Source organism: Neolamprologus multifasciatus, chromosome 22 (genome assembly GCF_963576455.1).
Source record: "Neolamprologus multifasciatus chromosome 22, fNeoMul1.2, whole genome shotgun sequence".
NCBI lineage: Eukaryota > Metazoa > Chordata > Actinopteri > Cichliformes > Cichlidae > Neolamprologus > Neolamprologus multifasciatus.
In genome coordinates, this window is record NC_140459.1 from 26,423,292 (window position 1) to 26,564,808 (window position 141,517).

General features: G+C 40.8%; 4 protein-coding genes and 1 long non-coding RNA gene across 16 annotated transcripts; 4 read left to right on the forward strand and 1 right to left on the reverse strand.

Moving 5' to 3' along the window:
• Window positions 1–1,006: 1,006 nt before the first annotated feature.
• pkib (protein kinase (cAMP-dependent, catalytic) inhibitor beta) lies at window positions 1,007–29,268 on the reverse strand. The gene is made up of 3 exons (XM_085149853.1): window positions 29,035–29,268; window positions 3,644–3,795; window positions 1,007–2,227 (listed from the first exon to the last, which is right to left on the reverse strand). The coding sequence occupies exons 2-3, from the start codon at window positions 3,783–3,785 to the stop codon at window positions 2,145–2,147; spliced, it is 225 nt and encodes a 74-aa protein (XP_085005979.1). The 5' UTR covers window positions 3,786–3,795; window positions 29,035–29,268; the 3' UTR covers window positions 1,007–2,144.
• LOC146493626 (uncharacterized) lies at window positions 18,742–20,139 on the forward strand. Its single transcript, XR_014872147.1, has 2 exons — window positions 18,742–18,861; window positions 19,188–20,139. It is a non-coding gene; the product is annotated as an uncharacterized LOC146493626 (long non-coding RNA).
• A 35-nt stretch (window positions 29,269–29,303) lies between the features above and the next one.
• On the forward strand, window positions 29,304–39,305 carry serinc2 (serine incorporator 2). Of its 2 annotated transcripts, none has more exons than XM_085149852.1 (10): window positions 29,304–29,392; window positions 34,162–34,323; window positions 34,519–34,706; window positions 34,877–34,956; window positions 35,542–35,679; window positions 35,990–36,159; window positions 37,107–37,197; window positions 37,358–37,511; window positions 38,365–38,580; window positions 38,664–39,305. In XM_085149852.1, exons 2-10 carry the CDS (start codon window positions 34,288–34,290, stop codon window positions 38,800–38,802), a joined length of 1,212 nt encoding a protein of 403 aa, XP_085005978.1. In that variant the 5' UTR covers window positions 29,304–29,392; window positions 34,162–34,287; the 3' UTR covers window positions 38,803–39,305. The 2 variants fall into 2 exon arrangements, with proteins under 2 accessions (XP_085005978.1, XP_085005977.1); XM_085149851.1 differs by lacking the exon at window positions 29,304–29,392 and adding an exon at window positions 31,086–31,681.
• Window positions 39,306–41,868: 2,563 nt separating this feature from the next.
• On the forward strand, window positions 41,869–97,163 carry hivep3a (HIVEP zinc finger 3a). 11 transcript variants are annotated; one of them, XM_085149837.1, is made up of 8 exons: window positions 41,869–65,041; window positions 69,158–69,194; window positions 74,297–78,497; window positions 78,871–79,046; window positions 88,431–88,561; window positions 88,654–88,728; window positions 89,595–90,205; window positions 94,351–97,163. In XM_085149837.1, the coding sequence occupies exons 3-8, from the start codon at window positions 74,664–74,666 to the stop codon at window positions 94,870–94,872; spliced, it is 5,349 nt and encodes a 1,782-aa protein (XP_085005963.1). In that variant the 5' UTR covers window positions 41,869–65,041; window positions 69,158–69,194; window positions 74,297–74,663; the 3' UTR covers window positions 94,873–97,163. The 11 variants fall into 11 exon arrangements, with proteins under 11 accessions (XP_085005963.1, XP_085005966.1, XP_085005959.1 ...); XM_085149840.1 differs by having other exon boundaries at window positions 41,869–56,149; XM_085149833.1 differs by having other exon boundaries at window positions 41,869–42,536; window positions 64,939–69,194.
• An 11,839-nt stretch (window positions 97,164–109,002) lies between these two features.
• Window positions 109,003–112,230, forward strand: edn2 (endothelin 2). Its single transcript, XM_085149343.1, has 5 exons — window positions 109,003–109,435; window positions 110,013–110,157; window positions 110,298–110,411; window positions 111,010–111,093; window positions 111,197–112,230. The coding sequence occupies exons 1-5, from the start codon at window positions 109,366–109,368 to the stop codon at window positions 111,261–111,263; spliced, it is 480 nt and encodes a 159-aa protein (XP_085005469.1). The 5' UTR covers window positions 109,003–109,365; the 3' UTR covers window positions 111,264–112,230.
• The last annotated feature ends 29,287 nt before the right edge of the window (window positions 112,231–141,517 follow it).

Here is a 141,517-nt window from a genome sequence, read left to right on the forward strand (position 1 = left end):
ATGCTCAGCTGGCAAGTAAAAAGGCTACTGCTCACCTTCTAGCAAGATTAACAAATCCCTTTTGGGGTTGCGTCAGGAAGGGCATCACAGCGTGTGTTGCTACCTGTTGTAGTGCTACTTTGTGACAAGGGAGAAGCTGAAAGTAGCTACAGTATTTACATGCTAACTATGAAAGGTAAACTACTCATTTAACAGCTATTAGTGATTAAATATTTTGAAAATACGTCAATACGGGCCACATGTCAGACTATAGCCAGTCTTGCATCAAAAATTCTAGCAAATATTAGAATAAGCAAATTAGTAAAAAATATTCAACACACTGCAGTATAGGTAAAGCTTGGAGATTTAATATGGCAATTTTCACCACCAGATAGAATCAACATAAAGGATTCAATCCAGTTAAGTAAAATATATGCACCAGGACACTACAACATACACCTCTGATTCATCGGTCTCTTAAAATGTGTTGATCAGCGTCAGACAGACCACAGAGACTTTATCAGTACAGCATAGAAAACAAAACAAAAAAAGGAATAAAGACAGACTGGGCAGCAGCACGTCAGGTTTTCCTTGTTGCATTTGTGAAACACATCCACATAAAGACAGGCCACCAGTCAACACATCTTCAAATAGAGACAATTACAAAACACCTTTTGTTTGTGGGTACAGTCCAGTAATCATACAGGCAGCATGTATGACACACACGGAGTTTACTACAATATAGTATATGTACAGTAGCAGAGAGGGGATAGCTGGCAAAGTGTGAACTCTTGCTGTTGTTTCTCACTCTCCAGCTCGCGTCCTATTCACAGTTCTGCTCATGTGTTGATGAGCGCGAACAGACTTTTCTCCGTGCGAGCGAGACAGAAGGGGAACTGCTGCCATTTTCAGCACTAGAAACACATTGTGGAGGTTGCAGCATTTGTTAACGCTTGCACCCGCGCCCAAGCGTATGCTGCTGTCACTGCAGACAAATCCCCCCCCCCACCCCCCCCCCCCCCCCCCCCCCCCCCCCCCCCCCCAAAAAAAACCTCCACACTTGATTTTGCTGCAAATCGAAATTTGATTGTCCACATGGATTTTACGGCCAGTGTTTTCTTCTTTCATCCACAGTCCAAGTAGTTCAGATGCGTTTTTTTTTTTAAACGATACCTCCTATTAAAACTGAGGAAATATCAAGAGCCCCGGAATTTGCAATAACAGTACCTCACAGAGAAAGAACACAACACCCACTTTTAGTTGCAAACTGCCACTAGGCACATTTTCAGATATTTGGAAAATGAAGAGACTTTGAAAAGCAAAACAATGAAACAAAAACAAAATGAAATCTTAAATTTTCTCTCAGTATTACACTGAAGTAGTGTTGGCAGTGGGAAACTATTCTCTAAAGGAATGTTTCAAGATATGGACTACTCTTTATTTGGTTGCCATATCATCACGTTGCACCAAATCATCCCTAAAAAGTGCAAAGAGTCCCTGGTTGCTGTTATGGTTAAAACAGTCTGGTGATGAAGGATACAAACTGTACAACTGCAGTGTAGTTATAGACTCATTTGAAAATGCACACTAGATCATACATATTTAGTGTAAAAAGCATAAATGAGCCGGGTAACACAGTTCCCAGTTTTCTTAAGTCGTGTAATGAGTTAAAAAGGATCGAGCCACTACAGGCTGCAGTTAAACTACTGTCAAAGAACACACAGAGCTACAAAACAGAGATCTGCAGGAAATGCAAGGAAAATGATGCGTTACATTTTGACTCACAAGTTCCTTTTTTCTTTTGTTTTAAATAAATCATAGAAAAATAGTAATAAAGAGTGTACAGGACACAATCGGTCATTGTCCTTTTTATTCCCAATGTAGCGTATCCGCATTTATGCATATATGCACACGTGCACACACTATGTGGTTCAGAACTAGGTGACGTCTGACTCTTTTTAGAAAGTACCAAAACAGTCCTAAGCTCTTGGCTCCAGTCCTTTGGGAGTGGGTCCATCACCCTCCCTCCGTGGCTCAGCTGCCTCGCAAACGGTGTGACTCTCCACAGATCATCACTCATTCTCCCATAGGTCGCCCTCTGCCTCGTTCCTCATCCTCTCTCAGGTTATCTCTGTAGGCCTCCGGGGAGGTAAATAAACGAGTCCCTATGATCCCTCTTTCCCATCTGAGCTTTCTGGCGGTGCTGGTGGCTCCTCCGCCGTGGGTGACTGAGCCCCTCCCGGACCATCTGCACACAAAACTCAAAAATGACTTCTAAAGGCACAAATGTGGAATTTCTTTCCAAAGCTATTGTTCATAAATGACTGTGACGGCGATGTGCTTGGCATTTTTTGCTTTTGCTTTCATTTTAAGGCTGCTATTTTTTTCAGAAACCCCAATGGAGGCAAACAAAGTGTCTCTCTGCCACTGCTGGAGGAATTCCAAAAGATCCGAGTTCATGCGAGCAAACCTTTATTTTCATTTTTGGGGTCTGTAAGGCTACGTTCACACTGCAGGTCTTAATGCTCAATTCCGATTTTTTGATCAAATCCGATTTTTTTGTCTGCTCGTTCACACTACAAATAAAATGTGACAGCAAACGCGCTCTAGTGTGAACGCTCAAAGCGGCCCGCATGCGCAAAAGAAGATGTCACACACAATGCGCTCTGTTTAGACCCAGAGCAAACAATATTGTTTGACTGATGGCCCTTAATATAAAGACTTCAGACTTCACGTTTCCCAATTTTTGCTTTAAGTTATTTTGTTATTTACATAATAATGTAGATAACCTAATAATTGTCCTTATTGCTGTTTTAGAGAGGAGCGGTGCTTCAAAGGATAGTTGCAGATTTCTGTCAGAATCTGCAGATTATGCAGTACAAATAAAATGTTAACGTTTCTCCAATGTTGTCTTCCCAGCAGTTTCACCGGATGGCCAGGAAGCGTTCGCGATGTCTTCTCCGGCGCTGATAATTGGCATCTGTCTTGTGTCAGTGACGTAAAAGACTGATATAATGCGACATGACCATTCAAACAGCAGTCGCTTTCTAAAACATCAGATACGTATCGGATTCAGGATCACATACGAAAGTACCCAGATCCGATTTGAAAATATCGGATTTGTGCTGTTCACACTGTCATACCATGATCGGATATGGGTCGCATAGGGTAAAAAAAAAAAAAAATCGGATTTGATGCGCTTTCGCCTGCAGCGTGAACGTAGCCTTAGATGAATTGCACGACCATGTTGTGTTATGTTAGATGCTAATTTGTTTTCTACACATGCAGCCAAAGATGCTCAGTGGCCCAAATTTGGCACTCCTGGTAGCTACACACTTTTAGCAATTGTGATGCATGACAGGGAAATGGGCAGCATTTCCCTAGTGACATTCATAGCCTAAAGCTCACCCATCTGCTACTAAATGGAGATGTATTTAGACAAGGACAACCTTTCCTAAATCTCAAAAACTTTGCCATAGCTTCAAGCCAAAGATGAGCCACAAAAAGGCTTCCGGGGATCAAATATCTCAGTCAAGTTCACAAAAACATCTCTCAAAGTGTCCTTAATTTACATTATACTGTTTCTAAATAATCAAATATATTGCTTCACATACTAAAGTACTAAGTTAAAAAACAACAACACACATTTAAAAGGAAATATCACCTTTTAGGGATAGCTCAGCCAGTTTTAGAGGTAAATCACCAGGGTTTACACCTGCTGGAGAGCCCAGGATATCAGGCAGGGCATTTCTCCTCCCTGAGCGCCCCGAGGAGGCAAAGTCCAGCACTGGCTCCACTTCGGTCATTTCAGGAACTCTTCAGGAAAAAAAGGAAGGTACAATGTTACGATTTTACCCACCCTTTAAAAAGAATGTATCATGTATCATACCTTGTATGATAAGGTATGATACATGAATTTAACTCACCTGAGCAGTATTTCTGCTTTGTTCGTGAGTTACCTAAATCACAACAACAGTTGCCTCAAAGCGCTTTACATTATGAGGTAAATACCCTACAAGAGACCCTATGAGAAAACTCTAACAATCAGATCAACCTATTATGAGCAAGCATTTGGTGAGAGTGGGAAGGAAAAACTCCTTTTTAACAGGAAGAAAGCTCAGGCAGAACCAGACTCAGGGAAGGGTAGTCATCTGCTTCAACCGGTGGAGGCAGAGGGGCATAGCTCTCTGTAAAATACATCTATAAGGTATAAAAGGACAAAAACCTGTGAATGTCAAATTGGCCTCTGAAACCTATAAATATAATCATTAAAAAATATTGAGAATGTCAATGTGACATGTTTAACATCTAAAAACACAGCTTATATTTGGTTTGTGGTTCTAATTTTTTTACTTGTAACTTCTAGTTCCTTTTCTCATCTTGTTTTTCAGAGTTTGATATTACGGTAAATGGTCAACCATTTGCTTAGTTTGTTAGTTAGCTAGCAACGACCAAGAAGTTTGTTGAACAAATGAAGGGCTTTACATGCTGAGCAGGCTGCAACTGTTTTCAATGCAGTGTCATAGGAAGGCCTGAATATCACAGTCATTCAAGTTGTGTTTCCATCACTGCCTTGCCCCTTGCACACAGAGACTTCTGCAGATTCTCTGTTTGTTTGAATATTGTGACATTTTTAGCAGTTTCACGCTGAAAAACATTATTAAAATATTGGGCTGCTCGCCTCTCAATCTTTACTTCTGGAACACTCGACCTTTCTTTGATGCAAGCAATTAGTTGTAACATGTTCCAACTCTGTTCCCTGTTACACTTTTTTGCGGTGTTGCTGGCACCAAATTTAAATTAGAATATATTTTTCAAAGAAAAAGTCTTAGTACAACATATCAAATGTTTAAAAGCATGGATGCAGATATAAAATGGCATGCCATTTTTGAAGAGAGGACGTTCCAGGTCTTATTTTGTAACAATTCACTCAATCAAATCACAGTGTGCTGTTTTTGTTTAGTGTATACTGCATGGGGAAAAGCTGTGTGGGGTACATCTTTAATGATATAGTTAGCCTGTTAATCATCCCTATATCTACCCTAGTAGTTTTAATCCCAACACTTTTAAAAAGTTGACACTACGTTTTATGTTATACATAGTCTAACAGTGGATATTAATTTTGACATTTCTCAGAAAACAAAATGTACTTAATGTGATTTGAGCATCCAGAGAAAAGATTCATCACTGAAAAGGAGGATGTGTCTGTCTGGTCTCATGGCAACCAGCAGCTGGGGAGTCAGCTCCAGGCTACACTGGTGACAGGCAGAATTACATCCCTTGTCTCACAGACTCGCAGCACACACACACATACAGCGAGCCGTTGTTGCCATGGCAACAGTACAGAAAAAGCACCACTGGCAGGTAAACATATGACTGGAATCCATTCGCTCACTATCTCCCTCTCTCTTCCCAGTCTCCCCCTTTTGTTGTGTTGCCTCCCTTTAAATAGCCATACCATTCTGTGGAGCGAAATCTCAGTTCCCATTGCTCTCTCTCAACAAAGGGCTGACGTGTGAGTTAATGCATACGTGCAGCTATAAACTCGCACACACACCATCCTCAAAAAGAGGGCCATAAGTTGACCATCTGTTAGCCTCGAGCACAGTTGAAGCCTTGCTACTGAGCTCATCTAAGCTTTAAATGTCTCCATAGAGAAAGGCACTTTGCTTCCAACATGTTTACATTATTGCATGCTGGCAGCTAAAACTGTGGCTGCAGGTAGGAATCATGGCTATGACTGAGATACTTTAAAACATGTACGTACCTTTGGTCTTAAAATATGTAGCATTTATCAAGCTCAATATATAATTCTGAAAAATCTACCTACGATTAACATAAATGTGTAAATGAGTAAAAATGTGTAATCACATTTTCCACAAAGCCTGTGTCCACCCTCCTCCATACCTCACAGGATGTACACACAGCAAGTTGCTAATAATTCATGCAGCTTTGATTAATTGATGTCAAAATGCTGTTACCAATACTCTGTCCGGGGCCCATTCAAACAATTCATTTTCATACTTTATTTATTTAGTTGATTGCATTTATTTACAATTCAACTGTATGTTTGATTTTTTTCCCTTTTATTTAATATCTCCCAAAAAATCCATTATTTTTCTCATTCTTAATAGTCAAATCTAAATATACAAAGTCATTAAAAATATAGCTGATCAGTGGGTAGACAATTACATCAAGGCTGGGTAGGATTCTAACAAATGCAAGCACAGGAAAACAAAATGTTGTATTTTGAGATTAACCTGAAAATACTACCAGACTTTAAGGACTTAGAGATATAAAAGAAAATAAGCTCTGACATGACAAAAATACTATATATATTTAAAATTCTTCACTGCTCTTCTTCTAGGTCAGCAGTTGAAATAAAACAGCTTACTGGCCATGTCAACTTCCATCAGTTGTATCCGCCAATTGATGCAGCACTCAGATGGCACTGGATCTAGTTTTCTGCCACTGGTCACCTGTGTATATGATTGTATATCGTGATATAAACCAAATCACTATTTCTGTCAAGCTTAAAGGTTCCTTTTTATTCCCAGGTGAAGATCAGGTTCCTTTTCATTGAAACATTATTTATATTCTGTCAGAAGGTGACCACGACAGACAGAACATTATGGAACTAGAAATGCACAATGAAAAAAATCATACTCAATTGTTGTTCACTTTTGCTTCTAGACAATAAATAAATAAAATAAGATTTAAAAAAGAGAGAGCAGTGGACAGTGAGGCCTGACTACTATGTCTCTGCACTCTGTGTAGAGCTGCCTGAGAGAACTTTTTATGCCCAGGGAGTTGGTAGCGAGGGTCAATTACTTTAATCAGCATCAGCTTCCTGGCAACACGTCTTTTAAAAACTAGGCTGCTGCGTTTACAATATTACTGTGTCTCTTTGTTTCTAAGAAAAATTCTTGCATTGTTCAATGCATCGCACTGCACTGATAAACAGGCAACTGTACACTATGAGGATGCCACCACTGCAGAGGGTGAAAACAATTTGTGGTGTAGCTGGCCTTTGTGGGAACAAGTATGTAGTGTATGCTACACTGAATTCCTCTGATTCTTCCTTTTAACAATGTCCTCGTCTTTTGCACTTTAACCTGTCATATTCAGAAACTCGACCACCCGAGTTAACATTTTCTGTTTTCATTTTGTCTTTGATGATGCTCACTCCCTTTCATGTGGTCTGTCAAAACAAGGAAGTAATGGGATTTACTGACTTTATATTGACCCTATCCCATGTATCTCTAGTGAGGAAAGGTTATTGTGCACTACATATCTTTATTGCTTTAGTGTCTTGCCCTAGCTGTGTGTACGAAAACACTTTTCTCCACACCTAAGATATCAAAAGTAGTTATCTGAGTTACTGTTGGCTTCCTATCAGCTTGAAGAAGACTGACTATTCTCCTCTGACCTGTAATGTCAAACAAGATATTTTCACCTGCAGAAGCTCAGCTGACTGGGTAGCTTCTCTTTTTTGGAGCACTCTTTGTAAACCCTAAAGATTTCAACAGTTTCTGAAATACTCAGACCAGCCCATGTGGCACAAACAACAATGCCACATTCAAAGTTACTTAAGTCACCTTGTTTCCCCAATTCTGATTCTTAATTTAAACGGCAGTCTACATGCCTCCATGTCATTAGCTGATTAGACTCAGTGTATATATAAAACAAACGTAAATATATAGAATGAAATATAATGACAGCTCTTTCGGAGTACTCAATATTGGGAGTCTGTGATCCACGTGCACATCTTCGTCATTACAGTGATAGCCTTGACTTTTCATAATAATAGTATTTGATTAAACCGGAAAAGTGTATTTTTCTTAGAAAATGTTAAAAAAAAAAAAAAAAAAAGGGAAACTGGCTTCAGACAGAAGATGAAGCAGGTGGTATGTTCAGAAATTTTGCATCTGAAGGAAAAGAAGCAGAAGCCTGTTGACGATTACACAATAATCGGACGCACACTACTTCTAGTTGAGGTGTCAGATGTCAGACTATTCGTCCAAAGAGAGTAAAGGTTTTTGTGTTTTCCCCCTTGAGGTCCCGTGCTGAGCTTTTACGGTAGCTGCCTTCACTTGCTGCTTCCTTATGGGTCTGTCTGTCTTCAGTTTTCTATTTAATAACTTAAAAATGTCCTCTATTGGCTTTAGTTTAAAGTGACTGACTTGACAATTGAAGCGTATCCAATTTCTTTGCTCTTGAGAAACTCTTGCGTTTGTAGTGTGCTTTGGGAAATTATCCATTTGCATCATTTGGCGAGTCTCAGCAGAGTACAGGTCTGTTCACTTCAGGATTCATCCTGCTACTTCTATCAGTCACATCATCAATAAACACTAGTGACCTGGTTCCACTGGCAGTCATTCATGCCCATGTGATAACACTGCCTCCACCTCTTTGATGATATCACATGCTTCATATCACGAGCTGTTCCTTTCCTTCTGGAACCTTTTCCTTTCCCATCGTTCTGGTACAAATTTAGTCTAATCCAGCCCTCTTGCGTGTAACCAGTGGTTTGCGCCTTGTTGTAAACACTCTTTATTTCCATTTATGAAGGGACCTCGACACTGATACGCCTCCCTCCCTAATAATGTTCTTGACTTCTTTAGATGTTGTGAGTAGGGATGGGTATCGTTTAGGTTTTATCCGATACCGGTGCCAAACCGGTACTTTTGAAATGGTGCCGGTGCTTAAATGGTGCTCAAACCAGTGCTTAAAGAATGGAGAAAACAAAATTGGTCCAAAAACCTCTCATGTTCAGCTGTTTTTTTGTAAAAAGATAACAATGTTAGCCTTTTCTGCAGCTATGGGGCATATATGGTATCACTCTTGGCTGGAAGCAGTGCTTAAACAATGGAAAAAACACAAACTTTGTCCAAAAACCTCTCATGTTTAGCTGTTTTCCACTTTTTCTTTGGTCATTTTAGCCAGGGTGAAGGGAGTATCTGCCATCAAACAAGAAGACAGCCGCATGTAGCTACGACGGTGTTTGCTAGTTCACCTTACATGCATTAATGTAATAATGTGGTTAGCCTACTCAACGAAAATTACACACGAACAACATTAAGCTACTCACGCAGAGAAGAACGGCTGCTGCTGCCATCATCATCCGTCATCATTTCTGCTACACTGGCAGGGCTAGGGGCCAGGACTCTACTCTTCGGGTTTTTGGGGGATGTTGCTAACTCCGGGTCCGATAACAGGCAACCCACCCGCAGTAGATGTGCACGGTGTGAGGTCTCGCAGCAAGCTATCAAATACGGTGCATTTCTCGGCTTTTAAAAAAAATGCTATGCGTCGCCAGGTGTTTCATCGGATTAGAGGTGTTACTTCCTTTGACAGTATCAGCTTAAAGCACTTGTTGCAGGCTGCTGAGTTTGCATATTTTGCTGTGAAGCACAGCCAGACTTTTGACCGCTTCGCCTTGGGCATTTTTAATCTGTAGCTCTGCTCTAAAAGAACGTACGTACCTGGGCCCGCCTACTATCCTCGGAAATGTAAAATGATTGGCTAGAATCTAAAGTGTATCACAGCTCAGGAAAATAAAGCACCGAAATGTGCTCTGCTTTTCAGTCTGGTTACTACCGTTTATGTCAGAACTGGTGCCATCATGGCACCGGATACCGGTACCCGTCCCTAGTTGTGAGGCTGTTTTTCTTAACCATGGAAATGTCATCATGCACTTTGTCTTTTGATGTTTTTCCAGGCCCTATTGATGGTGAGCTGGCCTGTACATTGCTTTTTGTAAAGAATATACCAGATTGTGGATTTGGTCACTTCAAGGCTTTGCTCTCTCTGAAAGCTTTATCTTTGGTTTTGTTTTTTTCAACATAACTGTGGCCTTCTTCACTTAAACTGACAACACTTTGGGATTCAACACTAAAACTATAAAAACAACAAAACACATATTCAACATTTTTTGAATCAACTTCGGATGTTTGCTTCATTTCATAAAATAACACAGAAACCATCAGCTAGCCATGAAACTGCTTGTTAGTCAACTGTCCAATTATTTTCGAGGCTACAAATGGAGGAGTGTGCATTTAAAACAGAAAACTTTCCAAATAAATTCCCAAACAGTTGATACAGAATTTCATCTGCTAGAGCAGAAAGTCTGAATTTGAATCACATATTGATTGATTTCAAGTCTGTTGTGGTGGATTATAGAAGCAAAACTACAAAAATTCTGTCTTTGTCCAACAAATTACAGACCTAAGTGTAAAGCCGTCATATTTACCAGTTGGTTTTAAATATTCGATGATTATTTGGCACTCTTAATTACAGTGTTTTGTTGCAATATTAACCGAGACTCAATGTGCAAGTCAAAGGGGTAAACTGAACAGCATCGGCTGTCCTCATGTTTCTCAAATCACTACCATTAAATTCAATTATAAATACATAGAATGAGCCATCTGTGTTCACGTGACCACGTCACACCTGCAACTTTAAGTGATTTCAAGTGAATTACTTTGTGGCTGCAGTACTAAATTTAGCCATTCAGTAAGTTTATACTGTAGGCGAATCCAGAATATCGTTCCAAATTTCACCTTCAGGGCCCACGTGTCAAAGCTTCTCTTTCTTCAGCTTGGAGTCTAACAATAGGCGTTTGGGTCAAGCAGTAGGATGGATAGCTTGTCTCTCTGAAGTTTCAGTCTGGCTCAGAGGCTTCTCAAGCTGAGAAACTGATTATCACTGAAAAGCTCAGCTTTGACTGTTAATGCTGCTAATTAAAACCAAACTTTGGCTCTTACACTGACTTGCTATAACAACTTTTCATTTAATACCAGGTGGTGGCCACAATCAGTCACTGCTGATCTGACAGCTTTCCAGGATGATTCAGCTCTGGGGGTTTTTAAACTGTCAGACTGAAGTGGAAGCTGAGAGGTTAAGAAGTTGTTTAGCCAGCTAAAATCACTGGCTTTCAGTGGCTTCACTGCTGAAATATCAGAATCAGTAATAGCTATTGTTATTCCGGTCCTAATTAGAACACATGGTAACTTTCATTGAGCTACTGGATTAAGCACTGAACAGGCAGTGACCCATCATGCGAACAGTTTAATTTTAGCTGATAATCCATCAACAGTTTAGATGGGATTATCTTGTCAAGTAAACTGACCTACATAAGGTATATGTGCCAGCTCAGGCAGACACAGGAACAAGCTGCAGGTGAATTATGCAAAAGGTTTATGTTATACAAGTCTTTTCATAAAATAAACAGAGGTTGAAGCTGGCTTACAATAAAAAAAACAGAGGAAAGGTAAAGTCTATTTTCTCCTCTTCTTCTTTCAAACTCGTCACAGCTCTGCAATTACATAAAAACTCATTAATGTTGCAAATTGCTATCCAGGCTATTCCTAAACACAGCCACCGCTATTATTTTGTACCATATTATACACCACGTACTAAAGACATCCTGTCATGGGGCTACTGTGTAAATAATCATGCAGCTAAAACTATCCACTTACATTTGCCATGTGGGTATGTGCAAATGGAGTAAAAGCACTTTCACATGTCTGCTTCTCAAGCTTTAAAAGGGAAGGCTTTAAACAGCACTAAACACATTTGATGTTGGAGGTTAGTTTCGACAACAACAGCACAGGGCATTGTCTCCAACCAACCTCACAGGCTCTCGGTGTCAAGGAAAAAGGGTCTTTTCAGAAGAAGCCTTGTTGGCTTTTACAATGGCGCCTGCTACTCTCAATGGAAATGCAAGTGGAAGGAGGCTAAGCAAGAAAGCTCAGTCCTAACAGAAAGAAACCACGAGTAGCAAAAAGAAAGCAACGCTGAGAGCTCGATATCTTAGACTGTGCATCCACACAACTGATGTCAACATAATTTCCCTTCTGTCGTGTGGAGAAAATGCCAAACTTGAAAGTCGATCCAACAAACCTTTACCAACAAATCACAATATGATGCATGTCATTTACTGAAGCTTTTGGTAGCGTCTCTGCTAACATTTACAATATAAAATGCAACGAACAGACATGGTCCTGACTCTGATGACTCAGTATTTTTTCATTAATGAATATTATATTACGTTTTGGTTTATTCTGGTTATGTCTTTGACTAAGATTTCTAGTTTTTAGGTTTTGGTTCCCATGTTCTCTCTGTTTCCAAGTCAGTCATGTCTCCGTGTAAAGCCCGTGTCTCTGAATCTGTGTCTTTGCACGTGTTTATGTCCTCCATGTCTCATCATGTTGATTCGGTTCAGCTGTGTCTCCCTCCTGTGTGCCATTTCCTTGGTTCCCTCTGTATATATTTAGTGTGTGTTATCCTTTGTTCTTCATTGGTCCTTCTGCCTGTCATCCCCTGTGTTACCTCTGCTCTCAGTCAGCGGTTCAGGTTTTCTAGTTTGGTTTCTTGTTTCTTTTTTCCCCAGTTTAGGTTTTGGATTAGTTTTCTCGGTTCCACATGCTCAGCCATCAATAAAGGCTCGCCTTTTGTTATCCTTCACCACTGTCTCCGGTTGCCTACATTTGGGTCCACGAAGTGTTCCAGAAGTTTATCTGGAATATCCAAAAACTATGTTGTAAAATTTAGGGAGCAGAACTAAAGTCTGGCTCTAAACATATAGGTATATAATTAATTTTTTAAATTACTGTATGTTGAATTTTGTAATGTTTCATAACTTCAGAGTGTTTAGTGTTCAATTCATATCCGGTAAAAGACTAATAATGCATATTAATTTTAAAAGAAAACAGTTGGCACAAATCTCTCTTTTTTTTCATTAAATAGAACAGACACCATTTCTCTAAATGGAACCATATAAACCACCGAGGACAACATAACCTCATAACCACAAAATCATTCCTCTGTGCAATGACTGAAGACACTCGAGGGGAACTAGAAATTGATTCTAAATAAGGACACTGTGTCCCCAAAGTACATACATACATACAGCAACTGTAAAAACACTCCATTAAACGTTACTTAACTCAAAGCAATTCAAAGCAACACAAATTTGAATTGACCATATTTAACCAGATGATACCTTCATTCTTTCTTATTTTGTCCATGAATGGAAATTATAGCCAGAGCTGTAAAATGGTTAACGATTGTGATGTGAAAATTACTCTCCAAGCTCATATCTAGCGCACATATAGGTCTGGTTTCAATCTAAATGCTGGATGGTTAAGTAAGTTTATGTGACTAATAAGCTGTGACAGCAATGCTCTCAATGACAGTTTCTCTCACTCCCTCTTATTACGTGGAGGATAACAACTGCTGAAGAGATTTTATTGCAGTTACGGTAACATAACAAATGAAAGTCCTGAATACAGCTGATTAATTTAACACTGGTAACAGATGGTACTGAATATCTGCAGATACCTGGAGCAAGGGTGGCATTGACTCAGGAGGTAGAATGGGTTGCCAATTATTCACAAAGTTGATTATTTAATCCATGGCTTCTTCAGACCATAAGACCAAGTGTCCTTGGCAGTTAGAAAAGCGCTTATAAAAGCAACGTATGAAGGCTTGAAAGTGGGTTGTATTAAAAAGCTCTTAAGTGTTTAATTATAGTAAAGAAGCACTATGCCCCTTCCTGAATTCTTTCTCTTTATTTTGTTTGCCACTATAAATGTTTGCATGCTGACACAAACAAATGTCAGGCTACAAATTGGATAAAAGTAATTTTTTGAGACAAAATTATCATTATAGTCAAAATTTTCATAGTTGTATTGCATATTAAAGTCTTTTGGTTCTGCAACGTTGTTCAGAGAAGTTAAAAAACCCCGAAATGACACACTTTGGACTTTTGATTATACCAGTTGGAACATCAGCGATAACCAATGACATAAAGGGCTAAGATCATGAAATTGGATTTACACATTGATAATCTGAGTGCAAAGGTTGTTAAAATGTTTTTCACATTCCTGATCTGTGTGATCTGTGTGATCAATATAGTGCTGTGTAAAAGTATTTGCCCCTATCCTGATTTCTTACTTTTTTTGCCTAAGGGAAATACTTTTTCACAACATTGCGGGTGCCAATCTAATTACTCGTTATCAAGAAAAGACGTCGGAGCTGGAAAACAATGTCCTTACTAATAACTTACGCAGTCAGATAAAGACAGATATTCACATGAAGTGCTTCAAATTTGAGTTCAAGTAGATGGACTCCCTAAACTCACTTGATGATATTCTTCACTGCAAAATCCATTTAATCAACCGGCAAATTCAGTGTAGTAACTTTACAAAGTCACATCCATCAAAGCGTTCATCTCGCTAAACAAGAGACAATAATAGATTCTCTTCCCCGTGCACAGCAATCTGGCCGAGCCTGCTGCCTGAGGCTGACCTCTGCTCAGCTACAACACACTCTCATTCTCGCAGTGTGACAGGCAGACCTACTGCACACTCTACAGCTTCTTACCAAGTATAGCATATGAGCTGGCAATGATTAAATGTAACATTATAAGGCCGTTTTATCGCAATTTGCAGCAACATCAAGAGAAATATTTAATTACACATCAGCCAGCTGTCAGTACGGATGTTTTTCATAGTTACGTGCACTGCTACGCTGACTCTCATGCTCGCTCAGGAAGGAGGAACAGTAAAATATTAATCCTGAGCAGTTTTTAAGCAGTTTCCCTCAACAGACTGTGTCACCACACTAAATCCAACCCCTATATGTCCATCCCTCTTCGCCTATAGTCAGCGTATTAGTCAGTAAGACTGTGGGGGTTTAGGCTGGAAAACAGCCTGCCTGAAGAGGAGCTACAAAAGAAGTGATGTTTACACAGCCGGCACAGACACGAGAAGTTTTAGATGAATAAATAATGCCTGGGATTAAGTCCCTCGCTATTTTTAGTTCCTCATACCCTGTGATTAGACCCCGTTCTTCTCCTGACTTTTTTTTGAACTGTTATCCTAAAGCTTAACATGCTGTAGCTGCCATGGAAACTGCACCATTGTTATGAAGGCAGCTACAGTATATAGTGGAGGAGGGGAACCGAGTAGGAAACATTCAACTGCAGTTGTATGTTTGTTTGTTTTTCTAATAAAAATAAAAATGTGATTACATGACATGTAGTCGCAGTATTACGCAGTGCAAAACTATCAAGGTATACGTTTAATCCCAACTAAGCAAAGCAATGATGGAAATAGCCCTCATCATCACATTAAACCAGGTGCACAGAAGGTCATGCATTTATGAGTGTAGACGAGGTGAAGCACGACACTGATATCAGCAGTTGGTTTTCAAAAAGCTACAATATTTCTTTTTCTTCCTAAGCAGCAGCAGTGAAGAGAGAGACAGAGAGAGAAATGGAGGGAAAAGGGAGAGGGGAGACTGATCTAATGAGACAGTGTGATCACAGCGTCCTTTCAGATCTCACAAACATCCCAGGCAAATCTTCCGTCTTTCCCGCTGATCCGAGCGCCCCGTCTTCTCACCAAGGCTTCCTGCTTTTATGTTTCACAAACCAGACAGAAAACTCACCAGCGTAGACTTTTACTTTGTAGATAATTTGCAACAGAAACTGTCAAGGTCTTGTGCTACAAGTGTGAGCATGTACATAAAAACCAGGATGACTTGGATGGTGCACAAAATGTTACAGTCTGGGGGGTTTCTGGAAGCCAGAAACCCATCTTATCCCTTTATTCAAAAAAGAACATCTACGAATGATTTACTAAACATAAATCACATTTAAGGCCCTATATTAATGGTACATGTTATTTCAGAGGGTAATCTTTCTGAAGGTGAAGTGAAACAGTTCACTTCACAGACAAGTGAACTGTCCAATTGTAGCTAAGCGACTAACCAGGCTTGGCAAGTATTTCAGCTTTGAATTTTTACACATGCCACAGATCTGTGCATTGTACTCTAGCCATGGTACAGATTTTGCAGTGTGCTTCTCTATTTTTAACCTTTCCAAAAGTGAAATAAGTAGATTACTTCGTTAAGTAGTAACCTAGTGTTACATTCAAGGCCAAGGAGCATTGTCTAACAGATCTGGCAGATGATTATAAATGCCGTCTTAAAGCCCTAGAGTCGAATTTTCAGTTGGAAGAGCTCTTTGTTTCTACATAGTACTGTTAGAAATAAAACAAAATAAATCTGCTGCTGGCTCATCACTGTATATTTTATAAGGCTACAGAAGTAGGGGGTCCACTGGGTCATCAAGGCTTACTTAGACTCTTTGCCCTAACATCATAATTTAGGAATTCCATATTTTCTGGTACTTGGAAAAGAATTCCAGTACTACGTGTTTCAGAAAAAGGCCCCTTTCCCACTCGGAGCCAGTGGGGATATGTTTAAGCTAACATGAGAGGCCCACCACTCTAACGACAGTTGGTTTACTGGTGCATCCTCAGTGTTAAATGAAACTCATCATTTAGAATTATACAAAGCACACGTGTGTTTGTTCATTCTTTGTAATCACCTAAGCAGGATTATGATGAGTCTCAAGCCGATAAACTCAGCATGGACCAGTATATCATCCAAATGTTGGATCGGTCATAAGAAACTTCATGTGTGACATCAAAGACTGGAAAGTTGAGATAGCAGGATGAGAAAGGTGTATATCCTTCACGAGGAAAAACAAGGACTTCAGTATCACAATCATTCAGTCCTAACAGAGTTTCAGAAAGTATCCACAACATAACAAGGATTTTTATATCATTCAGCTATACTGTTACTGGCAAAGTCCAAGTAGTACTTCACATCAAAGCCCTTTTAAGCAAACCACCTTCTCTGTTATTAACCATGTTTAATGTGCAGTGGCAACAAAAACAAGCCTTTCTATAAAACGAGGCCCATAAAATGGGCTCCACTTTGCCAAATATGAGACAGATTGAGCAGCTTTTCAGAAGGGTCAATCACAACAACAGAACACCCAGCTATTTACAGCAATTAGCGCACTTGACAGAAAGCTGTAGAGAATGGCTGGCAGGCAGTGCTGGCAAAAGCTTTGGGGATGATCTGAAGAACAGACTGTTTTGGGGGAAGTACGACTTTTGGACGTCACGTTCTAATTAAGAACTGATCTCGACCGTGCGTAAATAAGCTCCGCAATTTGATCCATTGGAAAGGTCAAACATTAGAAAATCACATTGTCAAACCCTACGCAATGACCTATTTTTTGTATTTCACCATTCATTACACAACTGTTGCTATTGATCTCTGTGGTGTTTCTAATTAGACTAAGTGAAGGTGAGAATGGATTGGTGGCTTCGGTGCATGATCTTTACTTGCCCTTTACAGGTCAACACACACATTATCTATCTTCTAAGTAGGAATTCTACTCAGGTTGTGAAAAGTGTTTCATCTTCTTGATTTCTTGTAACAGAAGAGGGAGTTCGCCTTGTAATCGGAAGGTTGCCGGTTCGAGCCCCGGCTTGGACAGTCTCGGTCATTGTGTCCTTGGGCAAGACACTTCACCCGTTGCGTACTGGTGGTGGTCAGAGGGCCCGGTGGCGCCAGTGTACACTACACTAATATAGATGTCTTTGAACTTAATGTTACAACTTATAATACTTATCTTATTTGAGTTACGTCATAAAAAAAAACATTAATTTTAAGAGTTTGATCCAACTTCGAGAGGAGTCCTCCAGGAATAACATGGTAAAAAAATAAACATGTAAAAACCCATGCAAACAGATTAACAAAGGAAACATACAGTACTGTGAAAAATATTCACCCTTTCCTAATTTCTCACTTATTTCACAATCTAAAGAAACTTAACAGATGAGAGACAACGTTACTGTCATCCATCTATCTGGATTTAAAAAAAAAAAAATACTTCTAAGGCTTCAGGACTTCAGCAAACAAGAGTGAGAACCATTATCCAAAACTGGAGAAAACTTAGCAGTGTTAAATCCTCCTAAGGATGGCCAGCCTAGCAAAAACTACTCTAAGAGTGCATCAACCACTCACCTAGGAGGTCACAAAAGAACCCAGAACACCATCTAAAAAACTACAAGCCTAGCTTTTTCTTGGTTAAGGTGAGTGTTCATGACTTGACAATAAGGAAGAGACTGGGCAAAAAATGGCATCTACAATTTAGTTCCAAGACTAAAAGTATTGCTTAAGAAAAAGAATACAAACACATTTGCCAAAAAACCTTTTTGATGATCCCCAGGAATTCGGACAAAATATTCTCTGCATTGACACGACAAAAGTTGAATTTTTTTGGAACGTGCGGCCCTCTATATCTGGCATTAACACAACATTTTACAAACGAACATCATACCAACAAAGTCAAAGTCAAAGTAAACTTTATTGTCATCTCTGCTATATACAGTACAGTATATAGAGAGACGAGACAAATATGGTGGTGGTAGTGTGATGGTCAGGAGCTGCTTTGTTGCTTCAGGACGCGGACAACTTGCTATAACTGATGGAACCATGAGTTTTGCTCTCTTTCTAAAGGAGAATGTCTGGCTATGAGTTTCTGTTCTAAAGTTCAAGTACACTTCAGATGACAATGATCTGAAACACACTTACAAGTCTACCTCTGATTTGGCCGTTCAACCACTTTTATTTTAGAGCCATTAAAAGTCCAGGCTCAAAAACTCCAGAAATATCCAGTGTGGCTAAATTATATAAAATTCTGCAACTAAGTAAGTTGCAAGTTATCACAAATGTTTGACTACAGTTTTTTCTGCCCATAGTGGCACGATTAGTTATTAGTTTTAGAGGGCAATTACTTTTTACACAGGGCCAGGTAGGTTTGGAATCTAATGAAATCATATAAAAACTGCATTTTGTATTTATTCAAGTTATCCTTGTTAAAAAAATATTAATATTTTTTTTAAATCAGAAACAGAGCACATGCTTTTTTTCCCACAGCAAACTAAGGTGCACATGGATCAGAAAGAATTAGAAAACCTTTTAAACCTTTGGACTCAGATTAGGAATCTGTGAGTTCTATTTGGGTGGCTGTAGCTCAGGTGGCAGAGCAGGTCAGCCACTAATCGATCGAACCAGTCGGTGGTTCGATCCCAGGCTGTCTCCTGGCTGCATGCCAAATATCCTTGGGCAAGATACTAACCCCATGTTTGCCTACTGGTGGTGGTCAGAGGGCCCGGTGGCGCCAGTGTCCGGCAGCCTCGCCTCTGTCAGTGCGCCCCAGGGTGGCTGTGGCTACAATGTAGCTTGCCATCACCAGTGTGTGAATGTGTGAATGACTGAATGTAGTGTGAAGTGCTTTGGGGTCCTTAGGGACTGAATAAAGCGCTATACAAATGCAGGCCATTTACCATGACCTTTGCCCTATATATTAACGATTCATCCGAATAACTAGCATACTCATGACACATGATAGGTTTTTGTTTATCATTTATAATCCCACTGTTGATATTAAGAGTCCAAAAAGCTATTTGCTAACTATTTTCTAAACAAGAGTCCAAAACCAATGTTGATACACAATAAATCTGAGAAATCTTGACAATAAAGAACATTTTGCATTAATAAATTGTCTTTTATCCGAATTTTGGCATGATAATTATTATAGTATGTATACAGTCTTAAATTAGTAATATCCATTGCTACACAGCACATGCATGATGCAAGAAGGACAGTGCATACTGCTGTCATATCAATATATTGGCATAAAACCTGTTGTTTTGCAAAGTGCAACCAAGGCCATCATCCACCCTGAGGCATCCTCTGAAGAGAGTGTTGTGTCAGCAGCGATGTGGCACAGGCGGATGCAGCTACATGTGCTGCCCGGGCAATTGGGGCATTGGTCCACACAAACACACATGCGCACACAGAGCTGTCACCCTATGTCAGCAGAGGCGTCTCACTTTTGTGTTGGGTTTGTTTGTGACTAAAGCTGCACTGACCTCCTAATTCTAACCTAACAGTGATAGAAGAGGATGTTAGAGCCACTTCTATACTGAAGTTTAAACTTATCAGCAAAGAGCATTTTCCCAGCATTTCCTTTAGCTTCTCCTGAAAAAAACAACAACAACTATATCTCAGTGACCAGACATGAAATAGGGCTAAAATATAACCTGTTTACCTACATCAGGAATCCACAACATTGAAAAGTGCAAGGACGGCTGTCATTGGCTGTATATGTGTTCTATAGTTTAAATAGAGGAACAATGGTCAGCATTTTCAAACCGTCTCTCCAGAAAAAAGCCTTCACAGCTAGAGCAGGGCGATATGACCAAAAATATTTATCACGATATACATTTGAAAATTTGCGATAACGATACAACTGACAATATAATTGACACTAGACAAAACACTGCAAAAAAAAAAAAACCCATCAATGTATTTTCACTTAAACAAGCAGCGTTTTTTTTGTGCATTAAAGTTATATAAAAAGTTAACAGTGCAAATACAAATTCCTTGCTGACAGTTTAACCAAAAGGCATTTCCAGTGGAAATTGGCCGACATATCCTCAGCATAACCATGTATAATATCCACAAAACTTAAAAAGAGGTTATACACACACAATACGGTAATATTATGTTGAAGCACAGTACGAATCACTCCGCGAGGCTCCTGCCTACGATAGCCGTAATGCTCCGACAATCCATCAAGCGGTGCGGGTTCGTAGCTTAGTCGTACTAAAACAGTTGACAGATTTTCGAGCGCCGTGTACGACATAAAATCATTTCGAGGTCAGTAAACACAACCAGAATTCATACATAAGGCACACAGGATTATAAGCTGCACTGTCGATTTTCAGAAAAATCAAAGGATTGATTTTAAGTGTGCCGTATTTTCCAAACAACACGGTAATAACGACGGCCATCTAGCATGCTCTACCAAAAATAGTGCTTTGTTGTGTATCTGACGGACGAAAGCTAAACCAGTCCCACACCACTGAAGCTGCAGCATTTTTACAAACCAATTCTGGTTCATCTGTTTCCTTCAACGATCCGCTTTCGTCCTCCTCATTCTCCGTCGCCGCCATGTGCGTATAAAAACAAAGGCACTGCACATGCGCGTTTTACCCATATTCTATCGCGATATTTTATTTTCTTATCGTTGCCCAACATTATACCGGTGTTACTGTGAATGGTATGATATGGCCCAGCCCTACTCACAGCAAAAGAGAAAAATAACATCCATGGCACAGCTGCACATCTCCAGTTTTCAAAGTGCCAGAAATGGACACATTAGAGCCTAATCTGACACCAGAAAAATGCGAGTGTGTGGATTTTTCTCTTTGTGAAAACAGCTATTAGCTACAAATAACAATATGAGGGAGGTGAGGGTGAACCACAATACCAAACAGTGTACTATAAAGCCCCACAAAGGCAAGGAGAGCAGCAGATTAAGAGAATTAAGTATTTTCATCATTAGTAAGGATACACTGATCAACAGTTCTGACTACAACAAAAAAGGGCAATCTAAGCAGCTGAATTTATTCAGTTCAATTCTGTGTCTGCAGCAGAGCAACATTTGTTGCTAACCCCTTGGCACCCCCCATTTGCTAGGGATAAATGTGTATTCCTAGAATGGTTGGCATGTGGTTGCTGGAACTTGGTCACATGATCGCAAAGAGTACTGCACCAAAAACCACCTTATAATCATCTTGGTTGCTAGGAGATGGCAAATAACCACCAAGTGGTCATGAAAGCTGAAGATCTGCAATGAAACCCAGGAACAATTTTTTTGTTTTTGTGCTGCACCACAAACCTCTTTGTGATCTATTTTGCCTAGCACCAGAGCAAATTTCCTAGTTACCAAAGCAATCCCAAGCAGAACTTCCATACAGTACTATATAGCTTTGTAACCACTTTCACATAGTGACAACAAACAACCTCCAGCAGTTGGCAGTTGCCAACTACCAAAAACAATGGAAGTATTCAATAAAGAGTCTCACATTGAAATAGTAGTAGTCTAAAAACCTTTTGAGTTCTTGAAGGTTCAATGAATATTTTTTCAAGAACATTAGTTGTATAATGGATGTCAAAGCTCTTCTCTTTCCCTTTGAGAATTGGGACAGATCACAAATCTACAGTGGATTTAACTGTTAAAAATTAGAATGTTTTAATTGAACGTTTAGGATTTTCTAATACTTCCACCTTGCTGCCATACGTAGATGCAACTGTGCCAAGTTGCCAAGTACAGCCACAGCGAGGCCTCCTCAACCAAACCCTTCTCAATGGTGGCCACTGAAACACCAGTCAAACTGCATCTGAACCTTTCACTCTTTGACAGCTTCTTCATTTACCAATCAGCAGAATGAATTCGTCACATGGTTGATGTCTGACAAACTGTTTTGAGATGCTGTGCCCGTTTCTGGGACAGTAAGCATCTCACGCTATAATTACAGAGAAAAACGAAGCAGCGGATTCTATTGTATGGTCTGATACACTGATAGGGTCATTGACCTGTGGATTTGATGGATGCCTTGGGAATTACAAAAAAGCCTTTGTCTCCATAGCAAACCATCCATCTCATCGACTGTTCCCTTCCCATCTAATCAGTATGGTTAAGCTGGCAGCAGGAGAGATGACACTGATGAACCCCCGTCCTTTCTCATAGAGTCAGGCAGTGGCATGCTATGAAGTTTTGTTGCCACCCCACTGCCTTGCATCAGGCAGGGCTGCTGTGAAAACAGGCGTGAAGAGGTTGAGGTCAGAACAGTCTAACACAACCCTCTGTTCCTATTATCATCTGCTGTCCTCTGCATCTCAGCAAAACATCCCTGCCATTTCATATGCCCTCCACAGCCAGGTGGGAAAAGAACTGACTGACATGTTTTAATGGCAGAAAGATAAAAGTAGCAGCAGCTAAATGGCAGCAAGCCATAGGTCACAGTAAAGGGCAACAGGCTTTACAGAAGTAGCGGCTTGGACTACACTCTTATAGGTCACTGGTCAATACATAGGAATAATGAATGACTTGCATTTTGCACAGAGAATTACTGCTTCCAACCTCAAATAGGCAAAACCCATAATCAATGGGAATTGCATTCAGCACCTGGTGGTAAAACTGTTAGCGACAGGTGACAGTTAGCTGTTGTCGTCTCTCTCTTGCAGCAGAGAGTCAAAATTCCAACTTTAAAAGTGGGCCCATCTTCATCAAAACTTCATCCATCTTCGAGCACAAATTTAAGGCAGACAGCAGATGTGTTCACACATTGCAACTTCAAAACAACATGTGGTCCTTTACTTTCAGTCTTAAACTATGAAATTGTAGAAGGGCCGGAGCATAAGTCTCACTGAAACATTCTGGGCATTCCCCTTTACGAATTTCTGGTAGAGAGCAGAACTCGTGGTTCCATCAATTATGGCAAGTTGTCCAGGTCATGAAGCAGCAAAGTATCCCTAGATCAGACTACCACCACCATGTTTAACTGTTGGTGTGATGTTATTTTTATAAAATTCTTTGTTAGTTTCATGTCAGATGTAACATAAAGCTTCCAAAAAATGAAACAGATCTCAGACACTCTTCCATGGATGGCAATTTTGTCCACCCTCTTTCTTATTGTTGAATCATGAACATTCACCTTTAACAGAGGCATGAGAGGTCAGAAATTTTTTTGACGTTGTTCTGGGTTCTTTTGTGAATTCCTGGATGACTTGTTGATGCATACTTGGGATAATTTTGGTAGGCTGGCCACTCCTGAGAAGGTTTACCTCAGTTCAAAGCTTTCCGTTTATGGATCATTGCTCTCATCTTGGTTTGCGGGATACTCAAACCCTAATAGATTTGTAATCCTTTCCAAACTGAGAGGGGGGGTGCTGCTATTGAATTTTTTTTTCCAAATTTTGTTTTTTCCATCTCCAAAACATAGGGTTAGGGTTATTAAATCTAAAAGAAGCTAACAAAGTGTCTCCAGCAGGATAACTATCACTTGTCATGGCTGCCCTTCTCTGAGTCAAGTTCTGCTAGAGGTTTCTTCCTGTTAAAAGGGAGTTCTTTCTTCCCGCCGTTGCCAAAAGGTTTGTTATAAAGGAATGTCTGATTGTTGGTGTTTTCTCTTTAAGGTTGTAGGTTCTTTATCTTCCGATATAAAATGCTTTGAAGCAACTATATAAATAAAAATAAACTGAAATTAAACAAGCTGATCATTTTCAAAATTAGATTCATCAGTTTTGTGGATACAGTCATTTCTAAATGCATTGATTTTTTTGTCAAGATTTTGTCAGTTACTTATAACACTCTGAGTTGATTTCTTTGCAAAGTGCTGCATAAATAAAGTCTGATTGATCATTAGCGTACTTAATATTCTGATGAACATGTCATTTGTGAGTGTATATATATGTTTTTTATCATAAACATTTTTATAACAATTATTATTTAAATGTATTTGTGACTGGTGTGGTTTGTGGCTCAGCTGCAGGGAAGGAGTGGAGCAGCGGGTTCAGAGTGTGGTGTCAGGGAAGGTTGGTTTTCACAGCCAGCAAGCATCATCTAAACATGCCTTCCCTATTTCAGTAGCGTCCAGGCCGCAGAGGAGGAGAGAGCTGCTGGAGCAAAGAACCGGTGCAAAGTCGGAGCAGTGAGCACTGCAAAGTGTTGAAGCCACAGAAACACTGTGAATATAATAAAAAGCAAAACGTGAGCTTCTGAGTCGCGTCGGGTCCTTTCGGTTACAGTATTGTTACTTACATATTAAAATATCTGTATAACCCAATAAGAAAACAATATCTCCAAAAAATCAAAGAGCCATGATGTCATTACTCCATTATGGTATTGGTGTGTGTGTCTATCGTTATCATTCAGTTTTAATAATGCATCGGATTAGTTTAGTGGCTCCGTTGTTAGCTTTCTCCTGCTGTTTGCCATTTACAACCTCTGAGTTTCATCTTCTTTACTGCAAGATGATAAATGCCACCACTATAAGTTATTAAATAGTGACTCTAGTTCAGGGGTGGGTAACTCCAGGCCTCGAGGGCCGGTGTCCCTGCAGGTTTTAGATGTGTCCTTGAACCAACACAGCTGATTTAAATGGCTAAATTAGGTCCTCAACATGTCCTGAAGTTCCCCACAGGCCTGGTAACGAACTAATCATGTGATTCAGGTGTGTTGACCCAAGGTGAGATCTAAAACCTGCAGGACACCGGCCCTCGGGGCCTGGAATTGCCCACCCCTGCACTAGTGGGTTAAATTGGTGGATGAACCTTTTAGAATAACAGCAATTTTTAATCTAACTTTTAATCTCATAAAAGTATTGCAATAGTTTAGCAGTATGGCTAAGTATGACATTTTCTCCCAACTCTAAAACAATCTGTGGTATTAGCAGCAGGACTACCTCGTTAGACTAACTAATTACATTTAAAAAAAAACCTAAACACTAGAACTACCGACAATGGTGCATTTTAGCTTGATAAATGGCTTATAGCTAACCTCCATACTGTAAATTTGTTATGCGTAATCTATAATAAATTAGTCATTAAAGTTGCTGTTGAGAATCAATCTAAAGTGTGTTTTTAGTGCTCAAGTGGAAAATTGCTATATAAAAACCAGTCCACTTATCATATATTGTAAACTAATCCCTCCAATCTTTTTGCCAACAAAATGTTCAAGTTTTGAGAATTATTACAGAATTTTGCTCAACACAACACATCAGCTTTTAATATCTTTGGTCTAAAGATCATCAGTGTTGCTTAAACTTCGATATACGCTAGTTCTTACTCAGTCTTGGCTTTTAATGAGAGGAACTGTTAGATAAGAGCTGAAGATAAGCTGCTCAGCAAAGTGGAGGCCACTGAAGATTAAACAGTTTTATAGGTAGAGCAGTCACCTGATTACTGATAACATTGGCATGCTTGGTCCTTGTAAAAGATAAAATTATGCTGACTGGAACTGTTCAGGAAGTTACTGATAAAGGACTGAGCAACAAACCACATCTGGCACTTCTGGGACTGCGAAATCACAACGGGTGGGAGGAGAGCATGGTGTGATGCTATCATCTGTCGGCCATCATCAATGTTAAAACAAAGTTACGTGAAGACTGATTCTCAAGAAAGACCAGGATGCAGTACAATCCTTCCAGTCCTGCATTGTATAATGCTTACACAAGTACATTTAAAAAGCTTCGAAACTTTTATGTTTTTGTATTTTACCAACATCAGAGCTGGTATGATCACTATTTAAGAAAGATTTGTTTTAATGTAACAAAATGGTCAATTCATTTAAAGCTAAATGTAAGCCAACAACATATGTTAAAAGCAACACCTCTTATGTAACCAGCTTTACAAAGCTGTTGTTTTGGTTTTGCTGTTCATTTGTTTTGGTTTATTCGCACTGCTCTCATTGATACTGTGTTTAGCAAAAAGTAGACCCTGACTGATTTATTGGCAGTCCGATATTATTGGGTGATCTTAGCTATTTGGTGATCTATTGGCACCAGCATTCAACAAATTACCAGAGGGTATTCTGCAACTTCCTAGGTGGCAACACATGTTTGGAATATCACAAGCACAATAACTATCTGCTCTGACCAGAGTTGGCAGAGCATGAACAAGAATAAAAGTATCTTGTTTAGGCCAAGTTACTAGTAGCTCATAACCTAAGATAGATGCTGTTCATTACCCAGGTTTCTGTCATAAAATGGAATTCATTTGCCATTTAGGTTAAAGCCCAATGTATATAGGATTTTTAAGATCAATGTCAGTAACAATATTTGGTGATTTTAAAAATCCAAAATATTCTAATATATCAGCCAGGTTTTGGTTTTTTTGCTCTTTTAGACACACAAAACATAAACAGATTTCCTTAACATTTGTTATGTGTACTATACTCTTTGACGCTCTCCATTCAGCTGGTTGTTGCGTTTATGTATGAGTTGCAAACGTATGTTTTCCTAATACTGCTGAGTGCCCTCTGGTGGAAAACTGTACAACATAAAATGTTCCCTTATTAGCAAATAGATCAGCAAATAGTTAACATCAGTCAATAGTACTGGCCTACCAATAAAAATCAGATCGGCTCTATTTTTTGTTTTAAACCGAGAATTACGCAACTGTTACCCACTTCCAAATTTCTGGTATCATACTGGGAGTTGAATGAAACCTAAATAGCCCCACTAAGTAATGACAACATTCTTCAAATAGCTAGAAACACAACTTTAGATAAATGCTAATCTTGCTGAGGCAGTTGTTTGCCAGCACTGCTGTGACTATACAGTATAAAAGGTTACAATAGGTCTTTTTTTTAACATCAAAAGGATTCCTTTTGTAGAAGAACGAATAAGTTACAATAAACACGACCAAAACTCAAAAATAAATGAATAAAAAATAATAACAACACGGGCAGGGTTTGGTAATCTTTACAAAAGCGCTATTTTACAACAATTTCTGACATAAAAAACAAAAAAGTACGGAGCCTTGAGACATAATGGAGCGTTATAATACCTGCTTATTAAGCCATGTCTATTGTCTCAAAAAAAGTTTAACTGCTGTAACAAATTTTCCGATGTTGGAATAAATAAAGTACATGCTGTCTAATTCAGTTCAGTTTCATTTATACAGTGTCAAATGACAACAACAGTTGCCTCAAAGACCTTTATACTCTAAGGTCTAATCTTATCTTAATGAAGTCGCCACCGCCTATTAAGTATAAATTAACCTATTCGTATATATTAATATTCTACCACATGTGACTATTCTGCAGTTGGCTGGTCTGGTTAGGAGGATTATTTAACACTTTATACAATTATTAACTATAATCTCTGCAATATTTGATTATTTTAAGAAAAAATGTGTTGGCCCACATTGAAATAGAGTAACTAGAAAGCTCTGCGGGCCACTTTGAGCCTTACCTGTCCAAGAACAAATAAAATTAAAAGCATTCCATTTCATATCAAATAGCAGCCCAACAGCTTTGAATATAGTCAATTTTAATTTAATGAAGACAAACTATATATGTGTCTACATCCACTGCTATTGAGGTTCAGCAAAATCAAGAGTTTAATTTTCACATTCCTTTAGTGGTTTTGTCAAAAACAAAGGGAGCCACTGGTTTGAGACCGCATTGCCCACACAGCGTGATTGACAGGTATCACTGCATCACAGAGACCAAAAAAAAAGAACTGAGGCTGATTCTCGAACATGACCTCATGGTGATGTAATTAACACAGGGTGAAATCATAAATTGAAACCAAGTGCCTCGGAGCTAAAATGACTATGAAAAATAGCAAGGCTCTGCTAACACCCAGGCCGACCCCGGACTGCAATTTCTTTACCTGACATTGTACAACTAAGATTCACTACAGAGCTCGTGCAAGACGATGCAACACAGAGAGGCAGGCAGACAGGGTTTTAAATCCTGAGCTGTTTTTGGGAACATGTTTAGCTTCACCAAAGCATAAAGACTGAGGCTTGTTCAAGGCCCTTTGCTCACTAGGGGGTCTGAAACTCATATGAATGTGAAATGACGGTGTGCTGAGGATAAGGACAAACATAGCAAGGCTATTAAGAGTTTAGTAGATTAAAGGGTTTAACAGTGTCACCTGTTAATATATAACAGGCAGGTATGAAGCATTATAAAAGATTAATTTTAGTGAAGGTTTAGAGTCTCCAGATTCTTGTAGTGATGTTTGTGGTAGATTATGTATCTGTATCCTTATGAAAAAAAGGTGTCCTTTAAAATGAAACCAAAAGCCTGTTCTCCTGCGAACATTCATCCATGTTTTCAATCATTTTAAACGCAGCCTGAGAATTATCCCAACACTTCATGCCTGAAGGTCACAGTTTACCCACCTTTTAATAAACCAAAGCAGATAATCCAGCTACCATCAACCTCGCTGCTGGGAGCCTGTGGCATTTTTATGTGAACAGCTGATGCGCTCAGTGCTACCAGCTCATACGGAGTTGACAGGTAGGCTGCTGGAGTTGACACCTGTCAACGTTTACAATAAGGTGCTGTTCGGTTTGAACGAGCCTTCAGCTGGTGCCAGATGTGAGTGCTGCTGGTAGATAAGTCGATGCTCCTGTTGCTTTCTCTCTCTCTTTTTTAATCACTTTCGGCGCACATAATGGCTCCAGCATGCCTTTAATCTATGGAACCAGCAGCTCTCCTGCAGTCAGCCTCGGAGGCACATGAGCAGGCAACAGTCGGCTGTCCTACCTGTGGAGCAGAACAAGTGTAGGTATATGTGCGCAACGACGAACACTCACCAACTGATTTCAGTGCGCTTCAGGCGAGGGGGGGCATAAGGGACCTCCAAGGAGTAAGAAGTTGGAATTAGCCGCCAGCCACCATCTTCCGCAGGGACGAAGAAGAGAATGTGCGCAGTGTCAAGGAGTCCGTCCGATACGACACACCACACCGCCTCATTCCAGATGACAGCGCCGGACCCGCGGCACGGTGGACTAAATGATGAGCGGTGACAGCACACGGACAGAGGAGCGCTTCACTGTGCGCTCAGCAGCGGAAACAAGAGGCGGGTCAAGACGCACGCGCTTAGGCCGGGAGATACAGGAAGAGAGGGGAACTCGGCCTTCAAAATAAGAGCAACAGCAAGCGTTAGAAAAAGTAGGCAAGATGACATAAACAGAGAGATTCATTGAATATATGGACTAAAAAAAAATAAAGCAGTACTTAGTTGTAATGTCAAGTAATTTTACAATGACAGCAAATCCGCTTTGTATTTAGTGGACGACAGTGACAGCCATAAAAAGTTAAAAACAAGCAGGAGGGATTTGGAAAGCTTGAAGAGTTTGACTAAATAAAATAGAAAATGTGAAAACAATCAATTAAAAATATGCAAATAGCATATAGATGATTTATTATTATTTTTATTATTGATAACAACAACAACAATAATAATAACATAAGTTAAAGGGCAGACATGTGCAGCTGAGTGTAAGGAGGTGCAAAGTGCAAACCAAAACACAAGTGTACAAGAATGGCAACCTTACATAATAACCTTTGTAAGCCTTTGGCTACTGTATCATTTTCTACTTACCAAATACATATTGACCGTTTTTTCTTCCTTAATTTTTGAAAACCCTTCATGACAAAATTATCGCAGATTTTTAATAATCATAAAATCAACACAAACCAATTATCGTGATCAAAACAAATTCTACCTCTTAATATTATTGATTTTGCCTTCTGTAATCTGTTTTCTACAGTCATTGATCGGAATAGCTTTATTTTATTTTGAAGGTAATTTGCTACAGTTTCCGTTGTTACTTTTCTTTTCTGGGCTTAGTCTTGTGGCTCAAAGGTTTGTACCATTGTTTTATGAGTGAGGGGTGCGCCTTTTTTATACGTTCAGATGATCAGAAGCAGTATCGCTTGTTTACATGCCCTTTGACTAAATCAGATAAGTCCACCATATGTCTTTAGTCCTAAATACCACAAATATTTCAATCCTTCCTACTGCAGAGATTGCAGTGAGACTGCAATATGCATGCCAAGGCTGTTTAAGGCTTCCACCTTAAAACATTAAGAGAAGAGCGATGCTGTAACAGCAAAGCGCTTTCTGAGGTTGTTTTAGTCAATAGGCAATTTTACACTCTAAATACTTTGTTCAGTGGACCTCTTATTATAGCATCAAATGACATCTAGAACAAGTCTAATGACAGGACACGGAATGTTTGGAAAAACATCGGATTGATTATAGTCATGATTTTATGTATCAAAGGGTTTGATTTGAACATCATTTTATCTGGTAGAGAAAGCAAGTGTGAAGAGGCGGAAAATAGATCCTTGCACCGTAACAAATTACTCACAGCTGAACACCTTCACCGCGTCCCTGAAGGTCAGGCACACAAACAGATGGAGGTTTGCACCCTACTGCTTTAAACTCACCTTCAGTTTTTTTTTTTTAAATTTACTTTTACTTTTTCTTTTCTTTTTTTATTTGTGCTGTAAGGTGTAATAAATCAAATAAACATGTATTTAACATTTCTTTACCACAAAGACATTAAATGTTAAGGTATTTAAAGGAACACTATAAAATGATCACTAGAATTAAAATATCAATAAAATGGATGACGACACAACACCCTATGGTTTTAGAGAACACACTAAAACTATAGAGTGTTCTCTAAACTATAGCGTATCTCATTAAAACAGATACGCTATACAACATAACAGGAAACATGTTTTTCATATAATAAAATCATTGTTAATAATAATGATAATACTATTTAATATTGTCTTTCTGTTTTTTTAATGACTTGACCATAGTTCACTGAGAAATTTAGTAGGGAATTCTAAGAAAACGTGATGTACGTTTTGGCTTAGGTGTTTGAAGGCCTGTAAAAGAAGGGCGTTTTCGCTATTGCGCATTAGCACATAATTGGCCACCTTTCTGGAGGGACAACTCACGGATCCAATCACAATAGGTTTTGGATGGCCAAAAGCCAAATATCTGGTTACTAACAGTAACGCCCCAGAGAAAACTGTCATGCGCGCAGTTTTACCCAATTTAGCCAAGCAGTGCCGGAAGTACAGTCGATTAGGTGTCAAAGTAAAACAGAGCAGCCACAGTTTTAACAGCAACAGAACGTTCCGCGGATTATTTGTATTTCATATGAGGGTGTAAACTAATGCAAACATGTATGATTAACTGAAATATTTGTGTTTTAAGCTATGGATTATACCTGAATTATGTACGTGCAGACAAAGAAGTTTTTAATTTGAAGACCTCGTGCGGACGTCTGTCACTGTGTTCCGTGTAATTAACCTGACTCCATTGTTTTGCGTCAGTTTCTTCCTGAACTTTTCGAGCTTTGAGGACTTTTACCGAGACTTTTACGGAATTAAAACATCATGGGTGCTTGTTTGGCTCTGGGTTCACTCGGAAGTTGTGTAAGTATACATTTGCCGGTTGTCGTGTTGGCAAATGAAATACGTAGTAGTTTTTAAACGTCTTTATTTCTTTGTTTTTATCTAATTCTTTTGCCTTGCTTTACTAGACAGGCCGACATTAGGCAAGGGAAATGACACACCTTCAAGTGAAACTACTAAAATTAGATTAGTTTCCTTTAGCCTACTGACAAACTCAACACTACACATGTCCTGTGACATTTACTTTGATCTTATACTTTCTTTAATGTTCTAAAGAAATCGGTGCTGGATAGTTGAATTCGAGGGATGTCGGAATTATCAACTTTCTGAAGCGTTTTAGCAGATAAAGTGAGTAACTTGCTTTAGTGTTTTAGAGTGACGATGAATGGTGAGTTTAGACAGGTGGAGAAAGGTTTGCGGCTACGACCCACATCATTTCAGTCAGTACATCGGTAGACGACGTTGCTAGCTGTCCAAGATGGAGTTTCCGGAGTTTCCCCAGATATAAAGTCACGTGCCACATTAAAAAACACAGCATCACTGTTTGTGCTGTTCATGTGCAAGTGATGATCTAGTTTTTGAGACTTCTGACACAACATATTGTGATGTAAACAAACGTTTTTAATGACTTGTTCAAACTGAAATCAAACGTAAGTGAAGACGTCATTCAGTGGGAACTGATTAGATTACTCCTCGGCAATTTGAAGATTGTGATCTGTGTTTCAAAGTATATACAAAACCTCCAAGACAACGTAATTTTGAGTTTTTCAAGCACTACTTTAACATTTTATTTGTTTATTTTAACTGCCATATTCAAATATCGGATCCAGGGTCGGTAGCTAACACTAAATCCTGTCACAGGTTGGAACATTTAAAGTATGAGAAATGGTTCTGCAAGGAAAATGTAGCGAACGAATGTCCTAAAACAAAATCCAAGCTCGCAGCTTTTGAACTTTTGACTTTTTAACACACTCGGATGACGTCACTTCCTCATCGCCGTGTCATCTAAAGTAACAGTGGTGTGTTTTGGGCGCAGGAATACGTTGTGATGTGGTGGACCATAGATCACGTCAACCAAAACCGAAACTTTTTTTTCTCATTCTGATGACCACATTTGCCAAGAAGAGGAAATCGTTCATGCTGTTAAGGACAGAGTCTGAGATTTATTGCAGTTTGAAAGTGAGAAATATACAGTGTGAAATATAGTACAGTATTCTGATTCCAAGAAGCCAGACATTGCTTTTTCACTCTCTTTGTTAGTCCAATTGTTGTACCTGTTTATTTAATGGGGAGTGTTTGTTTTTTTTTTTTGCTTGTTTGTTTTGCTTATTTTTTGTTTGTTGACACAGTAACGCTGACCTAAAAATTATTCAAGCATAAAAAGGCACCTTAGTCAGAGAGTTGAACCATTTTGTGTCTACACATAACAGATACATTAGCAAAGTAAACAACTGCCGATTCCTGGTGTTCCTGGATAAAAACAGAACACACTACCAGTCATGGATTGGCCTCCGCAGAGCTCAGACCTCAACATTAGTGAAGCAGCAGCAGTGGGATCATCCTGACAGGAAACAAAGTAAAAGGCTGGTAACATCCAAAGAAGAGCTTTCAATGACCTTCAGTAAGCCTGGAGAACTATTCCTGCAGATGAAGGAAATGACAAGAAAGCCTGCCTAAGAGTGAGGAGGTTGTGTTAAAGAATGAAGGTGGTCATACCAAATACTGCCGTTCAAGCGGTTTCTCTCTAAACGTGGCACTAAATCCACCTTCTGGAAGAGATTCTAGGTGTGCTGAAGTTTGCCATTCACCTTTTCTCATGTTGTACAGTAAAACCAAAATATTTAATTAGCTGACATGCATGGTAATCACAACAGGTTTCTTCTGGCAGTCTTGGAGAAACTTCACGATTGGGTTTGATACATGTGTCACTGACTTGGTCAGCTGTTCAGTTCATGCTGTTTGTTGCCAGCACTCTGTGGCACAGGCCCGGCTCAGCCGTAGAAACCGAATGCTTTTCAGCGTAGCTGCAGTGTTTACACCCTGGGCTCGTGTCCTCTGGAGCATGCTTATATTTAGTGAAGGATGGCTGCTCTCAGCTACAGTCTCCGCCTCGGTGCTTCATACACCTCTCAGCAGCAAGTGCGTGAATCATGCAAAAGTCCTGTGTGATCCAGTTTGCAGCGCCGGATCAGAAACAGACAGGAGGAGAGATTTGTTATGGTGGCATCTCTAATCACAGACTTGATTAGTACCACAGGAAGGAAAGAATGGCTTGTCATTGCTCTCCTGAAAACATGCAGAAGAAAGAGAAAGATGGTTGCCCCTGACAGCAGCAGCAGTATCTTTTTGTTGTTGTTGTTTTTGTTTCCCCCCCCTCCTAACCACAGTGTTTGCAAGCCATGCATGCATTATCCTGATTATCCTACACCCCCCGAGTCCTATCCCTGAGTTGCATAAAATATGAAGCTGTCCTGATATTTCTCTCTTTCGTCCTTCTCCAGGCATCCTGTTTGTGCGGCTCGGCCTCCTGCCTGCTGTCATCATGTTGCCCTTCCACATACAACTCCACCATCAGCCGGCTGGCCTTCTCCTTCCTGCTGCTGCTGGGCACGCTGGTGTCCATCATCATGATTCTGCCAGGCATGGAGGAAAATCTTAAAAAGGTTGAATGAGATTTAATGGCTATGAACACAGTTTATTAACCGCTGTAATCCATCAACACAGATATTTCAAAGTGACCTAACTGGATGTTTGAATTGGGTTATTTTATCCCAGAGCTTCCTGATAAATCTAGACGAATCAGTTGTACCCCACCGTTGCCCTTTCACCCTTTAATTTCCTATTTGCGTTCACGTCAGATTCCAGGGTTCTGCGTCGGCGGTTCGAGCATATTTGGGACAGAGAACAAGGTGAACTGTGACATCATCGTAGGCTACAAGTCTGTGTACCGCATGTGCTTTGCCATGGCCTGCTTCTTCTTCCTCTTCTCCATCATCATGATCCGAGTGCGCAGCAGCAAGGATCCCCGAGCAGCCATCCAGAACGGGTTAGTGCTGCAGCTTTGTTTTCTCTGCTCCACGTTGCCACAGCATGCTGCACTCTGGTGGCCAAACGTGGACACTGCACCTTTTAAGAATGCGTTTACACAAACACTGATAAACCGGTTTGCTGTGTGTACATAGATGGAATAACATTGATTTTTTTTTTTCCCCTCAGTTTCTGGTTCTTCAAGTTTCTGGTGCTGGTTGGTATAACTGTGGGAGCGTTCTTCATTCCAGATGGAGACTTTAATACAGGTATGGTTTTAGCCACAGTGAGGACAGTTCTGATAAAATTAGAGCTTGAATCTTAATGTCCGTAGTTAAACTTTTTGAAATTCTGTGAAAATGGAAACTTAAAGTGGGGACTTATATTAGTATTCAGTTACATACCATTGTATTGTTTAGTGTATTAGTCCATAACTGATGTAGACTATGATATTCAGTAGTATCTACATTTTTTTTTTGGGTATGTCTAAAACTTGGTATGAACCCAATAGTCTTGGCATAAATTTCCCACAATGCTATGCAGCATTGACAGATTCCTGGACAGCGACAAGAGAAGAGAGCTGAGCTCTAATGTCAGTAACTCATAAAATTAAGTCTTTCAGTATAAAAGTTTTAGCTTTGTTGTGATGGATCTTTCAGAGTTGTTTATCAGTACAGGGCTTATCTCACATGAATTTGCATTACCATGGAAACGTGTCTTATCTGTTAGACCTGATCAGATTTTAATGACGATGCTCCTGATCCAGATTCATGTTGTTGTAAACAAATGTCTGTAACACCACACAGAGAGCAAACTTGTGAAAACTTAACCGATCTCATTCTGTCTGCTACAAGTGTGGTATTACTTCGGCATGGTGGGCTCCTTCATCTTCATCATCATCCAGCTCATCCTACTGATTGACTTTGCCCATTCCTGGAACCAGTCCTGGCTCGAGAAGGCAGAGGAAGGAAACACCAAGTGCTGGTTTGCAGGTATAATACTACCAGATCTTCAATTGATAGTTCTGTGGAGAAGCTGGAGTATCCCAGATAAGGGATAGTACGGGATATTATGTAAGATTAGGCTATGTATATACTACATGTACTACTTTTTTTTCCTTAATCATTATACAGATAATTTATCTGCATAAAAGCCACTGAACTAACTTTGAGGTTGTGCTGTAAAAGTCTAGGATTTTGATCAAGAAGCTGATACTTCAGTGAGTCAGTGTTACTATACGACCCAGCGACGTGTCACTTTAAAATGATTGTCTCTGATTCTGTTCTTGTGTTGTCCCCACAGCTCTCCTCTCCGTCACCTTCATCAACTACGCTTTGGCGTTTACAGCCGTTGTGCTCTTCTATATCTTTTACACCCAACTTGACGACTGCACAGAGCACAAAGTCTTCATCAGCCTCAACCTCATATTCTGCATCATTGTGTCCATTGTGTCCATTCTGCCCAAAGTCCAGGTGATGTAGAATCTTGAGGAGATAGACGTTAAGAGACTTCTATAATTTACAGAAAAAGCTGCTGCCACATTAATGTGGTGGCCCTGAGAGGTCAGACGGATTGGAACTTAAGAAAAAACTTGCAAAACACGACGGCAGTGATTCTGGGGTCGCAATAACACCACGGACCAGCTGCAGGAATCACAGAAAGGATTGCACTGAGATACACTTAGAAGAAACTGAGGGTTCATCAGTGTTGTAGGGAGAAAAAGATGCAAGTTTTAAACACATGATTCATATAACACCGTAGATACATTTGCTATTAGCTTGTCACTTCCACAGCTGTTCTGTCATGTTACTGTCTCCCCGGAAACGTTGAACACAGAAACGCTGTTGTGTTTTGTAATTTTTTTTTTGTAGCTTTTGCATCATTTTTTCTCTCTTTCCAGTGTGTTTTATTCAATTCCATTGTGTTTTGTGTGCTTTTGGAGCGCTTTTCTGTTCGCGGTGCATTTGTCTGCCGCTCACTGTGCCGTAGCAAAGAAAGTGAGAAAGAAATCACTGAAAAGACTTTTCTCATGAGAAAAGATCAGTAATCAGGTGACTAATTCAGGCTATTACAGCTGTCCAGTGTAATGTTAAATTAAACTTGTTTGAGTTCACTTCTAACTTCAGTTACTTGCACTTGATGTGATTTTATTTGATAATCAGGTTTGTGTTAATGATAAAATGATGGCTGGTACTATGATGGTGCTTCACTCAAACTGCATTTTTACAAAAACAATATTCACTAACTATTGCTAACTGCTTTGTACACACTCACTCAGATGGATGTAGCAGGGGCAAGCTCAGTATCTTGTCCAAAGACACAGACATGCAGACTGCAGGAGCAGGGCCACACCGCTGACCTTTTGATTAACAGACGCTGCCTTCTTTTCTAACGTTTGGCTTTCTCCACGTCTCCACAGGAGGCACAGCCCACCTCAGGTCTGCTTCAGGCCTCCCTCATCTCCCTTTACACCATGTATGTCACATGGTCAGCCATGTCCAACAACCCCAGTAAGTCCAATAATTGAGCCACTGTATGGCTGCAGTGTATTCAAAGCTAAAGAAAACAAGTACACATGTTTTTCGAGCTACATGCTGTTGTGGTCTTAATGGAGACAATTCTCATCACTAACTGTTAGTGCTCACCCGAATTCCTGCTTTCCCACCTCAGACCGGAAGTGTAACCCCAGCCTGTTGAGCTTGGTCCAATCCAGCAGCCCAACTCCAGCACCAGGACCCACCTCAGCCCCCGGCACCACCCAGTGGTGGGATGCGCAAGGCATCGTGGGATTGATCATTTTCCTGTTCTGCACTCTTTACGCCAGGTATTTTACTGCTGCTGCTGAAAGAAAAGAAGTGTTTGATGTATTATCAAGCTCTGTCTGTCAGTGGGGTCATAAAATATCAAAAATACTTCAGATTGAAGCAAATCAACATGGTTACACACACGATTGTGTTGATTAAGCAGTGGAAGTGTAAAAAAAGGAACCCTGTTGTTCATCCAAATGACTATACTGGATTCTTGTAGTACATAAATGCTACTAGTTTTTAGAAAAGGACAATAATGGAAGCATAGAGGATGTTTAAGTTGTGCTGCTGTTGATAGAGATGTTCAAGCAAGGTCATTGAGTCAGTGCAGGAAGAGAGATGAGCAGTAGCATTAAAGAGGATTCAGACTCTCAGAATGTAAAACTTTACGTAAGCCAGCAGATTTTACCAGCAATTTGGACTAAAACTGATTAGTCAAGTACTCGCAGTGTGTTCATATTTACTTATCAGACAGGTTCAGTGTTGTAAGCCCCAACCACCAAATTTCAGAAAGTATCACCTCCATGAAGAGAAAACTTTTACGGGGTTAAAAGTTCATGTGACAACTGAGAGAGAGACAACTGCAGGATACATTTCTTCTTCGGTAGATACAAAAAGACCCATCAAACATGCTGGTGAATAATGGAGTGGCCAAAAATAGAATTATTTGTTTGCATTTGGCATTGAATTGTTGCTGTAAAAAACTCCACACAGAGAAACGTAGAAAAACAATACATAAAAATCTAAATATTCACTTAGTTCATAATGGAAACCAGTTCAAAACCAGTTCGTCTGCATCCACAATAAGAAGCTGCTGAAATTTGCTGCTGTCTGTGAAAAGTGAGTTTTTCATGCTGTTCCCCATCACAGCATCCGCTCGTCCAACAATGCTCAAGTGAACAGACTGATGCAGACTGAGGAAGGTCAGGGTCTGACCGCCAGCGAAGAGACCCCCGCGGGGGAGGACGGAGTCCGACGGGCTGTGGACAATGAGGAAGATGGAGTGACCTACAGCTACTCCTTCTTCCACTTCAGTCTCTTTCTGGCCTCGCTCTACATTATGATGACGCTCACAAACTGGTACAAGTAAGTATGTCCTGTTTGCTGCCACTACACCTTAAAGAGGTTCGCTTCTCTCCCAGTGCTGACTGTCTCTTGTGATTCTCTAGGCCTGACACTGACACCCACGCCATGCAGACCAGCATGCCAGCCGTCTGGGTGAAGATCAGCTCCAGCTGGATCGGCTTGGGCCTCTATCTCTGGACTCTGGTGGCTCCGCTGGTGCTCCCTGACAGGGATTTCAGCTAAAAGCCGCCATCTGCACTTATGCCATTTGTACCTTAAGTAAAGAAAGCTTTTGCTTAAACTTGTTCTGCTTGGATGTTGTACAGAAACAGAGCTTAAGAGCTTTAATCACATTCCAGTTTGTCACCTCAGGTAATTTTTCCTCATTCTCCACTGTTGCAAATATAATTGAAAGCACTATATGCCTTTTATAGGTCATTACCAAATGAATGCTGATTTCTATGGGGAATGGTGTTTCACTACATTTACATCATACTTTTTTTAATCATTGACTCTGTTTCAGTTTGATGGGAACATGTTTAGGTTTCTAAGATGTATTTGAGTTACCCTTTGTTTTTTTTCACACTTTTGTCCACTTCACATATTGTGCCTTTTAAATGTTTTGCACACATTTGATATCTGTAAAAGTCTTTTGACATGTAGCTTTCACTAAAGTTGCTTCCTCAACTGGCTGATTTGTTTGTTTTTTTTCTCAATATAAGTAATAAAGCTGACATTCTTTTAAACCTGTATGCAGTAATATTACTGTCCTGCAGATGGTACTGTTCTCCCTTTAACTCCAGCATGATTAGCAACATTGTTTGATTTTAATTATTGCAAAGTCTATAAAGATGTGTTGTACTTTTATATATAGACTTTTTCAAATTTATTTATTAGGCTTCAAACACTTTATGCTGCCTGCTGAACTCTGGCAGACATTTCCAAATGCTTCACTGTTCGCTCTCCATTGATCACATGGTGCTGTGACGATGTTATTCACTGTGTTCCTTCTATGCGGAATTCTCTTGTCCAGCACAAACACAACCATTTGGCAAGTAGTGGTGGGGGAATGTGCTTTTTCCCATCACAAGATCAGCCTGAACAAGCTGCTTACACACAACTGTTTATTCAAGCTATCTTTTGGGGATGAGCAGCAAGTGACTGGCCTATAAAGTTTAGCCTGGAGACTGAACAGCAAATTTTCTCTTCAATGTTCTCATGACATTTTTGAATATTTTTCCAACCACACAAAAATAAGATTTTCTTGCACTCTGGGTTACTGACAACCTACCTCCTTTCCCCCCCCGCTACATACACTCACTGTCCTACCTCTCTCCTGACCTCTTCCCCACATACTGACAAGGTTTGGAACCAAAATTTTCAAATATGGATTCATCACGCCATAAGATCTGTTGCCACTGATTATCAATCCAGTTCTTATGAAAACAAATTTGAGCAAACTGCACCATTCTTTAGCAGGTTAAGTTTTTAATAGTTACATAATACCAAAACACATATGTAAACAACATTTATTTAGGGCAAAACAAATTGATATTTTAAACTCTTAGCATAATTTGTTAAAAAAAAAAAAAAATCACAACATGACACAATAACATTAAGCCAGTGTTCCCATAAGGCTGACAGGTACAGCTTTGTGGACATAGGTCACTAAACGGGTTAATTTGCTGCAATGACTGGTTATGGGAGTAATCTGGCGCTAGTACAGTTTGCACACATTAAAAACCACAAAATGCAGAATTTCTGGTCAAAGTTGTGATTTTGTGAATTGACCCATATTGATGTGGGTGACTGCCACTGCATCCCAAGCTCAGCTATGAGCAGCAGGCCAACCTAATGCTGTTATATAATGCAGAATGAGGCGCTGATCAGTTGCATAAGCCAGTTATAGGATCATGCTGTCATTGGGGACTCGCTGCTCTCCTCTCCCAATAGTCCTTTGGTATTCTCAGCATTTCCCTAGGAGACCCTTCTCATCATCGTCATCACCATTGTCAACAGTGACTGCACCTCTAGTCATTGGAGGGTTTGAAGAACCTGGCAACCCATGTGGAAATAAACAAAAAGTACCGCCCTGGAGCCCTGTGACATATTTTAATAGGCAGCCCCAGCAGTCTTCATTACACTCATGTAGGACTTTCATCACAGATCCAAGCATGTGAGGACTAAACATCAAGATAAAGGAAGCCAAAATCCTGGAGTAAAAACATATTTAAAAGTTTCACATATTAAATTTCAGTATTCAAATCATCGATCAATCCTTATCAGGGTCGCGGGGGGCGCTGGAACCTATCCCAGCCTTCATAGGGCGAGAGGCAGGGTACACCCTGGACAGGTCGCCAGTCTGTCGCAGGGCCAACACACAGGGACAAGCAACCATTCGCACTCACATTCACACCTAGTGGCAATTTGGATTATCCAATTAATCTATCCCCACAAACTGCATGTCTTTGGACCGTGGGAGGAAGCCGGAGTACCCGGAGGGAACCCACGCAAACACGGGGAGAACATGCAAACTCCACACAGAAAGACCCCGGCCTGATGGTGGAATTGAACTCAGGACCTTCTTGCTGTGCGGCAACAGTGCTAACCACCGTGCCGCGTATTCAAATCAATAAAGTCAAATATGTTTTTGCATAATTAATGACTGCATCTCTCCTGCTAATGAGACTGCATTAAGAATGAGATCATTCTGCTGTCAACCCGTTTCAGCGATTCATTCTCTAAATCTTATTTTGTCATTTCACTATTTTGTTTTATTTTGCGCTGTAAATGCAGTGCGAGCCACTCAAAACGGAAAAAGTCCACATTCTTTGATTTAAGAAAACACAATGACGAATATAATATTCATGCCACAAATACAAATATATATATATATATAAAACTCTCACGCGTCAGGAAAGAAATTAAGTAGTTTAACATGAACGTAGTTTGTTTGTCTAATGTTGTTGGGCTGTAACATTACTGTAAGGTGACGGGTCTCCTGGTGACGGGTCTCCTGGTAGCGCGCCTAGGTTTGTGTCTCGCGCTCCAGCGGTGGCATGACGTAGCCTTCAGTTAAGCTCGTCTTAATAATAAGCACGCAAAACGGAAATTAAGCGACTAGACCACCAGAATAACTGCACAGAAACGTCACCACGTTCGGATTTTATTGCTATTTATTAGCAAAACCTGTTTTACGGGTCCACGTATACTTCTTAATAAGTTACAAATGATTATGTGTTGAGGTGACTGGTGTTGCCTTAATTTTTGCTTCACTTCAGAAATATTATTACTGAAGGCTATTGAAGCTGTTCTTGCTTTCTTGTGCTTGTTTGTTTGAAAAGCAATGACCGGAAATACTTCATTTTTAATTTACCGGACATTGACAGCAATGATGCTAGCGCGATGGCAAATTACAGCGCACACTTTTGGGGGAATTCGCTTCGTCCCGCTACAACCCGCATCTGGACTGGACTAATTACGTTAGCTGGTAACAACTACGCTTCTTCTCCGCCTGGTGTGACACAGAAAGCTTCTGTCCGAGTCCACAGGTTAGGGATCAGGAATTCGGCAGCTGGAGGTGTTACGATAAATTAGCATAAATACTATTATCTGATGTGCTGTATGAGGTGTTACTGAATTATGCTAGTAACAAGCTAGCTAGAATGGCATGTGGCGATTCCGGTTTTAAATGTGACATTTGGCTGTCCTGAGTGAAGCTTTAACCTAAGCCCACTGACTTTGGTTTATTTATTTGTTTTCAAACAAACGTTAAAGCTATAGTTTGTAAATAAAATAAGCAACGATTTATTTTCGTCCCGTCAACGCCACAAGACTAATGGCATGGGCTTTTTTCGCTTTTAGTTTGAACGCAAATCTGGTCATTTCCTGTCTCCTCTCGGACAACCTCGGTTGACTTAACGCAGCTGGTGAAGCAGTGGACGCACCGCAGGGAAGTGAAGTTGAGCATCCTGCAGGTAATGTAAGATCATATATGGTGTGAAAGGGGGCGTTGTTTGAAATATTACCATTTGTTGTGCTATTTTAGTGTATTTGTAGTATTGTACACGCCGTTGCTGAATAGTTGTAATCCAGCGTGTTTTTTCTAGTCGCTATTTGTTATGAATGGTAAAATAAAAATATAGTCAACATATGGTGACTAGCACGGGCAGAGCAGTCGGAGGACGCTTTCATGCGTTTGTAATGTTTCCTGCTCGCACGATAGAAATGTACGCGGCTACCTGAGCTGCTGGTGGGCTTGCCCATTCCCAAAACTGGCTTCATTCATTGTCTGCGAGAGGGAGGAGGTGATGGTGGTGAGCTGCGGCAAGTCGGTCAGAAGTGAACATAAAGGGACAGGAAGTGCATTGATTTCAGCCTAAATAAACACCTTGTGCCGTAGAATACATGGGTAACTGGGGATAAAAGCAGTTGGGTGGTGTTAAAATTGTGTGTGAAGTGAACAGCGCGGAGCTGTGGTTGAAAAAAAAAAACCACAGGAGGAGAAATGTTTGGGATTTTTTACGACGCCGTTTTATTTTGAAATCACGTGGATGGTGGGGTTTTTTCAGTAAACTTGACGCTGAACGTAGTAGCTCACCTTGGCTCTGTGTGTGGCATTATGTGGAAAAATTGGAGTGGTCTGCCTCTGCGTGTCCTGGGTGTTTTGCTAAATCTGTATTTCCTTCTTGTGGCAGAGCTGCGGCTTGAAAACGCTGCTGTGCGAGTATTCAGTGCCTTAAATCGCAACAGCTATCTCTTTTCACCCAGTCACTCCGTTTAAAAGCCCCCAAACTTGCTGTTTTACACAGGTGTGAATCACTGCTCATGGTTTGTTATTGATTAGTAAGTGTTTGAGTCGGCGGCGCGTGATGTTGCTCGGGGCTTCAGCAGCTCTTTGCGCCTCGTTTGTAGCAAACTAGCCTCCATTCAAAAAAATCTGGCACTTCAATATTTATTAATTCTTCTGAAAGTGCGCATGCTCAAGAACACAATGTTTCTTTCTCACTTTTTTGTGGTCAGTGTAGCATCCACCTACGAGCACTTTTATTTCCATTTTTGTGTAGAAAGACAACCCTGTATGTTCAGGATCACCCCCCCCCCTCTCCCCCATAAAAAAAAAAGAAAAAGATTTTCGTCATACCGTTGTGAGCAACATGGAGTAAAATGCGAGATTTTTCTGAACGGACTCACGCTACACGCAACGGAAAAAGGCAGCTGCGCTGTCTGCATTACGCCTTCCCCTTGCTCGGACATTTCTGCATAACCTGCTTGGCAAAGAATCCAATATGACATCATGCGTGAGAAGAATCTCCCCCCCCCCCCCCCCCCTCAAAAAAAAGAAAAAAACAAACAAAATCAAAGCACCGATAATGTTACATAATCACAACTGAGCTTAAATTGGTGGGCTTGATTTGTATGTCAGTGTGGTTGCCAAATGGATAAACTTTACTGTCCCTGTGTTGTATGTTTGGATTTCTGTAGCACCAGTTGCTAATTACTAGTTGAGATGAAAATGGTGTGCACCTACAAAAGGGCAAGATTTATTGTACTGCTCAGAGCTAAAAATGATGCTGGATACCAGGGCATCTGGGGACAGCTGTGGCTGCTGACTTTGCTACAAAAACAACAGTGTTGCTAGTTAATCCTTCCAAGACAGCATTTCTGGAAGTAAACTGGAGCTTGGGACAGTGCACTAGTTCAGTATTTTTTTTCTTTTTTTTTTTTTTTTGGGGGGGGGGGGGGGGGGGGGGAGAGAATAGTCACTGATTATCTAAATCCACTTGTTCCTTCAAACGTTTCATGTTATTTCCTTTTACTAAATGACGGAATTGGGGTTCAGTTTTTGGTTGTTTTCTTTTGTAATCTCATTGTAAACATGTATTTCTGCTCCTGCTGAAGTGAAACATGTTTCTAGGAAATACTAATGGATCACAGTCATAAATTAATGCTCATCATGAGTCAAGCTGGGTAAAGCAGTTTGCTTCATAGTTTCGTTTTTACACGTCTCATATGGTCATGTCTCGCTTTGTAGTGAAAGGGTCAGATTTTTGGCATTCCCTGGAAAGGCTTCATGTTAAAGCCTTGGGGCTGTGACTGTGGTTGTTTATTACAATCATCTCTCCCCCCTGTGCTTCACCTTGTGAAGGGTGCGCAGGGGACACAACAGTGCAGCACTGGGTCTTCCAGCAGTCAGTGGTGATGCTGCGTGCCTGCATCAATCACTCACTCCCAAGAGGAGCAGAGGCAGCTCCTGTCAGTTATAGGATAAATAAATGAAAGCACAGCTTATTATTTTTGAAGCATAAAGCTGTTTGTGTTGCTGTAAATATTAACTAAAGCCTCCTTTTGAAAGGATTCCCATTAATCTCATGTAGTTTAACGTGTGTCATGATCAGGGCTTAAAGTAGACTTTGGAACCTAAGATCCATGTTGTGCTGGAGCAGAGGAAAATGTTCTGGTGTTCTTGTTTCATTTGTCGATTGTCCATTTAATAGCTGCACCTCTGACGTTTACTTCTCAAGCGACCAGCAGATAATTCATAAAGGTATAGCACAAATGATGGAAAAATAATTATTGTTTTATATCTGTTGCTTTGTTGTTCACAAAATTATTTAGTTTTAGTTAATTTAGTCAATTCTGTTCAAGTGCAATCTTGCATGCATATCTCCTTCCAATGAGCAAATTTTTTTTGTAATTTTTTTTTTTTAAAGGTGGCTTTAAGCAATTGTTCTCCTGGCTTTACAGAATTAGTATACTCCCAGTATCTCAATCTAACTATTTTCTGTGGAGCGTGTTGTTGTTTTGTTTTGGGGGGTTTTTTGGTTTGTTTTTTTTGCCTTCTTGTTTGTTAAGCTATAAAGGGTTGAACCTGTTTAGTGTATACACATAATGAACAATTTACGCACTTTGTTACTAGCAGCATTTTGGAAAAACACATGAAAATGACAAAGATAACAGTTTGGCATATTTTCGCATGGTGTCCAATGTCGTCTTAAAAAAATTGAGGAATCTGGACAAGTGCAGGATGAAAAGAAGTCGCAGAAAGTACTGCAGTATCTAAAAATTGCGCTTAAGAAATCAGAGAAAGTCCAGCAAAAACCTGAGACAGGCCCTGAGAAATGCATTTGTGCCTTCAGTTGACCCCTCTGTTCACCAAAGCCTTATCAGAAATGGTCCACAAGGCACATTGTGGAACATTCAGTCATGGACTGGCCTCCTCAGAGCCCAGACCTCAACGTTACTGAAGCAGTGTCCTAGCAAGCATTACCCGTTGAATAACTGTTAGTATTTCTACGTTTATTCATGGTTGGAAAACAGTTCCAAAATGAAACTTGAGTTCAGTGTTGCCTAGATGTTATTTGACTTTCTAGTAAGAGAACATTTCTGTTTGCTAATTATTTTCTGCTATCTTTGTATTAATTAGAATAAAATGAAATGTGAAAAAAGTTTCTCAGTAGATTGATTTAAAAAAAAAGTAGTCTATAATGCTTTCATAAATGTGGAGGAGATCATTTTAAGAGTCTGTGTCAGCATACCACAAATTAAATACAATTTAAATGTAGCTAATACTAGTCTGTATGCTTTCTTCCTTTTTTTTTTAACCTAATAACACAAAATCATATGTGATCAACTCCTGTAAATACAGTGTATAATAGATATGAATATGCTTAGAAATTGTAATGTCACGAAGAAAACGGCATATTGTTTAATTTGTCTTTTGTAAAAATTAATGCAGAAAATTTAATAAAAATATTTGAGGAAAATTTTTAAACATTTTTTAACAATTTTTAAAAATTCAAATTTTTATGTCAGTAAACTCTGTTTTCAATTCTAATGGTTTAGGAGGCCATGCTCTTGGTAACACCCACATGCTCAGTAAGGATACGGTAATCAATACTGCAAATCCTAATTTTGAATTTCAAAAAAAAAAAATAACAGCTTTGACAAAAATCAACAGGAACACTTCAGATTAACTACAATTTCCAGAGAGCCCTGACGGTGCTCAGGACACCCGATAACTAGCTGAGAGCGGCACCTGTCGAGCCCATGATTCAGTGGTGAAACTCAGCCTCAGTGTGTGTGTGTGTGTGTGTCAGTTCACCTCTCCCAGGTGTACAAAGTAGATTTTACTCTTGGTCTTGAATAAACCTTTGATTATGAATAATTCATTACATTAATGTGTAATTCTCCTGCAGTGGCAACAAACAAACAAAAGAAAAGGGTGGAGTGCCCACTACGGGTCAGGGACAAGTTCCTGCCCCAAGTGGAGTTTAAGTATCTCAGAGTGTTTTTCACGAGTGACGGGAGAAGGGAGTGGGAGATCGACAGTCGGATTGGTGCTGCAGCTGTAGTGATGCGGACGCTGTACCGGTTTGTCGTGGTGAAGAGAGAGCTGAGTGTAAAAGCACTGTACTGGTCGATCTACGTCCCTACCCTCACCTATGGTTACAAGCTGTGGGTAGTGACCGAAAGAATGAGATCGCAGAAATGGACTTCCTCCGAAGGGTGGCTGGCCTCTCCCTTACTGATGGGGTGATAAGTTCAGCCATCCGCGGGGCCCTCAGAGTAGCGTTGCTGCTCCTCCACATCGAAAGGAGCCAGTTTAGGTGGTTCGGGCATCTGATAAGGATGCCTCCTGGGTGAAGTGTTCCAGGCATGTCTCACCGGGAGGAGGCCTCGGGGCAGACCGAGGACACCCTGGAGAGATTATATCTCGCAGCTGGCCTGGGAACGCCTTGGTGTTCCTCCGGACAAGCTGGAGGGGGTGGCTGGTAAGAGGGAGGTCTGGGCTTCTCTGCTAAAACTGCTGGGGGGGGGAGTGTAATTTCATTGGATTAATGATACAGCGACACAAACCCACAATCGTTGTACACAACGACACAAACCCAGAAACCTATCTGAGAATCAGAGAAGCGCGTCAGCCTCAGATGGTGAGTTTGTCCCTGAAAAGGAAGCTGCTTTAATACCCTTCAATGCACAATACTTTAATGATTTTCTTGCATAGTTTGTAAAGTCAAAAGACTAAACTTTTTTGGTTTTACCACTTAAAGCGAAAAAACCCAAAAACAGAGTGTAACCTTCCTTTTGCTCTATGAGAGCTGGAACAGTTCTACACACTCAGTTTTTTGTTTGTTTCTTTAGAGTGATTAAACTGAAATGAACCAGGATTATACAGTGGGTTTCTTTCAAAGTCAAAAGACCTCATCTCACATTGGAAGATTTGCCATCATATATGATTTAAAAAAAAAAAAAAAGTACACTCACATCACCATGAACTCAAAAATTATGTTGAACCTTTTTTTTCCTGAGAGTACAGGGGAAAAAAAAATGTTGGAAAAAAGTATAAAAAATATTGATTTAAAATACAGCCCTACATGGTTCATTGAAATATTACTGGATGTTTCAGCCCTGTTGATTCAGTTTTCATTTCCTAGAGATGATCTGCTGATAAATTCATTTTCTTGGATGCTCTGTCTATATTGCCTAAAGGTAGTGTGTGTGTATACATTCTGAACTTCACAGAAGACAGAAGGACCAGCGTGTCTAAAACAGCCATTAGAGAAGCATCGTGGGAAGTAGCTGTAGGTTCACTTATTATTGTCATATTATTAAGTGATGACAAGCAATGAAGTCGAAACACATGTTCAGGAACATTATTGTTGACTACAGCTGTAATGCAGTTTTATCCAGAACAACTTACCAAGCTCCTGATGTCTGCCAGTGTATCAAACATAAACAAAACCATCATTATCACCATTATGCTGTAATTCCTGTTAGTTTGTAATGGATCCCTGTAGATTAGCGTCACTCCTATCGAGCCTGATGTTCAAGCAGGAGCATAATGGCCTCACTGTGGCATTGATAGCCCAAAAAGCTTTCACTGGCTTTGCCACGGGAGAGGGAGAGAGCATGTTGAGTGGAGCTCAAAAGGCAAGGCACCTGGTTCTTAACACGTACAGTGGTGGTATGGTAAACATTTATGCAGCATGCAGAGTCTCAGTGGGTGTTATGAAGTCCCACGTTGTGCTGCTATGTTATAAAATGGCATAGCTTTTGCTACGTCCTTTTCACAGGTTCCTCTGTTCAGCAAGGGCAGTGAGGCCAGCGAGGACAACATTGATATTCATGCTTCCTGTTCTTAAGGGAGTCACCAGTGGGCACCTTGTCACTCAGGTGCCAGTCACTAGTGTCCTTGGTAGCAGGTGAAGTGTTCCAGGTTAAGAAGTCAAAATGTATTTGAACAAGTGTAGACTTCTTCATCAGGCTGGACCTTTTTGAGTTTAAATGGAAATGTCAGGGCTCTGTGTGCGGGCAGGTGGAAATGTGGATCCAAATACAGGACTCCGAGACGAAAAGTAACTGAAAACCACAGCTTTTATTGCTGGCATGAAACAAAAACAGAAACCAAACCATGAAACCAAGCAGGAACACACAGGCAGGATCTGAGGGTACGACGCGACACTGAGCACAGGAAAACACAGGGCTAATATACACAGGGTGGTAATCAGGGAATGGGCAACAGGAGGGAGACGCAGCTGGGAGAAATTGGACTAACGAGACAGGGGGAGCAAAGCTGCACGCACTAACATAAGACATAGACTTTCACAATAAAACAGGAAATAAGACACAAGGACGCAGACTAAGAAACACAGACTTAACACGGGCAGAACTAAAAATAAACCAGAATAAGCTGGAACATAGAACATCATCATCATCATCACAAGCACTAAGAGAATAAGAAAACAATCAAACACACCAAAGTAATAGGGGTGCAACGATACTCGTATCGATATTGAACCGTTCGATACAGTGCTTTCGGTTCAGTACGCATATGTATCGAACAATACAACATTTTTAATTTATTTTATCAACTTTCCTTCTGACGGTGCTGTCTGTTTTGAGCGCTCAGTGGATCTGCGCTCGACAGTGCAGCCTAGGCGGAGTAGTCGAACGCAGATTCACTGAGCGCAGGGCAAGCTAGCGAGACAGAAGTTAAGCTCTCCTTGCAACATGGCAAATTGAACCTCCCCCACCCTCATTCAGATCTGGCGTTTGGAACTATTTTGGTTTTCATGTGACGTATGACCCTGAAGGTAAGCACGCCATGGACTAAAGTAAAACAGTTTGTTGGATGTGCCAGCAATGCTCAATTACATGGGTGGGAACTAGTGTGTTAGCGCAGTTAGCTCGTTAACGTGTTGGCCGTCCAGCCCCACGCACGGGGCGATCCGCGGTAGCTAGTTAACGGAGATTTGCCGTGTTGTGGCGTTAACCTCATTTCAGATTAACGCTGCCAGCACTAGTGGGAACACAACAAATATGACTGCACATATACACCGACATCATCCTAGTGCAAAGACAAGTGAAAGCAGACAAAAACAACAAGCACGCATACAAACTTTACCCGAGTCATTTAGACAGCCGTTAGCACATGATTCTCCTTATGGGGACCTGATATGTTTAATATGCTGCTGAGAATATAGCCCAGAAGAAGCGTATAGTATAGCTTTTATTTTGGAAAGAGCCATTTCTCTGTAATAAACTCTCTTTTCCAAAGATGAGTGATTCCTCAATCAGATACAGGGCTCGCAAAATCGCTAGCCCGGGGCTAGCGATTTTTCCAGTCAGGCTACCAAAATCTATCTCTGCCCTGCCCATCGGCCTATTGTATGAAGGAAAAATATATGTCAATGCTTTTGCATTCTTTCGGAAATGTAGCTGGGTAATTATGTCATTGGCATCGGTGAGCCACTGTCAATATCTGACATATTGAAATCGCGTTTGAATTTGCGCTTGTTTTTTGCTTTCGCTTTGCAATCGCGCGAACTGTGTATAGAGAGCGACAGTACTGATTGGTGAGTGATGATAATTTGTGCACCAATTCCTCTGACATCGTCTTATCAATCGTTAGCTTACTATGCAAACATGACAAGTAAAATCTCCCGCAGCTTGTGAGAGGTTGATCGCGCAGAGAATCGCTGAGCGTTATGTGAGTGCCTGTGTAAAAGCAGCAGGATATATATTTTAGTTCTGCTGAGCCAAATAAGACAGGTCAGGGTGAAGAAGTGACAGCCAAAGAAAAGCTTACCACAAAACGGAAACGTTATGACAAATCAGACTATAAGGCAAAAAGAAAGTGCAGCTTTATGGTTTCATGGACAAAAGAATTTCTGTGGCTGCAATATGACAAGCTAAATAACCAGGGGTGCACATAAGTGGTGCGCATTCGCTGTCAAAATAAAAAACGCGCACAAGATAAGAAGTTGCAACGCGTGTTTGCATACATAAGATTTTCTGGAGGAGGACAGACATTTGTTTAGAACTCTTACAGATGTCGAAGAAGCTCCTTTAAGCAATTACTTTGGTGTTCCTCCACCTCCAAAGAAATGTCAGGAGTCCGAACCACAAAAGAAGCGCGTATTCTCGGAAAAGTGGTTGCAAGAGGTGAACTGGCTTCAAACAAATGATGAACGCACAGAGATGTGGTGCAGAATGTGCCGTGCAAATTTAATAAATGACAAATTAAAAAGGCATGAACATTTTTTTTTTGTATCGAAAAAATATCGAACCGTGACACCAAAGTATCGAACCGAACCGTGAATTTTGTGTATTGTTGCACCCCTACAAAGTAACTTGAAACGCAGATTCATCATAAAACCCAACAAAGCACCAGAAAAACATAAAGAACAATCCATCATTCAAAAATAAACCAAAACATAACTCAAAATACTGGGTCAAACTGACCCAGAACCGTGACAGGAATTTTTTTTTAAATAGTATGTTAATCATGTAAGCATTACATCTATTTGTCAGTAAGTTACACGACTGAAACTCTGACTCTCTTCCACAGTGTTTCCTCGACTGGTTGAGGATGAGAGACACTCACCCCCAACCAGTCAAGGCAAATGGTGGCCCCTGCTGAGGCTTTTTCTGCTGGAGGTTTCTTCCTGTTAAAAGCGAGTTTTACCTTCCCACTGTTGCCAAAAGCTTGCTCGTTGGGGTTTTCTCTGTATTATTGTACGATCCTTCCCTTACAATATTTAAGCGCTGTTTTGCTTGGTGCAAAATAACTAAATCATTAAGCCATTTGGTTGCTCTGAATTCACATTGTCAGCTGTGTCCATAATAGGGTGGTTTTTCGGTCGTGTTGATTTCATGTAAGTTATCTCAGTGCTACATGAGATGAGCTCTCTTTTCACAGTACTCCAAGACCATTTTAATTTATTTAATAAAATATCGACGTTTGGTGTCTCACCATCGATACAATATTGCCATTCAAACACTGCAGTACTATGCTGTATCGATTTTTTTTCTCCCACCCTTACGCTGTGATTGTAGAAGTCTCAACCAACACCAAACACACCACTTATAAAGAAATGTATATACATTTTATATTTATACATTGCATCATACTATTACGTTTCAAGCTTTTTGTTGGTGGTTTTACACTGTTTTGTCTACTTAAATGATCACCAATGACTTGGTTTTAGTGTATATTTTTAAGTAACAAGACTATAACTACTTGCTTCTGGCGAGCCACTGCAGTTCAAGTTTGAAATAGGAAACAGTCATTTCCTATCCTCTACACTGGCTACAGTATATAATGCTGAAATTGCACTGGAACAGATCGCTTCCCAATGTAATATATCATCAAACTCCTCGCGCCTGACAAATCCCCTTTTTTTTTTTCTTAACTCTAAGCAACTACAGCAGTAATAAATAAGATTCTTCACTTATAAAGCTCACGTATGTATTATGTACATCCTACTTTAGGTCCAAGCACTGACGTGTGCAAGGATGTGTATACACACACACACACGTGTATGTGTTGATGAGGGTGACAGTATTCTAGGTAGTCATGCAGTAGAAGACCCTCTGTTGGCCCTGATCATCAATCAGGACAAACAGGGCTTCCCCCAGCCACAGAGACGCTAGCTTGAATGTCAAAACTGCCATCAGCAAACAGATTTCCTCCCCACCAGCGGCCAGCCTAAAACGACAGGAGTGGAAATTGACTCTCATCCTTGTTAATGAAAGGATACACTCACCCTGTGTGGGTGTGCGTGTCTCTGCGTGTATACGCAGAGGAAAACATGTTGGCAGAAAAGCGTGCAAGTGTGCTTTGTGAATGCCGTATGCTCGGGTGTTATGCATGCAGTGCGTGTGTGTGTATCTGTGTATGGGAATTGGAGCATGTGTGCTCTCTCTGCGAGCTGTTAGGCCATCGGCCGAGCTGCAGCCCTCTTCTGGAGGGGGTTGGATGCCATCAGTGACCCGGAGGCAAGCGTATGGGCCCAGCTTGGGTTTCTGTGAGGTGGAGAGAAACCTCTGGTTTCTGTGACCCCTGAGGAGAGAGCAGCCTGTGAGGCAGAAGGCCTGTCAGCTGCAGTTCTCATTCACAAATCACCTACACAGACAGAGAGAGCACAAAATGTACCCACATTCACCTTTCTGGCAGTTTTTAATTCATCCATCAAGGTTATGTGTTCCTGTGTGCTGCAAGGAACCATACACACTATTGTGTGTAAGTTTTTTTTATTCTTCAAGCAGCCTGCTTTACAAGAAATAAACAGATTAGTGTAATTGGGGCTTGCGAGTCTTTCTAAAGTTAGCCCCAACGCTACCATCTTGGAGTACAGGTGTAGACGGCCGCAGTTCTGCTCCACAGCCTCGGTGAGCTCAGTGCAGAGAGGTGGAACAGATTCCACCTGTTGCAGGTTGGTTAGAGTTGCCCTCCCACTCACAGCAGAATAGCAGAACAGAAGGAGCACCTTTCCCTGCTGCAATAGACACTGTATTTTTATTTTTTTTTAAATGGACATATTTACCGTGGCCTCCTAAACTGGCTTTTGGGCTCCATGTTTTGAAACCTAAACCTTAATATTTTGTCTGCCCTCATGGTGGGGTGGTGTTCTGTTGCTAAGGTGACCACATTTGGACCAGAGTGTGAAGTGCAATGAGTGTTAATTGTATCAATGACCTATGCAATGCATAGACATGTATTCATGGTAATTATTGCAAAAAATAAGTAAAAAGAGTTTCACTTGCCAGAACTGAATGACAAACTTTTTGGATGGCCTGCATTTCACAGCAAGTATTTGTTAAATAATTCGATTAAATGATCTAAAAGGCAACAACAGCACAAACATTGGGGGAAGGTCCAGTTCAATTACTCAAATTAGTGATAGTGAGGCCAAGCAGACAGGGATTGGATACAGCTGACTGTGTACGTATATTTATTATTATTATTTAAAATGGTAGTGCCTCTAAACTTATGCCTTAATTAGTAGCAGAATGCCAGTCAAGCATCAGTTGATAGTAGATATTCTGATGATAACTATAGAAGATTTTTTTTGGAACGAGTGCAGAAAGGTAAAGACGTCCAGGAACACCACAGCAAGATACAAGAGTTGTCAGCAGTAGGGCTGTTCGATATAACGATATATATCGGATGACGATATAAAAACGTCTATCGTTTCATTTTACGCTATCGTTTGTTTCGTGGTGTCGCAAAATAAACTGTTTACGGCAACATTTTTTCATCGTTTTGATGGTCACTGTAGTGGCTATATTAATTTCTTAAAGTTCTCTCTTTCTCTTATATTTAATATAACCACACTACAGACGGACAAGCGCCTGTTTTTATGCGTCGTCGTTAGTAACAACGACGGTAACAGCATCGCATGTCCGCTTGTTTACGTTCCACATAAACCTTTCACAATAAAGCTCAAGATCCTGTTGAGACTTTTCAAACTAAACTGAATTACGTGAAAGAGCAGATTATTTACGGATGAGAAGTAAAAAAGAGCCGCGAGGTGCTAAAAAATAAACCTTAGACTCAAACGTTAGAACAGGCTTTTCCCCGCAGCACGCCGTGTAATAAATACTCACAAAGAAAACGGAGGCCGTTATAACTTATGTCTAAAAATGTATAGTTTCATGCATCTGTTAAAACACTCGACTCCAGGTACGCGACGCGCAGCTGGAAACACTTCCCGCAAGACGAGCTGCCCGAGATTCACAGAATTAACAGAAAATGATACATTTTTGTGATTTATATCGTTATCGGGACGATAGATGTCTTATATCGGGATATGAGATTTTGGTCATATCGCACAGCCCTAGTCAGCAGTATTTTTTTAAATTTAATTCAATTTGTCTTATTGGTGTTTTTAAAGACTGCAGGATGGTCTGTTTTTACTTCTTTTTTTTTTTTTTTTAGGTTAAGTGCGAGAGTGGTCATGGACTCGGCTTGCTGTTATGTAAAAGTCACCACATGCCACTGGCCTTCAACATCAAGCCCACTGTGTTATATTTAAAAAAACAAAACCCCCCACTTTTATCTAGTTGTTATGAGGGGGGACCAAAGAGACCAAAACCATTTTTGTGCCAGCCTGTAATACCCATTATCCAAATCAATACCCATTTTGCGTATTGATTTGCTTTTAGATGCAGCCTCAAGTGGCCATTTTAGGAACTGAAGTTTTTAGCACTTCCACTTTGGCTTAATTGTTCAGCTCTGGAGCTTGCGCATCATTCATCTTTTGTTTTTTTCTTTCCTTGTTTCATCTGGCTACAAAATCAAATGTTTTCAAAATGACGTCACTGGTGTGAGATGTAATAACTTTTAAGTCCAATAGTCATTCTCTTGTGTATCGGTCTTTTACAAATCTAGGTCCTCAGTTAGTAACTTTGTCTGTTGTTCAGGGGCCTGCAGGTAAGTCACAGCTATCAGAGCCTTTTCATTTAGAGAGGACCAAAACTGTAAAGTGTCAAAATCACCACAACACCAAAACAGTGATGTGAAAGATGCTGAACTGCTTTATGAAGCTGAGGTGGAGAGTAACTTTCTGTGGGTTTGTGACGTGTAATGCATTACGCTGCCACCCGATTCATTAGTCGTTTAAAATTATTGATTCTAGCAGCCTTAAAGTGGATACATGCTGCATTGTGTGTGTATGGTATTTAGGATCGCATCACACTGTCTCCCTCTGCTCTGCGTGCTCCTGTTGACATGTCATTGTTGTTAAAGGCTGTGATTTTCTGTGATCCCCATGGTAGTAGCTTCTGTGTTATGTCGCTTTAGTTGTGTCGGTGGCTTTGTTCCTCAGTACTACTCTTATATCTGATCGTGCAGCACTGGTAGATAGCATGGTTTCACACAGCTACTGCTGACTCAGCTGGTACCCACAGGTAGACCTCGAGATCGTTCGTGGCCACGTCCCAGTTATTGCTTTAATTCAGAAGTGTTTGTCAGTTGTTACTGCTGCCTACAGTAACAGCAGTTTCTCGCGCCACTCTGTGTGTTGACAGTATAGATTCCTGAACAAGCAGGCTCTTTGGCAGGTTGCCTCAGCCCTGTCTGTTGATTCACTGTTGGTGAAATAAGAGCACATATGGCCGCTCTCTCTCTCTGCATTACGTCATCTTGAGATCCAGGCAGATTGGTTTGCATTTACTGCCCAGCTTGAGGAGGGAAAAAAAACTCATTGTATTGGGATTGGTTTGATCTGAGCTGTGCTTTCTCCAAAAATTGGCATGCTGTTTTTGAAATGAACTGCGCCTTAATGAGCTGGATGCACAAAAGGTCAGCAAATTATTTATTCACTTATTTATTTATTTAGACTTGAAATAAAAACAGGCTAGGATGTACTTTTGTGTTCCATATCCTGCTTAACCCAGCAGACAACCTAGCCAGATGCACCAGGCTCTACTGTGTTAGTATTGATCCATCTGAGTTATATCACATCGCACAGAGTTGCTGCCTGCTGCACGCATTCACTCCCCTGTGAAGACTTTGCACGCGGTTGTTATCAGCTATTCACTGGTTTCCATTAGTTTCCTGATTTAGCTCTTTTCATGCACTGATGCACCGTGCGCTGTCACTGCTTTGGTACTCAGAATGATTTGGTTTGAAACATCTTTATGGCACGTATGCCTCGGCCACATTCACTTCTTTAAAAGCCAAGCTGCCCTTAATAGAATTTAATGTAGAAATCTATAACAAGATCTACTTTAACATTCAACAATCTTTTTTTTTGTAAATCAGTTTTGATAATCTTACAGTACTGAAAATGTGTAAAGTTCTTCTCTGACAAAATGTGTAACACTGAAGAAATACATGAAGAAATGTCATCCCTGTATGATCATTAGGGGTTTTTTTTCTCTTCAAGAATTCAACAATATGACCTTGCTTCATACATATGTGTCAGTATCTTTTAATTGGTTTTGCTTAATTGGTAAGGTGAAGAGATGGATCTGTATCCATCATCTTTCTCATTCTAAAATGATTTTCCATGTGACTGAAGGCAGTCGGAAAACTGTATAATGTTTATTTTAATGTGCCATGTGTGGAGTTTCAGCACCATCAGAACTGTAACAAAGTGTAATCCCTCCTGGTTTTCTCTCTTATCTATTATACATTAATATGTTAGCTGCTATGACTGTGAAACAGAATAAAAACTCTTAAATCTATTATTGTGAACCTTAAAATAGTCAACAGCCCCAACACCAAATTCTAAAAGTACTGTAGACTAATCACTACTATGAATGTATGGCAGCCTTTCTGTCTTTAAGGCAGCAGAACAAATTCTGTCCACTGATGAACATGTTGGACTCGGCTAAGCACAAAATTAATCATTTATCACTGTAGAAAGTCTTTTTTGTGAGATTTCCACATTTACAGGTGTAACTAATCTTACATTTATTTTTATTAAAATACTTTTTCTTCTATAAATTGTTTGGGGGAAAAAAAGTTGGATATAATTTTGCATTGCCCAATAGATATATTCAAATCATACATATTTAAAAAAAACGGAAGCCAATATGAATGTACCTTAAACCGACAGTGGGTGACTTCTCCGGTCAAATTCTACAAACGTGTATGGAAGATTTTCCCTTTCTTATAACCTCATTAAATTGTTAGACTGTGATGAGTTTATGATGTTAATCATTAGTTTCAAGACTTATTGAATGATATTACACTGGCTCCATCAATCCTTTATATGCAGTCTATAGCAGAAGTAGTTTCTTTTATTTGCTTCATGATTTCCCCTATAATATTAACGTTCAGTATTAATTGTAGTTGCAACAACAGGGCTGCAACAATTCAAGTATTTTGAATAATTTTATTATTTAAAAAAAAAAATATATCAACACAAAGTCTTTGCTTTGATGGTTCGTTTAATGCACGGCTCTGTAGTGCGCCATGGAACCATGATCACTTGTGAGTTTTTCACCCACATTTGTGACTAAAAACAGACCTGCAATACAAATGTTTTTAGGAGCAGCATGTGGATAAAACGTTTGGCCACATTAAGCCCAATTTTATAGAAAAAACTGATAAAACAACAGGAGTAGTGATGATGATGATGCTGGCACAGTTTAACGTGGCATCCAAAACAGCAGCACTGTTCCTGTAACCTCCATCAAAACTTTACTGGGGGGGGGAAGCTAGTGCATCTTTCATCAAAGCACCTGATCAACAAACTCCAATGTGAAGAAAAGAAAACTTTGTAGCTGCTCCATCCACCGCCGTTCGTTTTACACAGCGAAAAATCTACAGTAAGGCTACATTAAAACATGCAGATTGACTGTTACCATAGTCTGACATCATGTTTAAATGATACAGCTTGCTGAAGGCTGACGGCAGCCGTCCTATTTTACATGGAAGTGAACAGCGGTGAGTCTAAATTTGGGGGTGAGGGGATTAAAAGTGAAATGATGTAAAACAGTCTCAATTAAATATACATACATAGAGATATCTCTCTCTCAGACAGACAAAAGCATTTTTCACAAGGCAGTAAAAATGTACATGGGTCAGTAAAACTTTGAGCCACTGACCTCAGGTTTGGACATTGAGTTATTGTTAATTAATGTCTACGTGATCATAACATCTTGTTTTCAGCAGCACAAAAACTTCACATCAAAGCACAGGGCAAACCTCAGAGTGCTGATATGTTCGCTTCTCTTTATTGCAGCCACCACATTCTCCTTGAAACGCTACAGACTCAAACTCATTCACTTCCACACTTTAACACAGAGGAACACAAGTACAAAAACTCAAAGCTTTCCAAGAAGACAGAGTAATGTTAAGTTTTTTTCATCTCTTAATTTAGATTGGGACATTCTGTCAGCTTTATTATCTTTCTCTAAAAGCAGTTGAGTTTTCTTGGCTGTGTGTTTGGGATCATCGCCTTGCTGAAACATCCACCCTCATTTCACCTTCACCATCCTGGTAGATGGCATGACTTTTAATCACAAATGTCTTTGCATATTTTTACATTCATCCTTTCTTTACGTATATGAAATGTGCCAATGCCGTATGCTGAAAAAAAAGATCCCCACACGATGATGTTCCCACCTCCAAACTTCATTGTTGGTATGGTGTTTTTGGGGTGATATACAGTGCCTTTTATTGAACTCCAAAAAGTTCAATTTTAGTCTTTTCTCATCAGACTATATTCTCCCAGTATTTCACAGGCTTTTCTTGTCTAAATGTTTTCCAGCAATCTTTTTCATGCTTTTTTTTTCAGCAGTGGAGTCCTACGTGGTGAGTGTGCTTATACGACATGGCGGTTAAATTCATTATCGTTTTCTTTGAAAAATTTTACCTGCTGATTCCAGGTCTTTCTGTAGCTCCACACAAGTGATCCTTGGCTCTTGGACAACTCTTGTGATAATTCTTTTCACTTCTCATTCTGAAATCTTGCATGGAGAACCTGGTTGTGGCTCGTTTATACTGAAATTATGTTCTTTACTTCTGGATTATGGTCCCAGCAGTAGTCACTGGAACCTTCGGTAGTTTAGAAGTTCTTCTGTAACCAATGCCATTAATATGTTTTGCAACAATAAGGATGAAAAGGTCTTGAGAGAGCTCATTGGTTTTAACCATCATGAAATCTGTCTTGTGTGACACCTTGGTAATGAGACACCTTTTTATAGTGACTAGTTGGAACTGAACCAGCCGATATTAATTTGCACTAAGTGGCAGGATTACTTTCTAATTACTGATCGTTTTCAGCTGATGTCATGACTTTCCATGCCTTTTGCACCTCCCTTTCTTCATGTGGTCATGCTGTATAGTCACCTACAGTGTTTGCCATTATAATGGTAGGGAGTTTTTAAAAGGGCAGAGCTGGAAACCACATCCTGATGTCATCATTTATATATAAAGTGTGACCTGCTGGGGGTCGGTGTGGATTTCCTGCTAGAGGACTGACATTTTCTCTGTTTAATTTCTCACACGTAGGAGCAAAAACGAAACAATTCCTTTCATTCGGAAAATGCTCATAAGTGGCTCAGCAGATAGAATGAATCCCATTTATTTGTGCCCACATAAAACTGATTCACACAGTCTCATGAGATGTAAGCTACCTTATTTGACTGCAGGTGTAGCCATTAGGAGTATGCCTGTGTTATCAGAATCGCAATGAGGGTATGCAAATAGTGTCACAGTTTCAGTCAGCGACCAAACCAAAAGCCACATTCACACCCTGAAGCCAAAAACTCTCGCAGAAACAACCTAACTTAGATGTGGGGACAAATATAGCAGGCAGCTGGTCATTCTGCCTATAATTAGCATTTCCTCTCTCCATTTTCAGCTTGTTTTCTCATCACTTGCACAATGCCTCCCATTTTTTTGTGTCAAACTCCTTGTTCCTGATTTGGCTTGCTGCTGCTCTAAATATGATTTACTAACTTTTCTGTAAATGAGCCTTTTGTTACTGGGCTTCTGCAAATATTAACACATTTTTTAATAGAGAGTGTACCTTTTAGCTATATGATATACAGGGTGGGCCATTTATATGGATACACGGTAATAAAATGGGAACGGTTGGTGATATTAAAGTCCTGTTTGTGGCACATTAGTATATGTGAGGGGGAAAACTCCTCAAGATGGGTGGTGACCATGGTGGCCATTTAGAAGTCGGCCATCTTGGATACAACTTTTGTTTTTTCAATAGGAAGAGGGCCATGTGACACATCAAACTTATTGGTAATGTCACAAGAAAAACAATGGTGTGCTTGGTTTCAACGTAACTTTATTCTTTCATGAGTTATTTACAAGTTTCTCTTTGTTCACAGCCATTGACATGTCGAAGAGGTTAACACGTGAGGAGCGGATCGAAATTGTGTGGATGTCTGGTGAATGCAGTAACCGGGTCATTGCAGCAGATTTCAATGCAAGACACCCTACGAGACCTCCCATCTCCCATGCTACAGTTAGCAAACTGCTTGCTAAGTTGTTGTTATTTAAGTGTTGCTATCAGTGTGTGAAGAGTGGGAGAAGAGGGTTGCATTGACAATCCAACACAATGGGCAGCACATTGAACACATTTTATAAGTGGTCAGAAACTTGTAAATAACTCATGAAAGAATAAAGTTACGTTGAAACCAAGCACACCATTGTTTTTCTTGTGACATTACCAATAAGTTTGATGTGTCACATGGCCCTCTTCCTATTGAAAAAACAAAAGTTGTATCCAAGATGGCCGACTTCTAAATGGCCACCACGGTCACCACCCATCTTGAGGAGTTTGCCCCCTCACATATACTAATGTGCCACAAACAGGACTTTAATATCACCAAACATTCCCATTTTATTACGGTGTATCCATATAAATGGCCCACCCTGTACACTGAGGTTAATGAAGTTAACAGAGCATAAAAAAAAGTTATTTGAGTCCTTTCCTCTGCTGTTTTTAAAATCTAAGGCCACAAAGTACTCAACCAGCACTGATGGCCAGGAAGGTGCTGCAGCATCAGAGTCTGGCACAACTGTAAGCAGCCTGTAAGCAGTTTTTTTTTTTCTTCCCTAGCTCTAAATAGGGCTTTGGTGGTGGCCCACCCATATAGATCAACAAACATAGCAGGATTGAACAGAACTGTTAAGGGAATTGTTCACACTGTGGTTGTCTGTGCTGCACATCTGTCAATGCAAATCAGCTTTCTATAGACCTTGACATGGATAATCAAGTAAAAGTAAAACAAATATAACTTAACAATATTGTCCATATAAGCTTCAGTAAAAAATGATTTAAAAATGTTTTGATAACTACTCAAGATACTACAACAATTACTTCATGAAAATATCCCAAGAATTGTGACACACTGCAGGTCTCTGTCAGACAATTACATTAGAATATATCGTTTTTGATTCACAGGCTGGCAAGTTCAGAAGGTCACTAAAGTGTGTTTCCAATTATAATTGTCTTACTGTATGTGCGTGCTTTCTGTTGTCTGTGTTGGTACTTTGGAGCAGCAGAAACGAATCCAGGCTATCCACTAGTTTGACATTTGGGGGAAAGTTGGCTTTGCTTTCTAGCTGAGAGTTGCATAACTGTAAAGCCCCCATTTCGATTCCAGCTCATGACCTCTGTTGCTTGCCATGCTTCTGTCTAACTCCCCTTGTTTCCTCTGAATTTTCCATGGGAAATTGGACAAATGACAATAAATGATTGGATAAAAATACTGTGAATGCTTAATCAGCATTCACACTAATAACAAAGTCGGTATGATACGGGGCGCATCTGAATTCCAACTTCCAATTTTGTGTAATATATTGGGATATTTGTATATTAGAGCTCTTTGTATTATTAGAGCTATTTTGTAATATTTTGTAGTATATTGTAATATTTTATATTGGTACTTTAACTTGTTCGTAACTGTCTTGAGCAACTGTGACCACATAATTGTCTCTGGGATTAATAAAGTATATTGTGGATCTGAAAACAGGAAATTGGAATGTAATGGTTACCATAGTACAGTGTTTCCCGACCACTGTGCTGCGGCACATAGGTGTGCTGTGAGAAATGATCAGGTGTGCCGTGGAATATTATCTGGTTCCTGATTAGTAGTCTAAGGCTACGTTCACACTGCAGGTCTTAATGCTCAATTCAGATTTTTTTGATCAAATCTGATTTTTTTTGTCTGCTCGTTCACACTACAGATAAAATGCGACAGCAAACGCGCTCTAGTGTGAACCCTCAAAGCGGCCCGCATGCGCAAAAGAAGACGTCACACACAACGCGCTCTGTTTAGACCCAGACCAAACAGTATTGTTTGACTGATGGCCCTTAATATAAAGACTTGTTTCGGACTTTACGTTTCCAAATTTTGCTTTAAGTTATAAAGTTATTTTGTTATTTACATATGGCCTAATAATTATCCTTATTGCTGTTTTGAGAGGAGCGGTGCTTCAAAGGATTTCTGTCAGAGACTGCAGATTATACAGTACAAATAAAATGTTCACATTTCTCCAATGTTGTCTTCCCAACAGTTTCACTGGATGGCCAGGAAGCGTTCATGATGTCTTCTCCGGCGCTGATAATTGGCATCTGTCTTGTGTCAGTGACGCAAAAGACAGATATAATGCGACATGACTATTCAAACAGCAGTTGCTTTCTAAAACATCAGATATGTATCAATTCAGTACCACATACGAAAGTGACCCAGATCAGATTTGAAAATATCGGATTTGTGCTGTTCACACTGTCATACCATGATCGGATATGGGTCGCATAGGGTCAAAAAAGTCGTATTTGATGCGCTTTCGCCTGCAGTGTGAACGTAGCCTGAGCGACCGCATGAGTAACGGGCAGAACGATTTCATTCTCTTCCACTAGAGGGCAGTGCAACTACTTGCTCTAATGAAATGGGTTGCCAACTGCCAGTAAAACAGAAGAAGACGAAGAAGAAATTACATAATAGTCCTGCTGTGAGTGAAACAATGCACGGCGTAATAGCAATGGATAAATATCTAAAAAGAAAAAGTAGTCAATCTGACCTGGGTCCTGGAGAAAATCTGAGCAAAAACTGTGCCAATTCCGCTATGCCTGGTGCGCAGGGGAAAATTATCAATAGGTTTTTTGGGACAGTTTTGTTTGGCGGTGTGCCGTGTGATTTTTCTAATGTGAAATATGTGCCGTGGCTCCAAAAGGTTGGGAAACACTGCCATAGGACATGTCACAAAAACCCGCTATCTTAGTTGTTGTGGTCTTCTTCTTCTTTTGGCTGTTCCTGTAAAGGGTTAGTACAGTAGATCTTCTGCCTCCATCTGGGCCTTCACCAATCTGACATGGAGTTATTCTGATCCACACATTGATTTGGCAAAAACTTTACGGTGTGTGCCCTTCTCGACACAGCCTTCCCTGTTTATTTAGACTTGGGGCTTGCACAAGACATACACTGTTTTATAGCCTTTCATATGGCTGGGTTTTCTTTTAATGTTAGAGTTATACTAGAACATGAGCAAGAAGAACAAATCTATGAAAGGCAACAAATTTAATAAAACGCGTCATGCTGAATACTCAAATAAAAATAAAATGCTTGGCATATCAAAATGTATCATACGTGTGAAATTTGGATTGTGTATTACAGTCACGTTGCTTTGGTGAAAAGTGAAAATCTAAATTATTGCTTCTTAACCTCCTAAGACCCGAACGCTTTCATGGCATGCATTTTCAATTTCTCTTTGCTATTTGCCCTGATTGGGACCTGATGATTTTTTTTGTGTGTGTGTTGTTTTTTTTTAACTTGATTTTTGTTTCTGAGAAAAATGAGATTCCCATAAGAGGAAATTTGTTTTAAATTTCGATTAAACAGTGGCAGAATAATGTCTGCGTAAGTGGATATCAGGCCCTTGTAGAGCAAAATTTAGTATTTTGGTCTAGACAACCCAAAATGTGATGTCCACATATGTGGACGCCAGGTCCTAGGAGGTTAAATACAGAAATGTTCCTCCTTGCTACATAAAGCCACATTTGTACACACGTGGAATTAGTATGTTATTGGAACATTTGGAACTAGAGTCTAAATCAGCACCAGCCACCACAGCTGAGCTCTGCACAACATCTGTCAACATGGACTGCTGTTGACGAGTCAGGTCATACAGTAACTGGAGCTCTTTTTGGAGCTCAGGTGACCATTTATCTCCATGGACTCTTTACACTGTGGCAGTCCAACTTAACCCATGTTGGTCACATGGCTATTTTCATTGGCCATTAGGGCAGGTTGAGGTTGAGAGGGGCATCTGTTTCCTCCTGCTTGGTGGGTGTACGGTGGGGGTTGGGTGGGGCATCTCTGGTCTGTCTGTGGCTCACTGTCTTGTAATGGCTGGTAGACTGTACTGCCTGTACTCTAAGATCATACAGCTGTGCTTTACATCAATTATGAAGCACAATTTTAAATTGGCTGTGATGATGCATTTAAGAGATCATTATGTACCACAAACTGACTCTGTAAAGACTACTCCATAGTGTGGCAGGCGTAGCAGTGACAGATTCTGCTTCCTGTGGTGTTTTAAGGCCATATGTGAAACCTTCGACTGCTGGGATTCTAAGGAGCACCCTGCCTGTGTTTTCTCTCTGGTGACAGGTGGCACAGTGCCTCGAAACTCCCTCTATGGCTCTGCAGGATGGAGCCAGAACTGACCCAAGCTTGGATGCTGCTACTGACAGTCTACCGCAACGCAACGAAAGTTAGACCAATATATGTTTTTGTCAATACTGGCCTTTTAGGTAAAATCGAATATTGATCAATGGTCATCACACTCATCCAATTTGAAGATTTACTTGACAAGTCCAAAACCAGCCATAATTGATATACTCCCTTATGTCTTATTTTGGGAAAAAGCTAAAAATCCAGCACGATATGCAAATAAGCCCTCCCCAAAAAACAAAACAAAACTGAAATCTTTTAAAGGCTTGTCACATAAGAGGGCTCTAAGGAAAAAAAATGCATCTTTTCTAAATATTTTGTACTCATAGCTTGACAATATAATGACAATAACAACAAAGTAGTGAACTATGTATTTACTCCTTTAATGGAAAAAGAAGTGTGTTGTGTTGATTCTGATCATGTAGTAAATATGACGAACTTGACCCAAGATTCTTGAATAATTTCCCTAGACACCCACCTGGGGCTGCCACATTTAAAGAGCACAGCACTGGCTCCATCCTTTGAAGAGAAAATGAATACATAAGCCTTTTCTGTAAAGCTTTGATAGGGGAAATGCTTGACCTGTTTTAAATGTAATCTTCCATAACCTGGGACTTTTACAATAAACCCGTTTAGCTGTAAATGGGGAAAATGGCTCGAGTTTGGGGTTATAACACAGAAAATCAAAGAAATAACAGTACAAACAAAACTTTTTATTCTTCCTAAAATTACATATGACCATTTTGCAGACAAAATGGTGTCTAAACTGGAATTATCCAGACGTATTCAAAACATTTGCATCTTCAAAAATAGCCCTTTTTTTTCCCCTATTCAACCACTGCTAAATGTTAATGTAGTGTTTAGCTCGAGGAACTAAAATGAGTCCACAGTGTTCAGTTTAGGGAAAGGAGGGCAGCATTGTGAAACCTTATCTTTTTGTTTCCATCCTTTTCTCATCCTACATTCCTAACAGACAAAAAAAATCCTGTTGAGAAAACATGTTTGGAAGCATGATGTTCAAACTGTGACAAGGCCATGCAGATGAGCCCCAGCTGCACGGACGGAGACAACCCTGTGAAAGAGCTTGACACTGGCAGCTCTGTCACCTCCAGACAGTAGAGCAAGGGTCAATATTCGTCCTCTGATAATATGATAACAAACGCTGAAAGCAATAATCACCTGGTTTTTCACCAGATTTGGGCCTCTGCAAACATTTTTCGTAAACAGCAAAGCTGAAGTAGCCAAAATGTCCTCAGTCGTACTGTGTGAAAGATTAATGTTCAGCATTTTGCATACGCTGCCATTTGCTCTGAACAACTGGGAACATCCAAAGTGTTCACTCTGCAGCTTGCAGTAAGTTATTCTCAATACAGAATCTTTGCTCTGGGTTACTTTGACAATATGCATAAACATGTATTAAATCCAATATTAGGTAAGCAATATAAAAAAATGTGCTTTATGTAACCCAACTTCAAATCTAGAACCAGCACGTAATCCTCAACTTTACCTCTGATGTAATGGGGCTTTCTTCCTGATCACTGCTATTAACCACTGAAGATATTAGGAATTGTTAAACTCATAGAAAATGCATTGCGATAATACATTTTTTCTTGGGCTGGTACCAAGTTTCCATCCAAATCTAGAGTAAATTTTAATGATCTAATAGCTTGTGACCTTTTTCTTATGGCTTTATGAGTCTCTCACATCATTGTGTAGGAATTTGATCCCACTTTTCATCACGTTTCTCAATTTTTTATTTATTTTTTTAGGTTTGCAGACATTGGTTGCACAGCCCTCTTAAGGTCCAGTCACAGCTATTCTGTTGTAGATTTGCTGGAGTGCTTGGGGTCATTGTTATATTGCGTGACCCAATTTGGGCCAAGCTTTAGCTGTCAGACAGACGGCCTCATATTTGACTCTTCGTGGTCATGGACTCTTCATGGAGTTCATGGTCAGTTCAATCAATGAAAGTCACTCATGTTCTGTTGCTGGAAAATAAAGCCAAATTCATTACCCCTCCATCAACTTGCTTGGCAGTTAGTGTGATGAATTTGTGCTGATTTGCTGTGTTTTGTTTTCACTCTGCAAGCCTCTCCTTGGTCTCTTCTGCCCAAAGGACAGGGTGTCTTGTGGTTTGTTCAGTTGTAGCTTTCCAAACCTAAGTTGTGCTGTTCTTTTTTTTTCTTCAGAAAGAGAAAGCCTTTTTCCTGGCAACCCTTCCAAACCCTTCCTACAGTCTGTTTCTAATAGTACTCTCATGGACTTTAACATTTAGCTTACTAACTGAGGCCTTTAGAGTTGCAGTTGCAGCTCTTGGATTTTGTTTGTGCAGTTTCTCTGAGCATTGCACAATGTGTCCTCTGTGAATTTGCTGGGACGTTTAGTCGAGGAAAGATTGTACCATATATAAGGTTACGGTGTCTTCATTTTCTTCTGTCGGAGACCATGTTGGATTGGGAAACCGTTGCATCATATCAGACAATTACAGAAATTAATTACAGAAAAATTACAATTTAATTTTTTGTTTTTAAAAGACATGAAATAAATGAAACACACACGCTGCACACAGGCCTACTTGCTGCTCTCAGGCATAGATGATTTATTTCATAAGTTTCATTGACAAAGAAACAAATAACAGTTATGCTCACAGAAGGGGACCCTGTACCTATTTCCAGAATTTATAAGCACTTACTCAGATGACAGTTTAGCTGACCTTGGAAAAGGTCAGCTAAAGTCCTTTTATCCTTTTAATCCTTACGGTGAACAGTAGACTCTTGAAAAATAGTCCACTGAATAAAGCATGAAGTTCATTTCATAAATTTCACTTTTGATCATTCAGAAAAGATGATTATTCAGGTTATGTTCACTGGCTGCTGAGTTTCCAATGAGCATGCGGTTTGTCAGATCCACTGATCGTTCATTGCATGGGGGATTGTTTTGGGGTTATTTTAGCAGTGTGTGAGCTTTATTTTATTTTTTAACTTTGCAGTGATTTAGTCACTGACAAAACAACGTGTGTAATTAAGATTATTATTATTTATTTATTTTTGTTTATTTATTTTCAGAAAAAACCTTACATTGGTTACTTTTAATTAATTTTTTCTTACATTTTTTTTGGTCCATCCAAATTGAAAACAGTAAAAAGATCTGTGCTCTTGTATGTTAGGGTGAGATAATTGGGTTTCAGATAGTTGATTGGTAAGAATAAGATTGTCTGCTGGTAGCGTTTGCCAGAAATGTCTGTATGCGACACATCATCACATCATTTTCGAATCTGGAGCCCAGTTGTCACAAGGTTTCTCTGTGGCCTGGAGCAGGATGGACACCCTGGGCTCTCTTCCAATCCTCTCGGCTTCTCCTTTTTACGCCTGACCAGATGAGCAGCTCACTGCCTGTCTGCATCCTACCGGCTGGTACTCCCTCAATGCTCCTCCTATCTGTGAGCTTTCAGCCTGCTGGAAAAAAAGAGGGAGGGAGGGAAAAAAATCAGTTCATTGGCAGAGGGGAAATGGCGGGGGGGACCCATGGCATAAAAGAGTGATGTCACAGTTGCCCGGACCTATTTCAGCCTGACCCCTGGCAGGAGCACTGTGGACATTCTCCAGAGCCGCTCTTAAAACCTGGATCTGTGTGCGCTTTTCCCCTTGTATCTTTCCCATGTTTTCTCAAAATGCAGCATCAGTATATCTCTGTACCTGCGTTGGAAAAATGAGATCTGAATGGTGAACTTGTATTTTAAAAATTCTGAAGTAAGCCCCCCTTCACCTCCCCTCCTAGTTCAATTAGGCAGGAGAGAGTACTCCCCCTTTCTTTTTTACCTCTCACCGCTTTGCCAGCTGTGCAGCAGAAACCGCTGCCAAAAGAAACACAAGCTTACGTCAACATCAATATAAGGAGCCACTGCTTCACACGAACCCAAAACAGAGAAACCAGGACGTGGGAGGGGGGTGTATCAAAGAGGTGGAGAGGGACAGAGAGAGAGCGTGTCCCCTCCTTCTCATTCATAGACATAATATACTCAGCTACCTGTTTGTCAGCCCAGTGCACGTAGAGCGGAGACTCGATTACCTTTCTCTCTGCCTTCAGCGTAACTCTCATTCATCCTTTCTCTCTCTCTCTCCTCGTCTTCGTGTCTCTCTGCTCTCCCTGTTTCCAGTCATTCAGAATCGGAGGACAACACCACCTGCGACCAGGTAAAAGAAAAAAAAGAAAGAAAGGGGGGGGGGGGGTCCATTGATATCCTTTTTGTCATCTGCAGTGATCTTGATGTATGAGGCGTGTGACGTGATGTGGGAACTGTGGAGGGAGGGAGGGGGGGATTCTTCATTCATGTCTTTGTTATTGCAAAAGGCTGCTACATGAGTGAGGCAGCGAGAGGTGGAAAAGCACGAGAATCATTTGCGTCAGTGTGCTTGAATACATTTGAAGTCAGCTTAATGTTTTTTGGATTATTTTTTGCCCATTTGAACACATGCAGGCAGCTTGTGTAGAGAGAGTGAGTGTGTCTGTGTGTGAATGAAGGAGAGAGTGCATGTAGCGAGTGGTCCGTGGGCTGTGTAGGTATTAAAGCTAGGAGTGAATGAGCTGCCTGTGTTGTGCATCCAGCCGCCTATGCTTGGCATGTCCTCCATGTGGACCTGTGGGAACATTCCCGAAGTGCACGCACACACACACACACACACACACACACACACACACGCACAGGGAGAAAGGGAACACTGTGTATCCACTAAGGGCTCTCCCCAGTCCCTCCAGAGAGCACCGTTATCAGGCTGCTGATGAAGCTGCACTGTTGGGCACGACAGCGTTGCTAGTGCTCAGCTGACAACATAGTGGATAACACAACAACAGATGAATGCTTTTAGGGTCACACAAGTCCGAAGGGGTTCACATTTTTATTGACTTTCATTAAGGAAGTGTTTAAAAATTGTTCTCCTCTCTACAGTACGATGCTTTGAATGTCCCTGTTTGCATTTTTGAAGACAATAATATTTAAAGACGAATTGTCTGCAGTAATGCAGCACTGGTAGTCAGAATGTAGGTTTTTTTAGTTTAGAGAAAACGCACCAATATTTATTTATTTATTTAGTGGTGAAATTGTCAACTGGTCTGTGGTTCTTTCGCATCCCAGTGTCTGGATTTGGCTTTGATTCTTCCTGAAAGAATGGAATATCGGTGTAGTACCAATTGAAAACTCCCAAACTATTGATTTTTTTCTTTCTTTTCTTGGTGTGCTCCTCTCAAAAAACAGTAGCTTCTGGGAGGGAGGCACCTCGCCTGCCGCCTTCTCGCGCTCTCTCACACACACTCTCTCTCTGTAGTCAGTGAGGATACTGGAAGATAAATTTAGCCCTCCAGCTCTCCTTCCATCTGCTACCACATGGTTTAGGGCCGTTACCATAGGAACCACCGCTGGGTGCCCATTAGTGCGAGAACGGGAAATTGACAATATTTTTTTTTAAAGCCATTTATACAATATTCTCTTTCTTTGTGTGGGTGAATGGACATGTCATTTAAATAGTTTCGTTTTTTTCCCCTTTATTTTCTCTAATTTGGCTTGTTACGTTTCAGTATCTCGTGATTTTCGAGCAGTTTCTGCAGACTGTAACTGTTACTGTATGCACACTCAGCACTGCAACCATTTGATAAACTTGAGGAAAATTTCATATTGTGCCAGTGTAGGTTTGTTAGGTGTGCAATGAAATAGCTTGTATTATATATCGCTGATATCACTGCCTTCTGAGAAAAGCTTTTTTCTTGTTTTTCTTTTTTTTGTCACTAAGCGTGGACTCAACAGCTTGAACGCATAACAGTGGAACAAAGCCATGGATTGTGTAAGATTTGAAAAGACCTACCATCTTCTTAGAAAGCATATCAGGCGTAACTTTAAATGGTACACCACCCATTCTTATAACACCGTTGGACCTCACAGGGAGAGTATAACAGAAAGTATTAAAATAAATATAGCATAAATGTTCTTGCTTGGCAAAAACCTGGTAGCTACATTACCTCCTGCACATTACCCATGTTTCCTGTTAGCAGAAGCTACTGGAACTTTGAGTATCAGAGGTTTGGTAAGTTTATTTCCCCAAGAAGAGTTTACTCAAGAATGCACTTTGGTTAACTGACACCCAATTTTTGATACAAATGTTGACATTCTTGTGTGTTGGTTCTGTGTTTCTGTTTTATGATTATCTAAACTAGATGCTAATTAGCCATGTGCTCATGGACTTGCATGCTAGTTAGCCTGATTTGAGAGAACAGTGGTTAAATCGTATTTGATTATTAGTTTTAAAAATGTCATTCTGTTACCACATAACTCCTACCACCCCCCCTTTAAAGGCCTAAGCATTGAGGAGTTTTCTGTTTTTAATATTATTTAGACACAAGCTACAGTCCTTAATGCCAATTATGATATATGCAGTGGTTGGAGACAGCAGAATGACTAAAATTATTACTACCGTGTGCAATTAATTTCCAGTCTTGTTGCACGTGAAAGACCAGGACCAGATACACGCCCACCTACAGTCAGTTGTTGTTTTCCAAAGGAAGTTTGGTGCCATAAAATGGCAGTAAGATGGAGCCTGTCGTCAAAGGAGCTTGCAAAGAAAAGCGTCTGGACTTCTTTAAGTTACTTGAAGACGTTTCACCTCTCATCCGAGAAGCTTCTTCAGTTCTAAGGTCAAATGGTGGGGAGTCCCAGATTTAAACCTAGTGGGAGTTTCCCCCCCACAGAGGGACAAAAGGACCCCCTGATGATCCTCTAATCGCCTGAGCCAAGGTGTGAAACTGGGTGTGGGTCCCAATCAGCCGGAGTTTCGGGTGAGCTCAATGTGAAACCTGGCCCCACCTTATCATGCGAATTCCTGAGGTCACATGGGAGTGGGCCATCATTTGACCTTAGAACTGAAGAAGCTTCTCAGATGAGAGGTGAAACGTCTTCAAGTAACTTAAAGAAGTCCAGACGCTTTTCTTTGCAAGCTCCTTTGACTACGATGACCTGGATGACTGAGAACCTTCACAGACAGATGGAGCCTGTCTGCTCTCAGTCTGAGTGGGGGCAAGTTGGCATTCAGAGTGCAGCCAGAAATTCGGAAATTCTTTCACAAATAGGACTGCGATTTACCTGCAAAATCATATGGGCGCTCAGCAGTCCTACTTCTATATAGGAATGTAATCAGAATATGACCAGTTGTCAACCAGTTGAGTGAAGATTCCTGTTACAAAGAGACACGTCACAGATGACTGATTGCAACTTGTTGACAATCTATCTGCATTTAGAAATTAGATGACAATTATTTGCAAACCTTTCCAATTGGAAAGGGGCCATGGTTCTTTAAAGAGAGATTGCCTCCCATCAGGCACTGCAAGCAATTGCCTTGTTTCAAAGTGGTCTCCCAGAAGCTGAGGGTGTTGCACGCCCAAATTCAGGAACCAGTTAGTAACTGTAACTACTTGCAATTAGTTGCCAAATAAAAATAAAAAAAATCTCACTGCATTCATCAGACAAGCACCATTTGTTGTGAAATGGAAGGAGGTTGCCTTCTATTTTTAGTTTAGTGTGACTGGGCTGTTACCTAGCCCATGTAATTAATTTTTCAGATATTAAAAAGACCTGAAAAAGTTACTAAAATACAAGAACTTTTGAAAATAATAAAAACAAACAACAACCAGATAAATGTTTGGGCTTAACATTGTTCTGTATTTTCACTAATGGAGGATAATAAAGGATAATGCTCCTTTAACCCCAAGCAATTCTAGGTCTAACAGCCCTTCAAGTAAAAATCCAGCTTTGCTTGCACTGAGCCTTGTGAAAGTTCATGCAGAGAGTAGATATGTGAGGTGAGGGGTGCAAGGAGAAATGTTTGGCTCGTTTGTGCATTGGCTGCACCCATGTTATGTGAGGTGTAAATGAACAGTTCATAGTTAACTTTGGAGCAAGTGAAAATGAGCCAATTTTTTTTATTTTATTTTTTTATTATTTGACTAGTTGTTAGTAGCAGTCATTGTCACCTTCATGCAGAGAATGCACATGCCCCGAACAACTCTCAGACAGACGTGTTAATTCGAGTTTTACAAACAAGAGTCTGCCTTCCCACTACAAGCTATAAGCCCCGGTAGAGGCTACCTGATTGGCCTACATTTAACACTTACTAGGCTTATGGCAAGAGAGCTATGATCTCAATGGTCCTCTGCAAACTGCACAGATTCTATAACTCTCCTATACTATGCTTGTTTTGCTGGTAGTATAAAGTGATTGTTTTTATTCATCCAGTATTGGCACGTATACTCTTCTCACAAGTTAAATCAAAGATGGTTGTCAACCTGTTATCAGTAATTTGGATAGTATCCAGCAGCTTTGCCGTCTTCCACCAGAATGTGGGTGTAGAAACCAGCTGGTCAGTGCGTGGGATGCCTTGTTTACTGTTTCAGCATGCTGGCATAAAGTAACACTGGGAATTTTCTTCAGTATCTCCACTGAGTCACCTTTTGTATGCACTCACAGCTCGCAGCCATCCGTCGCCTCCGTTTGGCTTGGCCCTTTTTAAAATATCTAAAATCATCAGTTAATCCGATGAAACAGGTAGAGTCCTTCACATGTCCTGCAATGTGGCAGCACTGTATGTTAGCACAGTCTGATGATCATCGTTTTGCATTTGATAGTAGACGAGACAACGTAACCTTCAAAAGCTGCAATTTCATTAACACCAAAGACGAAAAAGGTGCTTGTAAGACAGCAGTACGCGTGTGAAAGAGTACAAGTGATCACTAAGTCAATTTCATAATCAAACCATTAGGACATTATAGTTCTACAATCAAATGGATCAAGTGGCAGATTCTCTGGTTTTTTGTTGTTGGTCATTTTCTGTCTTGCAGCAGAAAGATCAGACCAGCTTTATGGGAGTGGGCAGTATGTGTAATGTGTTGTCTGACATAATGATATTCTGCAATCGTTAAGAAATAGGCAATCACTAAAGACCAAATCAAATGATGTTATTTGAATGTTCAAGTCACAGTTGGGTGCGCATACTGCTTCTCTCAGGGAATATTAGCAGAATCATCACTTTTACTGCATGCTGATATATTTTACAACAAAACATTACATAAACCATTCTAATTTAAAACAGGCAGCAGCCGCGGGAAAGCGAAAGATGAATGTTATGACACATAGAGTGATTATGCAACACAAAACATAAATATTCCTATCTGGCAAACAGAGAGGCCAGAGGGTTATCTGTTTCTCAGTGTTGAACTGTATGCACTATCCTATATAACGACTTGTTTGTTTTTGCAGATCTACATGTTGAGAAGACAAAGGAATTGTGCATTGAACTGAACCAGCTGAGCAACAGAGTCTGTGTGATTCATGATGGAATGCTTAATGCTTGGATGGCAGAGGACTTCCTCTACAGCACATGGCATATCACAACTGCATTCGTTGATGCTACTGTTTTACATTTGATGGCATCGTTCCTTTGTCAAGCAATAACAATTTGAGTAAAACAAGCAAAAAATTATGAAGTGAAGTCAAGTAAGGTGGATATTTTGATCAGATTTGCTCACATTAAATCTCTTACCCAGTTAATGCTTTGGCTTTAACTCTGTAGCCTGGCTCAGGCAGACGCATCCTACGTGTCTACCTGAGGCTGTCCTTCCATTTTATGGAGGCCTTGCATAGTCGCCTGACCACTGGGGAGCAGTCCGGAGGTCAAGAACATTCTCAGAAGGAGTCTCCACAGCGAGGCCCTCAGCCCAAGTCTCCCCCCCAGCCCTGTCAACAACAGCAAACCGGCTCCCCAAAGCCCCATGGCACATTACAGCAGCCCAAACAATCCAGAAGGCAGAATCCAGAACGCAAACGTCTCAGACACCAGCGGCAGAGCATTGACTCAGATACAGCACCGGCGAATAAACAGGAGGCATCGACAGCAACGAAACCAACCACAGGTTTGAGTTTGACTCCAGAAATCCCACCTTCCTCAGCAGGCGACCCTACCCAGTCTAAACCAGAAACCCAGGAAGGGACCCCAAAGCAGAAACGTGAGCGTAAGCCTCAGAGACCAGGGAAATATGTTTGCACTTACTGTGGCCGTGCATGTGCCAAGCCTAGTGTTTTACAGAAACACATTCGCTCCCACACGGGTGAAAGGCCCTATCCCTGTGCCCCATGCGGGTTCTCTTTTAAGACCAAGAGTAACCTATACAAACACCGTAAATCTCATACCCACCGGGTGAAGGCAGGCCTGGCACTTGGGGAGTCGAAACCGGCAGCGGAGCAAGCCACAGAGTCGGACGAGGAAACGAGACAGCTATCATCAGCTTCTTCTGTTTCAGAAAGACAAGACAGTGGAGCCTCAATCAAGAGTGTTGAAACGGACATGGCCAAAGATTGCCCTGGAGGAAACAATTACTCCTATGCGGTGAAAAAAAGATTGGCCCTGCGCCTAAGCAGAGGAAAACACACTCCTCAAGACTCATCTGATGAAAAGGCGTCATCTTTAACTTTAGGTAGTAGAGGTAGTACAGAATCTGGCTATTTTTCTCGCTCTGAAAGTACAGAGCAGTCACAGGACAGCCCCCCCAACACAAGTGCCAAAAGCTATGCTGAGATCATCCTTGGTAAATATGGACGCTTTGGACACCTACAGAGGATGTCTCGTCATCAAAACCAGCATCCCCCTGGTGAGGAGGACAAAAGCATCTCATTCACAGTGCCCAAGAAACAGGTCATCGACCATATAACCAAACTTATCACCATCAACGAGGCAGTGGTGGATACCAGTAAAATTGACAGTGTAAAACCAAGGAGATTCTCACTCTCCAGAAAGAACAGTTCTGAGTCTCAGAAGAGTTTAACTGTGAAAGAACCGCTCATGCATAGCCCCAAGGTTGGCGATGTGGGCTATAAAAGCAGCGGCTCTATCACCATGGGAGTTCCATGTGAAAAATTTCATCACCCACCCTCAAATATGGAGCAGCCAGCTAGCCAAACGTCCACCACCCCGCTGGTGCGAAGTCATTCAATGCCACCTGAAGCCAGTTTATTTGAGACCACCAGTGGCGGCCAAAGCAAATGTCGCCTAAGTCAGTCCTTTGATGAACGACAGTCTTCACGTCGTTATGGGATGCTAAGACGACAGCCAGCAATTGAAATTCCACTTGGTACAGAACTTACAAAAGAGGAACACGAGGATTCTCTTTCATTTTACTCTGACAGCTTAACCATTGTGCCTGACTGTAAGCAAAGTCAACCACAGCCATATGAGTGTGAGGCCTGTGGCACAGGATGCAAAGATTGGGTAGGTTATAAAAAACACAAGCAGAGCCTGTGCCTATCACATCAACCCATCAATGAAGTGGTAATTAGTCAAATGGAGTGTTCACAACTAAAGAACAGTGCAGTCAGGGCAGGCGCTTCAGTAATGCGCAAGAGAAGGAAAGAGGAGAGTTTTGAATTTGATGACCCCTCTTCTCCTTCATTACCTTGTTCTTCCCTGTCTTCAGGCCAGTGCAAAGATGAAAGCAGTGCAGCTTATGAGGGCCAGAGGAAGCCTGCATTGCAAACTTGTTCAGTAATTCAGCATACTAGTTCCTTTGAAAAACAAGAATCCTTGAGTAATGAGAATCCAGGCGCAGAGGCAACAAAGCTCTCTCCACCTCATGAAGATCATCAGCTGTTGCCTCAAAAACAACCTCAACAACATTTACCAAAACTAGCAGCCCGAAAGCTGGTCCGCCAACACAATGTGCAGGTTCCAGAGATCCTGGTGACAAAGGATCCCAACATGAGTACAGACACTTCAGCCGAACCTACCACCACAGCAAAACAGCAAGAGAAACTAGATGAATTTCAGTGGCCGCAAAGAAGCCCCTCTCTGGCACAGCTCCCTATTGAAAAGCTTCCTCCAAAGAAGAAGCGGTTACGATTAGCTGAAGCTGCCCAGTCATCAGGAGAATCTAGTTTTGACTCTCTGTCCCTGCCCCGCAGCCCTAGTCAGGATAGTAGTGCATCATATGCATCCAGTCGCTCAACGTCCTTTGAAGAGTCAAACAGGCAGGACATGGACGTTGCAACATCAACGCCACTAAGGAGATCAAGAGCTCTTCATATGCTGACGGTGCCAGGGGTGCATCAGCACAGAGAGATGAGGCGCTCAGCATCTGAACAGGCCCCTCACGACCCACAACCGAGTGTCCTCATGGCTGAGACCCGCAGTAAGTCTTTTGACTACAGCTCTCTGTCCCCTGAGCGCTCTGCAGTTGGGTGGAGAGAAAGAAGAAAATGTCTATTAATGAGACACACTGCTATCAGTGATCCAGATGAGGAGGAGGAGGAGTGTACGATCCTGAGCCGTGGTCCTGAATATCTCAACCCAAGCAGATCTTCTCAAGCAAAAAGCCCAACTTCTGTACACTGCAGCAGGCCCTCTTCTTCTTCTCTATCAGGGGACACTGTTTTACATAATCCAGTGGAATTGCAGTGCAAAGATATCTTTTCTCAGTGGAAACTTACTCAAAATATTCAGTTGATTGGGAGCACAGAACTGTCCCTTCCTCATGACCCATCTACAACTGTAAAAGAGGAGACCTATACAGAGAAGGCCCTTGCTCCTGCACCACAGCAATATCATACGCACGGACCATCAGGGGCTGCCAGAGCCCGCTATCTCCCCATGTCTACAGGGCTGAAACTAGAGATTCCTCCACAAGACGATGACTACTCAGTAAGTCGCTCCCATGTTCGGCAGTCTGCCCCTAACATCAGTTCCAATCTAGAAATATTGAGGCCAGTCACAGATCCAGCAGTTGCAGTGCGCCTCCAAACAGACACACACACCCCTGCATGCGCCATATACACCACATTGTCTCAGTCCACCTCCCCTAGGCCCCAGGAGGCAGTTAGTGCTGTCCCACAAAGTGCAGGTGTTTCAACAGCTGAACAAAGACCCCACAGGGACATGAGTCCAGATCTTCAACCGTGGTCTGATGATAGCCTCAGGTTATCAGGCTCAGGGGGCAATAAACGGATGCTTTCCCCCTCAAACAGCATGGAGCTGCCTCCAGAGTCACAGCAGCAGCAGAAAAGAGTAAAAGAAGAAGAGGAGAGGGAGATGGGTTGTTCTGACAAAGCAACAGTTGAGACTTGCAAGCACAAGCTCAAACAGGAGTCATGTTTACCTGCTATTTGCTCTCCCGTCTCGCATGTTGGGCCTTCATTCCCCAGTCTGCTGTCCAGCACCTGTAACAGCTGGTGCTATTTAAACTACATTAAACCAAACCCTTCTGCTCTGGATGAACAGAAGCCCTCAGTGTATTCGTCGTGGTCTACTAGTGGCTATGACCCCAATCCGCCTGGCCTCTCCAGCAAGACAGTTCTCTCTCTGCTTCACTGCAAGCAGAGGCTCAGTCCATCCATATATACACTATCCCCCATGTCCGTGCAGGCAGCAGAGTTTGTGGAGCAAGAGGACGACAAAAGACCCTCCTCCACAGAGGTAATTACAACACTGACCACTGATTACACCTGTCGGTAGACCTAATCATTACTATTGCAACAGAACTTGGGAAAGAATCAAATAAAACTGATCAAAATGTAAGGACTGGTAGGTGATAAGAAGTAGAGCAGACACTGAGACACTCCATATAGGAGGCATAGAAAAGAGTGGGTTAGCTTTCCTTACCATTTTTGTTATAGAATACAAAACGGGAAATGTCATTTAACGGGGTCAAAATTTAAACTGTTGAAATGAAGCGTGTGTCTTAACACATGTAATAAAATACATCGTTCAATGAGAATTCCCAATTTTTGTCTCCCTGGGCATGCTGGAGCAGAGTTGGTGAATTTGCCCGTGTCTCTTTCGAGTGTAGGTCTGCAAAAAGCAGTCATGCTACAGAGACTACGAGGGAACAAAGAAAGGACATACATCAGTGGATGACAACAAGTCAAACAGAAAGGAGGAGATGGAGGAAGAGAAGGAGGATGAGGCAGAGGAGGAAAAGGTCCAGTCATGCTCCAGAAATGAAGTTTGGGTCTCTGAGAGAGGGTGAGTATAATCTCCTGATAATCGCAGCAGTATGTTAGCTAACCGTGTTGGGTTCTGGAATGTGATGTTATACATTACTCAGTACTTTTCTTAAAAGTAATGCACTACATTACATATTTACTTATCAAAGAAAGTAACTTGTAACTCGTAATGTGCACGTTGCATTACTCTGTATCATGACCTCCAATGTATTGTCTCATATTTACCAGTTAATACTATAAACCTCAGGCTACAGTCCTACATACTGACACAAAGGCTTGTCCTAGTGACAACACACGCCTGCGATTTTACGTATTTTATTTTATTTTTTTTAACAATACACAAAAGCTAAAAACGCAAAGCTGAATTATCACATTGATTCTACTTTACAAACATGCACAGATAGAAATGGAGGCTGCTACGCTGCAAGCCTGACTGCTCATTACTGCCTTTGTTACCTGTTAAAGTTCAGGGTCTGGCTGCTGGTCTAAGGTTGGCATGTACTCAGCTTTGAATAATTCTAGGTTCTTTGCAAGCTCTGTGTTAGCAGCATAATACAGTTTATTCACTTTACCAACGTACTCTTGTCCTTTTATGCAACAGAACTAACAGTAATGTCCATATCTCCACCACTGAAGTTATAGACAGCGTCACCATTTTCCTCTTCTCTGCACAAAAACAAAAATCAGCTGATTGTAGCGCTAGTGTGTGGGGGGGGAAAAGGCATGGTTCTTTGTTTGAGCCACATGTTGTGCAGATAACTCTTAAGGTTCTCTTTCATAGCATTCGTTTCGTGTCTCACTATGGGGGAACGCCTCCTGCGTGACCTCTTCAGAAGCTCAAATACCATTACGCCAGCCCTTACAGGCTGGCTAGATGACGCCCATGTCAGGAGGGGCTAGTGCCTCCCTATATAATAGGCTGACATAGCGTCAGATGTCATTTAAAAACCTCTTCGTGCTTCTCACAGAAGCCTGTAGACAACTGTGCTATTGGGTGCTAAAGCTAAACTGTCCACAGATTCGAGTGAACAACTCGGTCGCCAGGCGCTTTGTTCCCAGCTTTTCAGTTGTCCACTAGAATACAAGCAGTAGCAATACTGTTCTGTAGCTAGTGCTGGTGCAATACTTTCACCCAGGGAAGTAGCAATATTTTCCGAAAGTAGCAACACTTTGCTAACAAAGGTACCTCTAGCTTCACCATCAGGTAGCAATACCCTTCGACGCTAGCGGTTTTACACATTAGGTAGCAATACCTGTAGAAAAGTAGCAACACTTTTCACCCCACATTAGCAAAGAATAGCAATATTCTCCGCACTCAGTGTCAGTCTCGCTAACGTGCGCAACCCTCTAGCTAACCATGGCTACGACTGTCAACAAAGTTGCAAAACTCTGTCCTTGCGGCAAGAAGATTTCTGCCTGGGATACACACCCCGTGTGTGCGGCATGCCTGGGTTTATCTCACGCTCAGGCTGCCTTGACACCCGCACAAGACTGTATCCACTGCGCGGCTTTCCCACGCAAACTACTCCGCCGCAGGCTAGCTCGCCAGGCTAACCTGTCGGGTGGTGACCCTTTGCTGTGTGAGGCTGCTGCGGCGCAAGGAGAAACTGAGGTGCCCGATGATTTGGCCGCAACGCCAGGGGCGAGCTGGGCAGAGGCAGACCCTCAGCCCATCGCGACCGCTTTCCCGTCGCTGGAGGCACACGGAGATCGTGAGTTTTCCCCCGATGCTGGAGTACCCTGGGGAAGAGATGCCAATGAGGACGGAGATGAGTCGGCTGACTCGGAGCTCCTGCTGTCTGACGAGGAGGAGGAAGATTCCACCTCCTTGGCTAGCATCAGCTGGGCTACAAAGCCCTCGGCTACCTGCGGGGTTGAAACACCGACACCGCCGTCTCCCCTGGATCTCGACATGCAGGACATGTGCAAGCGCGCAGCTGCTAGGCTCAACATCCCGTGGCCCGCCATACAAACAGAGGTTGTAAAGTCTCGTTTTGACGGTAAGAAATTGCCGAAGGCGAAAAAGACGGGGAAGCATGTGTTGCTTGTTTTCTTGGAGCTACTCGATGAGATAGCGGTGACGTGGAAAGCAAAACCTTACAGCGAGAAACACCCCATCGTGGGGAGCTCCCTGCTGGATTGTGAGGGGATGGAGTCTATCGGCCTCTGCCAGATGCCACAAGTGGAGCCGTTGGTGGCGAGCCATCTTCACCCGAAGACGTCTCTGTCCTCATCGGCCCCATCTCTCCCCTCCAAAGCAGACCGCTTCCAGTCTAGCCTTACAGATAAGTGCTACAAGGCAGCGGCTCGGTCAGTAAGAGCCCACAACGCCTCCTCTATGCTAATGGCTTACCAAGCTGAGCTAGAAGAGGACATGACAACTAAACCAGATACCACAGTGTGGGAAGAAATCTGCATTATAACGGACCACGTCCTCCGCCTCCACAAGGTAGCCATACAGGCTAATGGGAGAGCCATGGGCCTCATGGTTCTTCAGGAGCGAGCACGCTGGCTCGGGCTCACCAACCTGACGACCAAGGAGAAAGAGGAACTCCTCGACACCCCTGTCGTGCCTCAAGGTCTCTTCGGTGCGGCTGTTACATCCATGCAGAAGAGATGTGAGGAGAAAAAGAGAGATGATGAGGCTCTGAAACTGCCTGCCGAGGAGGGCCCAGCACGCCACCCCAGCAGCACCGCGCCAGTCATTCACGCAGGCAGCGTCTCGCCCGGTCCCCGCTTTCAGGATTCCCAAAGTGCCTAAGACGCAGGCAGCCCCCCAGGCTGCCGGGGCCCATAAGAATCCATGGACTCGGAAACAGTCTCCCCAGGCCAGACCTCAAGCGGCCCCTCCTCCTCCCCCCGCTGCCGCGATCGTGAGAAGGAAGAAGCGGCCAGCCTGACAGCCTCTCCTCTAGGCGGGAGCGAACCCAGTTTCCCCCCTTCATGGGCCGCCTCTCAGCTCCGTTCCAGAGCAAGTTCAACAGGACATGTTCCACACAGAGTGCTTAACTCGGGCCAGCGTTCCTGTCACCGGACCCACCAGAGGGAAAGAGAGCCAAAGTTCGCAGTGTTGTTTCACAAGCACCTCTTTCGTGCATTCTGTATTAAAAAAGCCCCGACACGCGCATCCAGGCATTTTTCCGAGGGCGCTGTCGAGTGTTGCAAAACACATGAAAAAAATCAAACATGCTGAAAAACAGAGCAACGTCTGCCATAACGCAGCCCGTGGACACTTGCGTTTCCACGGCTGTGATGATGCAGATGAGCCCGTCACCTCGCTTGCCTGTGACAGATGTGACGGGACATCGAAATGGCGTATGTTTCGCACTGCGACCACAAGGGGGAGCCAAAACGCCATCTTTGGTGGAGTGGCCAGTGAGCCCTCTGTCTCTCCACATGAAGAGCTGGGCCACCTGCACCTAGTCAGCGTGGGTGCTGAGGACATTAGAAAAGGGCTACAGGCTGCAATTCAGTGTCGCTTCACCACATTTCAAAGAAATCGTTTACTCTCGTGCTCTGGGCGAGTCTGCCAGTTTTCTCCTGGAGGAAATTTCCACCTTGAGAGACAAATGAGCTATAAGAGTTGTCTCTCCCAAGGAAATGCACAGCGGATTTTATTCAAGGTATTTCCTTGTGCAAAGAAAGGGGGGAGGGGGATGAGAGCCATTCTGGATCCCCGTGCCCTGAACCGGCATTTAAGGACATACAAGTTCAGGATGTTGACGCACGCCTCACTGCTACGGTTTGTACGAGCGGGCGACTGATTCACATCAATCGACCTGAGGGATGCTTATTTCCACATCCCCATATATCCCCCACACCAAAAGTATCTGAGATTTGCTTTCCAGGGGATAGCATACAAGTTTGTAGTCCTGCCTTTTGGTCTCTCACTGAGCCCAAGGGTGTTTGTGAAATGCACCGAGGCAGCAGTGGCCCCTCTCAGGGGAAAGGGCATTCGGGTGGCCACATACATTGACGACTGGCTGGTGGCAGCCCCAACCCGCCAGGGAGCGACTTGTCACACAAATGCTCTCATACACCATCTGCAGAGTTTGGGTTTCCAGATAAACGTGGAAAAGAGCACATTGACGCCAACTCAATGCATTACTTTCATAGGGCTCAGCCTAGACTCCCTCCGGGTGAGGGCTTTTCTGTCCCCGGAGAGAACAGCGGCCATACGGTCATCTCTAGCACTGTTTCGCAGAGGCAACACAGTGACCCTCAAACAGTGCCAGAAGCTGCTCGGTCTGATGGCTTCTTCTCTAGTGGCGATAACACTGGGACGCCTTCAGCCAGGAAGGTAATTTCCACAGATGCCTCTCTTTCTGGCTGGAGGGCCACCCACGAAGGCAGAACAGTGAATGCGCTCCACCCACATAAACTGTCTGGAACTGCTGGCAGTTCACCTGTCGCTAAAACACTTTCTCCCTTGGCTGAGAGGTCATCATGTTTTAGTGAGGTCGGATAATTCCACTGTTGTGGCCTACATCAACAGACAGGGGGGTCTGGGGTCCCCCAAGTTACACACACTGGCACACAGACTGATAGTCTGGAGCAGTGTCTACCTGCTGTCACTGAGAGCAACTCACGTGCCAGGAATCTTGAACTTTGGAGCAGATCTTCTCTCCAGGGGCAACCCGCTGTATGGGGACTGGAAGCTTCACCCAAAGGTGGTGAAGCAGATCTGGCTGCGATTCGGTCAGGCGACCGTGAACGTTTATGCATCCAGGGAGAATGCTCAGTGTCCCCTGTTTTACTCGCTGCACGATCAGAGAGCTCCACTCGGGGTGGATGCTCTAGCTCACGAGTGGCCGAGAACCCTCCTCTATGCTTTTCCCCCAGTGAGGGAGAGAAGTCACTATATGATCCTGATAGCCCCGCACTGGCCAGGGAAGCACTGGCTGGCGGAGATTTTTCAGCAGCTGTGCGGCCCACCTTGGCCGTTGCCACTACGCAGAGACCTCCTGTCTCAGGCACAGGGGGAAATATTCCACCCCCACCCAGAGAGGCTAGCTCTATGGGCTTGGCCTGTGAATGGTTTAACCTAAACACAGTGGGGCTCCCTCATAGTGTTATCGACACTATTCAGTGTTCTAGAGCATCATCTACTATATGAGCACAAGTGGCGTGTGTTTGAAAGCTGGTGCTTAGAATCACAGGCCATCCCTTTTCAGTGCTCTGTGGCTGTGATTCTGTCATTTCTTCAGGCCCTGATTGATAAGGGTAAAGCCTTCTCCACCATCAAGGTGTATTTGGCAGCAATTTCGGCCTGCCATATTGGTTTTGAGGGGAAGACTGTTTTCCAGCATCCCTTAATATGCCGTTTCATGAAGGGTGCACGGCGTAAATTGCCTACATCTAGGCCATTGGCTCCATCGTGGGACCTTCCTACAGTATTAGCTGCGCTCTCCTGTTGCCCATTTGAACCCCTGGAACAGATTGAGTTAAAATTTCTGTCCTTGAAGATGGCTCTATTATTACGTTCTGCTAAACGTGTAGGAGAGATCCACGCTTTCTCAGTGCATCAGTCATGCATTCAGTTCTCCTCGGATAATACGAGGGTCAGTATGCGGCTCAACCCTGCCTTTGTCCCGAAGGTTGTCGGCACATGTTCCCCTATAGACCTGCCGGCCTTTTGCCCACCGCCTTTCTCCTCAGAGGAGCAACAGCGGCTGCATACCTTGTGTCCAGTCCGTGCTCTGCGCATTTACATGGACCGAACCCAGAGTGTCAGACAAAGTGACCAGCTGTTCGTGTCCTGGGCTAAACCACATATGGGAAAGCCTGTGTCTAAACAGCGCCTCTCACATTGGATAGTAGGAGCAATTGCCCTGGCCTATACTAGCAGGGGCCTTCAGCCTCCTGCTGGCTTACGTGCGCATTCCACTAGAGGTCTGGCAACCTCATGGGCTCTCTTTAGGGGAGTTTCTATTCAAGAGGTGTGTGCAGCTGCATGCTGGACCTCACCTCATACATTTGCTAGGTTTTACAGGTTAGATGTGACGGCACCTAACTTAGCGCATTCAGTCCTCAGTGCAGGTTCTTCCCGGGTGGGGGCTTCTCCCCTGTGAAGTGCTGTTGGGGAAAGTTGTCTTCTTAACAGGCATGTCTGGCAATCTAGGAATCAGTATTTCTCCCATAGTGAGACACAAAACGAATGCTATGAAAGAGAACTTAAGGTTATGTATATAACCCCAGTTCTCTGAGTAGCATGAGTGAGTGTCTCACTAGACCGCCCTCCTTGCTATGGAAGCAAGGAAGAGGTGGGCTTGTTTTGAATGACATCTGACGCTATGTCAGCCTATTATATAGCACTGGCCCCTCCTGACATGGGCGTCACCTAGCCAGCCTGTAAGGGCTGGCGTAATGGTATTTGAGCTTCTGATGAGGTCACGCAGGAGGCGTTCCCCCATAGTGAGACACTCACTCATGCTACTTAGAGAACTGGGTTTTATACATAACCTTAAGTAAGATTATCCAGCACTGTTAGGTAATAATGATACATTGTTTTTATTTATATTGTAATGCGCATTACTTACAGCGCATAAAGCATGTGTCACATTCTGTTGTGTTCTGGAAACTGTTGTCGTCCGTTACATTGGACAGGCTAAGGGTTGGCTGTCTGCACCAGCAGAGTCCATCTGTTGAAGGCCTGAAGCCAGGAAACTACCTAGCTTCCTCTGCTCCTGCAGAGATTCATTTACACCAGCCATCAGAGCCATTCACATAGAGCAGCAGTACATTCTTGGCTGTGTGTATTGGTGTAACACGGACATTGTGTACAGACATTGCATTAGTCATTAAAGAAAATCTGCTGTACAGACAGAATGGAAAATGGACAAATGCTATACAAAAAAAAGAGCTTGGGCCTAGGAATATGCTGAGGAAACGTGAAACAAAGGCTCTGAAAATGTTTTCATTTGCTGTTAGTTTGGAAACGGTTTCCTGTAGGTTTATGGGTATAATGCTTTTTTGTAAAAGCATTCCCAAAAACATAATAATATTAAGATAAGTCAAATATTGACTATATTTTGTTTTATTAACCCGCTGAGGTTCAAGTCCTCAATGGTGATAATCCTAACCCTATTTTGGAGGAGAGCAAAACGGGTATTTTGATTAAAATGAGCTGAATATGTGTCTTTACATGTTTTGTTTTTTGAGGCATGTTGCTTCCATTATTTATTGATGTATTTTTTTAATTGGGATAGTAGATAGTAGCAACCCTGTAGCCATTCTGAAAAAGAATTTCTCAAAACAGCTTGCAGATTAACCCTGTGAGGTCTAACTCATTGGTGATGACCTTGCCCTTAAAGTTAACCTTTACCCTAACTCTAGAAAATCAGAATATGATTTTTTTTCCCTGTATTTATATTGTTCTTTCAAGTCTTTGCAATAATGGAACAAAAAATAATTCTTAAGATTACTCTAAAAGAGACGTATCAAAATGATCGGGTAGGCTTATCGACAATTATTACTTAGACCAACAGCCCCCAACCTCTTTTTGTGCCACGGACCAGTTTATGTCCGACAATATTTTCATGGACCGGCCTTTAAGGTGTCGCGGATAAATACAACAAAATAAAACCAGTACCGGTACCAAAAGAAGATGTATTCATAACACACGGGGAAAGACCCAGGGAAACAGAGTTAATGATTTAAAAAATAACAATAAAAACCCTGAAAACCATAAATTTCACACCTGAGCCTCAACTCTCGCGGACCGGTGGTCCATGGCCCAGGGATTGGGGACCGCTGACCCCAGAAGAACCTTGAAGCCCAGACTTGGCCTGCCAGACCTAGCAGAGGTTGGCCAGGCTATTTGGTTGAATGAGCTTATTATTTCTTAACCTGTAACCTAATGTTTGCCACTTGACTGATGCGCATCTTACTCATGGCAGGAAGACACATTCGATTAGCTGTCAGGGCATTTAATCAATCTTCCAACTTTCATTTTAAATACTGTTCTAAATCATCGTGAAACACAGTATATCATTTAAATGCAAGTAACCATAGTAAAAATAGCTGTGCTTAATGATGTGTAACAGATATGAACTATACACAGTAATTACTTAAAACTGAATAATAAGCTGTGATGTGAACACAGTGTTATCCTTTGGCAGGATTGGCAGAAAGACAGTAAAACAAGTCAGTGGAGGAACTACCTCCAATTTACCCAAATTTGGCAAGAGTCACTGTTCATGTTAAAAAGAAAAGAAAACAAGATGAGCAATGGCTAACACTCATCCTGAAACTAACATAACATTTGAAAAGCTGTAAGTAGGCACAGTCCGTTCTACTATTCTTATGTAGCACACACTCATCTCCTCAGATTCATTTGCAGGGAGGTTAAGCCAGACATGCTCAGTAATTTTGATACCTATCAGAAATAAACACTGCTGTGATGTGATAAGGGGAGTGCAGAGAGGTGCCATCTGTGTGTCTCTTTTTTGGTTCAGGAGTGTCTGCGAACAAATCCCTGTTGTGACTCATGTTGACGCTCATCGCAGCCTTCCTAAAAAGAGTGAGTCATCCTCACGCCCGCCCGCTTTCTGCTTTCTCCGTCTGCTCTGTCTGTCTGAGGAACATAAAGACACAACGGAGGCAGCAAGCTAGTGGGATGTTGCCATTTTTTGCTTTCTTTTTTTTGAAGTGGGGAAAGCCAAGGGCTCTAGGCTCAAATCTTGAGTGGGAATGGGTGTTACATGAAATTTATACCTGCCGAGTACAGTATAGAGTCAAAGTGGCAAAGTGTTTCTCTTTCATTAACTTGGAAGTTTTCCGACACTGTAAAAGCAACCATTTATGATACCTGCTGAGTTTATCCAGCCACACAGCCTGTGGTGAAAATAGAAGAGAAAAACAGCCAATTATAACCAGAACCATTGTTTGTCGTAGGAATGTGTTTTTATTTTCAGTGTTTTTTCACGTTTATTTGGAGCAGCTGCTGGTTTGGGCGAGGGTTTCCCTCCCTCTTGTGCCTGTTTTTATTGGCTGCGCTTTCAGCAAACCTCTGGACCTGAAGCCGCATCGAAGGCTCCCTCTTGTTTGGGCTTGGTGGTTGTGTTAGCTGTGAAGGGTGGGAGGCGGAGGGGGCTGGTTTTTGGCTTATGAAAGCTTCTCTGTTGAAGCTGAAGTAGATGCCTCACTGAAGGAAGTCTAAGTGAAGTGGTGTGGACCCCGAGCTCAGCCGCCACAGTTTGAAATTCCCATGTTGTAAAGGCCAGCACCAGACATTACACTTACATTGGATAAATGCAGTCACTAACAGGTGCTGAAGGGCCCCCAGCCTGGCTGTCAGCTCCTGTTACATTCATATTGATTGCTGCTATCATCCTGAGCTGACTGACAAGGAAAGACCCTGAGTACCAGACTGAAACCTCTTTCTCTCTCTTTACATTTGCAGATCAAATAAGAGGTATGATGACGCACGTGGTGGAGTTGGAGAAAAGTGCCAGTGTGACGATACTACAGTAATTACCAAGGAATCACCATCATTTAACTACAGTTTCTGTGAAACCGCATTCAAAGCTACAGGTAAGGACAGGCAATAAAATGTTTTTTTTATTTTAAGTTTCTTGTATGTGTTCTCTGTGCATCAACAGTGAGTGGCTCTTTTTTATTTCCAGGGAGTCTTACTGAACACCTGATATCTAAGGGACATGGAAAGGAAACCTGCTCTTATCCAGGGAACACGCATGAAGGTACAACTTGTTTTATGCTACTAAGACAGTGACATATTTCAGTGAGTATTATTTTTTTGGTTTTGCCTAAAGATAAATGCAGTAATTGCTTGGTAAATTACATGCCCTGTGCTCCTTTTTCTCTTCTTTTTTGTCCTATGCTTACCACATTAGCATTATTAGCACTATTCTTACTGTGTTAAATGTCTGCTTCTAACTCCTTATTATGTACACATTTTATCAAATGTCAAACCTCTTTAGTGACCCGCTCTACAAATTCCTTCAAGATGCAGAATGCGATAAAAAATGAATAGAAAAATCCTAAGATGAAAGTTTCTACTGCGTTTGAGTCATTTATGTTCATGCTAGTTTCTCTCAGAATTTCTCAGGCTATGGGTTTCTCCCTGTTGGGAGAATGGGCGGAGGGCTTAATTAGAGCAAGTATCGTAGCAGATGAAGGAAAGGTGGCATTGAGTTATTTAGATAAATGAAACTGAGTTTATTAAGATGTGCAAGACTGAGTTTTCAGTTCTAGAAAAGCTGATCAGATTAAGTTCAATCGACTATTTTTCACTCAGAGTTAAGCGTGTGTGTGATGAGTGAGTAATAAGTTGCTGTTAATAGTAAGAGTTAAGTAATAGTAACTGTTTTACATGTTACTCAGAAAATGTATTGCAGCCTTTGAAGTCTTGACTGAATGTAAAGTTTTGTATGAAATTGAAATACCTAAGCTTTCATAAACTCTCTACCTGTTGACATCTACATGTCAAATTTGAAATAATCTAAATAAAGTTCTTGATGTTTTGCCTTACTAATGTAAGAAAAATGTGGAAAAAAAGTTAAATATAAAATTAATTTAAAATAAACCTTTTTTTCTGTCCTTGAAGTCTGCAAAATCTCATCATGTCAGCCAAATCAACAAAAAGGTCATCAGTGCTCTGATGCTGGGAAAAGTGGAGATCAAGGGGATCCAAACACCAAGGACAAGTATGACGGGCATAACAAAGACAGCCGGTCTACAGCGGCTGAAGGCTCTGACACTAACAGAGAGAAGGTTCATCCAGCATATCAGCTGGGGGAGTCTGAAGGCAGCTCATCCTTTCCGATTACCTCCAGGGATTCCAGCCAGAAAAGCTCAGCCAGTGCCAGAAGGGCGTTGTTTGCCCGCAGACGCCTCGACGCTTCAACGTTAGCATCCTCGGGAGGTCCTCATTCTCCATGTAGTCAAATCCTGACTCCACAAATCGAGCTTTCTCCATCTCGCAACCCATCACCCAGGCCTTGCCAGTCCCCTGCTCCTCCTTCATCCCTCTCCCCATCCAGTTGTCATGTCTCCACCGCCTCACAGAGACCAATCTCCCCTGTTAGAGGCCTCTCTCCTATAATAGTGCAGTCTCAGGGGTCGCATTCCTATGGGTTTCTGGGCTCCCTGGCTGACACCTCTGCTCACTGTCAAGCCCATATTCATCCAAGGGAACAAGCATCTACGGCAAGGCTGGTGAGTGACTTCAAAACATTTGTTTACAGCATTTTTTGAGTGTTCTTCATAACGATTTAATTTTTTCGTTTTTGTATACTTAAGTCAGAATTTTGCTGCGTGTATAATTACCACTGGCCAAAAGGTGGCTTTTCTTCAAACCGCGTCACTCACCTGTGACTTGATCCAACTCTATTAGTTTAGCCTAAAGTTTTTAAATAAATCAGGTTCCAGCTCACAAAGCCAATCTTGTGTGGTTCAGTTAAATTGCAGCAAGTCAACATTTAGAATAAATATAGATAGGCTGGTACATATGAGGTTATTTTAAAGTCACATTTATTGGAAAGGTAAGGAAAGGCAGCTCTCTTGTTTTATATCAGACAAAGCAACCATGCAGCTCCTAGCCCTAAAATAATGCAGGAGAGCTCCCAAATAGACACATGTTTTCCCTGGGTAACCAGGGGAAAAAGGAAAAGCAGGCCAATCACTAAATTCTGAAGACTGGAACCACATGTCAACAACAAAAATAGCCTGGGTGAGTATCTCGGCTCACCCTAATTAAAAACTGATAAGCAAAAAGTATACACCAAACATGTTATGGTGAAACTTCACCACATACCCCTCACACTAATGTAGAGCTCAGAGGAGCAGGTACTGATTCACATTCACGACAGAGTGACCTCTTGTGTTTGCATATACACGGATCAGGTATAACTTTATGACAAACCTGCCTAATATTGTGTTGGTCCCCATTTGGCTGCCAAAAATGCCCTGACGTGTTGAGGCATGGATCCTTTAAATCCTGTAAATTGTGAGGTGTGATCTTCATGATTCGGTCTTCATGATTCGGTCTTATTTGTCCAGCACATTCCAGAGATGCTCAATTGGATTGAGAACTGGGGGATTTGGAGGCCAAATCAACACCTCAAAGTCATCGTTGGGCTCCTCAAACCATTCCTGAACCACTGTTGCTTTGTGGCAGGGCACAATATCCTGCTGAAAGAGGCCACAGCCATCAGGGAACACAGCTTCCATGAAAGCGTGTACGTGGTTTTCAACAGTGCTTAGGTAGATGGTATGTGCAAAGTAACATCCTCATGGATGGCAGTACCCATGGTTTCCCAGCAAAGCATTGTCCAAAGCATCACACTCCCACTGGCTTGCCTTCTTCCCATTGTACATCCTGGTTACCAGGTGTTTCCCAGGGTAAAAGCAATGTAAAAGAAAATGTGATTCACCAGACCAGGACACTTTGTTCCATTGTTCCATGGTCCAATTCTGATGCTCATGTGCCCATTGTTGGCACTTTTGTTGGTGGACAGGGGTCAGCATTGTCCCCCTGACTGGTCTGTGTCTATGCAGCCCCATACACAACAAACTGTGATGCTCGGTTCTGACACTTTTCTATCAGAACCAGCATCAACTTTTTCAGCAGTTTGAGCTACAGTAGCTCGTCTGTTGGACTGTACCTACTGTACCTGTAAATGTTTTTTTTAATAACCACACTGACAAGGAGACACTACACAACAGTACAGCACTTGTGCAAGCACACTTCAAGTAGACTTCAACTGGACTCGAAAAAGTCTAAGAGTAATGTTTCCTAAGCTGTGTGTTCAGCTGGATATAATACTTACCTAAGAATATTTCCGTGTTGGAAAATGGGACATTTCAAACAAGGAGGAAAAAAATATCCATCCATCCATTCGTCTATTTTTTTCCACTTATTTGTGGCCAGGTTGCGGGGGCAGCAGCATAAGCAGAGAAGTCCAGACCTCCCTCTCCCGTACTCTAGCCACAGCACCAACTTTTCTGTTGATCTCGCACTCCCCTCTCCCCTAACTCATAAACAAGACCCCAAGATACTTAAATTCCTCTACTTCAGGCATTCCCTGACCCGGAGTGGACACTCCATCCTTTTTCACTTGAGGACCTTAACCTGAAACTTGGAGGTGCTGATTCTCATTCCTGCCGCTTCACATTTGGCTGTGATCCACTCCAGTGCGAGCTGGAGGCCACCACCTGATGAAGCCAAGAGAACCACATTATCTGCAAAAAGCAGAGACGAGATACTGAGGCCACAGAAGTGGAAGCCTTCCATCACTATGCCTAGAAATTCTGTCCGTAAAAATTATGAACAGAATCAGTGACAAAGGGCAGCCCTGGTGGAGTCCAACGGTCACTGGGAAAGAGTCTGACTTATTGCCAACCTTACTGGACCAACCCTTGAATATCCTCAGGAGGCCAAAGAGCTGGTCTAGTGTTCCACAACTGGCATGAAAGCAGCAGGTTCCTCCTGAATCAGCTAATGGGCGGACTCTCCTTTCCAGCACCCTGGCATAGATTTTCCAGTCCAGAGTATCCAGAACATATGGCCGCAGATCTGATGATACGATCACAATCATCATCAACCTGCAGCCTGCGATGTCCTGGTGCCACTAGCACTCATGGACACCCTTATGTTGGAACATAGAGTTTGTTAGGGATGAACTGTGGTTTGCGTAGAAGTCCAGTAACAGTGCACCATTCGGGTTCAGATCTGGCAGGCTGTTCCTCCCAATCTCGCGCTTCCGGGTCTCACTGTTGTTGCCCACATGAGCGTTCCCAGTAAGACGAGAAAGTCCCCAGGTGGAGCACCCTCAAGAAGTCAGGGACTCCAGGAAGGCCAGGTACTCTGAACTGTCGTTCAGTGAACAGACGTAGACGACAGTGAGGACCCGTTCCCCGACCCAGGGAACAAACCCTTTCATCCTCCAGGGAAGAACTCCACCATACTGGCAACAAGCCGAGGATACTAAGATACCCATCCCTGCCTCTCACCAAGGGCAACTCCAGACTGAGACATAGTACAACCCCTCTCCAGGAAACTAGTTCAAGAGCCCAAGCTGTACATTAAGCTGAGTCCGACTCAATGCACAGACTCAACCTCACGTTGAGTCTCACGTTCAGGCTCCTTCCCCACCAGAGAAATGATGTTCTATGTCTCAATCTCTAGTCTCGGCAGCCGTGGATCGGTCCACCAGGGTCACCGCCCATGGCTGCTGCCCAGCACACACTGTACCCAACCCCCACGGCGCCTCCTGCATTCTGGGCCTACAGGAGGGTGGGCCAAGGTCCCTTTTTCAGGCTGTGCCCGGCCGAGTCCCATGGACTAAGGCCTGACCACCAGGCGCTCGCCTTTGGGCACCTTCCCAGGCCTTGCTTCAGTACAGGGACCTGGTGACCCTATCCCATGCAGGGTCAACTGTTCCCCGGATCTTCAGCTCATAGGGGTTTTTTAATCACTCTGTCTGGTCCCTCAGGACAAATTTGCCATGGGAGACCCTAACAGGGGGCAAAAGCCCCCCCCCCCCCCCCCCACATAGGCCACGGGATGCATAAACCCTTTCACTCTCTGACAGCGGCGATATTCAGTCTGCCATGATTCTTTTCATTATTTATTATTCCACTTTAGAGCAGAACTACTATTTGTGTCCAAAAGCTGTGACACTGTAAAAAATCAGTTTGAGAAAAAAAAAAAGGTGGGGGGGACCTCTATGCAGTGATTTGCAAATCATTTAATCGTAATTTCAACCCTATATCCTATAGATGGCCATATCAAAATGAAACTGAGATATTTTTATAGCTTTTTAAAAAAGATATCTTGTCAAAATACAGAAAATGAACTGAGACAGCAACAGTTTCTAAACACTGAGAAAGTAGTGGTAAAATTGCCCTTGCCCAAGCTTTTTCAAAGGGAGACTTGCATACAATGGCCATGAGAGGTCAAACACACCGCAACGCCAGCAAATAGCAAAAGCTTGTGGTGGGTTTAAGTTGACTTATATCCCTGACTCCCAGATGCACAGCCACCAGCTAATTTGACATTTAAAAGAAATTGAATGTTTAATATTCTTGCCTATTTTTGCTTGACTTTTAAAATTGTCTGTATTGTTGATAACTAACTCAGAGCACCTCTGCAGAACGCCGCTTTTACAACTTTCTCAGCATCAGAGCTAAGGTTATCATTGTTTCATTGCTATTGATTTACATCATCGACAGATCATTAAGACTGTACTTAGTGCACCTTTAAGCCCAGCCAACTGGCATTATGTCTGCTTTTAACTGTTCATTGTAGGTGAGTTTACCACCAGCAGAGCCACTGAAATTTCAGTTTGTTTTTGTTGTAGTGTGTAGATGAGGTTGGTCTGACCCACATCCCCTCACATTCCATGCGTCCTCGTGGAGCCCACAACCTCCTGAGTCACCTTCCTCTGCACTCGCAGCAGCCAAGCAGAGCCCCAAACATGCTGATTCCAATTGGGGGGATTCACATGATTCCGCCCAGGTACCCCCTGCAAATGTACAGCTTCCTGAGCAGCACGACTGCTAACACCTCAGGGGCATCCATGAGACTGAGCGAGGCTCCAAAGGGAAGGCTCGCTCTGCCACATCACCAGGACGTTCTTAAAGAGATGCCGCTGAGCAGCCAAGCCAGCCTACCGAACCCTGAGGCGACAGGACAAATGCCTGCAGGTGTCGTACCCAACAAAAAAAATCAAGGATCCTTCACCATCCAGCAGCCGTCGAGTCCCAGAACAGAGACGAGACACCTGGAGGTGAGCGCAGATGCACCTGTTAGAGAAAGATGTGTTTACCCTGAGAACTCTCAAGGCCAAAAAAAGGCTCCTTCCTCCCAGACACAACTCTGATAGGAGGCAGAGTCTGAAGGGACAGTGCAAAAAGACTAAGACCAGCCTGTGGCCAGAAATCACCACACGCTTGTTTTGAGTCTGACGACAAAACGCAAAAGCACTTGAGCACCGCTTCTGAATGACGCTGTTATGTAATTATATTATTAATATATATGGACACTATGTTAGATATGCAGTATGTTTTGTAAATCTTTTTTACCCTTCTTTGATGTCATTGGTGTTTATTTATTTCTGTGCTAATATGCAAATTCTGTACTATATGCAAAAGCAGCTGGAATGAAAATAGACAAAGTTTAAATCAGTTTCCCTATTAACCCTGTTGACAGCTAATATACTATTGCTGTGTTTATGTACTGTATTACCAAAATGGATATAAAAAGGTATCGCAAATATTTATTCACCCAACCAGTATTTTGAAGTGCAATTTTATGTCAAGATTGTGGTTTAATATGTCATTCTTAAAAGCTGTGATTATTATTATTATCATTATTATAATAATTATTATTATTAGTCTGATTTTTGTTGTTATTGTTGTTATTTTTGTTTTTAAAGAAGCAAGCTCACGATTAGCTCCTTTTCTGAAATCTCCAGGAAAAGAAGTTTCAGATCCTTTTCGAGTGCACTGACAAATGATTTGATATCCAGTGGAGACCTGTTTCACGTACACGGTAGCTACGGTGCAGTTTTCTTTCATAAATAGATACATGTATTGTTGTGTTGTTGCTTTTTCTACATAATACAATCACTGTCATTTTCATGTTTACCATTAAACTTCTCATTTTTACAGATTTCTATTAAAACTTTTGAAAGTGTGTCTCGTTTTTTATTTATTTTCATTTCAGTTATTTAAGTTTAATAAATCCTGTTGATGTATGGAAATTAATTAAAATCAGTGGGATACTGAAAGAGGTGCAAGATGCTAAAATTACAAAAAAATAGTGATCCAAACAAAATACAATGGAGTTAAGTTTAATTTATAGGGGATACATTTTTATTTATGACATGTAAGAGGCTCAGCAAGAATGGTTCTTTCTTGAAACAATGTCAGTAACATTAATTAGCTGCTATGAGGTAAGTCAAGCTTCTGTTTCCCAAATATTTCATGGGACATTATCAACTCTGACATCTTGCCCATCTTGATCTCTTTAAAAACATTTTTTTTTTTTTTTAGTTTATACTGAGTTTACTTGTTGGTGAGAGGTGTTTTATCGTATATTTAAAAAAATGAAAATAAAAAAAAAAGGGTATGCTGTGGGTTTTTACCCCTCAGCTGGGCAAGCAGGCATTCAAGACTGTGAATGTGATAACGCAATACATCGGTGCATCGACTAAAGTTCTCAGATGAGTGTGAATCCCATGACCTGGAAATCAAGGTCAGAGTTCAAGCCCCCTAAAAATCTTGTGAATGCAATAAATGGAGTGATGTTACCTAGTATTTTCAAATTTATACCATAGGCACATCTATTAGGCGCTAAAGGGCAGCACTGGCCACTGCCAGTATGTTCATGCAGTTACCATAAACCTTCAACATACCTTTACCAAACACCTTCTATTTTGTATCTGTTAACAAAGTGGCTGATTAATCATTTTACTACCACAGCGCTGTTTGCTTGCTGGGAGCCTGACGAAATGATGACTTCTCCGTGGATGTCAGTGCGGGCTCTGTATAAGGACAATGGGTTTCTACTGTAGCTTAGTAAAAAGGAAAAACAGTCAAAATTAAAAAAAAAAAAAAAATGTAGCAGGCAACTCATCTGAAGAGCTTGTTTTCACCAATGGAAGTTGCTATGATTGTTCTAAGTAATTCTTGCAATCCAACAAATGGATCTTAAAAGACTAATTTTTAAGAAAATTGTGTGCTGTAAACAAAACCACGTCTTGGGGTCAATAAAACTAAAGTAAAAAAACCCAGCTACAAGTAGGTGTTAAAAAGTGCTTTTGGTAATAGAAATTAAAGACTGAACAATATTATGTACTAAAAACAGTAACTAAATAGTAAAATGGAACTGCTTTCACAAAGTATTTTGTTTTGCGCTGTAACACTGAAACAAAAATTTCCCCTGACAAATACCACCCCTAGTATAAAAATTAAAAAAGCTAAAAGTAAAACCGAAACAAAGAAAAACATTTCCAAACATTAAAAACTGAAATGAGCAAAACTCTGGTAACTAACAGAAACTAAACTTAGTTTAAAATAAAAAAATCAAAGTAGAAATAAAAACTAATTAGAAGGGTTTTTGTTTGTTTGTTTTTTAAACTATAATCTTGCCAAAATAGTCTGTGGATTGATTTTAAAAATGTTGCTGTTGATATTTTCCAAATGTAATTTTTGAGTTGCTGTGAATGTAAAGTTACATTTGATTTCCACTGTGCTGTAGTGGAACACGTTTAAACACGTCAGCATGTTTAAATGTTTCAAATACGTTTATTTCCTATAGTAAGCTAAACGATAAAGGAGATACAATAGTCTGTAAGAATCAAGTGCATTTTTCCTGGACTGAGCGCACTCCATGCTGATGATTATGGCACCATCCTGTGGATATTTCATAGCATAGCAAATTCCATTTCATGGAATCAAAATATTAATTTCGCCCCCTCTTTGCTGTCTGCTCAGCTCGGGCAGCTCCTCTTTGTTCTTAGGTACTGAATGTTACTCTTGTCACCACTGGGTGGCAGAAGAACTCAAATTAAAGCTTACTGTTATTCTCCGCTAGAAGAAATGACATCATCCACTAAAGGTAATGGAGCACATACAGAAACCGAAGTCAGACCAGTTGGGGGGATTTTATTGTATATTTTCACAGGTAATATGGAGACAGTGACAAAAAAAATGAATGAAGTGAAAAAAAAAAAATCCCCACATGACAAATGTGGAAAAAAGGAAAGTTTTAATGTAGCACTATAATTGTCTGCGTTTGTGTTTTATCAGCAATCTACAGATAAGTTTCTCAGTAAAGGAAGAAGTTTCAGGGAAAGGGCAGCCAGACACATCCCCAAAGCTTTAAATCATCTACCTGCGAAGAGGTGTGCATTTATTTACTTACAGTATAAAACAAATGTTAACGTAATTACCCAATTTTATGACGATAGTTCCTAAGAGGAACGTTGTGATATGTTTCGTTAGAAAATGAGCTCCAAACAATAACCCAAAACGGGGAAACCTGTCTGAGGGCAAAGTAAAACAAACAGAACTGAATGGAGATTCCTGAAAACTGGAAGCCAAACAGGAGGAGTCGGGTGTTAATGCAGGGTGGGTTTGTTTGCATATCATCTTGTTACCATAGTAATAATTATGGAATTATGACAATTTTATGAAAGCAAACACACACACAAAAGACAGGAAAAGGTCAACAATAAAAACATGTGTAGATAGTTTCACTTCAGAGAACATCCTGGAAGTTGTTATTTCTAATGGCATCATTTTTTAATTTTTCATATCTCCCATGTGATCCATTTGTGTTAATGATATAAAGCTCGGAGTTTACAAATAATATGAATGTAATGAGTCAAAAGAAGTTCACACACATGTTAAAGGTTTATGGCAGAGTAAATAGAGTTCAACCTTTTATTCTGAGAAAGGCTTTCTCGCATTTAATTCATTTATGTATCACAATTCTGTTTTGTGGTTCTGTTCTGGATGTAAAACCTTCCTTTCTGACAAAGCTTATCGTTGAGGTTAGATTGGGTGACACTGAAGCATCCATTAGCCATGCTGCTATCGTCTCGTGCTGGGGGCTTCCCATGATGCACTGTTTCTTTTCTATTCACCTGTTTTCTCTTTTCTTGTTTTCATGCATCACTCTTACATTTAATCTTTATTAATTAATAAACGCCCTCCCATAATATGTCTTGTGCTACCCCCACCTCCTCAACCAGTTGTGACAGATGACTGCCCTGACCCTGGTTCTGCTGGAGGTTCCTTTTAATTGAATTTGATTGAATTCCAGAAGGCTACACTATAATGTTTTGGAATGATTGTTAGTCAAATTAATTAACCCTTTAAAGCCAGTCGGAGCAGGCAAGCTAGGTTTTGCATAACTATTTTTAAATCCCGGTAGCACTGCCTAAGCTAGCGCAATATTTTTTTTGCACATGAAACCGAAGGAGTTGTACTTACATCTTATGCCATCAGCTTGTCCTCGGTCACAGTTTCCTTCCACATATAGCTTTGCAAAAACTGCATAAAAAGCACTTGCAGCAACAAAAACAGAATATTCCAGAAACACGCTTTGCCGACCCGATCAGCTGTTCGTAACACTTCCTAGTCCATCAGTGCGAACTATCGCATGTCTGCCATGACCTGCGGAAATGTAGTTTTTACCATCAGGGCCTTATGAGCCTATACTGGTGTTTTTAAAAGTTATGTTTGACTTTATGACTTTCTGTGTCGTTTCTGGGATGCTTAGGACTCAAATTGCACTGCTGGAAATAGTTTATTTTGATGCACATGCTGTTTTTTTGCAAATTTGCATTATAATATTTATTTTCGTTTTTCCTGCAGTGTATAAAAATTGGTGTATTTCAAAAATAAAACTATGAAGACACTCAAATTAAATGTCCTGTGGTGGGAAACTATTTTGTGCAACTTTTTTGTATTTACAGTTTTGACTAGAAATATATGTTTTCTAATTATAATATAATTTTTTGGTACTTTATTGCACTTTTTTGAAATTTATGTAATTACTATGTGCTTAATGCATACATATTGGGCTATAATGGTTGTATTGATGTATATCAGCTTGAAATGCTCCCAAAAATGGCTCTACAACATGTAAAAATATAATATAAGCTCTGGCGGACTTGGTTCTATGGTAGGTCTTAAAAGGTTAAGTAACTTTAAGAAAAAAAACTTGTGTTTATTGTCCCAATGTATTGCAAACCCCATGAGTCACTGTTCCCAAAGAAATGCCGCTTTGTAGATGTTTTATCATTTCCAAACTGTTCTCTGTAAACCCTGGAAAAGGTTGTCTCGAAATCTCAGCAGTTTCTGAAATAGCCAGACCAGACCAGCTGGTACCTATAACCATGCTGCATTCAGAGCAACTTTGCATGTTCTTCTAGCCAAAAACAGAAAAAATAATGAAAATGTTATTGCAGAATAAGTAAATGAAAAAAAGCTTATTTTGTTTTGTGTAAACTGTAAGTCAATATTATTAATTATATAAAACTAAACGTTACAACATTTTAAATAACAAAGTTAAAGTTAGCCAGTTATGCTATAAAGAAGAAACTGTGATGTTACATTAAGCTAACTGACTTAAAGTTTTAATTTAGCTATCATTTTAACCATTTGATGTTGTATTAAATTGTGTTTCCATATATACACCATACATATACATGTCATCTATTTGTAATAATGGAACATAAATTATTATTTAAATGTTACAGTTATTTTAGCTGTTTATTTAACAAAGTTTTAATTTTTTTATTTGTCTCTGTCTTTATCTCTTCTTTTTTGTTTTGTTTTTATCATTTTCACCATTTATCTGCTATTTCACTAATAGTTTGCCGTTACATTTACTGTAGTTCATTGTCTGAACTTTTTTTCCCCTTCCTGGTTCCATGTGCGACTCATTCTTTTTCAATGATTGACCTTAATGAAGCAGACAGGTGTGCCAGGCACTCTCACGACATGTGATGAATAGAGGCGACAGGAGAGGCCTAATAACAAGTAGGCTGCCGACAGTTAGTGTACTTTCGGTCTGTATTTGGCATGCTGGTAATAATACTGCTATCATTCTTCATCTCACTCGCATCAGGGTCCTGTCTGAGTGAGTCAGCGCATTTCTGTACTTAAAATCAGTTAGGTGCCAAGTCCATTTCCTGTCTTCTTTTCTGTTTTTTTAAGCAATAAGGATCAAGGATAAGGTGTCTGCATTTTTCTCTGATGAGGCATCGCATTCCTGATGTATACATCAGAGATGTAGTACTATACAAACTTAACTTGGTAATGGAATGAAAGCTTAGCTAGTAGGGCAATACCTTTCAGGATAAACATTTAGATAAACTAGCTATTTTTATAACGTTGTGAAGAAGTCAAACTAAATATAGAAAATTCTGTATGATAGTATAAGTTTACTGAATCCACTGTTCAAAAGTGACTTAAAGAAAAAATGTTCCGATACATAAAGACCTATGAAAAATACTTCAGAAAAGCAAAAAGGCAACAATGGTGAGCCTTTTTGTGTAGAGTTTAAACAATCTCTCCATGCCTGCGTGGGTTCTCTCCACAGTTCAAAGACATGCAGTCAGTGGGGTTAGGTCATTCAGCCCCTGAAGTGGGTGGATATATTTACCTGTGTTTGACCTATCAGAATATTTTCACTAAGGTGTTGCTCTGATGTTTGCAGCAACGCCAACAACACAAATACCAGAAACTTCTGGGCAAAGGAAAACAAACTGACTTTCGCAGTACAACGTGCCTTGGCTGGGCACCCTTTTTTAGTAAGTTTAGAAAATTCCATGAGCTGGTTGTTTTTGTCAACTATGTTAACAAAATATAAATCAAATGTAAAATCCATGAAACAATAGTCAAAGCATATGTCTTGCCACAGTCACAGTCCAAAGACATGCTGGTGATCCTAAACTATGCACAGGTGTGGAACTGAGTGTGTCTGTCTCACTGTAATCTTTTCTTGGACTTGTGACGTGTCCACTGTGACCCTGTGATTTGTATAAGTGGAGCAAAGTGGATGAAGGAGAATTACTATCTTCTGGGCTATTCCATTTCGTTTAGTGTCTAATATCATAATGTGTGTGTACAAGGCAAAGCTTCAAAGCCCAAAGGAAGCTTTTAGCTTTTTAGCTAAAATAAATAGCAGAGACACTGTTCTGACTCCAGTCTTTTCTTCAGTCACTTATCTACAAAGACTGAGCTGCTGCCTCGCAGTCTGCCAGTTTCATTTTCTCAGTAGAGTTGCTTCTTCTAAGTCTCGACTCTAAAAGTTCTCAGCAGCGAGCACATCAAACCAAACCTTTTGTTTTAGGGTGAGCATGAAAGGAAATGCAGCTACACTAAACAGCAGGAGTGGGCAATGAATTTTCCAAAGGGGCCACAGGACAAACTGGGACTGCTGTAGAAAGCTGCCCCACTAAGCCTGTAAACAAATACAATCAATATTAGGCACAACTGAGGCTTCCAAAGTAGTCCAGGTTTCTTGGGAAAATTAACTGGCCATTATTTATTTTGTCATACAGTATGGCAAAATGAATGAACCATGATGTTCTGTAGCTTTCTACAGGAAATCCTGATGTTTTTCTCCGATGCAGAAGATAAATCGGCACGCTGTGGCAGATATTCCATGTCGCGATGTCTTATTTTCCAATTGTGTAATGGCCCCGGTGTAGGCATTTTTACAAATGCGTCCTGAAGGTGATGACTTGCATGCTATTGTGTCACAATCCGTATGATCAACCTCAGCCCCAGGAAAACTCAGAGGATTCTGCAATTATGACGCCGCTGTTTGTTTGCCATTACAACAACATACATTCCTCAGCAGCAGTTGGAAGTGCTGAACAGATAAGGGCACATTTTTTTTACCCGAGACTGGCACGTCTGGGAAAAGCAACAGAGGAAGGACACAGTGGCGAAGGGGAAATTAGGGAAAGTGGACACTTTCACATTGAGCCCATTCCACTGAATTACTGGACAATTTTGCTCTAAAGGAGTTTTTTTTCTTTCTCCACTGTAACAAAGAGTTGGTCACATGCCAGGCATTTTTGCATTGTGACATCCTTTTGGCATTTCCCCTTCTTTTAAACTGTGACAACACGCAAATCTGCAACCTTCAGCTGTGTTTTTTTCCCCTCTTGCTTCTGTAAGCGTCTTCTTCTTTCATCTAGATTTCCGTTGGAGCTGTGATGTTAAATTCCACAACATCTGCAATATTTTTCCAGCCTTCATCACCTAAACAACTGTACTTCTTCCTGTTTTTCAATACGGCTTGCTCTACGTCAGCCACATTCAATTCCATTTATGGTAAACAGCCTATGAAAATGATGCGCCCGCTAACACTCTTTAACTTCTAGAGATGATTAACAACTGTTCCTACATGGAACACACTGCTGCTGAATTACTATTATTTGATTTACTAATGAAGGATACAATATCCATATAAGATTTTAGTGACAAAATGAAGTATTTAATCCTCTGGTCAAATACTTCATGATCTTCAGGTTTGCAAACATCTCCGCAGGGATTTTCTCCAAGTCCTTAAGGTTTCTCAACTGTCGCCTGAATATACAGAACTTCAGATCTTTGTATGAGGTTCTTATATTTTGAGGCATATTTGTATGCCTCAGTATTTGTAATGCCAATACTTCAGGTAACTACCTTTCTGGAAAACAGACACATCACACATTTTCAATGCCATAGTTGAGGAAAAGAGGTTTTCATCCAAGAGGTTTACATCTTTATGTCGATGAGATCCTAATCGGGAAAACATCCTCAAAGTGTAATGATCCCACTGCCAGGATTGTTGGGCTCATAGTCTGAATTCTTGTCTCCCTCAGTGCTCAACTTACTCAACTTATCAATTGCATTCTCCTAAGTTTCATCTAAATTGATCAGCTCTTGCGTGGGGCTTCAGATCGTTCTTCCATTGGCAAATATTTGCACCAGCATTTCTCATTTTCTTGCCCAACTGGTTGCTGATGTGTTTGTAACCATTTTGAAGGTCAGCAATCACGTCCCTGACATTCTTACAGAGGTGTTGAAGATGTAAACAGATTATACTGGGTTATACTGGTCAACAACCCAAATTCTTGTTGGTAAGTCTTCGCTCGCGTACTAAAATGTGTTTCAGAATGCCCTTTCTTGAATGTTTTGTTGATATTCAAAGTCAAAAGTCAAAGTCAAATTTATTTATATAGCACATTTAAAACAACAAGTGTTGACCAAGGTGCTGTACAGTTAAGATAATCAAATGAAATAAAACATGATAAAATCAAGAAAAGGAATCATAAAATTAGAAGATTTGAGTAAGAAATTAGATAAATAAAAGTAGTACAAACTCATTCTGAATTAAAGGCCGAGGAATAAAAGTGGGTTTTCAGACGTGTTTTAAAAGTGTCCAATGTTGGAGAGGTCCTGATGTGAAGGACCAGTTTGTTCCACAATTTTGGGGCAGTCACAGCAAAGGCACGATCTCCTCTGTGCTTTAATCTGGACCTCGGGACAGCCAGGAGCATTTGGTCCGCAGGCCTCATCTTGCAGGAGTGCACCGGCTTAAAAGATCAAAAAGGTATGAGGGCACGTACCCATGCAACAACTTAAAAACAAATAATAAAATCTTATAAATAAATTTGAAAACTAGCTTGTATCAAATATAACCAAAATGATTAAATCATAGCCCGCATACTTCTCAGAAAACATTGTTTTGTAACACAGCTGATTAGAACAAGTTAAAGTGGAAGAATGGAAAACATCTCCTTTCACAGTTTTTACGTATGTTTTATAACATAATACAAGGGTTTCTAAAAAATATTAAATCAAGAGATGTAACATTCGGCATAATAATAAGCATTTTTTTTCCAAAACAAGAATTTAATTTGACTGTTTTTTACTGTCATTAAAGAAGAAATTAGCATTTTTGATGCTTTTCATATGAAAAAAGGAGATCAAATGTTAAATAGGAGTATAATTTTTTTTTAAAAGAATTTGAAAACAAATTGAAACAAGGATAAGGGGCACTGTTCATAAAAAGCATGCAGATTTCCATCATCATGCCTCTTTTGACTGTTCCTTCGCTGGTAGCTCTGCGTGTTTGATTTGAGTTTTCCGCTGAATGCCCCTCAGGACAAACCAAAAATGGGATTTGTGCCTACATGCCAGCTGACAACATACCAACCAGCATATGCGTATTTTTAAAACACGAGACATGATATCTAACCTTCACAAAATCTCTCCTGTTGTCCGAGTTTTGTAATGAAGCCAAGTACAAATGATGGTGGAACAGCCACACCCCTGAAACTCTGACCTAATATCATTTCCGGCGCTGCGTCCTTGGTTTGCATCATATAGGAAAGGAGGCGCAAACTGTAAGTTGCAGTGGAGGATGGAGGTGCGTCATAATTAACCTTCGCAAAATACAGGGTGGTCCATTTATATGGATACACGGTAATAACATGGGAATGGTTGGTGATATTAAAGTCCTGTTTGTGGCACATTAGTATATGTGAGGGGGCAAACTCCTCAAGATGGGTGGTGACCGTGGTGGCCATTTAGAAGTCGGCCATCTTGGATACAACTTTTGTTTTTTCAATAGGAAGAGGGCCATGTGACACATCAAACTTATTGGTAATGTCACAAGAAAAACAATGGTGTGCTTGATTTCAATGTAACTTTATTCTTTCATGAGTTATTTACAAGTTTCTGACCACTTATAAAATGTGTTCAATGTGCTGCCCATTGTGTTGGATTGTCAATGCAACCCTCTTCTCCCACTCTTCACACATTGACAGCAACACCACAGGAGAAATGCCAGCACAGGCATCCAGTATCCGTAGTTTCAGGTGCTGCACATCTCATATCTTCACACCATCGACAATTGCCTTCAGATGACCCCAAAGATAAAAGTCTAACGGGGTCAGATCGGGAGACCTTGGGGGCCATTCAACTGGCCCACAATGACCAATCCACTTTCCAGGAAACTGTTCATCTAGGAATGCTCGGACCTGGCACCCATAATGTGGTGGTGCACCATCTTGCTGGAAAAACTCAGGGAACGTGCCAGCTTCAGTGCATAAAGAGGGAAACACATCATCATGTAGCAATTTCAAATATCCAGTGGCCTTGAGGTTTCCATTGATGAAGAATGGACCCACTATCATTGTACCCCATATACCACACCAAACCATCACTTTTGTTGTTCCAACAGTCTTGGAGGGATCAATCCAATGTGGGTTAGTGTCAGACCAATAGCGGTGGTTTTGTTTGTTAACTTCACCATTTACATAAAAGTTTGTCTCATCACTGAACCAAATCTTCTGCGTGAACTGAGGGTCCTGTTCCAATTTTTGTTTTGCCCATTCTGCAAATTCTGTGCGCCGATCTGGGTCATCCTCGTTGAGATGCTGCAGTAGCTGGAGTTTGTAAGGGTGCCATTTGTGAGTAGCTAATATCCGCCGACTTCTAAATGGCCACCATGGTCACCACCCATCTTGAGGAGTTTGCCCCCTCACATATACTAATGTGCCACAAACAGGACTTTAATATCACCAACTATTACCATTTTATTACGGTGTATCCATATAAATGGCCCACCCTGTAGTTTTCTGTACCAAAAGAAACACAATCACCACCTAACATACAAGTGAGATACTGTAATGAAACACTTTCCCCCTAAAAACATGAAGCTTGTGATTTGATTCTCTTGTCCCATTCAATGGAGCAGCACAGATCACTTCACTGCGGTTTCAGTGTTGTTTGCTCTTTTTTGTGGTTGGATGTTTTTTGTGTGTTTTTTATGACATAATTTGATTCGGTCTATTTGCTCAGAATGGAAAAACAACAGGGAAAAGTTAAGTACAGAGACGGAGAGCTACATGTCGTGTGTCACAGCCTTTTAGAAACGATCCTTTCTGACATGAACCGTGCTGATATCATCCTGTCTGTCCTCACGGTCACCTGTGCTCAGTGTTTATTATGGTACTGACTTCACTGCAGTGAAATTAATATATTATTTGATTTTATAACCATTGTGTTAGGCTTTTGAGAAAATGATAAAAATGATAAAAAGCTCACACCAAATGAAATAATCCTGAAACATAACATTTGTTTGTCCTCGACACACTTTTCCTCCACTGCTGACTTACCGTCTTTATTTTCCTCCCCTATCTGCTCCATCTGTCCCCACACCTCCAGCTGTGCCGACACATGCACACCTGTCTCTGCTTTACAGAGGTGGAGCTTCCTCCAGATTTCATCTTCCTGTCAGCAAACCTGGAAATTATCATGTAGTCACTCGCCTGCAAGCAACCTGTGTCACAGTTATGACAGGGGCTGAAAGATTTTCTCCACCCATTCAGTGGAAGTGTTGCTCCAGTTCCAGTGAGTTGTTTATTCTTTGTGTTAGCACATTGTGTGGATTTAACTTTACTTTTCTGTTGTGCTAACTACCTGTGGAGATATCTGTGGAGGAAATTGGACTTGGACTATCTCTCTGGGAAAAAAGCCCCACAAACACTATCGGTACATTTTCAATCTGAACTTTGTTATAAGACTGCTCAACTTTGATCTCAGCATCCTGTGTCTGAGTCCAGATCCTGGTACAAACAGGAGTTTGCAGTGTTTCTGCAATAGAGGAAGACCTGGCAGTCTGTCTCAGGTATTATATTAATGTAGTTGTTGGATTGTACAACATAAAAAAGTTTGTCTCATCATTTTTAACTCCTTATTTAGGGGCATTTGTAGCTTGTTTTCCGATCGGTAAGCATAAGTGGACCAAGAGTCACTTGAGTGGGGATAGGGATGGGACTAGTGAGTGTGGAGCATGAAAAATATCAAAAGGTTTAGGAAAATTTTGAACTATAGAGCAAACCAGACCAGCTGGAAATGGCTGAACATTTAGAATTATGGAAGTTTAATTTGGAATGCAAAGCTTCAGAGAGGTGAGTGTTTTAGCAAACTGGTGCAATATTAAATCACATGGATTGAATTATAACCTCCTTTCTTCCCAAACATGGCTCCTGCACGGCAAAGATAAGATTTTGTGGTAATGAAGCTAACAAAATGCTGTGCGGTTACAATCATGTTTTGTTTGTTTGTTTGTTTGTTTTTTAATGTACTGACTGGCAAAAGCATCATGCACTCGACTAACCGACTCTATCTGAAGGGTCTCATTCCAAGTTAATCGCATTCCCTCTCTCCCACCGAGCAGTCCAGTCTGATCACATACTGCCGGTGTTGTGCCAAAGTAGGTATCCCCGACAGAATTTGTTTCCCCTGTGCTGGGAGCACGCAAGAAGTACTGATGTTTTCATTTTGTGAAAAATTAGTATCGTTACATTACCATTCAGTTTGAGGGTTACAACAGAAAATTATATATTTATTGCTCACGGGTGTCAGGTGGGATTATTTTAATAAACCATTAACATTTTGGCTGATAACTATTTTTATTCTCCTGTAACTTTACTATATAAAGAGCTAAATCCTCCAAAGTTTCAGGAGTAATGCGTCATAATAAGAAGTCTTTGTGAACGAAAAATCAGCAATGCTGGATACTGTTTGTCCGTGATTTACACAGGGGGAACAAATTGTGGCAGGATCAGCCTGATATTATTTGTATCCCACTATAACTTCGTTGTATAAAGAGCTAACATCTCAAAAATGTCAGGAGTAGTTAGTCATTATAAGAAGTGTTTGTAAACTAAAAATCAACAATGTGGGATACTGTTTGTCCGTGATTTGGACAGTCCAGCGTGTGCTCCCGACGCAGGGGAAACAAATTCTGTCGGGGATACCTAGTTTGGCACGACACCGGTACATCTTTCTAAACATGAAGGACAGAATCCATTCTATAGGTAATAAGAGGGAAAAAATACCCTAGGGTCTCTTCATGGCGTGCTTTTACACTTCACCGCGTGGGCGGCCAGGATGCGGTCAAGCTTGAGATGTGTGTATCACTGGACCTGCAGTGTACGCACGGTGGCGTGTGCGTGGGTTGCAGACAGCTGATGTGGCAGGCGTCTGTGTATCGAGGGTCAGCGTTTGCTGCGCACAGAGGTATGGATGCTGTGCGGCGGTACGGTGTGCCATGTGCTCGCTTTCCTGACAGCTCTCCGTGATCCTTTCAGGCGCACATCAGCCGCGGCACACGCAAACCAACCTTAGCCTACATCTGTATCTACACCCAACACCCCACATCCTCATACTCTTTGTTCTTATATATGTTGACACAAAAAGTCTGAATGAAACACACACCTGCTTGTCGCGTCTAATCTCACTCTCAGTTGAGATTAAGACAGAACAACTGTTTATCTTAATCTCAGCCGAATTCTCACGTAGGCTACTACTTATATTACTACTAAAAATCCACCCTGTGCACCGTACAGGGTACAGCTCACTCCTGCTTTGTCCTGCTGTCGTTTGGGTGCTATTTATTATTCTGAGTCTGACGCGTAAAACACTCAAATGTTCACTTTTGGTTGAATTCCAGTGCATCTGCAAACACTGTGGAAAACAGTCTCTGTGTCTCCAGCCGAGCAGGAATGACAAAGGGAAACGTGGATTACTCATAACTTCCTTACATGTTTTTCCTGCCGTTGTTGCGACTGTGGAGGACCATGCAGGAATGTGAACATGTTTTCTAGGATCAGAGTTGGCGGGGGTGCAGGTGGAGCCTAAGTGAGAAAGACGAGTGGAGGAGTGGCCACGGGGTATAAGTAGATGTTGGCTGGGGCTTGGAGCATAAAGCACCTGCTGCTGCTCTTCAGCCTCTAAACACAGGACCTGTGCACACACATCTGGGTCTGCAACTTTACTCACACTCAATGAGAATGATGGCTTCTTTCACATGCAAGATACTGACTTTGTTCATCATCTGTGTGGCTCTGCAAGAAGGTGAGAAACTGTTTCTTCAATTTTCTTTTAAAATATTTATGGCAACTTTTGTAGATCTGATGGCAAAGTACAATAAATGAATTGTTTCCCCCTTACAACAGCTCTTCACTCACTATATTATCAGTTTATTCTAGAATTGAGGGATATGTAAATGACATTAGGAATTAAGTTTTGAAGTTGACTAAAATAAGAAAAAGAGTCTTTGACCCTCTTTGAGTTGCTGTATTTGCTGTTAACCACAGCAGACCTTCCTTTAATAAGCAACCACTCCTTTGACTCAAGTGTAATCGCTTCCTAACCACTGCACTTCTAGAGAACATGTGGGATTGTTTGACTTTGACATGATGTATAATAATGATAAACATGCCCTAATAACAATCACCACTGCATTTTTTTTACCTTGTTGGAGTGTACACTCCAACAAGGTAGGAGTGTACACTCCTACCTTGTTGTGCAGTGGTGACAAAACACGTGTTTTGTCTATATTTACATGTGATAATCACTAACCACAAGGCAAGATTTGGTTGGAGGATTTAAAAAAAATCGGAGTAAAAAAAACATATTTGTGTTTTGCTAGGTTGTGGACTCCCCTTATCAGAGCAGCCTGCTCAGGCTCCACATCCGCACCATATCAGGACCAAGCGCTGCTCCTGTAACAACTGGGACGATAAAGAATGCATCTACTTCTGCCACCTTGATATCATCTGGGTGAACACACCAAGGTGAGGCTGCAGAATACTTCAGTGAGCTACATTTGTTAGCATCATAAACCCTTACCCCAACCCAAGGGGAAGAACTCAGGTTCTGCTTTTTAACCTAATCCAAGATGCCTTCATTAAATGATATCATTTTTCATTTACAGTAAAGTCCTCCCTTACGGCCTGGGTAGTTCCCTGTCTCGCCGTCGCCGGTCAACAGACCGTTGTGAATGCCTCAGTGCAGCCGATAAAACCTGCCACGGTTTCTGCCATAAAAGGTGAAAACTCCTTCCTTTCTAGCTTTTCTTCCTCCTTCTACCTACACCTGAAGCAAAGCTGGCATTTCCCCTCACGTACCCTCATTTGCCTCCTAGATTGTATCAAAGTAGCTTATGTGTCTCCTTTCAGTCTGTATCAGATCTTTGTGATGAGCCTGAAAATATGTCGATGGGGTGGGTGAGTCACAGAGAAATGATAGTGGCAGTGCAATATGAGGGTAGCAGTCATAGCAATAAGAAAGGCCCGCATACCTGCTGAAGGCCTTAAAAGAAATCTCAAAGGTTTATTAGCAGGGCTGCTATTTTTGGAAAGTTTACATTTCTGCTTTTGTGCAAGGGAATGATTGACGTCCTTTGAGTTGTTTTGGCCATGTAAGCACCAGTATGAATTTGTCACCTCTGCTAGATGTTATCCACAGAGGTATTTTGTAAGCCGCACCCTGCATTCTTAAGGCATCTGAAATATATTGGTTTTAAATCCCAGGGAAGAGCAAGGATAATCCTGAACTAACTGTGCTTCAAATACTATATAACTTCCCAGTTTGTAAAGTTCCAATTTCCTTCCTTGTTTTGATGTCGATTGTCCATCTTTCCACAGCTCAGAGGATCTCAGGACTCATGTCGCAGAGCCCCTTGTTGAATCTGGAAGCATGAAAAGCAACAAATTACTGGCGTCTTTAAGGTAAATGAAGACTTAATTCAAGGATCAAGTTGTAAAGTTGGGTTTCTCCATTTCTGAGATACATGAAACATGTCTAACCTGGTTTCTTTGGTTTTTCCCACAGAGATATTATCAAGACTAACACAGCAAAGGCTAAAGAAGTTTCATCTGTTCTGGAGTCAGCAAATTAAAGAGTAGAACAGGGAGGTAGAGCGCTGAAGGAAAAGCAGGAGCTGGTCAGCCTGCAAGGACTACAAACTCCTGCCTTCAATTCAAGCACACAGCTTTCAAAATGTGTCAGGGAAAGGTGGAAGAACGGAAGACAGAACGAACAGTGGACCAAGCATTTGATCAACAGTGCAGCAAAGACTGGCAGCTCCCCAAAACAGTCCTGCAGCAAGAACTGGAGCTGCTGGGTGGAGGTGGAAAGTCATTGCTCATAGACTAGAAGACAGTGATGTGAAGAAAGCTTACGATTACCAACTTTTGACCAGGAATTTGATTGTGAATGTCTGTATGAACAATTTGAAATCTACAACTCGCCTACAGGAGAACATGGGACAGTTATTCCACAGTCATATCAGCTCCATGTTTAGTTTTTCAGATGGCACTGAAATGATTTGTTTTTTGTGTAGTTCTTTGATTTGGTTCAATATTCCTCTGTATCAGAGCTGGAATCTGCTGTCCTGCTTAGGGCATAGCTTTTTTAAATGATTAGGGAGTACTTGAAAATGGCAGCTTCTTCACTTTCAGCGCACATTGCTGCTGTGAAATGAAGGTCATATCTTTGGGATTTATCTAAGAAACAATTAGCTTTATACAGGTCCATTGTCAGCTCCTCCGCACACACATATGCAGTACACATTGTGTTTGCATAACAGCAGCAGCACAGCAGATCTATTGTCTTGGCTCAAGTATTTACTGCATAGGTCCTATTTAATCTTTTGATTGAAGATAAGCCAGGAGATTTCAATGATGTGCAGCTTGCCAAAAAAAAAAGAAAATGCAGCCATTGTTTTTCTCCTGTGACAAATGTTCCCCCAACTTATCTGAAATTAGCAAGCAAGAAACTACAACTCTTAAGTCAATGCACTTGCAAACATTGCGCTAACACCTCTGGTCTCTGTTCTTTTCTGTGCAATAAAGCCATTCTCTCTATCTGCTCGGTCTGAATCCACAGGAAGTGGCGGACGCGTGGAGACTCAGAAAGCATTTATCCTCAAATATCTCACTGCTGTTTATGGTGAAAAGTTGACCAGCTTTAGGTTTCATGCTGATATGAAAATGATAGCAATAATTCTAAATAGAAAACTTTATTTATTTTCTAATTTATTCAAGGATGTATTTATATTTCTATGATGTGCTGAATTTTGTATGAGAAAATAAAACTGCATCAAAGTACTTTTTATGAAGAATCTTGCTTCATTTTTATGTCTTTCCTGATCAATTTTCAACTGTAAATAACTCGTTTCAAACTAAAACCCAGTTGTCTGTAGAGTTTGGCCTCTCTCTCTCTCCCTCTCTCTCTCTTACACAAGCATGAAAACATTGCGATGTTGAAAATATCCTCACAAGTTCATGTTTGGTTCATGATCAATTTTGCTTTTAGCAGCTCTGGGAAGAAAAATGGTCATGAACCAGTTCCATGAACATTAAGTAGGTACTCACCTACTTAGTAGGTACTGTTCTGTTTACTTAAAATAATCCCACCGTTTATGTCAGTTTAGTCACATAAAGTTGATGTGCAGGGCTTTGGTTGTTCTAAATCAGATGACTAAAGACTTAAACAAAAGGATGAGATAGTTGTTTAAGCTTTTCAGAGATTGGATGTTTTTTTAAGGCCTAATGTTGTCATGGGCTCCTGCAGACAGAGTGCAGTGTGTAAATGTGCTGATTAAAGACCTGCAAACTTAACCAGTTACACCATATAGACAAAAGTACTGAGTCACCTACACATTGCACCTAAAGGAGCTGCTTTAAACCCATTTGATGAAGCTCCCAGTGCACAGTTTTTGTGCTGATGTGAATGAAAGAAGAGATTTGGACTGTACCACGTAAAGTTGATGGTGGAAAATGTAGGAGGGAAGACATATCTTAAACTGTCTTGTTGTTGTCACCGATGGGAAATATGGGGGAATGAGGACCCAAAACGCATGGTTCTGCGATGCAAACAGTGCACTTTATTTACAGTGAAGGCTGTAAACACAATCACTCCCCGTTGCTCCCTTGAATCCCGTGTGTGTGTGCTCCCCTCCGACATCTGTGCTCGTGCTCCCCGCTGTTGTGTGGTCCACTCTTCCACCTGGGGGGAAAACCACAAAAACAGCCATCAACACCAACCCCGGCGGGCATACACGAACTGCACCATCGTACGCTGACACACACTAACTTGGGTAGACAACTCAATGATCCCACGCCGGTGGGAGCTCCAACACTCTCCAAGGTAGCTCCCCCGACGAGCCCTGATCACCAACAGGTGTGTGGCAGGAACTTCAGGTGTGGCCAGTCCTCCTGCAGGGCCACACCCATCAGGCCTGCATGTGGCTGTTCTCCATCCTCCAGCCACACATGTACGCACCCACACCCACACCCTGCCTATACATATAATGAGTGGAACACAGACTAACACAGCATTGTGCAGAAAGACACACACATCACCAAATAATAACGATAATAATAATAACAACAACAGTCAAAAGTGCTCACGGACCCCCGAGTCCTCCAGAGCCGGGTCCGTGACAGTTGTATCCTGTTACAGTACTTCAACTGAACTCAGAAAGTTCTTTTCAACGACTAATTCTTTCATAAATGTTTTTAAAAGCAGACTGATTTTGTACCTGTGGCAGTGGGACTGAAAACAGACATTGCCACTGGTGTAGAACTTCCACAAGAGTTTTTCCCCCAATACATTTGTCTACCTATTCTAGTAAATTCAGATATAACAAGGCTGATGATTAAGTCCTATAATCTTTGGTGTTAATGGAAAATATAAACAAATTTCATAGATTTTCAGCTGGTTAACAGCTTCCCCCTTCTCACCTGGACGAGTGGGTGACCCACATGCCAAACGCATGTCCTTCCCCCAACTCTCTCCCTGTTTTACTGTCCACTCCTTTCACTGTTCTGTCAAATAAAAAGTTTGAAAATGCCCACAGCTTCACCTGAGGAACAGAAGAGAAGTTTCCAGCACAACTTCATCTACTCCCAAGGACAGAGAAAACTTTGGAGAGGAGAAAACTATAGCAACACTGGTTTGGTTGAAAAACAGAAGATGCAGAAGATAATTGGTGAGGTGCAGAGGTGCTCGCAGGTGGATTATGTTGCAGCACCCTTGAAAAAAGCTTGACAAGCTGCTTTCAGTCTCCTGACTTCAGGTGTCAATCTGAATATTTTTACCACACAGTTTGCAACTTGACATTCTAGTTATGGTGTTTCCTGTATACTGGTTATATACTGGTTATATTTTACCAGATCCACTTCCAGCCATTAGATAACAAACTATAAATGGACTTGTACTGCTTAGATAGAACTTTTTTATTCTGACTGAGCACTCAAAGTGCTTTTTACTGCAAGCCTCATTCACCCAGCCACACACATTCGTACAGCTCTTTTTCTTTTCTCAGCATGGTTGGATTGGGGTTCAGTTATTTAGTTCAAGGACATGCTGACTGCTGGAGTTTAGCATTGAACCCTGACTTCCTCCTGTTTACTTCGGGAGCCACAGCCTCCCAAACACTCTGTGCCTGTCTAGTTCTAATCTGGTTTCATTGCAGCACATGAAATTGTTTTTTTAAAAAGTCAGTGCATTTGTAGGTGTACACAGTTAGAAATCCAGTTTTTGATACTGTCAGCATAACTTGTAAGGTAGGCCACTGTTTCATGCTTGTCCCACTTCTGTTCTGAAGACTCCTCAGAGGGGACATATCACCCTGACGACTTAGCAACGGTATTTCAGCCCAAATCCGCAATCAGGAGTGGACAACTTCCAGAGGGCTACAACAATGATATACACAGTTTGCCCCAGTGACTGATAGGTTTTTGTTTTATCAGGGTGTGGCTGCTTTGTCTGACAGGTGGCCAAAATGCGATTTATGGAAAATAGCTTTTTCACATGAAAAGGTTTGATGTTTCTCATTTGTGACACAGACCAACAGCTTCACGGTATGCAGCGTCTGTGTGAATTCAGTAGATAAACTAATAAATCCCCCTGATAGCTATTTAGGAAGCAACAGATTTCAGTGAAGTGACATATGTACTAATCATCATTTTATTTTTTATGCTTTGGCACCAAGTTACTTACTCACTGGTCTGTATAAAGTCATGTTGCAACTCTTGATTGGTCTATAAGAAGGCAGTGTGAACATTAACCAAAGCAGAACCACAGACCAGATCAACTAGCCCACACAAGTGAAACCCTCATTTCACCTAGTGTGTCAACAATACTCAAGGGTGTAGCCACATTTTCATCTTCCTTCTAGTTTGGCAGCAACCACTATAACGTGCAGGTGCAAATATTTTGTGGATGACACAGAAAGTCATATAGTCACATTTCCAGTGATCTAAATTTTTAGCATTTGTCCAGGTAACCTTATTTTGTTCTTATAGTTTTCATAAATTAAACGTTTCCTTAACGACGGAAAAGACTGAGTGTTGAAAAGGTCGGTATAAAACATAAAAATGACTGGGAGAGAAACCGGACTTTAGTCTTTTTGAATTTGAGAAAAGCGCATTTCTGAAAGTAGGGAGTGAAGCTCTTTGTAGAACCCACCCAGCTGACAGCAGATCCTAAACCTATCCCAGCCTTCACTTCACTTGATGTGTCTAGCTGCAACTGTGCTTAACAATTAACCACAAAGCAGGCCCGCAGTCAGCCCGATGAGGGCCAGAGCAAAATAAATAGAAGCGTGTGGTTACTGCACACAGGATTTCTTTTGTCCACAGCGCAATGTGTGGTGGTTATCTCGCTGTGGTAGGGAATCTGTGCTCTCGTTGCGCCATAAACTGATGTTTTGTTAAGATAGACTGCTCCCCGAGAGAGACGTGAGCTCAGAAATTGTTTATTAAAGAGGATGCTTGTGACTTTATGTTCTGTATTATCTGCAGGACGTCCTGAGATATAGGTCAAGTGTTTAAGCAATGGCACGGTAACAATAGGTGAGAAACTGGCTCTGTTCAGAATCAATCACGCAATAACGTGATGGGGTTATTGTGTGATGGGGATCTCAAGACTGGAAAACAAACAAGGCCATTAAGTATTAATATGTACCTGTGCCTCAATTTCTACTTATTTTCTGACGTCACCGAGAACTCATAGACCCCCCGGTGTGCTACAAAGTGTTAATAGCTGACTAAGAGTGCGGAATGAAAACAGGAAGCTTTTTCTGCATTCTTCCCAAATTCCTTTAACACAAGAGCGAACCAGGAGAGGAAAAGAAACAAAGGAAAACAGGAGCACGCTTGTTGTTTGTCTAGGGAACTGATATGAGCTGGATGTGGGGATTGAGATTGTAACCTTAATCACTCTGTTGCCATAACACTGTATGCTGTGTTTTGTTTTATTCAATGCAGCCTGTTTTTTGTTTTTTTTTGTTATTGTTTTTTTGTTGCTTGATCCAACATGCTGGCTGATGGTAAATTATGATTGTGTGACTCAGGTCCCAGGTCTCTTTCCTCTTGTTATTGCATACACACTTATAAAATTAGCACTTAGCAGTTAAATACAGTCGTTTGGGGAGTGTAAACAAGTTTCAGAAATCACTAGATGATGCTTCATTCTAACATATCTATACATTAACTCATTCCAGCACTTTAGCCTTGCAAAAGTCAGGGGCGTAATTTCCAGGGAGGTTAGGGGGGCTATAACCCCCCCCCCCCCCAAATAAAATGATGAATCATCTTGCATAAATAGGCTGTTGATTTTTTTACTCATTACAGGTATTACCAGCAAAACAGTTGCATGTTTAATCATCTGAGAATTTACCCAGATTTATTTATTTATTTAGACAGAGATCTCGACAATGTTCAGCCGATGGCAAAAGTGATAATAATGGCTGAATAAAGATGCACTGTAATTTAGCTTTCAGATAATGCTAACATGCTGATGTTCAGTCTACTGTGTTTAACTTTTTGTCTCCTGGATAAGTGGTTAAGAGAGAAGTAAGGAGGGAGGATAGATGGATGGAGTCCAACTTTGCCAGCTTTGCAATGTAAGTGATAAGAATCTGAACTGATAATGGTGCTGGATAAAAACTTACTGGAAAATAACCTTATGGTTCTGTGGAACAGAACAAATAGCTTGATATCACTCAGAACTAAAGTAAGACAATTAGCTGGTGGCCCCGACCCCAAGAGTTTTTTCCTCTGTGGATCATAAATATCTGTACACCAGTTTATCCACAAGGTGCTGAGATATTATATGAAAGATAAGTGGTAGATCGACCAACTGACATTCATTATCTATGGAGCCCTGCTGTTATGTAACTAGATAACAAAGGCAATGATGAATAAAATGTTAAATATTATTTAAACCTCAGCATAACTGTTTTAATTGTCGTTCAATATAACCAAGTTCAAATGTAGCAAAAGTGCAAAAAGGATGAACTTGAAGATCTTTGCTAATAATTAATGTTCCCTAAAATATGTGCCAAACAAAAAAATGTGTGCAATTCTTTAGTGAAATTGTAAAAATGTGATAATAACACATTGACTAGTAAGAAATAATGTTGCAGCAAACAGTGAAGCAAATGATAATAATAATAAATTCTAAAAATGCATCATGTCATTACCTGTACACTAAAACTCATTGCAACATTGACTTCTTTTTTGTGTTCTCACATGTTGCACAGTTTCAGTCCAAACGGCCTTTGATTACAGTAAAAGCCTGCGCTGGTACATTCCTCCTCTTCCTGGGTTTGTTTGCAGGGACCCGAGCAGCCTGAGGGACAGACTGGGGACAGTCTGGCCTATCTGCACCACCGGTCCAAACCAGCCTGCTGGTACCAAAACATGAAAACAGCCGGGACCAGCAGAAAGGAAGCAGGTTTGCTCAAGGAGGGCAGAAGAAGTTTCGCAGCATACATAGGTAACTTTCCATTAGCTCACAGTAAAGAGGATAAACAGTTACATGGCTGTTTTGAATAGCAGGCATTCCTGGATTCTTCCTCGCGAGGTTCTAAGATTAGCCTCACTGAGCAGAAACAGTATAATTACTCAAAGACAAAAAGTGTTTAATAGTATACAGTATAGTGGCCAATGTTTCCTTTGGGAAATGAGCTGTCAGTAATTTTTCTTCCAGTAATGGCTCCAGACCTCCAGACATTCCTCCATCTGCTGCATCACAGACGGGAGGCATCTTTATTTCTTAATACAACCATCATGGCATGTCTGTACTGGGTGCCATTCTTAGAATGATCTAGATTGTCATCGTATCTTCTTCTGTGTCTGAGTACACGTACGCCATATCTTGTGTACGTGTACGGGGGATCTGTGTGTCACATTGCAACAGTATAAACAATCTGTGCAGTTCTGTAAACAGCCACTGTCCCCTGTGAGACGCCACTGAATGAAATCTTAATTTGGTATTCAGACACCTGACAATGTCCATGTACTATCTCAGCAGGCATATTTATAACAGGTGAATACGTGATGGAGAGGAGCAGAGCGGTGCCACCGAGTGCACATGAGGTATGGTAACGTGCACATGCAATAGGAAGGGCGGGCAAGCTTAAAAAGTATAGAAAGATGATAGGAGGAGGTGTGTTTGCTATCTAGAGTCACAGCTGTGTTTTGGAAGACTGTGTACCAGCATGTAGACAGGCGTGTTCTACTGAATGGGTCTCTGTGTCATGCTTAATTAGGCGAGAAGCTTTGTGATGCTTACAGTTTTTTCTGATGGCTTGAGCACATTTCTTGTAACTATTGGCTATTTTTGCAAAACTCTACACACAAATAAGAAAACTCTTCACCCAATCAGCAAAACATTGTAGTTTTCTTGTAAAAGCGAATAACTCTTGCTTAACTCTCCACACCTTTGTAAAAATGGTATTTTTGTATCCAACAGTTAACACAAGCCATCATATTATGGTATGAATGAATAAAAAACACATCTGGCTTTTGCTTTCTCTGTGCACAAGGTAGGCTATGTCAGTTTGAGCTCATACTTTTGTCATAGATCCGTAAGCATAGAGAGATCCAAACTTCAGGTCCTGGTGTTTATTTACACACATCAAAACAAACACAAGTGTTTATTTCCAAGTATAGGATTATTTGCAATCGCCATATTGACTATATGGCTTCCTCTGCCCCAGCATCTGGTCGTCTAGCAACTCTGTAAAGTAACAATTTCAGTATTTTTACATCTATGGTATTGTTGTGTTCCTCATTGGCATACGGCAGTGCTACAAATCTTAGTGCAAAGTGACTGTACTAACCGATTCTCATTTCAAAATGTCCTTATGATGCTTGCTACAGTGTAGCGGCTCGAGTTAGGCTGAACCCGTTGGCCAGCTTCCCTCAGGGTCATTCCACGGTTGATTACATGGTCCACTAATGTAGCTCTGATGTCATCAGCAATTCTATTTCTTACTCTTCTTACCCTTCTTCCCCCCCCCCTCCTTGTCCTCTTCTCCCCCCTCCTCGTCCTCCTCTTGCTCCTCCTTGTCCTTGTCATCTTCTTCATCCTACTTCTTCACCTCCACGCCCTCTTCCTCGGCCTCCTCTACTTCTCACTCTTCCTGCTCCCTCCATTGTACTCCACACACAGACCTTACCTGTATTATAGTGGTTGGGCTGATTGCAAAGTGAACTAATTATCTAAAAAAGTTTTCACATGTGGCAGTGTGCCAGACAGTTGGCAAAATAGTGTAAATAAACGTGTATCGTTTTGCTAGGAGTGTGTTGATCATTTGGAAATTGAGTGTAAAGCAGTGAGTTGTGTTTACAGTTCTGCAAAAAGAGTGCTGTGCAGTGGATTGTAGCTACAGGTTTGCAAAGTGTGTGTTACAAAATGGCAAACTGAGTGCAAAGCAGTGTTTGTGCTTTTAGTTTTGCAAACTCAGTGAGTGGTTTTGTATTAATAGTTTTAGAAATTGTGCTATAAGAATCACAGTTAGGGTTTAAGCATTCAGAAAAAACTGTAACTGTAGCCATACAGAAAACAGTCAAAACATAAACTACATTGGTTTACTAAATCCCAGAAAGCTGCTATCAATTTTTTTTGTAACTCAGTGTTTCATCATTTCATCAAAATTGTCTTTTTCAGTCTAAGTTGGCTTGAGGTTCCCCAACCTTACAATAATACAGTGCATCTTTCATGATCAGTACAGGCCCCCTCCTCAGTTCTGAAATCATCATCATTTCATTTAAATGAGTCCCTCGGCTTTCCACTTACACCACCATTCCTATTCTCTGTAAATATTACACACAGCTAAATGTAGATTGTTAATCATGCACATTTGGATATCAGCAATCACAAAACTGATCACATTACTGATTGTTCAAGGAACTGACCTCCCAGCCCATTGTTCCTTCAGTGGTGCAAGTTTCAGTCATTATGCAAATGTACTGTTTATAAGATGCAGTCCTGTCTTTAATGCTGTCTTCCTTCTGCTGGAGGTTTCTTCCTGTTAAATCTGAGTTTTTCCTTCCAACTGTCGCCAAAGTGCTTGCTCATAGGGTAGGGTGACCAACTGTCCTCTTTTTTTGCACTTGTTGACTTGTAAAAGCCTATATGACATTTTTGATTTCACCATTCATTAACTGCACAGAGAAGGCATAGCTTAAATTGTCACGGCTGGGGCAGCAGTCGTGTGGTGGAGTGAATGAGGAGCCAAGATGCAGACAGCAGTAGAGATGCGAGTGAGGTTTATTTACAGTGCTCAATAACAAAAGGCGAGGGCAGAACTAAACATAAACCTAAACTGGGGAAACTAATAATAACAAAACATGAAACCATAACTCACAAAGTCACACGCGGGGAAAACATACGGAGGTACGCAGGGGATGAAGAGCTGGGAATGGAGATCAGAGTGTGGAGCAGAGAGACATAGAGATGACCAAAAGACGCAGGATAACACAGATTAAAACGCAGACGAACCGACGAGGAACACAGGCAGGCACATACTATAAATACACACAAGGTAACGAGGGAATGACACACCAGAGGGGAACACAGCTGAACCTAATTAGACACAATGAGACACAAACCTTCAAAGTAAAACAGGAAACACACAGACTGTTTTACAACACAAACTCGGGAACACGAACAGAACACAGAGGAAAGACACAGGTAGACACAGGTTTGGGGTGACCGTGGCTCAGGGGGTTGGGAAGCGTATCTGTAACCGGAAGGTCGCCGGTTCGATCCCCGGGCTCTCCGTCCTGGTTGTTGTGTCCTTGGGCAAGACACTTCACCTACCGCCTACTGGTGTTGGCCAGAGGGGCTGATGGTGCGATATGGCAGCCTCGCTTCTGTCAGTCTGCCCCAGGGCAGCTGTGGCTACAACTGTAGCTTGCCTCCACCAGTGTATGAATGTGAGAGTGAATGTGAGTGAATGAATAGTGGCATTGTAAAGTGCTTTGGGTGCCTTGAAAAGCGCTATATAAAATCCAATCCATTATTATTATTATTATTAGGGATGATAAAACACTAAACACCAGAACCAACCCTAAGAACTAATGCAAAATGAGAATTAACACAAAACACAAGGTGATACCAAAAAATGAAACACAAAACGCTGGGTCGAACGACCCAGGACCATGACATAAATATGTTAAAGTTTTCTTTAAGCAAGCAGTATTATTAAAGTTCTTCACGACTGGGCCAAGTGTCCTCTTTTTTTCTATAATATAGGGTCATATGACAGTTGGGTTTTCTCTGTATGTATTATTGTAGGGTCTACCTTACAATATAAAGCAGCTCGAGGTGACTGTCGTTGTGATATAAATAAAATTGAATTGAATTGAAGCTGGATTACTGAGCATGCATCAAGACATAAAAGTAGAATATGCAGTGCTTAGCATATTCACTGTCATATTATGGAAATGTGTATTTACTATGCAGTACATGCATAATGATAACTTATTAATGTAACGCAGACATTTTTTTTCTTTTAGTTGATAAAAAAGGTTTTCGGTTGCAGAAGAAGAAAGTTCTTTGGATCACATTGTTGATCTGTCAGCAACAGATTGTGCGTTTTGTCTCTCTCTGAGTAAAAAATGAAACAAGTGATATTTTCTCAAAAAAAAAATGTTAGAAATGAAGTGTCATAATGATTTACATCAACTAAAGCCTGGCCACATTTAAATGAAAATGGAAAGGTAATAATGCCTTTGTTAATTATGAGAAATTCTGATTTACAATCAACTTCTTTTCACTAAGTAAAGGAGTACTTAATTTAGATAACCGCTATTGCGAGTATGTCTGTGAAGGTTCTCAGTCTCACTCACTATTGCGAGTAGCGCTCCTTTGAGAATACTAATTGTGTAACAAAGCTGTATGAAACAGAGAGCAATGGCTCTGAGATAAAAATTCACTGTTACATAAATAAGGAAGTCATTGGTTTTTAAAAAGACCTGCGATGTACTGGTTTCATTTGTAAGTCCAATAACAAATAAAAGGTTTGAAATTGTTAAAAAAATATGTTTCTTGAATAATTTGAATAAATATGTTAAAATATGTTCATAACATGACATGAAAGTATTCAAAGTCGACAATCAAGCTCAGAGCGAGCTTTGCTGGGTCCTATTTGTTTCCTTTAAATGTTTCCTTTTATTTATTTTTTATCATATGAATTTGAACTATACCCTGAGTATCCCAGCAGCCTCTCTATCTTCTGTTTTCAATGATGTCATCATCAGCCTCAACTGACTTAACTTTATTGAAACCACTTGAAACAGACAAAATTTGTGTAAATGAATTGTGTGGTGTTGATGGACATTGTTGTGTCACAATAAAAGGCAGAGGTAGGTTTCAGTGACAGCTGGGAAAAAAGAAATGGAAGCAGAGCTCTCTTGGAGAGTTGAGAGTAGAAGCCTGGAGGGACGGAGGGGCATGACATGTCAAGGATACAGCTGAATTTAAACCAAGCATGCCACACGTGCCTGAGGTCGGGCATGCTTCTCAGCCACAATTTGTTTTTGAAGGTGAATGTTAAAAATTTATGAATAAAATTCTGTCTGGTTTTCTTCTTTTTCTTCTCCTTCTTTGTGTTTTGCAGCAGTGTTGAAAATGTTAAGATTTTCTGTCATGTGGGCCAAGAACAGGGCTGCCTGAATGAAATGAATATCAATGGCCTAAGCTGAACACCCACTCCATGCAAGACTGAATGTGTGCGAGTTTTAGAAAGCCATCACAGCTCCCACTAATTTGAAGCTTCCCCAAGTCCAAACACTATTGCTTTCTTTGAAGGACTATTGAAATTCATTTCAAGATCACAATGGTCACAATTTCTAAGGGCTTTATTTTTTACACTCTCTTCTTCCTAACAGTGATGAAACTTTTTACTGCCAACACAAGACTAGCTTCAAGCCTGCTAGGCCTGAATTAATGTGTAGAGGCTCAGTTAATGTTTAATATTCCACAAGTGACATTTTGCATTTGTTTCAGGCATTCAAAACAATGGGACACTGCATGATTCATGCGCTGGTCACTGTTGCTATCATCCACGCGTATAATCTCCAAAAAAGGAAAGGAAGACCTGCCGATGCGGACGTGAATGTCACACATTAAGAATTTCGAGCATCATTCCTCAACTGTGTTAAAGTCCTTCCTCAGTTATTCCAGCCATTGTGCTGGTCATAAATCTTCTGTTAGAAGGAGACAGAAAGGAGACACAAACCTTTAATCAATATAATGCAGTGTGTCTGTCCATTAATCCAGATGAAATAAGCAGCAGCCAAGCCTACACCTGCAGGACTTTGATGTTGATTCAGACCTCCTCTAAGAACGCCCTGTGTGTGTGTATGTGTGTGTCTCTGTGTGTGTGTATGTGTGTGTGTTTGTGTGTGTCTGTGTGTATGTGTTTGTCTGTGTGTGTGTGTTTATGTGTGTTTCTGTGTGTGTGTGTGTTTGTCTGTGTGTTTGTGTGTGTGTGTGTGTGTATGTATGTGTGTGTCTGTGTGTGTCTGTGTGTGTCTGTGTGTATATGTGTGTGTTTGTGTGTGTCTGCCCCGTCATTTTATTTCCTCGTAATTTTTCAATAAATGTGCTGCTTGTCTTAAGTACACTGACTCATTTTTTTGTTTGAAGGTCAAAAAGCAGTGATAGGCCAAAAAAAAAGTGCTGGTCTTTGATGGTTTCACAAGAATTCTTTTAGACCAAGATAGATTGTTTTGCATATTGATTCATGTCGCTTCACTGGCACTATCTGTCATGCTTTTTCCGTGTTTGCCGTAGCTGTTTTTAACTGATGGCAACAGAACTATCTGTGAGAAATCATGTGAAAGGTGATGAGTTACTCCAGGTAGCAGCTGCTCACTGCTGCCTGGTGAAGATATAAGTAGCTTTGAAAATGGCAGTGTCATTAATTTTTTTTTTTTTGTTACCTTTACTTTTTAAAGTTACTGTTAAAATAACTTTAAAAAGGTTAATTTAACAGGGGAACTATTTTCATGTGTTCATATTTGGTGGATTTATATATTTGGTGGTAGTGCTGTGGTTTCAAACCAACAACAAACCCTCCTTTAAAAAAAAATAACAAAAAATAATAATTTAAAAAAAGTAACAATAAAAGAGGCAAGACGTGTGATAGTTGTGTAAATTGCAGAGCTGTCAATCACTGCCGTTAAGGGATTAATATCATCTTTATTTTGTTTTTCAACTGATGTTTGATGTGAGTTACACAGGAAAACTAACTGGTTAAGTTTGGAAATAGGTGGTGGTTGGAATCAACACTTCCCCATTCAAAGCTGCACTTTGAAAAATATGTCCACTGTCTCATGTTTCACAGACAGACAGGCCGCAGAATGTGAGACTGGGCAGTGCTGGGTCTGTTTTGATGATGTGCCATACGGGAACTGTGCTGTCTCCATTCCTGTTCACCTGGTACACTTCAGACTTTCAGTACAACTCTTGATCATTGCACCTACAAAAATACTCAGTGAATGGATGGGAGGAGGAGAATCATTTTGTAGCACTGTCAGGAGGAAGATTATAGCTATGTGGCCTGTGTCTATCCTGGGACAGTAGGCTGAACTAGAAGATCAACACAGAGACTGTGGACAAGAAAGTGTTAAGCAGGCTTTCAGATGTGTCACACATTGTTTTCTATCAGTCTGTTGTAGTGAGCATCTGCTGGGAAGCAGCACTGACACCAAGGTCATGTGATGGAGAGGAGGTGACTGAACAAACTGTTCTCCATTATTGGTAATCATCACCTTCTCCAACACTTACCGGACAGGCAATAAGTGTTCTTTAACAGAGTGATTCAGCTTTACTGATGGATCGAAGATAGATTTAAAAAAGGGGATAAAAGGAATTTAAAAAAGCATTTCTTATTCTTATACTTTTAATTGGTTAGCTGAGTAAGAAATAATAGGCACCAAATTAAGTGCTACAGGAAATTAATGAAATGGCTAATGGTTTTTGTAAAAACAATAAAATTAGATAGATAGATAGATAGATAGATAGATAGATAGATAGATAGATAGATAGATAGATAGATAGATAGATAGATAGATAGATAGATAGATAGATAGATAGATAGATAGATAGATAGATAGATAGATAGATAGATATGTATATTATATGTAGTTGGAAGGGGGTTTCCTGCAGGGCCATGCAGAAATGTTTGAAGTGGCAGGTTCTCAAAGTTAAAAAGAGGCACATAGAGCCAGGCTGAAGAGCAACAACCCTGATTCATCAAGAATCTAATATCTAATAGCTCTGCTCCACCCAGCCAGCAAAAACTACGCTTCCTCTTTGCGAGCCCGTTACCAGCTGTCAAGGGCGAGCATTGGTTAATGCTCATCATGTGACTGATGCAAGCCAGATCCTTTAATTAAGCAAAGATTTTATTGTTGAGGGACAAGGAAAGGAACAAGGGCTCAAGGCCTTTCTGCACGTGCCTGGTTCCACTGAATTGTATTATTGACTGCATATTTTACTGTGAATGAGAATTTAGACTCATTTCCCTTTCCCAATGTCCCAGTAAACCAATACCAAGCCAGCATGTACAGCAGCACGTCTGTCTACTGGTTCACCTGAATGGAATGCAGCCATCATTAGTGTAGTAGGTCCACCGCAACTTTGCTATCACATCTGTCCACTATGATATCACAGAAAATTGAAGAAAATTACAAAGTAAAACCAATTTCCTTTTTGCATATGTGGTTCATGATCACAAGAAGAAGCTGTTGTGACACTTTACTACACTTTAAACAGCTGCATTTTTTGTAGAATGTTACCCCAGGTAAAACGGTTAGTGTTTTTGATGGTACTTCTGGGAACAGTTTCATATCAATGCACTTAACCAAAAAGATAACATGACGAGAAGAGGGTGTGACATAAGGTACATTCCACGAGTTTTGCTTTCACTTCAAACTAGTCAGTGCAAGTCTTTTTCTAAGCTTGTTTTTAAGGATAACATGGGGGGAAAGGCAGTAAACCTGTTGTGTTGAATTGGTATTTCTACAAAACGAAACTGCAAGAGCAGATAAATGAAGGAAGGATTTGAACGGGAAATCTGTTAAATTTTTACTCATTAGGGTTGACGGCAGTCTTTGAGGTTCTGAGGTCAGTGGTCTTTGGTGGCTTTTATTCCCATCATCAATAAGGACCAGTGACCCAGTTCCACTGGCAGCCATAAGTGCCCCTGCCACCATGTTTGACAAATAGCGCTGTTCCTTATTCATACTATTCCTGTCATTTTGTTAAGGTAAACCTAGGTTTGTCTGCCTGAAGAATCATGTTTCAGATTTGGCAGCTTGTTGTAGTTTAGTTTTTGATGTTATCTATCGGGGTATTTCTAAGAGATAAACATTTTTTACAAAGAGGTGGATATTAATCAAAATCTAACAAGGTTATTATAGTAAACTAAAACTAAACTGAATTTGAAAAAACAAAATAATTACATTAAAAAACTATAGACTTAAAATAAACTAAAATAATTTTCTTAACTAAAATATAATACAAATATAGAGGAAATATTACTTTTGGTATTGATAAGTTTGCTGAAAATCTTGCCTGATGAGGCATTGATGAGCATGTTTATTGTGACTGGATGTCTGCAGCGCTCTGAGTCAGCTGTTTTCAACATCCTTTTATTGAAGGACATACTGATTGTATGATGATGATGCCTCTCAGATATGCCTTCCATTCGCAATAATAAAAGATAATAACAAAAAATATAATTGAAAAAAGTGTTCAAAAGAAGTTTAGGAATTTAAGTATCTCGGGGTCTTGTTCAGGAGTGGTGGGAGCAGGAGATCGACAGACGGATTGGTGCAGTGGCTGCAGTGATGTGGACGCTGTACCGGTCTGTTGTGGTGAAGAGAGAGCTGAGTGTAAAAGTGAAGATCTCAATTTACCGGTCGATCTACGCCCCTACTCTCACCTATGGTCACGAGCTGTGGGTAGTGACCGAAAGAACAAAAAAAAACCCCACCAATGATTACAAATGTGCAGACAAAACACCTATTTAAACACATTTTTACAGTTAAGGCAACCCCATTAATATTTGGCAAATATATAATAAACACGTATAGGCTGTTTAATGACAAGTTAATACTTGCAATGCAAATATAAACACCAATATAAACACCATACAAGCGGCGGAAATGGGCTTCCTCTGAAGGGTGGCTGGCCTCTCCCTTAGAGATAGGGTGAGAAGTTTGGCGATTTAGGAGGGGCTCAGAGTAGAGCCGCTGCTCCTCCACATCGAAAGGAGCCAGTTGAGGTGGTTCGGGCATCTGACAAGGATGCCCCCTGGGTGCCTCCTGGGCGAAGTTTTCCGGGCATGTCCCACCAGGAGGAGGCCCTGGGGCAGATCCAGGACATGCTGGAGAGATTATATCTCTCAGCTGGCCTGCCGGATAAGCTGGAGGAGGTGGCTGGAGGAGGTCTGCTTGGGCTGCTGCCCCCGCGACCCGGCCCTGGATAAGCGGAAGAAAATGGATGGATGGATGTTCAAAAGACACACCGTAGAACAGAGCCAGAGATTAATAATAACTAATGATTGAATTAAATGATGAACAGAGTGGTGTTTAAACATATAGAGAGTGAAAAGAGGTGAGTGAAGAAGAAACACCCAGTCCATCATGGGAAGCCCCCAACAACCTTGGCCTATTGCAGAATAACTGGAGGGTTTAGGATCACATGATCCAGTCCTTACAATAAGTTTCACCAAAAAGGAAAGTTTTCAGTCTAATCTTAAAAGCAGAGAGGGTGTCTGTGATTTGAATCCAAAGTGGGAGCTGGTTCCACAGGAGAAGGACCTGAAAGCTGAAGGCTCTCGTGTTGTTGTTGGGCACTCAGACTCTGCCCCTGTGTTGCTGAGGCATAACCAGTCACCTGGTGGATGTTTTTAAGTTCATGCATTGTCTGCAAAAATGTGGAAATAAAAGAACAATAATGCTAACAATCAAATCCATAATGTATTGGATTTGTTAAGAATTTTGTCTCTTTTTGGCAAATGTTTTACCGTTTAGGATTTAAATAGTATTTTTGGACTGAGGTGACTTTTTTGAAGACACACTGAATGTTGCATGGCGTGCATACCGCATCAATCGCAGCATCGTGTATCTCATCAGTCATGTGCTTTCCTCCTTCATTTTTTCCTGCTTCTTAAGTTGTTGCTTGTCAAGTTGATCATTCATGAGTGTTTGAAATATCAGTTTTTCCTGTGGTTTGCAACACAAATTAATATGTCAGTTTTTCAATTCATAAAGTCATTGTTACACCTTCAGATTGTTGTTAAAACCAAGCCAAACTTGGGCCAGTAACTTTTAATAAGCTAGCCTGAATCAGAGGGCGCTCCAGTACCATTGCCTCACAGCAAAATGTTCCTGAGTTTAAAACCTCATGATATTTTGTGTTTGCAGTTTGCACGTTCTTCCTGTACCTCCGTGGATTTCCACAAGAATGTGTGGTTCTCTCTTTCTCTGTGATAGCACTGTAATGGCCTGGCTGCCTGTCCAAGGCTAACCTCACATTTCACCTTATGTAAGTTAAGATAGGCTCCAGCTGCTATTCATTGTTTTGGATCAAGATTGAAGTTAAAGCAATTTGAAGGACAAATTGTGATCTTATGCCAGCAGCCGCCAGAGAGCCCATCTCAGTCTCTCCCACAGCCTCACACTCTGCGTTCACCTTGAAGCTAACACACTGTGGCACACTCACAGAATGGGGTCAGTTTACATAGCAATGACACCCATTTGTTCTGTTTATTCAAACTATAATAAAAACAGCTAAGCAGCTAATCTTCAAAAAATTAACAGTGTTTTCGGGGGGACTTTGATCGTAATACAGCTAAAGTCTCAGAATTTCCTCTTTCATTTTAGCAAGTTTCATTTGTTTCTCTAAATTTTTCTTCTTTGGAGAAATCACGTTAATCATGTAGCCAATTTAAAAACATTTCCGGTAAAACTATTACAATAACATTGTGCTCAAAGGAATGTGAATTCCGATGGGTACATTCCATCTCAGTCCTAGACACTAGCATCAGTGAGCATACCATGAGGGAACCTGATTTAGTGTCCCACTGACAATGTTTATGCTCTTATAAACAGTACAGACACTGGCCTGAACTTGGATCGTATCAAGCTGCACGCTCACAAATTCCATAACTTCAGACACCTTTGTTTTATTTTTTTTTTAAACTAAATATATCTGACACACTGCAGATGTTTGGGTAACTAATTATAGTGGCAGGAATCTCCCTTTAAAACAAACACAACTGCTACAAACACCCCTTTTTTATCAAGTTTCCATGGTGCTTCAGCTCTGGGTTGCGCTCAGGTTTATCAGCGGGGACGCCCAGAATGATGGGCTTTATTTGTGATGACAGGAGAGGGTGGTAGTAGGAAGGGTGGATTCTGTGATGTACAACACAACAACCTTATCACAGTTTGAGGTACGATCACAACAGAAAGTCGTTTTTGTGAAACAGAATCTTTGTTAAACATTTGTTTCGAGAGCAGTTTTTCCCAACAGATCTCTTGAGCACAAACACTTTTTTAATTCTTGTATTTTTTGGGGGAGTTGTTTCTGAATGCGGTCAACAAACAACAAGAAGTTATTGTCTTTGACTTAAAGAGACATATGTTAGCTGTGCAGGCAGCTGATAGAGATGCTAATGAAAGCGTGCTGAACAGGTAGGACCTCATACAGGAATGGAAGATGGAGACACTTTCACTGGAAAATATTAGGCACCATATTAGGGTATCCAGTTCTATTTTATACATCTATGGAAAAAAAAACCCACCAATATAAAATCCAACAATTTAATAGTCTATTAAATCTGACATGTGGAGTGGCAGCATCCATTGTCTTAAAAGCTTCAGTGTCACGGCGAGGTAATCTATTTGGCGTTGCTGAGGCAGTTGGAAAAAGGAAGTGCTGTGTGATTGAGGATGATTGCCTACTACAGAAGAGGATTTTTCTCTCAGAAAAAAAAAGACATCCTCACATATTTCTTCTTCCAGAGGCTCTAATCCTCTTCTGGAGCCTACAGCACCGACTGTTCTTAAAAACAATGAACTGTGCAGCTTCTAACAGTCATGTTTTTCTTGGACAAGTCCATCAGTGTCTGATATCTCAAGTAACACGACTGTGTATCTGTGTGATCATAAGGTTTTCAGTGTATTTCTTCTTTATATATTCTTATATAATTCATTGTTAGGCTTCTTAGAATGGATGCGGTGTCTTCCTGTTGTCTGTTTGCTCCCAGTTTTGGAAAATGACGTGCAATCAAAAGGTTCTGTGACTGTGTCTATAAAGAGCAGAAACTGCACTTCGTTTAAACTTGGCTTGCTGCTCCCAGCACTCCTGAAATACCTGGAATGCTTCCTAGAAGTTCCATTTTGTAAAGCACATTAAGCACTTGCAGCACATAAATCAGAAGACTTCAAACAAAGGATAGTTTGCTTTCTACGTGAGTGTGTTATTTTTAAGCTTTTGTTGTACTTTCGGTTTTGACACGTCATTTCTCTGACTGTTTGGTTAGGTTATCACAATGTGACTACTTGGGAAGGGTTAGGATAGATCATGGTTTAGGATGAAATGTGCCCTTTCAAAGGCAAATTTCTTCCATCAAAAATATTTCACTTTCATTTTCATTTCACTCATTTTGCTCACTGCCATGTGCCAGCAGCAACTGGCAGAGAACATTTGGCTCGGCTGTCATGCTTACAATCAGGAAATAGAAAGTTTTCACAGCATTCTGTGCAGTCGGGTGTAAAAATATGTACATCCTTACTGCTTCCACAAGAGGTAAGAGCGTAGAGGTAAGTAGCAGCAAGTTGTTGCTAATCAAACTCAGCTGATGAACTGATCATCAGCAAATGTGACAAATCTCTGTAAAACTAGAAGTTCAAGCAATTTGCTGCTATTCAAGTGTGCAAATTGTACCAGGAGTGCACATCCCAGCAAATTCACCCCAGGGTCAGATAGTTGCTAAAACGTCAACAGCCACATCTCAGACTCTATAGACCTCAGTCAGCATCTTAAATGCTAATGTTCGAAGCCTCGTCAAAGTCCAGAGCTCATTCCAAAATGCTTTTACAGGACTTTAAGATAACTGTGCATAAACTAGAGACAACACTGTAAAGAAAAGTGAAACAACATTCTTGCACAATGATGAGAGAGACAAAGTGATATAGAAAACAATTACTTCATGTTATTGCCGCTAAAGGTGGTTCTAAAGGTACTGAATGCTTGTGGTGATACTGAATCCTTACAGTATTCACTATATCTTATACACTGTCTTTTACTACAGTGTAACTATTTATAACAGTTGTAGCAGATTTAGCCTGGACTGGAAATCACTACGGTTGATCTTACACTACAGTTGTTTATCTTACACCTCCCATAAACCTAGACAGGGACAAGAAGAGGGAAGATAATGAGTCACTGAATACCTGGTCAGTTCTAAGAACATGCTGTCACTCCCTGATGCGAACTTCATCAAGTCTACGTTAATGTTATGACTAGACTGAGCTACAGTAATGCCCAAAATAAATAATGTTGCCGTGGCACTCTAACCCTTATGTCTAGCCATCGTAAAATGTGCCATTGCTGCATCTCGTGTTCATGAACTGTTCATGAACAGATGATGTGTCACGACCAACAACCTTTTCATTTTTGTTTTAAGCTTATCCATATAAAGGGCTTCTGTAGTTTTCTTAACCTTTTTACAAGCTGAACTTTTTCTTTGCTATTTATAGAGTCTGGTATTTAAAAACACTTCCAGAGCATTCAAAGTTCATTCTCTGGACTTTAGTCTGTTTGTCTATTAATACAAGACCTTTCCAATCAAAAGAAAGTCAATTCATCTACACACCCATGGATATTGTTGGTAGGCAGCCAGCTCTGTCTCCTAAACGTTTTTGCATTACATGATTTAATCAGTTGCTAGTTACTTTTTGTCAAATCATGTCAATATAAAGTCTAATAAAATACATCTTCTGAGAGCAAAACTCACGGAAACCAGATTTAATACTTTGTTTCTATTCTCTCAAGTGATATTTTTTAACCTGATGCTAAAGTTTTAAGTGCCAGATATTATATACCTGAATAACAAATTTATCCTCACTTTTCCTAATTTCTTTCTCTTGTTTTTATGGATGCACTGCTTATATTTTAATAAAACTAACACATGTCTTTCTCTGCTTGGGCGTATTATTTTTGCGGGGTGTAATCCTTTTGATAAAAGTGACCCAGCCAACAAGCTGTGGCTAAAAAGGTTTTTTATTTTTTATTTATATGGCACTTTTCACAGCCAAGAGACTCAAAGTGCTTTACGTGCAAACGTGGAATTAAATAAAACAAAAACAAACAAACAGTGGAAATAATAGACAGGAGAAAAAAACATTAAGAATCCTGTGATTTAAAGAAAATATAGAAATCAGAAGAGATCAATCAAAGAATCTAAAAGGTGCAGATCAGATCTCAAGACCTCCAAAACATGACCTGACAGTTAGTGATGGTCAACCTGGATCAACACACCTGAATGAAATGATGAGTTCATTACGAGGCATCTGGAGAACTTCAAGACATGTTGAGGAGGTAACTTAGCCATTTGAATCAGCTGCGTTGGATCAGGACACATCTAAAACCTGCAGGACACTGGCCCTCGAGGCCTGGAGTTCGACACCCGTGCTTTGGTGGATCAACACACTATATATCAGGGGTGTCCAACTCCAGTCCTTGAGAGCTACTGCACTGCAGCTTTTAGATGCATCCTTGTTCCGACACACCTGAATCAAATGAATGGCTTGTTACCAGGCCTTTGCCAAACTTGACGGCATGCTGAAGAGGTAATTCAATCATTTGATTCAGCTGTGTTGAAATAGGGATGCATCTAAAAGCTGCAGGACAGTAGCTCTTGAGGACAGGAGTTGGACACCCTTGCTATAGATTATTTCTTTCCCACTCTTATGAGGTTTTAAATAACCACACTGTTGCTTTTTTAGTGTTTAACCATGTGGACACTAACACCAAGAGTTTATTATAGTCTAAATTTAGAATGCAGTCAGTTGTTTTTTACAGACCCCATAATGAGCTTGCAGTAACTGACAGGGAAATGGTGCTCTGTGTAATTGCAGTTCATCAAGGGCTGATGTTGTAAAGGTGCTTACTGAGGTTCATAACTGTGAGTCATGCATAATCTGTTTTTCAGCATTGGTTTGCATTGCTGGCTTATCTAATGTTTGAGTGAAACTGTGACACTGAACTGTGTAATCAGCGTCTGTGTCCACAAAGATGGCCTTATTGTTTTCCTGTATGTTTCCTGCTGGGTTACATAAGGAAAGCGTAGGCAGGTCTATTATCATGTTTAACCTCTGCTCCCTGATACAACCCAAACAAGTTTCATTTCCCCTTTTTTCCTTCTTAGGACTATTTAAGTCCACTCTATTTAAGCAAGCCAAAAAATGACCAGAGAAAATTATAGTAAAGATATTATTGGATATCTAATCTTTTTAAAATAGGCCTTATTTAACTTCACTTTTATCATGAACAGTAAGACATAGACACATTTTGTCCATTGAAGAGCTTCTACATTTAATAAACCAGTCTCAGTGGAGGACAGAAGAAAAAAGGGGTTTTATCAGACATCTATAAATCTGCAGTATTCAGAAAGCTGACAGGTAGGTGAGTGAGCTTTTCCCTCTCATTTGTCAGGGGAAGTTATGGTGGGTTTGTTCAAATTTGTCACAGGAAATGAACATTTAAAAAAGAAGCACAATAGCTGAAATAAAATCCTGCTGTCTAATAATAGATTCGAAGACATGGGTGTAACTAATCAAGCAGTATGCATTGTGCAGGTTCTATTCACCATGTAAAACAGTCAGACTATCTAGTATATTTATAGTTCATCTTTTCAGGGTTCAAAGAAGCTGGTTTCCTCTGTTTGTTTGCTGGTTCTAAGTATAATATAAGGGAGGTCCATGCAAGATCACAACGTTGATTGGAAAATGATTCTTTCGGGACAAAATGTACACAAGAATGGATATTATGCAACATGAAAGTTGATCCACCTTGTGGAAAAACACTCCCTTGATGTGACAGATTATCACGTTAGCGCTTCAGCTGAGTGTGTGCCAATAGCTAGTGTTACAGAGCAAACTTTCTCAATTCCAGATCAAAGTGGTACACCTCTATAGCAGTTTTTGACATTGGTGGTTCTACAGTTACACTATAACTGTGAAAAAAATGACTGGGTTTAGGTTTTATTTATATCATTTAAATGTAAGTAGGGTATGCTGTAATGACCCAGAGGGGAGAAATCACTTGGAGTAGGGACAGTTTTCCAACAGAGCGTGCAAAGACACTTCTGTGAATGCTAAGGTTTATGTAAGTTACATTAGCAGTGTTAGTGCTTTTGTGCACATATGGTGTGGTGTGTGCACAAGTTCTGGAATTACAATTATAAAACCACACAAACTGTCATAATACTGTAAAAAAAAAAAAAAAAAAACCTCACCAATAACATTCCACATCTCCCACAGTGTAACAGTAGGTTCTGTTGTGCTTTGACATTTTTGTTTATATACATTTTCTCCATTTACAAACTTTTAAAGTCAGATTTTTCTTTTGCAGTTTTTAAATATTTTACTTTACATATAAATTATTACTTGATATTTTATTTAAATTTATGCTTATTTCACTGTCTTTCAGTCACTTTATTTTATATTTTATTTTATATAACATTCTAGTTATCTAAACTACTTAATAAATAGTTAAGTTTTTCTATCATAGGACTAAGTTTAAAAAGGAAACATTTATATTCCCACACACTATTCCATCTGAACAGTAACCAGGCACAACCCTGCTTAGTTTCTGAGATCAGGCTATAGATATAGATATAAAACATGGATGTAAAAATGAAGCCAATGCGAAAGCACTTAACAAACATGCGTTATATCTGAAGGCCACCAGATGGCAATAGCTGCAGTTGCAAAAAGACCAGGCAAAAAGTCTTTACAAAGTCTGTTTTGTAAAATCTTGGTCATTTTTGGTAATTTCACTTTCTAAATGGAGAATTTTCTGTAGTTTCAAATCACACTATTTGACAAACTGGCTGCCAATCACTTCATTTGCCAATGAGGGTGCAGTTTCACAGAAAGACCCGCCCGACACTCAGTCTTTTCCATTGATAAGGAAACATTTAATTTACGAAAACTATAAGAACAAAATAAGGTTACCTGGACAAATGATAAAACTTTAGATCACTGGAAATGTGACTATATGACTTTCTGTGTCATCCACAAAATATTTGCACCTGCACATCATAGTGGTTGCTCCAAAACTAGAAGGAAGATGAAAATGTGGCTACACCCTTGAGTATTGTTGACACACTAGGTGAAATGTGGGTTTCACTTGTGTGGGCTAGTTGATCTGGTCTGTGGTTCTGCTTTGGTTAATGTTCACACTGCCTTCTTATAGACCAATCAAGAGTTGCAACATGACTTTATACAGACCAGTGAGTAAGTAACTTGGTGCCAAAGCATAACAAATAGGATAAAGGCCCCAGAATCTAAGAATGGTTCCTAACTGATTAGTACATATGTCGCTTCACTGAAATCCGTTGCTTCCTAAATAGCTGTCAGGGGGGTTTATTAGTTCAACTATATATAGGCAAAATCTAGAAGGTGATGTCACTGTAATTACATTCATCTTTTATATTATTTATTTATCAGGCAAGATTGATATGCCGTGCAACCCTTAGCGCTGTAAGGTTGTGATGCACTGGCGACCTGTCCAGTGTGTGTGCATTGTCCTTTGCTGTAAGGCATCGTAACTTAGTATTAATTAATGTAACAATTCTCAAATTTGAGACAAATACATTATATCTAATTAAATCCTATTAGAAAAAGGGAAAAAGAAGACCAAGAGTACCTCAGTTAAAGGGATCGGAGTAACCAACCTCAGAATTAGTACACTGAGCTAGAGTTCATGTAGCAGATGCATTTCAGTGCGTCTGGACCAGACAGTGTCAAAAACATAATTTTAGTCCATTACATATAATGAACGTGTCATAAATACATTTCAACACTTAAATATAATTACATGTTTTGGTTTTTCAATCATTTAGGATATATAAACTGTATGCATATGTTTTTTCATTTATTCCTGTCATAGACATACTGTCAAGCAAAAGTAATAATAATAAATGGATGGCTTTTTGAATTTTGTGATTGTGAGAATGACACCAATACAAATGAAAGGCTATGTGAGTACAGTCTAAAACAAATAATGTGCACAGATATCAGCGGTTATGTTGTATTTAGGATAAAATTAGTTTCTTTAAGTTTCACGCTAAAGCACATTGCATGCTTTCAGTAAGTTGCTGTCAACAGCAACAGCTATGCTTCCTCTTTCCCTTGAATCTTAACATCCCAGAACTTAAAAATAACAGCGTGACTTTAAATACTCACAGACGTTGAGCAGTGACCCAGCAAAAACACTTTGGGATCAAAACTTAAAAGTGTGCTATAATTAAATGCAATAGGACGGTTGGGAGGGTCTGTCTGGTGCACTGAGACGAGAATGGGTCCATGCAAAGGTCACTGGAGGGCTTGCTTTTGTCTGAGTTTTCCTTCAAAACCAGCAACTCCTCACACAGCGAGCTGTTCAGCAGAGTAATAAAAAAAAGAGAAAAACAGCTTCAGACTGGGAATGTCTGCAGCTCTTATTCTCACAGCAGGCAGCAACACTGTGTGCGGTGTTTACTTCCTAACACCAGGAAAACAAAGGGCACATACATTTTATCAGATACACGAAGTGAACTGTTTCACTATCAGCTTTGGCATCATTGCCTTGTTCTTGGATTACTGTAATCATTACAAGAGAGAAAACAGTCATTTCCTCCAGAATGAGGGAAATATTTCTTTTCTGCTTGTTTAAGAGACTTTTTGTGTGTGAAGTGAAGAATATCCAACTCTGTTCTGGAATTAGATAAGTGAGTTTTTCAGCATTTTTCCTTCCTCTTTTTTTGGCATTAGAAACTATTTTATATATATGTATTTTTTTTATATATAAGTTAAGCAGTAATTTCATATAAGTAACAGTGCTTTTAGCAGGCCAGTAGGGGGCAGACAATATTTGCCACTGGTGTGTTGTCTCTAGTCAAAAGAAATACACTTTGTGTTGTGTAGTTCAGCAAATGACCAGAAGAGATCACAGTCTTCAAACTTTTCAGTCCTGCACCTTCTGGCGAACATCAGCTCCTGCTCGTGTTCACACAGCAGGTCTGTGAGCAGACCTTTTTTTTAAAAAAAATATGGACTGTTCATTTCTTTAAAGTGATCTATCTATTTCTCAAAATCATAAGTAACTGTTTCATTCCTATAGCGTACTTTGTTGGAAACCTAGGAATAATATTCTAAGTTCAAATCAACACATTTTTTGGATAATGAGATCCACTGATACAAATTTCTTTTGGATGATGTTGTTGATTTGACCTTGTGATACAGGAATAAATAAAGGATCTCCAAAGTGACACAGCAATACTCTAACAGGAGGCATGAGGGTTGTCAAGCAGGACGAGGAAGACCTGGTGGTCACGGGAATATCAGGGGTCATCACTGAAGATCAGATTTGTTCCATGAGTCCACCACATCTGTGAAATACAGTGACATTACAAGTAGTACCATGATGAAACACACATACGGTACTACAATATTTAATGGTTGTAGTAGCAGCTGTAAAACTGGACAACTGGACAAGCTATTGTTACCTTTTGTGTAGGTGATCTAAAGAATTGTCTCAGTGATTCTGTAAGTGTTCCTTAAAAATACGACTACAAAATGCAATTTTAGAATAACGAACAGGTTTTGTGTCTAGACTTTTGAAAAATGACATCCAGTTCTAAAACTAGAGTCAGCGTGGTTGTAGAAGTGTAAAAAGAGATTTAAAAGAGCTGAGAGAGTTTACTTGCCTGAGCTCTTCAGACTGGGAATCCCACAGTCGTTGCCCTTGAGCTGCAACTATAACCTTTAGTGATCAGATAGTCTTTGGAAACATTAACAAGGCCTTGCTGGAAAATCTCCTGTGGGGATCAGGCTCATATGGAGAAGCCTAACTGTGTAGGGCTGTGTAGGGCTTTAAAAACAAGCAATACAATCTTAAAATTGGTTCTAAAACTAACAGATAGCCAGTCATGAGCTAATATGACTGATGTAGCTTCATCATGATGCGCATGACAGCTAAAGTCCTCATAATACAGCTGAATCTTTTACTACATGTTATGAGCCTGGCAGGAGAATATTGAATTGATTGTAGCATGCGATGACTGAAGACTGATGTCAGAGTAAAGAGAATTACAGTAGTCAAATCCACAAGAAATAAAAGCTGGAATAAGACAAGAATGAGTGGATTTTACATATCTGTCTGAGGTGAATGACCCAATTTCAGATACCAGCCTATCGAAAGAGAGGTAGAAGTTAAAGGTTACTCCTTGAAAACCTCTTTCGAGACTTTTTTGTAATTTGAGACCTGGACAACAGGAAAAATCAATAGAAGACGGTGTATCATCCCTCACTTTTAGAATCCTACAGCTTTAGAAAACTAATGCATATCTTTTGCTAAATAAGACCAGTCCTCTATGATATGGCTTTATTTGGGTTTCTTTTTTAGAAATGTTTTTTTTTGCCAAACTCTTCGGGAGCTTTGGGATACCTATTTATATCAATGAATGACATCGGGAGCAAGTCAGGGTTCAGTACCTTGCCTAAAGATACGTTGGCATACAGACTGGAGCAGCCATGGATTGAAGCGCCAGCCTTCTAATTAGTGGATGCATTGCTCTACCTCCTGAGCCCCTTGCATAACACATAACTACACATTTCATAACAAAATATATAAAAACAGTCTGCATGTGTGACTGTACGGTATGTATTTCTGTGTGAGCTCAATTACTCTCTGTGAAAAAACAGAGATAACTATCACATTTCTAACATCACTTCATGTTACATATCTCTTCATAAAGTCCTCTACAAGCTACCAACACACCTACACACATCATCATTAACACACACTATTGCTTACCCGCACACATCACATATGGATGGACCTTAACTGACCTCCACCACTCTTACTTTACAGGTAACACTCCCTCTCTCTCAAACTCAGGGTCTTGGCTCACTACACTAGACTTCTTCTGATTGTGGAGTTTTTTTTAATGCACTTTTTCAAATGAAATATGCATGATACTGATGTGCAGATTTGGTTCCTAAAAGATCAAAGGGCAGAGTCTATTCTATTCATCATTTTACTGAATAATGTGTGTCTTATGAGAATTATAGATCAGCTGAAGGCTTTTCAGGGAGCTTTTAGAACAACCTGATAATACTGAATTATCAGGTTGTTGTAATACTGAATAATAATATAGCCTAGAAGTTTTTTACAAAAAAACGTAAAAAGTAATACTAAAAAGTTAAAGATAGTTTTTGTTGGGTTTTTTTTTTTTTAGCATTGGTGGTCATCCAGACCTTTATGTCTTTAACTTAAGTGCAACTAATTGGTGGTTGTGATCTGGCTTCATAGAAAAATAAAGCTGGGTATGATCTGCAAACCAATAAAAATGTATGATGTGCCTTCCTATAATATTGCCAAAGGGAAGTATGTATAATGTCAATAGAATGGGTCCCAGCACAGAACCCTGTGAAACACCATAATTAATTTTAGTGTGTAAAGTAGACTCCCCATTTGCAGGAATATATTGGTAGATAGATTAAAAGATATGATTCAAACCACTGCAGCACAGTACCTTTAATACCTGTGGTGCATTCTAACCTCTACAGTAAAAGTTGTTCAATGAAAATTTGATCTTTGCTTCATCTGTATTGTATCAAAGCAACTGGAAAAATTGCTAGTATTGAAAAATGTGCAATCTTAACTTACTGTACGTGGCACAGAAGTTAAGTGATTCACAAAGTAATCAGTAATATACATGTTGTTACAGCTAAATTATCATTAGATAGTTGTAAATGTACATTTCTTTTTTTCTTTTGTTTTCAAGGAGCCAAACTGTTTTTTAAGTGGTCTTGAGCAATAGATATAAAGGCTTTCAAAAAGCCTTTCACAGATTTTCTTTGGACACTGGATGCTCTTTCACTCATTATAAGTTTAGTACTTTTACTCATTTTCATTTCATTGTTGTGTCTATACATTTATGTTTGCACATGTTTCAGTAGATTGATGCACCCATTTCCCATTGTCTTGACAGAATGCAAAGAAATGAGGTGTAGCTCAAGACTTTTGCACAGCACTGCATAACTTACCTTCCCCTTGTTGTTCTCCCAGAGACACTGCTAGCTTACCACTGCTAGCTTCAGCTCTTGCTTGTAGTAGGCACCCAGTACCTGTCTGTTTTTCAGCAGTTTCAGTCAGATTAATACCAGGTGACTCGATAAAGGAGTAGCTGGGCCATGCTGTATATCAATAATCACGACTTAACCTTCTTACATTTTTTTTTTAACTAAACCCACTTGCTAATCTGAGCAAACAGCCAACTCTGGTATGTCTCTCATAAGAGTTGTGCTTTTTTGAGTATTATTATCTTCTTTAATACTCGTTGGGTGCCTCTTCACTTCTCAATCAACTCTGAGCCACGTGTGGACATTATGATTAACCTAATGTTAAAACGACATATGAAATATTCTGATATAGAAGGTAAATAAATATATAGTGGCCAGGTGCGCAAATACTTTTGATCCCAGGTATTTAAAGGGTGTCCAGAAAATATAACATATGCTTAATTTTCAGTTTCACCAATTTCAATAATTCACA

Excerpts from the sequence above, each read along its gene's own strand:
- hivep3a (XM_085149830.1), top strand. The coding sequence starts at position 74,664 with ATGGAGGCCTTGCATAGTCGCCTGACCACTGGGGAGCAGTCCGGAGGT. Across the intron at positions 78,498-78,870 it reads AAAGACCCTCCTCCACAGAG|GTCTGCAAAAAGCAGTCATG; the intron begins GTAATTACAACA and ends TTTCGAGTGTAG. Across the intron at positions 90,206-94,350 it reads AAGCATCTACGGCAAGGCTG|TGTGTAGATGAGGTTGGTCT; the intron begins GTGAGTGACTTC and ends TTTTTGTTGTAG.
- serinc2 (XM_085149851.1), top strand. The coding sequence starts at position 31,643 with ATGGGTGCTTGTTTGGCTCTGGGTTCACTCGGAAGTTGT. Across the intron at positions 34,707-34,876 it reads CGAGCAGCCATCCAGAACGG|TTTCTGGTTCTTCAAGTTTC; the intron begins GTTAGTGCTGCA and ends TTTTCCCCTCAG. Across the intron at positions 35,680-35,989 it reads CACCAAGTGCTGGTTTGCAG|CTCTCCTCTCCGTCACCTTC; the intron begins GTATAATACTAC and ends TTGTCCCCACAG.
- pkib (XM_085149853.1), bottom strand. The coding sequence starts at position 3,785 with ATGACCGAAGTGGAGCCAGTGCTGGACTTTGCCTCCTCGGGGCGCTCA. Across the intron at positions 2,228-3,643 it reads GGCTGAGCTATCCCTAAAAG|ATGGTCCGGGAGGGGCTCAG; the intron begins GTGATATTTCCT and ends TTTTGTGTGCAG.
- edn2 (XM_085149343.1), top strand. The coding sequence starts at position 109,366 with ATGAGAATGATGGCTTCTTTCACATGCAAGATACTGACTTTGTTCATC. Across the intron at positions 109,436-110,012 it reads CTGTGTGGCTCTGCAAGAAG|GTTGTGGACTCCCCTTATCA; the intron begins GTGAGAAACTGT and ends GTGTTTTGCTAG. Across the intron at positions 111,094-111,196 it reads AAATTACTGGCGTCTTTAAG|AGATATTATCAAGACTAACA; the intron begins GTAAATGAAGAC and ends TTTTTCCCACAG.